The 144,179-nt window shown below is 43.9% G+C and overlaps 2 protein-coding genes and 2 long non-coding RNA genes across 9 annotated transcripts; 1 reads left to right on the top strand and 3 right to left on the bottom strand.

The window, feature by feature from the left end:
- Window positions 1-52,916: 52,916 nt before the first annotated feature.
- On the bottom strand, window positions 52,917-72,458 carry LOC127544841 (uncharacterized). 2 transcript variants are annotated; one of them, XR_007949541.1, is made up of 3 exons: window positions 72,032-72,458; window positions 58,554-60,292; window positions 52,917-55,056 (listed from the first exon to the last, which is right to left on the bottom strand). It is a non-coding gene; the product is annotated as an uncharacterized LOC127544841 (long non-coding RNA). The 2 variants fall into 2 exon arrangements; XR_007949540.1 differs by lacking the exon at window positions 72,032-72,458 and having other exon boundaries at window positions 58,554-66,807.
- Window positions 72,459-80,038: 7,580 nt separating this feature from the next.
- Window positions 80,039-88,708, bottom strand: LOC127548110 (translation initiation factor IF-2-like). The gene is made up of 4 exons (XM_051975338.1): window positions 88,681-88,708; window positions 82,198-82,292; window positions 80,744-82,053; window positions 80,039-80,665 (listed from the first exon to the last, which is right to left on the bottom strand). Exons 1-3 carry the CDS (start codon window positions 88,706-88,708, stop codon window positions 81,022-81,024), a joined length of 1,155 nt encoding a protein of 384 aa, XP_051831298.1. The 3' UTR covers window positions 80,039-80,665; window positions 80,744-81,021.
- On the top strand, window positions 81,834-142,995 carry ADGRL1 (adhesion G protein-coupled receptor L1). Of its 4 annotated transcripts, XM_051971690.1 has the most exons (24): window positions 81,834-81,930; window positions 107,061-107,202; window positions 109,591-109,804; window positions 119,796-119,905; window positions 123,235-123,249; window positions 128,119-128,919; window positions 129,608-129,922; window positions 130,344-130,447; window positions 130,721-130,906; window positions 131,348-131,386; window positions 131,577-131,760; window positions 132,070-132,192; window positions 133,302-133,516; window positions 134,184-134,354; window positions 134,812-135,021; window positions 135,242-135,462; window positions 135,815-135,881; window positions 136,647-136,738; window positions 137,081-137,249; window positions 137,411-137,539; window positions 137,683-137,779; window positions 137,895-138,023; window positions 138,409-138,426; window positions 138,918-142,995. In XM_051971690.1, the coding sequence occupies exons 2-24, from the start codon at window positions 107,094-107,096 to the stop codon at window positions 139,655-139,657; spliced, it is 4,458 nt and encodes a 1,485-aa protein (XP_051827650.1). In that variant the 5' UTR covers window positions 81,834-81,930; window positions 107,061-107,093; the 3' UTR covers window positions 139,658-142,995. The 4 variants fall into 4 exon arrangements, with proteins under 4 accessions (XP_051827650.1, XP_051827651.1, XP_051827653.1 ...); XM_051971691.1 differs by lacking the exon at window positions 123,235-123,249; XM_051971693.1 differs by lacking the exon at window positions 134,184-134,354.
- Window positions 97,049-127,920, bottom strand: LOC127544840 (uncharacterized). Of its 2 annotated transcripts, XR_007949539.1 has the most exons (5): window positions 127,170-127,920; window positions 124,710-124,805; window positions 121,592-121,685; window positions 115,466-115,548; window positions 97,049-99,187 (listed from the first exon to the last, which is right to left on the bottom strand). It is a non-coding gene; the product is annotated as an uncharacterized LOC127544840 (long non-coding RNA). The 2 variants fall into 2 exon arrangements; XR_007949538.1 differs by lacking the exon at window positions 97,049-99,187 and having other exon boundaries at window positions 114,249-115,548.
- Window positions 142,996-144,179: the final 1,184 nt, after the last annotated feature.

Below are 144,179 nucleotides of genomic sequence, written 5' to 3'. Positions count from 1 at the left end.
CTGGCAAGAATCTTGAGAGTTCACTGGCTTACCCTATCTTTTACAGTTGAAGAAACTGAGATTCGCTTTCCCAAAGTCACCTAGAGTTTAAGCAGCAGAATTAGAATTTAAGGACAGGTTTTTTTATTTCCACTTCAGCCCTTCATGGGATTCACGTCCTATCTCTGTTATATCCCAGCTCTGGAGAACGTGGACAGGGTGTATATTTTTGTTGACCTTCTGATAAAAGTAGATAATTGAGATAGGTAACAACTAAAGTTCTTTCCTAAATCCTATTTGGCAGGGTAGGGTGGGAGTGGAAATGGTTAGGAGGTTGGGAAAAGTATTGCAGTAGAGAATAAAATTCAACAAAATGTTGAATAGGAGTCCTTTCCTTTTCCATCCTCCCTAATCCTAGAGATACCTATTCCCCACCCATTCAGAAATTGTGCTCTCAGGGCTGAGTTCTGGGCTTGGTTCTATTTCCTAGGTTAGTTCTGCGACCCAGACCAAGGAAATCTTTACCTCCCATCTCTGGGCTTCAGTTTTTTTCATCTGATAAATGGGCATAGCAATACTAATCTCAACCTACTTGACTGAACAGCTGTTGGGAAAGTGCCCTGTAAACACCAAAGATCTGAAGAAGTGAAAATTGTTTAGTTCTGGGAGGAAGCTTCTCTCCCAAGAAGAGCCTTGGGTTGGGAAGGGAGAGCCCCTGACTTTAGTTCCCAAAGCAGTCTTGTGATCTCGGTCACATTGATAGTAGTCATTTCCCCCTTTTCAGCTTCTGTTTCCCCATATAGAAAATGAAAGGGGTTGGATTAGTTGACCTCCAAGGGTGAGGACAGATTTCCCTTTTCAGAAAAGGTTGGAATAGAAATGGGCTTCTCACCTTATTTACTGGGGAACTCCTTGGGTCCCATGGAGCTGACCCAAGCAAGAAACCAGGCTTATAGAAAACCAAAAAGGAGGGGGAGGCAGCTGCTGGGGATCAGGCAGAGAGAGAGAAGGACAAAGCGTCTCTTGACACAGTGGGGGGCAGAGAGGAGAAGAGAGACAGCAGTGAGACAGGAAGGAAGGAGTGAGAGGGAAGAGCTTTCTGGAGTGATCCGTCAGCACCCCAGAGAAGAGGGAAAAAGGCTTTCAAGCAGAGAAAGGAATTTGAAGAGCGGCTGTGGAAGTGTCCTCAGCCCCTTATCTCACCCTCCCTGCTGCGTGCCTGCACATCACGAAAACAAGCCCACTTAATTGTTACTAGATTTGTCCTCTGGCTTGTTCTCAAGGATTTGGGGGTTCGGCTAAGCAGTTTTAGCAAACAGGACAGCCTTGAAGCTTCCCCTAGCTTTCAGGGACTTGAGAGGCTGCAACGAATTAGAACTGAGAGCTTTGGTATTGGGAGTCCCAAGACCCAGATTCAAATCCTGTTTCTGGCATTAATTATAAGGATGATTTTAGATAAGCTGCTTCCTCCCTTCTCTGGACTATAAAAATCACCTGCTTCATAGAGTTTTTGGAAAGGCACTGAAGGGATAAGAGAAAAGAGAATTGAGTTATAAGCTATGTTCCAAGGTTCTTCCATTTCCATTCCTAGGAACTACTATAGGTTTCCCTTGTCCCTAGAAAAGAATTGGGAGCTGATAACTGGACACTGCTTCTGGGATGACCCAGTCTCCTGAAGATAGATAAATCCATCCAGAGCTAGGAAATAATCTCCCCAGTACTCTAGACTTTAGCCCTGGGAGAGCCCTGGGCAACTTTTGAGAAGTCCTTAAATCCTGGTCAACCTCATTCATGTGCCATATCCCAGGACACTTTTTTTTTTAACTGGCACTAGGAGCTGCCAGAAACCTTAGATATCTTTCAATCTAACTTCTTGGTTTTACAGAGGAGGACAAAAGACTCCAAAAGGAAAAGAGACTTGCCCAATAATATGATCTGGAAGGGACCTATGAGTCTTCCAGGATGAAGCCCAGATAAGTTAAGCAATTTGTACAAGATCTTCTAGGTGGTAAGTGGTGGTCACTTACAATAAAGTTGGGGAGGAATGCCTCTTTAATAAATAATAAACAAGGGGCAACTAGATGGTAAAGTGGATAGAGCACCAGCTCAGGAGTAGTTCAAATCTGGCCTCAGACGTTTAACACTTCCTAGCTGTGTGACCCTGGGCAAGTCACTTAACCCCAATTGCCTCAGCAAAATAAGGAAGGAAGGAAGGAAGGAAGGAAGGAAGGAAGGAAGGAATAAAATGTAGGTACTTTGATATTAAGTGACATGGGAGATGCTGGGACAGCATAGTGTGCCCTCATCAAAGAAGAGGCTGTACTCTATGAGCAAAGCAGAATTGGAGTAGCTCAAAAGAAATTCAATATATGAAAATTTAGAGGATCCACCCCAAGTGTTCACATGGACTCTTTGTTCCTAACTTGTGGTAGAACAGTCAGAGTTCATATTGTTCCCACCAGCTACAATAGGACACGTTGTAACTTTATTGTAACATAAAAATGTCATTTTGGTCGTCTTTGAGAACCAAGGACAATCTCTAAGTATAATTCTGCTCGTGGGTTTCCCCTAAAATAGAGAATAAGGTCCCATCTAGAAAGGGAGCTCAAATGTACAAAGTAGACATTGATCTAGAAGACCTGTTTCCTTCACTACAGAAGTACTCAAAACACAAAAGACTCATTAGGATGCATTAACACACCTATTATCTGTTCCAGAAGAGGAAAGTCATTTGAGGAGGCTGCTGAATAGATACTTCAGTTTCACCTCTGATCCACTCATCCAAGCTATTCACAAGATTCACATCTGTTGACCATTTTTGATTTTAGTTCTTCAGCCACAAAATCCTCCTTCACTAATAATGGTGGTCCTTTGTTTTTCCTCTGAGAAGTAGAGAATGCTATTAGCAGATTCACCTCCTGTTGGTCAACTGATCCAACCTGAGAAACTCAAAACTCCTCTAATCCATGAGTCTGCAAATAGCCATTTCTCAGGATCGCTATTGAGCATATGACAACACACAAGAGCTGGTCAGGAACTTGAGGTCCAATCTCAAATCTGTCTAGGTGAGCCTTTGTGGAACATTATGGCCTTGGAGTTCAGCTTCAGGCCACCATGGCTACAGAGGGGAAAGGGAGAGAAATCCTCATATACACTACCTTCTCACTCACCTTTCCCTCAACCACCCAGTCAATCAGAGGGAAAATTGTGTCCCAAAGCAGGCAGGAGCTAAAAGAAGGGGAGTAAGACTTTTACTACAACTTTTATATGTATCTCTTTCTGGCTAGGTCAACAGTCATCTTTGACACAACTCACGGTCTTGGGGATACATGGGGGACCAATTAACAACAAAGAGCTGATTACACACATCCTTTATCAGTGAACTAGTAGGGTCCTGTCAGAAGGGTGAAGAGAACATGGAATATGCCCTAATCCAGCTAATCAAGGAGATATGCTTGATCACTCCATTACACATACATTTGATCCTCACAACATCCCTATAGGTGGAGTATTATTTTTAAACATTTTTTTAGCTTTTTATTTTCAAAATATATTCAAAGGTAGTTTTCAACATCCACCCTTGCAAAACTTGTGTTTCAATTTTTTTCCCTCTCTTTCCCCCACCCCCTTCCTTAGAGAGTAAGTGATCCAATATATGTTAAATATGTGCAATTCTTCTATACATATTTTCACAATTATAATTAAGCTAAGTATTATTATCCCCACTTGGCATATGAGGAAAGTGAGGCCAGAAAAGGCTCTAGAAATCTGTCCCCTCTTCTACTTCTGGTCCTATGCCAGAAGCAATATTTAGAGCCCATCCTATTTCACATGAATACAAGACCTTTAGATCAAATTGGCCGTGTCTCCTTATCCTCCTGCTAGTACCTCCTTCCATTTCATCCCAGATTCCAGTATATTCTGTTCCTCCACCTTTAACTCAAATTTTATAGAGTATCCAAGTCAACTCTCACTTTTTATACATGGCCCAGAATGGAGACTCCAAATTTGAATTTAATACCTGGGTAGATAAATACCTGGGCAGGAATTTCCCTCTACAGCATATCTAGTAAGAGGTCATCCAGCCTTTTTGATCTGCCATAATATCTACATTGGCCAGGAAAAATTGGGGAGTGGAGGGAAAAGATGAATAATGAAACAAATGTGGTAGAAAAGTCCCCTCTGTCCTAGTTCCCAATGTCCTCCATTCAATACTTTCCAATTTCTTTGCTGAGGGTTAAACTAAGCTTAGAGCAACTTTTCTGCCCCCCTATATAACAACATAGCCCCCACATACTAAGGGACCAATCTTCAAGAAGGTGAGCCTTTGAAAACGTTGGATAAATTACTTAGCCTCTCTAAGCCTCAATTTCCTCATCTGTAAGATGAAGGACTAATTCTTCTATTACCTGACATTTATCAGCTGGGCTACTTCTTTGAACCTACCTCAGTTTGCTCTTCTACAAAATGGGGATATGAATATTTTTGCTTCCAGATGCTAGTTATGTCAACACTCAAATCCTTTCTCCATAAGATCAGTTATAATTTAGAGCTAGAACAGACCTTAGGTTATATTACAGATGAGGAAATTGAAGCCGACAGCAAGGTATGAATCTGAGGTGGGATCTGAAACTAAGCTATCTTTTCTCCAAGTCCAGTATTCTATCATATTGCCTCATGTTTCCTCATCTATAGAATGGGAAACCAGCTCACATTGCTGTTATGAGAACTTCTTTTTAATTCAACAAATATTTTTCATGTCCTTCCTAGGCTTTGGGGACACAAAAATGACAAACATCATAGTCCCTGTTCTCGAGACACTTATGTTTACCAGCAGTGACATAGGTGTACTCATGTATAATACAAAGACAGTATAATTGGGGCAAAGGCGAGATCCATTGAGCTTGAGGAAAGTTTTCAGAAGGAGATTTTTCTTTCAGTTGCAAGAATCAGAAAAGGCTTCGCAGTGGAGAGGAGCCTTGAAGAAAGAAAAGGATTTTGACAAGTGGAGATGAGGGGGGAGTGTGTTCTAGGCATGGGCCTTTTGAGTTCAGGGAATAGCTAGTGATCCAGTTAGATTGGAACATGACGCTCATGAGGAGGTATAATGTGAAATGGAATGAAAAGGTGAATTGGATCCAGATGAGGAGAGCCTAACTGAATGCAAAGAGATGGGAGAGATCACATTGAGAACAACTAGCCATCCAGTTTGTAAAGTGGGTAAAGGAGTATAAAGTAAAACAAGGCTGGTGCCCCACAGGGGAGAACCCTAAATTCCAGACTGAGGAATTTGTATTTTGTTTTGTCAACAATGGGAAGTCACTGGACACTTTTGAAAAGATTTTATCATATCAAGTCAACAAACATTTATTAAATACCTACTTCTGTACCAAGCACTCTGCTAAAAAGCTGAAGACACCAAAAAAAAAAGTTTTTTTGAAAGATTGTTGCTACCCTCAAGAAATTTGTACTCTTAACGGGAGAGACAAGAAGGATATGAATGAGCAACATGGCTGGGAGGTGGCCAAGAAGTAGTAGGCCTAGGGATTGGGGGAGATGTGAGGAGAATCTGGGCCCAGCTGCCAGAGATGGAAGAGATTAGCTAAGAGGTTATTACAGTAGCGATAAGGATCTGAGCTGGGTTGTTGGTAGAAGGAATGAAGAGAAGAGGAAAAATTTTACTGTTCAATAATTTCAGTTGTGTTCAACTCTTTGTGACCCCATTGGGGTTTTCTTGGCCAAGATACTGGAGTAGTTTGCCCTTTCTATCTCTGGCTCATTTTACACATAAGAAAACTGAGGCAAATAAGGTTAAATGACTTGCTAAGAATCATATAGTTAGTAAATGTCTCAGGTCAGATTTGAACTCAGGAAAATGAGTCTCCAGGCCCAGCACTCTGTGCACTATGGCACCACCTAGTGATCTCAAGAGGAGGAATAAAAGATATGATAAAATCTTTAGTTGCTCAAAAAATAGAAATTATTGTTATACTGATTCAGATACAAGGATGGGGGGTTGGGGGTTGGTATCCATTCCCAGATTCAAAGAATAATAGAGAAAAGGACAGAATTGAAAACCAGAGGACCTGCCTTACTCCTATGGCCCTGTCAAGTCTCTTAACTACTCTGAAGCTGTTTTCTCATCTATAATAATTCCTGAGTCTATGCCTTTCATCATTGATATTTTTATAGTGATTTACAGTTTAAAAAACACTTATATGTATTGTATTATTTTAACCTTACAATCCTGTAAATATTTTACAAATGAGAAAACAGAGGCTTGTAAGAGGTTCAATGCCTTGTCTAAGGTCATGCAACCAGTAACTTCTGCTAAGGTAGAATTCAAATTCACATTTTCCTGGCTTCAGGTTCAATACTTTAGCCAGTATCAAAGTAGAAGACCTTCACTTTTCAGCTCTGAATCTCTGACTCTATGATTGCCTAACAGGCTCACGGCTTTTTTTCTGCCCACTCCAGTCCTGGGCCTCTCTAGCTACAAGCTATCCCTCCCTGACTTGTTGCAGGAAACGATGCCCCTACGTGTTTTCCCTAATAAGAGGTTCCAGACTACTTCCCCTCCAGTGGAGCAGATCAAGAACTAGCCAGCCCTTGGCACCAGGTGCAAGCCCCTGAGCCTGAGACTGGAAGAAGCGGGCATCTAGGAAGGTGCCCATGTCTGACTGTTTCCCCTTCTCAAACCCCAATCTCCCCTCCTACCATTGTTCAGCATTCTCTGACCCGGGCTCCTACAGGAAGGTTGGAGAGTGGGAAAAGTGCCCATCTATACATAGCAAAATCTCTTTTTTGGGGGGAGGGAGGAAAGGCCCACCCCACAATTCAAATGTTTCTCTTATTATCTTCTGCTGAGGGGAAAAAATTAATAACATGGTGCAATATAAAATACTAAATTAAAGGCATTTTGGAACCAGCAATTATTTCATAAGCTCTTCTTTTATTGCTGCTCTAATGTGCCTAATTGCTGTCTTAATGAGGACATTAATTTCCAGCTAATGTGATGTTATTATAGAAATTGCAGTCAATCTTTTAAAAAGGGGGGAAAGTGCTAGAAAGCTGTCCCAAGAGAGGGGGGCTCTGGTCACCCTAGGGACTAAGGGATGGGCCAGAGAAGGGAGTCTTGGTCCAAGGTTGGGACCAGGAGAGGAGCAAAGGAGGGCACTAGGAGGAGAGCTGGCAAGGGATTACATATGGCAGTATATGTTTGTGCCCAGGGGGGCCACTGAAAATGGCTAGCCAAGGGAACGGGCCAAGGATGCGCAGCCATTCTATTTAGCATGGAGGGAATGCTGAAAATAATGAGAGATCAAAAGGAGCTCTCTGTTTAGAAAGAGTTATACAGATGGGTTTGATCATCCAGAAAGTGAATCGGTATCATGATCTACCCACATATCCATTTAACCACAAAAGACTTCAGGAGCTATGGGGAAGGAGAAGGGCAGTCAAATGGATGGGACTGAGTCTCACAATTCTTAGATTTGTTTTTCTAACTCTGATTTGTTCTGGAGTCACAGGACCTGGATTCAAATCCCATCTTATCTGTGTGATTTGAAGCAAATCATTTAACCTACTAGGCCCTCAGTTTCCTCCTCTGTTAAAACAAAGAGACTGGATCAGATAGCTATTTTGAGTTCTCTTCCAATTCTACACATGGTAGACTATGAAAATGAGAAGACAATGGCCTTTCCCACTCTCTCAGGCATGTGGTATTGGGGAAAGGTGGACCCTAACCTCATTGAACAGAGGACCCAAATCCCAAAGGATAGGGCAGAAGTTTTTAAAGAGAGACCTATGGATTTATTATTTAAATATTTTGATGATTAAATTTCAGTATAGTTGGCTTCCTTTGTAACTCTACCTATTTTATTTTGTGCCTTCAAAAACATTCTGAGGAGGTATCCACAGGCTTCACTAGGCTACCAATAGGATCCATAAAATAAAAAATCAAGAAGTCCCAGTTTTGGAAGCTATACTTAGGGAGAAGCAACTTCTGAGGATAAATTTTTTTGGACCAGAGCTTCATTCCAGTGTACCAAGAACAAGATGAATGGGGTTTTCCCTTGTGCCCAACTACAAATATCTGTTTCTTATCATCCCTCTTTCCCCTAGGGCTCTTTGTCAAGTTCAGGACTCAAAGTTGCTCCTGTTTCATCCTCCATAACTTAAGCTACAAAGACACAGAATTCACATCAAAGACTTCTTCCCAAAGAGAATAAGAGGTACTAGTGGACGGGAACATTGAGAAGAACGAAGGGAAAAAATACAGGGAAGAGAAGAAAAGAGAAGGAGGGAAAGAAAAGTGGGGAAAGGAACATACACCTGGTGGTGTCTCCATCATTAGTAGACCCCAGATTAAAATAGCTTTTGGAAACCAGGATTCTTGGGTGCAATATTGAGGGAGAAATTGTGTAGGAAAGAAAAGTAACTATAGGAAATCAATAGAGTATAGTGGAAAGAATACTGAATTTGGAATCCAAGTTAGTGGACTCAAGCCCTAAATTCCCCTAATCACCATGGATACCATCTTGGTCCAGTTACTTCCCCTCACGTTCTCAAAAATCCTTCCTTCAAAATAGCAAGATTGTATTAGTCACCTTCAAAAGTCCCTTCCACCTCAAAATCCTGTGATCCACTTTCCCCGAGCGTTTTCTTGAGTACAATGGTGTGGGTGTGTATCTCTGTTCTGAGCCCATCTCCATCTCTGAAGCTGCTCTGGGGGAAGGGAGGAGGAAGTGTGAAATGTTCTTTCCTCTTCAGGGCAATAAGTTGATTACCACAGTGTTACTTCTCAATTTCCTTGTACTTACTCTTCACTACTTCCATAATTTACTCATGAAGTTACCAGCCCAGAGAGTCTTTTTGACTCTCTGAAATAACCCTTCTTACTTCTTGGAAACATCTTCAGAGTTCCTTTGTGGTTCCTCCTCAGTGACTCCATAGGTGACTCTGGTGTAGGTACTTCCCTCTCCCCCCATCCCCTGGCCATGTTGTCTCATCTAGAAAATTCTCAGTTCCATGACTAATTTATATAAAATCTTACCTTCCAACTCAATTTTAATGGTTATTAATAGTTTCTTGATTTGTGACTAAGAAAGGTCAGGTCACTGAAATAATACTTAGAGAAGTAATGGATAGGGCCCCAGCTCTGGAGTCAGGAGGACCTGAGTTCAAATATGGTCTCAGACACACTTGGGCAAGTCACTTAACCCCAATTGCCTCCAAAGAAGAAAAAAATATTTAGTTGGATGGCTACACTGGGTCTCAGTTTTCTCATTTACAGTGAGGAAGTAGATTAAGCAATGTCTAAAGACCCTTTCAGTATCGAGACGTGGCAGCAAGCATGTAGTCAGAAGATTAAAGGTCATAACTCTGCTACTGTCTATAGGCCTTTTGACCAATCATTTGAATCTCAGCTTCCAAAATGCCTAAAATAAAGGGATTGAATTTGACCACCACATAATTAATGTGCCTTCCAACTTTTAAATCTATGGTCCTGTTATCCCACTGGGGAGGAGAGAGAGTTCAGAGATTAAATCCTACCCTGGCCTTATAAAACCAGGAGCCAGGAAAGTGGATAGGGAGAAGGTACCTCTTTGAGGTTTGAGGTTTACTGGTATGAAAAACAGACCTGGCATCTACAAGCATAGCCCATAGCTTCATAAGATTTAGAAACAGACCAGTCAGTTAATAGGCATTTATTAAGCACCTACTATGTACCAGGCACTGTGCTAAGGGCCCAGGATATAAAGGCAAAAATAGTCCTGTTCTCAAGGAGCTCACATTCCACTGTGGAAACAACAGGCAAGAAGGTTGCACACAAAATATAGAGTGTAAATGGGAAGTAAAGGAAGACAGAAGGTACTAGCAGAGGAGGAGGAGGGGGAACAAGGAGAGGCCTCTTATAAAAGGTGGGATTTGACTCTAATTAAGAGGTAGGGCAGAGAGAAAACTGAGATTCAGAAAATTTCAGACTTTCTCAAGGTTCCCCAGGAAGAATGTAGCCACATAGGGATGTGATTCCGGACAGAGGTTCAGATTCCTTCTTAGATATTTTTCTCACTTCACCAGAGCCATCTAGGTGACCCTCCTGGACTCCTAAGACTGCTGCTAGGTCTCAGGGATATTTCCTCTTTTGCCCGGAGGTCCCAGATCCTTCATCCTAGGCCTTAGATCTCCTCTAAAGAATAAAGAAGAGACTAGACTTGTTCATTATCCAGGCTGCAGGGGAGCCGGGGGGAGGGGAAACCTGGGGACCTGAATTAGGGAAGCCACATCCTAAGGAGAACATGGAGATGGGGTAGAGGTCAGGGATCTAAAGTGTAAGACTGAGACTCTGCAGTGGGCCACACGTGAACCTGGGCCCCTTCTACATCCGCCCTCCCTGTATCCCAGGGAAACTGAAGAGCAGCTTAGCTCTGGGTTACCATGGCAACTGCCACAAAGAATTTTGGGGAATGACACCCCGGGGGCATGAAGACCAAGCTGTGAGCTCTCAGTTCTAAGCTTTTGTCATGCCAGACTGGGGGTCTGGCAGGCCAGGGAGGAGAGTGCCTCCCAGACCCCACTTGTCTCAGAAAAATACAGGAAAGTCTAAACAGTGCCCTGCTCCCCCTTGTCCTGGGACCTAGCTTTCCATCAGCCTTGATGTGTGCCCCCTCCTCAGGGTCAGCTGCCCCTTTCTCAGGCCTCTGAATGTCCAAAAACATGGACAGTGCCAGCTGTTAACCCATTAATTTCTTCCTGAAGACAAAACCTGAAAAGGGGGAAAGGAAAAGGGGACAGAGGTTTTAATTTTATTCCCTTTTCTGAGATGGTGAACATATGGATCTGCTCTCTTCCCCTTTCTTCCACAAAAAGTTGTTGGGGGAGGGAACTTGGGGAGACAGGAGGAAGCATGGAGAGGAAAGCTTTAGGAAAAAGGATCCCCTTTTTTCCTTCAGTCTTTTCAGAATGATCCCATGGGAAATGGGGGTGGTAGTGGTGATCACTGTCCTTTGCTACCCCCACAGACCCAACCTATGCCCACCCCCAATACACACAGACTAGCTTAGCCCCATTCTTCCCTCCCCCAGGCCTACCCCAAAGCTTTGAGGCCTTGGAAATTGATGGATGAGATGGATAAGATGTTATCACCAGGGAAAAGAAAAGAAATAAAAATCCACAAGAAACTCTTCCATACAGCTGGCCCCCCTGCTTCTCTCCCCCTTGTTTTCCCAACATCGCCAGGAGAGCTGAGAAGCGAGTGTGTGGTGACGGCAGATTTTTTTTTTAATCTGTTAATAAAACGCAAGTGAATCAAATCTGCTTGGAGGGAAGAGGAGGGGGAGTTAGGGGCTGGGGTGTTTGCAGAAGTTGGAAATTTAATAAGAAGAAAAATAAAAATAGCCACTGTGCTCAAGACAGAGACAGTGCTCTGGATGGCTGGAGAAAAGGGGGAGAAATTCTGACTTCAGAGAAATCAGGTATTGGGGTTTTGTGAGCTAAATCAAGGGGTGACTGAAAAGATGGGATTGAGAAGGAAAAGTATTAGAGGCTAGGATAATAGGATCAATATCTTTGAGGGACATTAGAGGTTATTTTCTCCAATCCCTTCATTTTACAGATGAGAAAACTGAGTCTAGGCAATATAAAAGAATATAGCCGCTTGGGGAGAGGATATATACATCTGTACAGGGAAAACTCACGCCATGGCCCAATAGTTCCCTGGCACAAGAAGCCCCAGCTCTTCCTGGGCCTGAACATTGGGTTGGGGGTGGGGAATGACAGATTTAGTTTATAGAGTCAGATCTTCTCCTAAGGTCCCAGACTAAGGAGCACGGGGCCTCACAATACTATCACAGGGTTCTGGATTGTGAACTGGAACGGACATTATAGATCATCCAGTCCTGTCATCTCTTTCTACAGATGAGGAAAGGAGCTCACAGCAGACTTGACCCAAATTATACAGGGACTAAGAGGTAGAGTTAGGGACGGCCCAGGAAGGGAAAGAACAAAGATTCCAAACTAATGACCGGCTGGAGCCTCTCTCTGGATGTTATTATCAGAAATTGAATTCAATAGAGCCGGGTCCGGGATGTCTGATCTCACCAACGCTCTCTAGCCTTGAGGCTTCCTAGTGTTTTGTTAACCCCTCGGAAACCCCACAGCCACAAGCCCCACCCTTCAAGGTGGAGGCTCCCGTGGGTTCATCCTAATTGACATTGAGGTCTTTGACAGGACTGGGACAGCACCGCCCTCTACCGGCCCTTATTGTCCAGGACAGAACAGGGGTCAGAGGTTTTCGGTCCCCAGTCTGATCATGGTATTGAATCAGAAAAGATTGTAGAGATCCTCTAACTTTGGTCCACTCACTTTATCCATGCGAACAAGGAAATTAAGGCCGAATAAAGTCAAGAGGCTTATCAGCGGCCACACAGTGGGTGACCAGCAGAGTGGGGATTAGAATCTCCTCCTGACCCCAAATCTGACGATCTCCAGCCAGGGGGATGATTAGAGGCGTGGCTTTGCTTTTAATTGGCGTTATCTTTACCTACCCCCATGTAACCTTGTGGAAAAGTCACCACTCGGAGCTCCATTTTCCTCGTCTTTCTCATCCTCTCCCTATAAAAAGGAGGCTGTGACTGATTATCTCTAAGGTCCCCTCCCGCTCTCCACGCCATAATGCTACACCAGGGACACAGTCCGGGAATCCCGGGCTTCTGGTGCGGCGTAAACCAACGCCTCAGTGACCTTCCTAGGGATGCTCCGGGTTTAGGCTGGCTCGCCTCTGGACCATTTATATTCGGCTTCGGGACAGATGACTGAAGGGAACAGGAGGCCGGATGTGTGTGCGGCGTGGAGCGTGGGGAGGGGGCGCGGAGCCGGGGCCGCCCTCCAGCCTCCGTCCTCTACCCCTGATCCCGGATCGTGCGCAGCGCACCGTCCCCACCCCGTATGGCTATAATGAGACGGCGCAGCCTCGGCGGGTCCCCCGACGCGGGGAAGTCGGCGCAGGCGGTGTGATTGATGGTTTAATATCGCGAGCTGTGACCCAGCGCCCCCCCCCTCCCCACCCACGCCGCGGCAGGCGGCCCCCGAGCGCTGGCGAAAGCGCCGTGATTGAATAATTCAGTTACCAAAAAGGGAAAGAGGAAACCGGGAAGAAAGACGCGCATGCCTTCAAGTGAACCGGGGGAGGGCTGCGTTGGGGAGACTGAGGTTGAGTCTGAGATGGAGAATCATGGATTCGTGGGGTTCCTGAGGCTCAAAAAAACTCCACTACTAAGTGACAGCGTCGGGATTTGAATCCAAGCCTTCTGACTGCAAATCCAAGTCCCTTTTCATCACAACACATTTCTAGGAAGGGCCGTACATTTGGGGGGGGGGGTCGCCGTGGGAAGGGGAAGGCAAACCCGAAAGCTCAGATTTCCAGCTCCCCTCCCCCCACCCCACTCCTTTCAAAAGCAGACATTCTTGAAGCTGGGAACTGGATCCAATCTTTCTACTTCCCAGTGGTTGTAAATGGAGGGGGCCAGATGCCTGAGCTATCAACAGCGTTGGCAAGATCCGTGATTTAGAGGAGGGGTAGAAAATGGGGCTTTCACTGCCTGGATACACGCTTAACTTTGCCCTGGTTTGTTAGGGCTTGGCAAAGAGTTAGGGCTAAAAGGGCAGATCAAGAGCTGAGGCGACTGAGCCTCTGGCCCAACTGGAATAATAAGGACACTGAGCACAAAGGCAAGGATTGAAGGTTAAGGCCTTGGCAAGTCCAGAAGAAGACATAGAGATGGACAACCTGAAAGAGGAAGAGAACAGGAGAGAGAAGAATAAAGGCTAAGCAGAGAGCAGATCACAAGAAGGGTTGTCATTATATGGGCTAAAAAGGAAAACCCCTAGCAAATGGAGACTCAACTTTTTCACCTTTTTCATGAGTAAAGTCATAAGATTAAAAATTGAAAGGAATCTTAGATCTCACTTAGTTCAACCCCTTTATTTTATGAACAGATAGGTGACACAATGGATAGAGAGAGGGACCAGGTGTGGTGTCAAGAAAACCTAAGATCAAATTCCTAGCTGTGTGACCTTAGACAAGTCACTTAATCCTATTTGCTGATTTCCTCATCTGTAAAATGAACTGATGAAGGAAATGGCAAACTACTTCAGGATCTTTGCCAAGAACATCCCTAATGAATTCACTTGGAACTGGACGTGACTGAAAATGACCTTATGTTATAGAGTAGGCAATAGGCTAGGAATGGACATGTAGCTTACCTGTCACCCAGAAGGCAAGTAGCAGAATCAGAATTTGAACTCGATTCCTGACTCCAGTTCCAGTCTAATAATGTCTCATGCTGACATCTATTGAGTATTATAGTTATTTATGTGTGCTTTCCCCCTACTGGATGGTGAGTTCCTTGAGGGTAGGATCCCAAACTATCCTAAACCCTGAAGCAAAGAGTCCAGCCCAGTAACAATAACAACTAGAGTTTATAGGTATTTATATGGACTTTGTAAGACTAGGGAACCAATGGAGGAGCCAGGAAGACCTGGATTCAGGCGTTGCCTCTGACATATACTGATTGTTTGACTCTGAGTTTGTTACTTAAATTTTCAGTACCATGGGCAAGTCCCTAAGACTCTTAATTTCAGAAAAAGGTGCCCGTCTACCTTGGTAGAGGGAGGTCCCTATACTGATGAAATTATATATTCCCTTTATATAGTTCCTTTAATTTGAGTCTCACAATGACCTTGTTAGATATTAGTCCCATTTTACAGATGAAGAAAATGCAGCTCAAAGAGGTTATTCAGAGAGCTGGATTTGGGATCTAAGGATTTATGTTACACTTTTACTATATGATCTTGAGCAAGTCATTGAACTTACCCAGGCCTGATTCTTCATTTACATAAAGGAGGGGCTGGATCAGATAGCTTCCAACTATAAATCTGATTTTAGAATTAAAAGGCATCTACGGTCCTCTCCAATTCTAAATCTGTGAACTTCACAGGGCTATGATGCCAATTCTAGAGGCAGCCTTACAGCCATACAAAGCAGATGCTCATCAATATTTTTTGTATCTTGTTGGATGAAGGATGGTGCTGCAGAGAAAAGTCAAATCTTTAACAGAAACATCAGCTCCTCTGGAAAGTCTGCAGAGCATCAGAAGGGGTGAAAAAGGAGGACAAAGAAAGTACTCTAAGCAGAAAGTTTTCCTGTCCTTTTAAAAAAACTCTCCTCAGCTCAGAAGCTCTGGCTCTGGAGCTTAGGAAGAATCTAACTTTGGCTGAAGTGTTCAAGAAAGAGAGATTATCTCTGATTTCCAGTACCTCAGCAAGGAACAATGTGACCTCTTCTCCAGACCCAGAAGGAACATCACACTGGCCAAACAGGAAGCTTGGACAAATCCAGGATGTGCTGACAGTCAGCACTAAGAGAAGTGAAGGTGCCCCATGGTATCCAGCTGGATTCTGCTCAGGATCTGTGAACTGGGCCTTTGCAATGAACAAAGGAATAAGGTGAGTATAAAAGGAGAGAGTGAACCAAGACCCAGTAAGCTCAAAAGGTGGAAAGCTAGAGCAAACAGGTGGGAATAATATCTGTGTCTCTGGGGAAGTGGGAAGGAAAGAGGGATGTTTGGGGCCAGGACTAGTGACAGCTTCCTTGGTGAGAACTTTTTATAAAACTATCTCGACAGCTAAGTGGTTAAAAATATACACTCCAGCTATGCAATTTTGCAAAGCTCACGTCAGGGGGGGAAATGGAGGTGCTGAAGAGCTCACAAATGAAGCAAATTGCTGAAAATCGGATTTTTTCTGTCTTATCTTGGAGCCACATGAGAAGAGAAGAGATTGCAATTTCTGCCTGTAGTTTCTGCGCATTTCCATGGTTAGGGCAGGAGGGATAAAGAACAGGAGAGAGGGAAGAGTGAAATAGAAAGAAAAAAGGGGGGAGCCAGAAGAAAGATAAAGGTCCGAAAAGACAAAGAGGAGAGAGAGTGAAATAAAAACAAAATTGGGGAAATGTGGTCTAGAATTACAGAATGTTAAAGTTGAAAGGGGCCACCAACCACCCATACCTAAATGGGAAACCCCTTTGAAACATTACCAAAAAGTGGTCATCCACCATTGCTTAAAGACCTGCATTGATGGGGAACTCATTACTCAGATCAGTCCACTTCTGGATAACTCTAAATGTTCAGAGATTTTTCTTTATGTAGAATCAAAGTCCAAATCTAATCATTTCTCCACCCCCACACCTGCGCTTTCCAGTTCCATTTCTCTCTGCAGGACAGCTCCACCTGGATGACTCATTGGCATCTTAAAGTTATCATGTCACATCTTTTTTTTTCCCCATACACTTAACTCCTTGCAAACATTCTTATTTCTATTGAGGATATCAGCATCCCTCCAATCACCTAGATGTGTCATTTCCTCTGCTGTGTCTCTTCCATCTGTTCCTTCTCCACTCAGACAGCTACTACCTTAGTTCAATTCTTTATTGCCTTAGGAACCTCATCATTGGTCTTTCTGCCCTAAGTTTCTCTCCTCTTTGATCCATCCTCTTCATAGCTGCCTAAGTAACACGCATAGGTTTGAACAAATATCCCTCACACTTAATTGCTGTCACTGGCTCCTTGTGGTTGATATTTTTTGTTACTCATTTTTGACTCTTTGTGACCTTATTTGAGATCTTCTTGGCAAAGATACTGGAGTGGTTTTCCATTTCCTTTTCCAACTCATTTGCCAGAGGAGAAAACTGAGGCAAACAGGGTTAAGTAACTTGCGCAGGGTCATACAGCAAGTAAATGTATGAGGCTGGATTTGAACCCCATTCCAGTCTTCTTGACTGCAATGCTACCTGGGTGCTCTGGCTCCCCATTACCTCTAGAATACTATCCAGACTTTTTTGGTTTGGTATTCAAAATCCTTTATAACCTTGCCACAACATACCTTTACACACACACACACACACACACACACACACACACACACACACACACACATACACAGCAGCCTGGCCAAACATGTGGTCCACCCAAACTGCCATTCTTTTAGTTGACACATGATGCTTCATCTCCAGTCTCCCTGTGTTTTCAAAGGCTGGCTCTGTGGCTTAGAGTTTACTCCCTTCCTTCCCACCTCCCTCTTTGAATGTCTACCTTCCTTCAAAGCTTAGTGTTCTTCTATGTAAGACCTTTTTTAAATCCTCCTACCTACTAGTGTCCCCTCTAATTACCTTATATTTAATTTTATATATCTTAGTATATGTCTCTCTAGATAAAATGTAAATGACTTAAAAGCGAAGATTATTTCATTTTTTCTTGGCATCTCTAGTATCTAGCATAGTGCCTGATATATACTTATAAAGTATACTTGATAAATACCTATCGATTGATTAATTGATCTCTGTCTTCCCAGGCTCCCATAACCAATCAATTACCAAATCAATTCTATATCCTCATCATTTCTTGAATCCAATCCTTTCTCTACTCAAAGAGCTACTTTCTCAGTTCAGGACTTCACCAGCCTTTGCTGCTTCCTCAACAGCTCATGGCCTCCTTCCAAACTACTTTGTATTTATTCTCATTAATGTTCCTTCTGCATATACTTAAACATTACTTCTTGTTTTCCCATTAAAATGTGTTTCTCCTTGAGAGAAGAGATTGGTTCATTCTTTGTACTCATATCCTGGTACGTAGTAGGTATGTAATAAATGCTTATTGTTGAATCGATTTCCTCAGTGTTAGTACTTCCCCTACATATTTTGCTTATTTTGTCTTTTACTTATCTATGTTTGTGTTACTTCTCCCCTGTACAGTTTAAGTTCTCTGAGAACTCATAGTTGTTCAGTCTTTCAGTCATGTCCAACTCTTCCTGACCCTGTAGACCTTACTATCCATAGGATTTTCTTGGCAAAATACTGGAGTGGTTTGCCATTTCTTTCTCCAGTGTATTAAGAGATTAATGATTTGCCCAGGCTGACACAAAAATGTCTGATGCTGGATTTGGACTCAGACCTTTCCAACTCCAGGCCCAGTGCCCTATCCACTGAGCCATCTAGCCGTCCCTCTTTAAGAACAGGGACTGTTTGGGTTTTTTGTTTGTTTATTTATTTGTTTTTGTAAATCCAGCTCCTAGTACAATGCCTGATATATAGCAAGGGCTTCATGAATGTTTATTGAATTGAACTGAAATGTTCTAACCTGCCTTTTGGCAGAATCCTCCAACTGGCATTGCTGTTGCTGGCCACCTCTCTGACTCTGGTCATCTGCAATCTTGATAAAGATGCCATTTATGATAGATGAGATCGAATAGATATCAATCCCTGGAGCACTCCATTTGAGACCATTCTTCCAAAGTGATATGGAGGCACTAACAGGTACTCTTTGATTCCAGAAATTTAACCATTTCTCTTTCATTCTAATATAAACCTCCATCTCTCAGTTTGAACCATAAGAAAAATGAGAGAGATTTTGTCAGATCTTTGGTTAAAATCTAGGGAAATCTACCACATTCCCCTGATATACCAGTCTAATAACCTTAGGGTCCCTACATTTTCTCCTCTAGTTTTGCTATTATCACTAGAATAAAATACAAACTTCTCACTCTTGTATTTAATGCCTTCCCATTCTGGCTCCAATCTACCTTTTCAATCTTATTTCATGTTATTCCCCTTTATATTCCAGCTAACCTGATGACAAGGTATCCTGGCAACTCAACATTCTATCTTCTACCAATCTGCATTTGTTCAAGTATCCCATGCCTGGAATGAACTCCTTTCTCTTCCCCGATTTAAGAATACTCATCCTTCAAGTTTTGACTTAAGTGCCAAGTACTTCCCCATCCCCCATCCATTTGATAGTATATTTTCCCTCATCAAATCTCCTTAGATCATAATTCATATTTATAGAGTACTTTAAGGTTAGAAAAAAGCTTTGCATATATTATCCCACTTGATTTTCACAACAACTCTTCAAGGAAGGTGCTATTATTATTATCTTCATTTTATAGATGAAGAAACTGAGGTTCAGAGAGATTAAGAGATCTGCCCAGTATCACAAACTATTAAGTGTCTTAGACATGATAAGCCTAGATCGTCTTGACTACACATCCAGTGCTATTTCCACTTTAATAAGCTTTGATCTCTCTTTTGTCCTATTCATTCCATTCCTTGAATTATACAGGGTCTTCATAAACTCTTTTTAAAAAGAGTTTTAAGCTATTAAAGCTTTGGGTATCCCCTGTACTTTTAATATTTAATATTGCATCCCCTAAGTAGAATATAAGCTCATTAAGTGATGGTTTCATTTTTGCCTCTGGCCCCAAAATCCAGCACAGTGCCTTGACACATAGTATGCACCTAAGAATATCTACTGGATTTAACTGAAATATGTTTCTACAAAACTCCCCCTCTTCAACACACCCACACATGTTCCTAGTTCTCTCCTTTTAGGGCTAAGCAGTATGTCTATGTGCTCTTCCATGTGATGGCCTTGTAAATATGTCCCCTGAAGCTCCAGGCCAAGGCTTCTCTTTTCCAAGCTAATTCCAGGTTTTTCATCCAATTTTTATTGTCCTGCTTACAGACCCCTCAGCTCACTTCTGGGTGCTCACTTCTGGACATCCTTCAGTTTATCATCACCTATCTTAAAATGCAGTGCCCAGGATCAGACCCAATACTCCTGATGTGTTTGACTTGAACAGAGTAGATTGGGACAATTCACTTTCTCCCTAGAAATATGAGCAATCAAGAATCATGTTACACTTTGGGGGGGACTACTACATCACACTGTAGCAAAGGCAAGAAGGTACCTAGAGAGGGATGTAGAAAGGACTAAAAATGAGGGAGAATGGAATCCCTTCTTCTTGGCCAGAGGGTAGTAAAAGCACAATAATGGGAGAAGATGGTCCCAAAGAGGCCTGTTGCTATGAGTAAGGTTACCTTAGATAATAATAACAATAATCATTCAACATTAGGAAAAGAATCAAAAGAATTCATCATTTTAAAAACTAAAACACTCAAACTGCATGATTATTTTAATAGATGAAGAAAAAACCATTGACAAAATAGAACTTCATTTATGTTAAAAAAAAATCCTACAAAGCACAGGCATATTGGGATCTTTTTAATGTCAAAAGTAGCAATAATTATTGTTATTGCTAATATTCTATATGGAACTTCAAAGTTTGCAAAGTGCTTTGCATATTGCCTCATTTGGTCTTCACAACAAGCCTAAGAGATAGGTATTACTAATTATCTAATCTGGGGAAGTTGAGGCCCAGAAAAGTTAAGAAACTTTCTCAGTCGTAAAGCTAATGAATATCTAGGATGGGTTTTGAATCCAAATCATCCTGACTCTAAGTCCTGAACTCTATCCAATGTGTTGTCGTGCAGGGAGCACCTTAGCTTGATGCTTCATTGCTTACAAAGTGGACACGGGGACAGTATACAGATGCTTTGGGTCTTGCGGCATTCTAACTCATCAGAGCTTAGGCCTTGAAATGCAGAAAAAAACAAGTCATGGCTTCCTAAGACCACAGGAAGGAGAATGAGATGAACAAAAGACTGAAAAGAACAGAAAAATGTAGGGGATTATGACTAGAGGGGATGCACTGAGGAGGTACTTAATTCAACCTCTGAAACCTGATATAAGGCCCCTCTCCCTTTGACATTCCTTAGGTATAAGATGATGAGGTGAGAGAGAAAGAAAGAGAGAGGGAGAGAGAGAGAGGAAGAGAGAGAGAGAGAGAGAGACAAAGAGAGAGAGAGACAGAGAGAGAGAGACAGAGAGAGAGACAGACAGAGAGAGAGAGAGAGAGAGAGAGAGAAAGAGAGAATATAAAGGAAAAGAAAGGAATAGCTCTCCTCTCAAGGATTTTATACTCTCTTTCATGGGTAAAACAACATATGCCTACACATATATATGTGTATACATACACACACACACACACACACACACACATATATATATAAAATATACAGAACAAATAATATAAATAAGGTAGTCTGGGGAGTAAGGAGACTGGCTACTGGGGATCCAAGGAAGGCTGTATTTAGAAGATACCTTGAGCTGGGTCTTGAAGGAAGTAAGGAATTATTCAAGGGGAAACCATGGGATAAGGGCAAATGGAGTAGGAAAAAGGATGGAGAGCACTTGTCCCTGGGTCCATTGGCTAATTAAGTAAAGATGCTTTCTGAGCATCACCCCAACACTCCGCTCCCAGCCTGAGCAGCAGGATAGAGAACTAGGAAAATGGGTTCAGTTCTACCTCTTGACATTTTCTCATTGTCTGATGAGCAAACCACTTCTCTGAGACTCAATCTTTTCATACCCAAAAATGGGCATAAGAATATCTGAACCACACAAGGAAGATGGGAGGAGAAAATTAAATGGTGTAAAGTCCTGTATTCATGTATTCTTCAATAGGCAAAGAGCTTTCACCTCCCTCCTCACATCCAAACAGTCCTTCACACCATCTCCAGAAGAAGCTATCTAAACTATTCAGTTTAGCTCCCTTGCCCCTACTGTATAATATTCCAACTCCTTTTTCTGGCATTCAGAACTCTCTTTAATCTGCTGCCAGTCTACCTTTGAAGCTTTAGCTCCTTCCCTCACTTTAAGTTTCAGTTAAGCTATATTCTTTTCCTTAAATAGGATGTTATCTCTTCTCACCTCCATGTTTTTGCTCACTGTTCCCTAAGAGATTTTATCATCCTATGACTTGGTTCTTGGGGATCAAATATAGCCTCTTATATTTGGTTTTCAAAACCCCTCACATCTGGCCCCAATCTATCTTTCTAGAATTGTCAAATTACCACCACTTCTTCCCCTCAAAACCTCACGTGTTCTATGTTCCAGATAAAATGGCCTTTCTGCATTTTATGGCAGACATATGGCCTTTCTGCTGCTCCTGATATACCATACTCCATCTCCCATCTCTATGCCTTTGTACTTGTGGTCTCCCCTGCCTGATATGCACTTTCTCTTCACCTCCACCTCTTAGAAATCCTTTTTCTTTTTAGATTTAGCTCAAACTCCACCTTCTTCATTAAACTTTGCCAGATATTCCCAGCTGTTAGTGCTTCCCTACCCAAATTATCTTATATATAATTTGTATATATTCCCATATGTACATAATGGTTCATCTCATTAGGGACTGTCCATTCCTGTCTTTACATCCTTGTAGCACTGTATCTGGCATAAATGCATGTATGTGGATTGACTGATACCATCCTAAATACTGACTCCAAAATCTTCGAGCTATTTAGTTTCAAATAAATCACTTAATCTCTTCAGATTCTGTTTTCTCATGTTTTTAAAACATGGTTAAAAACATATGTACTACTTACCTCTTGAGACTGCCAGGAGAAAAGTGTTTTTTACAAATCTTAAGACAACATCAAGCCATAAGATTGGCTAATATGACAAAAAAGGGGGAAATGTTGAATATTAGAGGGGATGTGGGAAAACCAGCACATTAATGCACTGTTTGGTGGAGTTGTGAATTGATTCAACCATTCTGGAGAGCAATTTGGAGCTAGGCCCAAAGGGCTATAAAAGTGCATACCTTTTGATCCATCAAAACCATTCCTAGGTCTATATCTCAAAGACATCAAAAAAAAAAAAAAAAAGGAAAAAGAACCCATTTATACCAAAAATGTCTATAGCAGCTCTTTTTGTGGTGATTAAGAATTGGAAATTGAAGGGATACCCAGCAACTGGGGAATGGCTAAACAAGCTATGATATATAGTTATAATAGAATATTCTTGTACTATAAGAAATGATAGCAGGATGATTTTAGAAAAACCTAGAAAGACTTATATGAAGTAATGCAGAGTGAACAGAACCAGAAAATGTTGTACACAGTAACAGCAATATAATTCAACGGAGAACTATGAAGGATTTAATCATTCTCAGCAATACAATGATTCAAGACAATTCCAAAGGACTAAGGATAAAGCGTACTATCCCTCTCCAGAGAAAGAACTGATAGTAATTGAATATAAACCAAAGCATGATTAATATTTCTTTCATTTTTTCTTTTATTTGTAACTTCTTGTACAAAGTAATATGGAAATGTTTTGCATGATTCTACATGTATAACGCATCTGATTGCTTATCTTCTCTGGAAGGAAGAAGGAAAGGATAGAATTTGGAACTCAAAACTTTAAATAAAAATGTTTAAAACTGGAAGAGGAAATTACTGTATTGTATTATTATTGTATGCAAAGGACCTGTGATTTCATAGGGTGTGTAGGAGGACCTTTCTCCTCTGACACATAGCCCAATGATGCTACAATTTGATAATTGATCCTTTGGCCTAAAAAGTCATCTGTCTATGTACAGCCTGGCAATGAAGCTCTCTGAATGGTGATTGACTGGTCCTTGAGGGACAGGTTCTACAGTACATAATTGGGTCCATTCTGGAAGCTGGTCCAACTTTCTGTAGTATTTTCTAGAGTTTGCCCTCATTGACATAGCCTTCAGGCATCAGAAGTATGGGCTGAGGCACAAACATGCCCAAATGAAGCATTAGAAAAGGACTTTGGTAGAAGTATTAGTGTTAGGCGCTAAGGAAATTAGATCCTATTTTACCCACTGAGCCAATCAGTAAATTCTCTTAGGTTGACAGAAGCAAACAGCTCTCTGAGCATAATAAAGGCAGGGCAACTTTTGTTCCTCTTTATCTCCTATGACTGTCAGTCTCTGTATATATATATATATATATATATATATATATATATATGTGTGTGTGTGTGTGTGTGTGTGTGTGTGTGTGTTCGTGTGTCTGTCTGTCTGTCTCTCTATGTCTTTGTCTCTGTCTCTCTGTCTTAGTTTCTGTGTGTCTTTCCTATTTATCTATTTATCTGTCTGTCTGTCAACCTGTCTACCTGTTTCTCTGTCCCTGTATCTCTGTCTCTCCCCCTCTCTCTCTCCTTTCCTCTTCCCTCTCTCCCTTTTCTTCTCCCCTCCCCTTTTGTCTTCTCTCCTCTCTTCCTCTTCCCTTTCTTTTCTTCATTCCTCCCTCTCCTCTCTTCCCCTCCCCTTCCTTCTCTTCTCCTCTTCTCTCCTTTCCTCCCTCACTTTTCTCCTTCCCTTCTCTTCTCTCACCTTTTCCTGGTCAGACCCCATCTGGAGTATTGTGCTTATTCTGGGCACCTCCATTCTGAAAGGACACTGATAAGCTGGAGAATGTCCAGGGCAGGGCAGCCAGACAGTGAAGGGCTCCGAGTCCATGTCATAGGAGAATTAAGTTGAAGAAACCGAGGCTGTTTAGCCTGAAGAAGAGAAGACTCAGGGGGCACATGATAGCTGTCTTCAAGCATCTGAAGGGCCGTCATCTGGAAAAAGGATTAGATTCATTCAGCCCAGACTCAGAGAGAAGAACTGGGAACATGGGTAAAAAAGGTTTTATGTCAGGGGAAACTTAACAATCAGAGCCTCCCTTCATCCTCCCCACCCCCTACCCCTCCACAGAATGGGCTCAGAAAATGCCCCCCTTACTGGAAATTATTCCTCCCTCCCCAACATGAAATGGGCTCACTCAGAGAATACCCTCCCCTCACTGAAGGCTCCCCTCACTCCCCCCTCCTCAACTTGAAATGGGCTCACTCAGAAAATACCCCTCCCCCTCACTGAAGGGACCCTTCACTCCCCCTCCCCAACATGAAATAGGCTCACTCAGAAAATACCCCTCCCCCTCACTGAAGGGACCCTTCACTCCCCCTCCCCAACATGAAATAGGCTCACTCAGAAAATACCCCTCCCCCTCACTGAAGGGACTCTTCACTCCCCCTCCCCAACATGAAATAGGCTCACTCAGAGAATTACACCCACCCCCCCTTACTGGAAGCTACTCCTCCCTCCCCAGCATGGAATGAGCTCACTCAGAAAATACCCCTCCCCCTCCCTGGAGGCTTCTGGTAGGGAATGAAGGACCACCTGTCAAGTGTACTGTGGGAGTTTCCTCTCCAGGATTGCCTTGGACAGACTGGCTGGCTGCTGCGGAGGACCCTTCCAACCCTGAAATTCTAATCAGTATCGCTGAGCCTTTCCTGATATTCCAGCCTCGGACACCTCCTAGCTCCGAGAGCCTTGTCCAGGGTCTCCTCATCTGTAAAAATAGGATCCATGCTTGCTATAGGATCAAATGCAAGAGTTTCTGCAAAACGCTTTGCGAAGCTCTAAGTACTGGCTCATATATATATATATTTTTAATAAGATTGAAGGTCCTCTGATTCTTTGAGTTGCCCCAAGCCAAAGGACCTGGGTGCCGGCCTTCTACTCCAGGGCGTCAGGACCAGCCCAGAGCCCCCTACCAGGGTTTCTGGCGCAGGCCAGGAGCCAGGTCCCCTTCCTGGGAAACAATCCGGTCTCACCTAGATTAGTAAGCAAGTCACTTGCCAGACGAGATGAGAGTGTTCCCGGATTTCAGAGGCGCAGACCCGCCAGCAGTCTTGGAAACAGCGCTGCCTTCCAAAGCCACGCTAATGCAACAGGCCAGGCCTGTAATTTACTGACGCTTCACGGGGAGGTTGGGGAGGTTTTGTTGTTGTTGCCTTACAATAATCATGGCAGCAACACACACTGTTTTCCCACACACGGATTTGCCTGATCTGCACCTCTCTGCGGACGAGCCCAGCAGCCCTGGCCGCGGAGTCAGGGACAGGGCTCGGTTTCCCTTCGACAAGCCCTCGCACTCCCAGGTTTCACACCTTCACCCCCCTGCAGGGAGAAGAGAAGGTGGCAGTGACCTCTCCGCCCCTTCCCTCCCACCTGCATTCTATCTTAGCAGCCTTCAGGACGAAGGGGACCTTCCCCTTCTCTTTGAACTACTTAGTGATGTGTGTATTTACCACCCATCCTTTCTTGTTCCTTTTTCCAAAGCTGAGATTTCTGTGGACACAGTGATCTCAATGTTTTGATTCAATGCCAAAGGGGAAAAAAAAAAACAAAACCTGATTCTGTCAGGATTCAGGACTGGGTTGGACTGGATAGGCAGCTGAACAGGCTCCTTCAGTCAGTGTGCACATGCTCCTTCCATGCAGACCCCCAAACTTCTATCTACTTCAGACTTTGCCCAGGCTAAAAAACTCATCCCTCTGAGACCAACCACCAGGTCGGTAATGCTCCCCAGCTCAACAAGTATCAGTGGCTCCCAATTGTTTCTAAGATAAAACAAAAAACACCAAATCCTTTTGTTTGTCATTTAAAATCCTCCCCAATCTGGCCCCAATTTATTCTGAATTCACCTTATTCCCATTTAGGTATCCTGCAAACTGGTCTCAATCTATCTCCTGCATGTTTCTTTCACTCAAGCATCTCCCTCTTAGCATAGATCGGAAGCTATCCGGAACTTAGAGGTCAAATCCAACCTCTTCATTTTATAGAAGAGGAAACTGCCGGTGAAGTGTCTTCCCCCGGGTCCCACGGCTTGTAAGTGTCTGAGGTAGGATTTGAATTCAGGTTTTCCTGAATCTAAGTCTAGCACTACACCTAATGTATTTACCAGTCAGCTTCTTGGTATCCTTAGTTCCCTTCAAAGCCAAGAGAAAGTTGCACTTCCTACAAAAACCTGTTTTTTCCCCTCAGTTAGTAGCTTCTCCATAGTCCTGAAATAACTTTGTATTTATTTTCTACATATTTTTAATTGATTTGTTTGTATGATATTATTGGGGTTTAACTAGTTAGCACAGTGGATAGAGTGCTGAGCATAAAGTCAGTAAAACTGATCTTCCCGAGTTCAAATCCAGCCTCAGACATTTATTAGCTGTGTGACCCTGTGTAAGTCACTTAACCTTTGCCTCAACTGTAAAATGGGGATAATAAAACTTTCTTCCTGGAGTTGTTTCTGAAGATCAAACTAAATAATATTTGTAAAGTGTTTAATGCAATGTCTGCAACATGATGGGAACAATGTAAATGCTTCTTCCCTTCTTCCCTTCCCTAAAAGCTCCCTTAAAAGATAAAATGGTATGAAAAAATGGTATTTTCCAGAATAGTGGAAAGACCATTGATTTGGGAGCCCCAGACTTTACATTCAAATTCAGACTAATTATCACTGTGGGACCTTGATTAAAGCCATTTACCCAAGAAGTCTTCATTCTTCCCCAGGTTGCTTTCTCCTACATTTGTTTGTTTGTTCCTTCCTTCCTTCCTTTCTTCCTTTTCTTCCTTTCTTTCTTCCTCCCTCCCCCTCCCTCCTTCCCTCCTTCTTTCTGTCTCTCTCTCTGTCTCTCTCTCTCTCTGTTTCTCTCTCTCTCTCTCTCTCTCTCTCTCTCTCTCTCTCTCTCTCTCTCTCTCTCTTTCTTCTGTAATTAAAACCTCTGCAGACATGTTTCCTGCTCATTTATTAACTTTAATTTTGTGTTACCTTGCCTTATTAGAATGTAAGCTCCTTGAGGGCATGGATTGTGTTTCTGTTATATTTGTTTTTTCATACTAAGCATAAGACCTGGCACATAGTTGCTTCATAAATTCTTGTTGACACTAGAGTCAGTTTTTTCATCTGTAAAATGAGATGTTTAGACAAGATGCGGTTGAAAATCCTTTTAAGCTACAAATCTAGAATCCTAAGACTCATTTCAAGTGAAATGGCCTCATTAAGATGACAAGGATCCAGATTTCCTGTCTTGAAATTGTTGCAAATGTTCTAGAAGGCACCTGCCTGAGGGTCCTGGCATGGATTTGCTCTCTCAGCTCTGGAAGGATCTTTAAAAACCATAAGGGAAGAAAGATCCATCCTGGAAATCCCAGTGCAAATCTCCTTCCCTTTCACCTCCTCCTCTATCCCCATTGGGACTGAAGGTTAATAAACTCATCACCAATGAGCAGGAAACATGTCTGCAGAGGTTTTAATTACAGCGGAAAATTGGCCCAATTGGAATTTAATGTAGAATAAGTGTCTCGTTAACCGGACAGGGCAGAAGATACAGAGGTTTGCAGTTTCCTTTCTGCCCTGGCCTAGCCAGTGTCCACTGGGAAGCTCCAAATCAAAAGGGATTTATGTGCCTATCTTTCATGAGAAGTCAAAAAAGAGACTGAGTCACATAAAAAAGGGTCTTGTCCAAGAACCATATTCTATGAAGCTGGAAAAAACATGAGTGGTCATTTAATCCAATTTTTTTTCATTTAACTGATGAAGATATGGGCCAGAGATGGTAAAAAACATGGCAAAGATTTCAGAGCTAAGTAATAGAGCTGGGAATTAAGTCCAGGTCTTCTGACCATGACAGAATGGTAGAAAGAGCACAGTATTATGAATTAAAATCCATTTCTGGTTCTTTTCCTTACTACCTGTATGATCCTGAAGAAGTCACTTAATCTCTCTGGGCCTCAGTTTCCTTATTTGTAAAATGAGGAGTTGGACTAGTTGACCTCTAAAGTATACTGCTAATCCAATTCTAAGATGCCTTGACTTTAAATCCAGTTTTCTTTCATTACACTACACAGACTGCAGCATTATACAAAAATGCCTGCCTCAGAGGACCTAGTTTTGCAATAAAGGGAATGAAGGAGTTCTCTGAAATCCATATTCAAAGTTCTATCTGATTCTGAACCAGACAACATGCTTTGAGGGGATTGAGGATGGGGCTTAACTTCCTCAGCTTTGGAACAACACCCTCATCCCCACTCCTGCCCACACCTATGCTGATGCTTCACATTCCACATCAGTCATCTTATCATGTACCTTACTATTTCCTCCTCTTCCTCTCTCCAGTTCTAGAATCATAATCAAATTATGAACGCTCTTGCTATTGGACAGGAAATGACAATCAGCACCTCTATGTCTCCATTCACCATCCCTGAGACTTCCAAAAATAAAACACCCTTGGTTAGTGTCCATTCCCCAGTATATGTGGGGTCTCCATACACTCTGTTAGAATGTAAGCTTCTTGAGGGCAGGGACTATCTCGTTATTGAATTTGTATTTAAAACAGGACTGTGATGTATATAATCATTCAGTGACTTTCAGTGAGTTACCTTGCCTCTTAGGGTCTCAATTTTTATTCTCCTGGAAAATAAAGACATTGTACTCCTTGAAATACAAGTTCCCTTCTTTCTCTAATCCATGGATTCTATAGCCTATATAGCTAACATCCAGATTGGATGAATCAGTCAGCCAATCAATCAATACACATTTATTAAGCACCTATCATGTGTCAGACACTGTGCTAAGGGTTGGGGATACAAAAAAAAGTCAAAAGCCCATCCCTGCCCTTAAGAAGCTTACAATCTGATGGTTCAAAAAACATTACACAGCTAGGTGGCAAGTAGGCAGAGTGTCTGACTTAGAGTTGAAAAGATCTGGGTTCCAACTAACTTCAAAGTGCTCTATAATTCTAGGCATGTCATTTAACCTTTCTCATTTTCAGTCTTCCTAACATAAGGATAATAACAGAAGCTACCTCCCAGGATTATTGGGTTTCAAATAAGATAATATATATAAAGAGCAGAACAAAACTTAAAAGTGTTATGTAAATGATGATAATGATGATCCCAAGACTCTGCCCTTTGTATTCTTTTTCCCTTTAAGTGGCAAAAATCTGGCCTTGGAAGATGGAATGCCTTATTCTGGAAGGGAGCTTGAAGCTGTGGGAAGCAGTGTTCTCCCTACCTTCAGAACTTGCTGAGACAAGTCTAAGGAGGTCTCCAGGGATCAGGAGGAAAGGGAATAAAAAGAAGCAGAGAATTAGATGAGTTGAGGGTTATAAGAAACTCATTCTTCCCTCCTGCCCTCTCCCATAAGTCCAAACGTAATTTAGTTTAGCTGTTCCATCTTTTCTCCCCATCACTTAAAGGAGTAGCCACTTTCCTAAGAAGGAAGGTAAAAATAATAACAATAACTTCTATTTCCATGGAGGCTTAAAGTTTACTCAGTTTTACTCTTTTCTCACAACAGTGCTGTTAAGTTTTATGGATCCCATTTGATAGTAAGGAAACTGAAGTTCAGAGAGGTAAATGGAGTTTCTCAAGGTCACCCAGTGAGAAAGGTGAGCGACCGATTCGAAGCTTGCTTGCCATAGGCTGCCTTTCAGGACAAAAAGATCCCCTTTCACTGACTGCAAAACTAAAAAAACACTAAAAAATAAAAAAAAACACGGCTGCACCGACACCCCTTCTCTGGCTCATGCATATTCAGGACTCTCCAAACTCCCCCAGGCAGCTGTGTCCTTAATCCAGAGGAGCAATGACCTAATTTAGGTTGGAGAGATGGCCAGGCTCCTTTCCAGGCTGCTGGGGAGGGGTGAGAAGTAATATGACTGTAACTCTCATTAGAAGGGAAGGAGACCTAGGAAGGCTACTGGTAAACGTCCAGAAAGAGGTTAGTTTCTCAATCCCTGGGATGGGAAGCCACTCCTGGAAGATTGATTCTGAGCTACTACTTACAACCCTAGGCACATACACAGGTGCACAGCTGCTCTCCAGGTACATCTATCTACATGTCCACCTTCAGCAATGAATGCCAATCTAGGACTCACCTGCTCCCAAACACATCAACACACACATACACACACATAGCCATCTAAACCACCCAGTTTTCCACCCTCCTTTTTCTTGCTTAGTTTGTTTCCTATACCCAGAATGCCCCCCTTCTCAATTCTCCTTTAAGTATAACGTTTGATTTTGCCAATTCCAGGAAGTCTCCTCTTATCTTCTTCCTTATCTCCTTTGGATTTCACTGGGCATTTGATAAAGTATCTTATACTATTTTTATGAAAAAGAGAGGCTAACAGTGGTCTTGTGATGAAGAGAGCCATCTGCATCCAGGGAGAGGACTGTGGGAACTGAGTATGGATTTTTTGTTTTGTTGTTGTTTGCTTGCTTTTTGTTTTCTTTCTCATTTTTCCCCTTTTTGATCTGATTTTTCTTGTGCAGCATGATAATTATGGAAATATATAGAGAAGGACTGCACATGTTTAACATATATTGGATTACTTGCGTCTAAAGGGGGAAGCGAGGGAGAAAAAAATTGGAAGACAAGGTTTTGCAAGGGTGAATGTTGAAAACTATCTATGCATATATTTCTTTTTTTATTAATGTTTTAAATTAAAGCTTTTTATTTTCAAAATATATACACAGATAATTCTTGACATTCATCTCTACAAAACTCTGTGGTTTATTTTTTCCCTCCCTCCACCCCCTCCCTCAATCGACAAGTGATTCAATATATGTTGAACATGTTATGCATATATGTCAAAAATAAAAAGCTTTAAAAAAAAAAGAAATAGAAAAGAAAAAAGAGAGGCTAATGCAATTTGATGTTGTCAAAAAAGGTTGAACAGCCAGATTCAAAAAGAAGTTGTTAATGGTTCAATGTCGAATTGGCGGCTCCAGTGGAGTGCCTCCAGAGTCTGAACATGGTCTGTTCTATTTAACCTTTTCATCAATGACTTGGATAAAGGCATCATGCTCAACACATCTGTAGTTGGCCAAAAGAAAAAAGGGGGAGGAAGACAGGGGTTTAGTTGATGATACTTGATGGAGTCGGGATCCAGTGATGGGCTAAAAGCATTAGGCTAAGACTAAAAAGATGAAATCCAATTGTGAGAATTGTAAAGGCTTCCCCCTTGAGTTCCAAAATTCAATTTCACAGGAGAGGATGGAGGAGTCATGGTTAGAGAGCAGTTTGTTTGGAAAAGATCTTGGGGTTTTAGTGGACCACAAGCTCAGTATGAGTTATTAAGGTGATGTGGCAGCCCAAAACAAAAAGCTAATGTGGTCCTGAACTGCATTAAGAGAGGCACGGATTCCAGGAGAGGATGTGACAAGTCCAATAGACTTTTCCCACATCAGACTTTATTCTGAATATTATGTGCAGCTTCAGGCACCAGAGATAAACTGGAGAGGGTCCAAATGAGGACAGCCAGGATGGTGACAGGCCTTAAGCTCATGTCATATGAGAATCAGTTCTAGGAACCGGGATTGTTTAGCCTAAAACAGAAAAAAAGGCTCAGAGGGGACATGATGATAGCTATGTTCAAATATTTGAAGGGCTTTCTTGTGGAAGAGAATTAGACTTGTTCTTTTAGCCCCTGAGGGGAGAATCATGAGCAGTGGGTGGAAGTTGCAAGGAAGCAAATTTAGGCTTGATGTCAGGGAAAAAAATAAAACAAAACAAAAAAAAAACTGGAAAAAAATCACACAAAACCCACAAATCCCCCATAATTAGAGCCCTTTCAGGGAGGAAAGCGCTGTCTAGGGAGGCGGTGGCTTCCTCCTTGGAGGTTCCAGGCAGAGGCTGCAGACCACTTGGTGGGTTTGTCAGAGTAGGTGGCCTTTTGCATCTGCTTCGACTAGACAACCCTTCTAACTCTGCCGTTCAGAGATTATGTTTTGTTCCCTTCCCCCGATCATGCCCTTTTTTTTCAGTGTTGTATATTAGATTTGTCTTTGTTTATGTGTCAGTCTCCTGCAAGAACAGCCATGTTCAGTCTCAACTTTGTATTTGTCCCAGCAAAGATTTCTGCACGACGTAAGCACTGGTCATGAATAAATGAGCCCATGGATAAACCTCATGGGATGCCAGCCTGGATACATCAGTCCTGGTCCGTCACTGGGGAAAGCATGGTTACAGAGACTTTCTCTGTTGCCAGCTTCTTTGGCAGAAAAACCAACACTCCTCCAGCCAGTGGAGAATATGCAACTGTCCTGATCAGTAAAAAGATTGGGAGAGACCCCATCCCATCTCCCTAGAGCACTGCTATCCATCAAAGAAAGCTGGAAGAAGGCAGCATTAACTGTAAAGAGCTGCTTCTCACTCCAGGAGACTCTAGTAGAGTCTCAGAGTTTAGAAAGGATCTCAGAAACAATATGATGTCATACTCAAACAATGACACTTATTCAATGTTTGCTTGAAGACCTCTCACTGAGAGGGAACTCACTACTTGCGAGACAACCGTTTCACTAGAGAAGAACTCTACATATTAAACATTTTCTCCTTAGATCAAACTTGCCTTTTTATAATATCTTTCCCCAGATCCAAGTTTTGTCCTCTGGGACTAAGCAGAACAAATCTAATATCCTTGCCCCAATGGTCCTTCACATAGTAAATTTCCTTTTCTCCAAGTTAAACATTTCCAATTTCTTTAAGCTTTTAATTATTTTTATTAATTTACTTATTAAGGGTTTATTAAGCATTACAGTATGCACACCAGGCACAGTGCTAAATGATATACAAAGAAAGGCAAAAACAGTCCCTGACCTCAAGGAGCTTACATTCTAAAAGGGGACTCTACATAGATAATATGGATTATCTATCTTTTCAGCTTTCTGGACAGCCTGCATCCCCCCCCCCCATATCTGTTCTAACACGTGGTAATAAGAATTGAGCATAATACTCTAGGTGTGTCTAGCCAGAGAGGAGAATTCAGGACTCTTACTGCCATCACTCTAGATGCTAGGCTCCTATTAATTCAACTCCAAATGCCATGTACTCCACCTTCCTTCTCAAGCACTGGGGATTTCTACCAGTTTTTTTTTTTTTTCCATATACCTTGCCTCTCCATCTCTGAATGAGGGGCAGAGATGTGAATGTACCTAAGCTCCGCTACTCTATGCTCCCTCCCACAACCACAGAGACCTTCTGTCAGGGGTTAAGGGAACCGCCTATCTACCCCTCAGCCCCCTGTCCCCCAAAGCCTTCCTTTCACCACCCCCATCACCTGAACTCCATGCTCACTTCAAAGATGGGAAAGGAACTCTGGCCTCCTCAGATCCCAGGAGCCCACCTGAACAGCCTGCAGCCCTCAGCCTTTCACTTTGCCGGAGGGCCCGAAAATCGCTTGCAGCTTCAATTAATGCCCTGGCATCCTCCATGGAGCTAGCTTAATTACCTCATAATGAGTATAAGGCAGGGACCCTGGATGCCAAGGAAACTCGGTCTGTAGAGTATTCACCTTGATCTCCTGGAGAAGATTTTTTTTTTTTTTTACTCCCCACCCCACTCCTTTAAGGAAATTTAAAAAAAAAAAAAAGAAAAGAAAAGAAAAGAAAAAGTAGTCCCTGCAGCCAGTCGAATGCATGGGTTTCCACTATTTCCCAAATCCTCCCGAACTTGCTGAAGGCCACTGAGACAGGGTCTGGCCCTGAAGCTTAGGTAGAATTTTAAAAGGGAGCATTTACTAATGGTATGGAGAGAGGAAAAAAGAAACCCACCTTTTCCAATAGGTTTTTTTTTTTTCAGAGCCCAAGGAGGCGAGCATGAGGTTACTGCCAGGGTATAGAGGAGAACAACCTCCCTTCAGTAGTTCCCATCTCATGGGCACCAGAAGATAATTGATTTAAAGCTAGAAAGGACTTAGCGGTCACCTTGTTTGCTCTATCTTATCATTTCACCAAAAAGGAAACTGAGTCCCTAAAAAGAAAGCAGACACGCCCAAGATCACGTAGGTAATTTGGTTGAACCAATACATCTAGTCTGGCCTCCCTAATTTTTTTTTTTTCCTAAAGAAAAGGAAACTGGCCCACTTTAGAGAAAGTGAATTCTCCAGAGGTCACTCCGGCAATAAGTGCCCTAGCGGAAATTCACGTCGGGAGTCCTCTGACCCAATCCTGGTTACTTCACATCATTTCATCGCTGCCTCTCTCAGACGAGCCTGGTCCTCTCTGACCCTCCTCTCCCTTCCCTTTCCCCCACCCCATGTGGGTTTTTAGCGCTAATCAAAAAGATGCTGTTTTACATGTTCCTCCTGCAAGGTGAAGGTTCATTTCCCAGCTCCTTCTCCAAAGGGCCTCCAGCTAAAAAGGCTGGGGATCTGAGATCCTGCCTGATTTAAGCCCTGCCCTCAGGGCCTCCCTGCCAGGGAATGGAAGGAAATTAGAGCTAAGTAGGATTTAGAGTCCCCTCCTGCTCTACGGAGAGATTAGATGAGATCAATGTACTGAGGCTTCCGGAAAGATCTCCCTGGGGGGTCTCATTAATATCTCTTGCCCTTACCGGTAATTAACAGACTTACGGAGACCCAGCTGGTCTTCTACCCCCATCCCCTTGTTCTGTCGGAAGGAGTAGGGTCTCAGTCTCTGAAGCCCCTTCCCTGCTCTGCCAGGATGGACCTGCAGTAGGTAAAGACCCATATTTAAATCCCATTTCTCACTTACCAGCTGGGACCCTGGACAATTTAGACAATCTCCTTCAGCCTTTCTTATCTGTAAAATGGGGAAAATGATGCTCACCTCTAAGATTGTGATGGGGAATCAAATAAGGCGATGGTCAAGTGCTTTACTGTCTTAAAAGACTTTCGAAAGGTCAGCTATTACTATTACTAGAATTCCTCCTCTCTCAGACTTAGTGTTTCTATTTCATTTAATCTATCTGCTTGAGCCTGGTTGTGCTTTCATGTGGGAGGGAGGTCTAGGGAAATCAGGCCAGTAAAGAAAGAGCTAGAAGGGACACCATTTAGTCTTTTACACACAACTGACCTTGAAGCAATTCTCCTTCAATAGAAAGAGTACTTTATTTGCAGTCAGAGAACCTGGATTTGAATTCTTCTTTTTCTGGTTAAACCTCAGTTTTCTCATCTGTAAAATGAGAGGGTGAGACCAGAATGACTTCTGAGATCCTTTGTTTTTTCTAACTTGACATATCAGAATGATTATCAGTTGGATATCTGGGAACTGTGCCTGGAAGGGAGATCCTAGGAATTGGAAAGTTGTACCCAGTGGGAATTCTCTCCCACAGATCACTGCCTTATGGTAGCAGCTCAGGCTGCTAGTAGAAACCTGCCTGTGGGAGAGGGCAGCTTGAAGAGCCCAGGCTAGCTGCCTTGGACATGTGATTCCATACAAGAAATATCTTCTTTTTCCAGGTATCACTTCTTCAGGAACCTATACTGGAATGAAGAAAATAACAGCCTCTACTTCTCAGGGCTGTTGTACGGATAAAATGAAATAATATTTATAAAGTGCTTTGCACATCTTAATATGCTACATAAATGTTAGCTATTTATCATCATCATCATCATCATCATCATCATCATCATCACTGTCTACAACACAACCAGAAGTTAGCTTTTTTAAAAAGCATCTGACTAGAGCTAGATTCAGTCATATGATTTTATTGATAAAAGGAACTTCAAGATAAGGAAACTTCCTCTGAGATGTATGTCAGTAGAACTTTTGCAACTTAAAGTCTTAAGAGATTTACTTTCAGCACTCTGAGGGTATGTTATAGCCAGGGCTGCTTTTCAGAGCTTGGTGACTGCCCAGTCAGTACATATCAAAGGTGGGGCTTGAAGGTTGCCTTTCCTTGCACAGAGGTCAGACAAAACAAAGGTCCTGAAATCCACATATTTTATTCCTAGGAGGGTCTCACAAAACATAGCCATTATGAGGGCAGGGACAAGTACTACAAACCAGGCTGGGGAGGGTAAGCCATAAGAAATATACCTTCCTCTGAGTCAGGGTAGAGGCCAATGCCTTGTGGAGACCAAGTCTGGTCCAAGTTTTGATCTACTGCAGATCTACTGCAGAATGGTCATGGAGTAGCTTCCTATTTTAACAAATTATATTTGCTACCTAGGTGGTATTTATTGTTTCTATTTTTTTCTGGACAGCAAGCACCCTCTATATTCTTATCCCTGAGGCAAAGTTCCAGTTGCCCTACCTTTGTTACATCATCTTGATTCTTGATACAAACAGGCGTGGTTACCCAGCCATCCCAAATTAGAATCCGGGAATAAGGGGGAGAGAGTACTGCTAAAGAAAGAACCAACAGTTACTGAAAACAAGGAAAAGCTATAAAAAGATGACAGAACCTCAAAAAAACTGAACATTCTGAGGTCATTTAGTATATACAGAATGTTAGAAATGACCTTAAAGTCATCAAGTTCAACCTTCGAATTTTCTACCTGAGAAAACAGGTCTGGATAGGGAAAGGGCCTTATCTTCAGTCACAGAGTAAACAGCAGAGTCAAGATTTGAACTAAGGACCCTACTTCCAAGTATCGAAATCTTCCACTATGTGGTTTTATGCCTATTGTGGGCACTGAGAAAGATCAAATTAATATGTAGTCTCTGTTTAGAAAAAGAACCAACTTTAGAAAGATTTCTACAGGAAATACCTTGATTTTGTTGTTGTTGTTTTAGTACTTTGGAAATTTTAATCTGGGTTATCTAATGGATTCATTGATGGAGAACACCTCATTCTCTCAGGCAATTGGATAATCGAGGCATTACCAGACCTTTGGAACCATTCACCCACAAGAGACCTGGTTCCAAGTGGGAAAAGATACAGCTGGCCAATGGTAATCACAAAGGATGTGGGTCAGGATTTTTAAACAAGGTTCATAAGAAGGAGCTCTCCCCCCAAAATAGAGAGGGAAGCTCAAGTAGGAACACCTTCAGAATTTCAAGTTATAATCATTTCCTATGGTATCAAGGAGAGATTCTTAACCTGGATCAAGGGAAATGTGGATAGATTTCAGGGATACCATGGACTTGGGGGAAAATAATGACAATTTAATTTTCACTAACCTGTGGTTTTCTTTGTAATTCTCTGTCTTTTATTTTGTGAATTTAAAAACACTATTCTGGGGCAACTAGTTGGTTTAGTGGATAGAGCACCAGCCCTGAAGTCAGGACCTGAGTTCAAATGTGTCCTTAGACACTTAGCTGTGTGACCCTGGGCAAGTCACTTAACCCCAATTGCCAAAGCAAAACAACAACAACAACAAAAAAAAAACATTATTCTGACCAGAGATCTGTAAGCTTTCTCAGAGAATTCCTTGGCACTTAAAAAGAAACTCTGGCTTAGAGGGAGAGATGGAAGGAGAAAAGGAGGGTGCTTCTTAAATAGTGAGCTCTCTGCTATCTAAAAGCAGGCAACAAGCATAGAGATTCATTCAATATCATATAGCAAGCATTAGGCAAATAATATCATGTTTGGGGCAGTGGTTTGGCCCATGCTGACCTCTTGAGGTTCCATATTCTCCATTATTATGGTTGCTCACACTTTGTGTTATTATTGTTGTTCTGCAACTTCTTCTCTTCTTGTTCACTTAACTCTACAATCTCTACTTCCAGTTTCATCATTGCATTGTAACTGTTCTCTATAAAGTTACCAATAGATTTTTCTCAGACCTCATCCTTCTTGACCTTCCTGCAAACATGGACCTTGTCAATCACTCTTCTCTCTTCTCTCTAGGTTTTCAGGATACTCCTCTCTCCTGGTTCTCCAGATCTCTCTCTAACTGTTCCTTCTCCCGTCTTTCCTTTGCTAGATCTTTATCCAGGTCGTACTCTTTAATCATGGGTGTTGCACCCAATTATATCTTCTCTTATCTTAGAATCTCTTTTCTTCTTCCTCTGTACTATTTCTCTTGATGATCATCAGCTCTAATAGATTCAATTGTCATCTCTTTGTTCATTATTTTCATATCTACTTATGCAACCCTCACCTCTCTCATGATTTCCCATCTTGTACCTTCAACTATTTGGATATCTCAAATTGGACGTACTGTAGATACCTAAACTCATTTTATATAAAATTGAACTCATTATGTTTTCTCCCAAATCCTATCTAATTCTAAACTTCCCAAATACTGTCCAGAATATCACTATCCTCCCTAGTCCCTCAGGCTCACAATTTAGGAATCATCTTTAACTCATCAGGCTCTCTCCCATCATATCCTCTCCCTCCGTCCCCATATCCAGGTTATTGCCAAGGCTTATCAATTTTGTCTTTGCAACATCTCTCTTATGCACTCCCTTCTTGCCTCTGATATTGGTGCAAGACTTCACCATCACATATCTTGGACTTGTCTACTGATTGGTTTCCCACCCATAAGTTTCTCTCTTTGTCCAGCCTTCTCTTACTTGTCAAAATCATCTCCTTAAAGAACAGATTTGAGTGTAACAGCTCTTTTTGTGGTGGCAAGGAATTGGAAATTGAGTGAATGCCCACCACTTGGGAAATGGCTGAATAAATGGTATATAAATGTAATGGTATATTATTGTTCTATAAGAAATGATGAGCAGACTGATTTCAGAAAAGCCTGGACAGATGAACTGATGCCGAGTGAAACAAGTAGAATCAGGAAAATATTGTACATGGTAACTACAAGATTATGTGATGATCAGCTATGATAGACTTGGCTCTTCTCAGCAATACAGTGACCCAAGGCAATCCCAATAAACTTTGGAGGAAAAACAGCATCCTCATCCAGAGATAGAACTATGGAGACTGAATGTGGATCAATGAACACTATTTTCAACTTTTGTTCTTCTTTTTTTGTGGTTTTCCCCCTTCATTATGGTTTTTATCTCCTAACATGTCTTCTTATGGAAATATGTAAAAAAATGAATGTACATGTGTAATCTTAAAAAATATAAAACTGTTTTGTAAACATTAAAGTGCCATATAAATGTTAAGAAGGAAGGAAGAAAGGAAGGTGGGAAGGAGGGAAGATAGGAAGAAAGAAAGGAAGGAAAGAAAGAAGAAAGAAGAAAGGAAGGAACGAAGGGAGAGAGAGGGAGGGAGGAAAGGAGAAAAGCTTTGAAAGACTTAACATGAACTGATGCTGAATGAAATGAGCAAAACCAGGAGAACATTGTATCAAATATGATAGACTTAGCTCTTCTCAGCAATACTTGGATCACTATCCAAAACAATTCCAATAGACTTGATTTTTTTTAAAAATAACTTTTTATTGACAGAATCCATGCCAGGGTAATTTTTATAGCATTATCCCTTGCACTCACTTCTGTTCCGATTTTTCACCTCCCTCCTTCCACCCCCTCCCCGAGATGGCAAGCAGTCCTTTACATGTTAAATAGGTTACAGTATAACCTAGATACAATATATGTGTGCAGAACCAAACAGTTTTCTTATTGCACAGGGAGAATTGGATTCAGAAGATATAAATAACCTGGGAAGAAAAACAAAAATCAAGCAGTTTATATTCATTTTCCAGTGTTCTTTCTTTGGGTGTAGCTGCTTCTGTTCATCCTTGATCAATTGAAACTGAATTAGCTCTCTTTATCGAAGAGATCCACTTCCATCAGAATACATCCTTAAACAGTATCATTGTTGAGGTATATAATGATCTCCTGGTTCTGCTCATTTCTTTTAGCATCAGTTCGTGTAAGTCTTGCCAGTCTTCTCTGTATTCATCTTGCTGGTCATTCCTTACAGAACAATAATATTCCATAACGTTCATATACCACAATTTACTCAACCATTCTCCAATTGATGGGCATCCATTCATTTTCCAGCTTCTAGCCACTACAAACAGGGATGCCACAAATATTTTGGCACATACAGGTCCCTTTCCCTTCTTTAGTATCTCTTTGGGGTATAAGCCCAGTAGAAACACTGCTGGATCAAAGGGTATGCACAGTTTGATAACTTTTTGAGCATAGTTCCAAATTGCTCTCCAGAATGGCTGGATGTGTTCACAATTCCACCAACAATGTATCAGTGTCCCTGTTTTCCCACATCCCCTCCAACATTCCACATTATCTTTCCCTGTCATTCTAGACAATCTGACAGGTGTGTAGTGGTATCTCAGAGTTGTCTTAATTTGCATTTCTCTGATTAATAATGATTTGGAGCATATTTTCATATGTCTATAAATAGTTTCAATTTCTTCATCTGAGAATTGTCTGTTCATATCCTTTGACCATTTATCAATTGGAGAATGGCTTGATTTCTTATAAATTAGAGTCAATTCTCTATATATTTTGGAAATGAGGCCTTTATCAGAACCTTTGACTGTAAAAATGTTTTCCCAGTTTATTGTTTCCCTTCTAATCTTGTCTGCATTTGTTTTGTTTGTACAAAAACTTTTCAATTTGATATAATCAAAATTTTCTATTTTGTGGTCAATAGTGATCTCTAGTTCTTCTTTGGTCATAAATTCCTCTCTCTTCCACAGGTCTGAGAGGTAAACTATCCTATGCTCTTCCAATTTATTTATAATCTCATTCTTTATGCTTAGGTCATGAACCCATTTTGACCTTATCTTGGTGTGCAGTGTTAAGTGTGGGTCAATGCCTAGTTTCTGCCATACTAATTTCCAATTTTCCCAGCAATTTTTGTCAAATAGTGCATTCTTATCCCAAAAATGGGATCTTTGGGTTTGCCAAACACTATATTGTTAAAGTTATTGGCTGTTTTGTCCTTTGAACCTAACCTATTCCATTGATCAACTAGTCTATTTCTTAGCCAATACCAGATGGTTTTAGTAACTGCTGCTTTATAATATAATTTTAGATCTGGTACAGCGAAGCCACCTTCATTTGATTTCTTTTTCATTAATTCCCTTGAAATTCTTGACCTTTTGTTTTTCCATATGAATCCAATAGACTTGAAATGAAAAATGGTCATTTGCATCCAGAGAAAGAAATGTAGAATCTGAATGCAGATCAAAGCATGCTATCTTCACTTTTTTTTGTTTTTTCTTTCTCATGTTTTTTTCTCTTTTGTTCTGATTTTTCATAACATGACAAATATGGAAATATCTTTAAAATGATTGTATAAGTATAACCTATATCATATTGCTTGCTGCCTTGGGGAGGAGGGAGGTAAAGGAGAGAGGGAGAAAAATCTGGAACACAAAATCTTACAAAAATGAATGTTGAAAACTATTTTTACATGTATTTGGGAAAATAAAATACTATTGAGGGGGAAAAAGTTCTGTAGTTGGAATTAGAAGATGTTCATTCCTGGTTCTACAACTTACCAGGTATTACCTCTGTAATGAAATTTCTAAGGAAGGGATTAAAAGGATACTTGTTGGGTAGTGTCAAAACATATAAAATATTTTCACCAAAAAAATGTTGAAAACTGTCTTTACATGTAATTGGAAAAAATAAAATATTGTTGGAAATTTGTTTTGAAAAGCAGATTTTACTATGTCAATGACCCATCTTCACCCCCCAAAAAATGGCAGTGGCTCCCTATTACTTCCAGGATCAAATTCAAAGTCTTCTGTATCCACCTCTCAGATTGGCTAGAATGACAGGAAAAGATAATGATGAATGTTGGAGTGGATGTGGGAAAACAGGGACACTGATACATTGTTGGTGGAGTTGTGAATGGATCCAACCATTCTGGAGAGCAATCTGGAATTATGCTCAAAAAAACCTGTGCATACCCTTTGATCCAGCAGTGTTACTACTGGGCTTATATCCCAAAGAAATACTAAAGAAGGGCAAGAAACCTATATGTGTCAAAATGTTTGTGGCAGCCCTGTTTGTAGTGGCTAGAAACTGGAAACTGAATGGATGCCCATCAATTGGAGAATGGTTGGGTAAATTGTGGTATATGGATGTTATGGAATATTATGGTTCTGTAAGAAATGACCAGCAGGATGATTTCAGAAAGGCCTGGAGAGACTTATATGAACTGATGCTGGGTGAACTGAGCAGGACCAAGAGATCATTATATACTTCAACAACAATACTATATGATGATCAGTTCTGATGGACATGGCTCTCTTCAACAATGAGATGAGACAAATCAGTTCCATTAATTCATTATTGAAGAGAACCAGCTACACCAAAAAAAGAACTCTGGGAAATAAGTGTGAACTAGCATTTCTAATCCCTCTGTTTTTGTCCGCTTGCATTTTTGATTTCTTTCTCAGATTAATTTTACATTATTTCAAAATCCGATTCTTCTTGTGCAACAAAATAACTGTATGGATAGGTATACATATATTCAGATATTGTATTTAACATATACTTTAACATAAAAAAAACTAAAGTCTTCTGTATGGTTTTCAAAACCCTTTATGATCTGCTCTTTTCTTTCTGGTCTTCTTAAACCCCATCACGTGCTCTTTGATCCAATAACTCTGTCCTTGAAGTTCCTCAAACAAGACCCTCTCTAGACTCCAGACATTTTCGCTGTCTGTCCTCAGGTCTGGAATGTTCTTTCCTCATCTTGCTAAAATCCTGCTTTTTAAAAGGGTCTTTTCTCAACTTCTACTAATTCTAATGCCTTCTTTCAATTTATTATTTCTAATTTATCCTGAGCCCAGCTTGCTGATACATAGTTGTTGTATATGTGGCTCCCCACTCCCATTGTAAGCTTGTTGGTCTTTCACCTTTCTTTGTAACCCCAGCACTTATCTCAGTGCCTGGCAAGCGGCAGTAGTAGGCACCTAATAAGAAATGCTTATAGCTGAACCTAAGATGAGGTGTCCCTATCTTCACAAGACTGGAAGTAAAGCAGCCAGTTGCAGCCGATCAGCATGAGCGCCTTGATCTGCAGGTTCGCTCCTCTGTGGGCAATCCAGCACACACCTCACCTTCCCTATATTGCTACAGATGTCACGTAGACACCCAAGTTTGGCTTTACCCACTGCACCTCAGAACTCCTGAATTGAAGTGATCCACAGGCAATCTGCATCCCCAGCAGCAGCAGGGATTACAGGCTATAATTCATACTTTTCCAGCATTTTTCCTTTTGGCTGCTCCTGTGAATGCAAGTATTGGAGTTGGCAGCAACCTCAGAGGACCATCTGGTCAAATCTTCTTCTGCAGGGAAAGAAAGTCATCTATCTAGGGAGGCACAGAATTTGAACCCAAATCCTGTCTCCAAACCCAACCCCCTCTCCACCCCAACAGGCTGTCCCACTTCTCTTTATCCGGCTGCTCCCAGATTTCCCCGAATACCTAGGAGAGTGAGTCACCAGAGAGGGGGGAGGCTGTGGGGGCTGGTGATACCCACAGGACCAAGCACCCTGATTAAGGATCTACACCTTCAAAGACTTGCAGATAGGCTACAACATGTCACCTAAGCTCTTCTTCCCCAGCTCTTCCTTTAGACCATGGACTTGTGTATAGGGGGCTCAGGAGCTACTGAAGAATATAGATGTGTGTGCAATACTCCAAAGAGGATGGAATTTAGAAAAAGATCAAGGGGTACCCCCCCAACAAAGGCAGAGAATTGTAAGTGCAAAGAAGTCCCATTCCTATCCCCTTCCCCCCTTCCTCCCCCCACTCCCTCCCCTGATCATGAATGGAAGAACTTGCCTTCCCCCTATTTAACCAGGAGGATAAAGGGATAAAATTATTTTAAATAAGGCTTCTTGTTCCTAAAAGCATTCTCTCCATCCACCCACCTACCCTTCCCCCATCCCTATATCATCATCCCCAATGTCAAATCCTCATATATCATCATCTATCTAAAGCTTCTTTAGAATCAGGGCAACTGGTATGATTTCTACCCTCACCTTTTACCCCCATCCTTTTAAATAGAGGGGGGGCATAGAAACTAGGTAAAGCAGCCAGGTTTCTGGGGGCCTTGGCAGCTCTGTTACTAAGGCAACCAGACTTGCTAACCTGTAATTGGCGTAGGAAGCCAACCCAGGGCCTACAGCTCGAGAAGGCAGGGAGGGTGATGGAGGGATGGATTGCACCCCGATCAGCTTTCTCTCCTTCATCTTGAATCCATCCAGGCCCTCCCAGTGAGATCTTTGGTCCTCTCATCCTTCTTTCAAAAGTTCACTGGCAGAGGCAATGGCCTTCATTAGCTTAAAGAGAAGTCTAGCTCCTTCTATTGGTCATGGAGTAAGGGAGGGGTAAGCAGGGGGCTCTGAGGCAGAGCCCCCTCCTCTTAGCCTCAGCCCCAAGCCTGGGGTAGCTTTCCCTGTGACTAAATCCCATTCTGGGCAGCATCTGTTTACAGACCAGTCAGCCAGCAGGGTAGAGGCTACAGCAAATAGGACCAGCAAATACACTCATGGGAGCGCAGATTTAGAACTAGACAGACCGAAATGGTCATCAATCCCACCTCCCTCATTCTATAGATAAGGAATTTACAAAGAGGTTAAGTGATTTGCCCCATGTCACAAGGTAGTAAATTGTGCAGGGGAGTAGGGGATTTGAACCTAGGTTCTCTGATGACAAATTCAGTCCCTTTATCCCTCCCCTATAACATTCTGCCCAGGGATTAGAGAGTGTGGTTCAATTCTTCTTTAAGAAAATTTATACATGAACCGAAGCCAACCATTCTGTACCTATAGTTAATCTAGTAACTCTGTTAAAAAGTTCAGAACCTAGCATATCTAGAAAGTCAGATTATCTACCCCTGGGACTAGGTCCTTAATTAGGGGAGAGATAGAGATGCAGATAGACAAAGAGGCAGACAGAGACACACAGAGACAGGGAAAACAAAACAGAGACAGACAAAGAGAGTGACAAAGAATAGAGATAGAGAGACAAAACAAAGATATAGAAAGACAGAGATGGATAGAGACAGATGGAGAGACAGAGAGACAGAGATAGTGACAAAGAGAGTGACAGAGGCAGATAGAGACAAAGAAACAGACAGAAAAAGAGAGAGATGGATAGAGAGGCAGAGACAGAAAGAGACAGAGATAAGAATAATGTCAAAGAACAGCCAGAGACAGACAAAACAAAGACAGAAAGACAGGCACAGAGACAGACAGAGATAGTGACAAGAGACAGAGACAGACAAACAGAAACAGACAGAAAGAGAAAGACAGATGGACAGAGACAGAAAGAGACAACCAAAAAGAAACAAAGATACAGAGTCAGGGAGACAGAAACAGAGGTACAGAAAGAAACAAAGATAGAGACACAGATAAAGACAAAGAGACAGAGAGACAGGAATCTCTTAAGGTTGAAACAACAAGCTTTGTGGGGAGGGAGATGGAGAGGGCTTGGCTCCTGGAAAGTGTGATAGTGAAAGAGCAGGCATTTGTATTCAGACCCTGGTTGTGACCTCCTTTCTAGCACTAGCGTCATGGCCAAGTCGCAGATTTTCCTTCTCTGCTACAAGGGCCCACGTGACCTCCAAGGTCACTGTCTGAGTCAACAGCAGAGCCAAGTTTAACAAAGAGCAGTAGAGTTTGAATTTGGAGGATCTGGATTCAGATCCTGATTCTGATCCTGACTAGCTTTGGGTTGAATAGATCACAGCACATTTTTATTTCCTAATCCTTAAAACAAGAGAGTTGAAAAAAATGGCCTCAAAAGTCCCTCTCGAGGACTAAGTCTAATGTTCCAACAATCTCCCTTCAGGAAGGAAGGCAGGCTACTTACTCACTGGCCAGCCATTGCCTCAACAGCCTCTCCCACTTGACAGATACCATACAGATGGGGCTGCCTTCAAGGGCTTGGTGCAAATTGGCACCCCAGGAGGGTGAACACCGATCTGCAGCTGCCGCCCCAGTGGGAGATATGCCAGACACTGCCCCCTACCAGCCTGGGCTATGTATGGGCAGCGGGGAGGCTGATCACATTCAGTCAGGAAGCAGTCCTGGGGTACTCCCAGCTACCCGTAGGAACCCTCTTGGTCACCCTCAAGAGGAGAAATAGCAGCCGTCTGGGGTGTTGGAACCTTGGTCTCTCCGTATCCACGCCGGACAGCTGGGCTTCCAGTGTCCCCCCCTTAGCAAACCCCCTTATTTGGGAGAATGGAGAGGCAGGGAGGAGTCAGGCCTCCAAAGACTTTTCGCTGAACAGTCAGGCAGCTTCTGTTCTCTGCTAGCAATATAGCTTGCCACCATTGCCAAAATTATCCTAGATTTATTGTGTATATAATTTTTCTCTCCCCTCCTCCTTCACCCCGCAAATCGCTAGTGCGTTTTCACTTGCTGTAAACCCGCCTGCCCCTGGAAAACATCGGCAGAGCTGGCTGAGGCTGCTACCCGAGCATTAGCAAGCCAGGAAGGAAGGAGGAGCTAGAAGCAGAGATGAGAAAAGCAAAATGGAGAGCTAGGGAAAGGGATGTCGAGATCGAAGCACCTTGAGAAAGGATGGTCCAAAGACAAACTCGGGGGGATGGGAGGACAGCAGTCAAAGAGTAGAATCCTAAGTGCTCTGAAGGAGCTCCTGAGATATTATTTAATCCAGCCCCTTTATTTTACAGAAGGGATATCACAATACTAATAATAGTAACATAGCCTTTTATAGCACTTTTAAATTTGCAAATCTCTGCATGTTATCTCATAACAACCCTCCAAAGGTGGTATTATTATCCCCATTTTACAGATGAGGATGGAGGTCAAAAAAATTTAGTGACTTGCCCATGATTTCACAGAGCCGGGATCACAATCTAGGGCCTCTTATACTTCAGTGGGTGGGAGGGTTAGTGGGGCTACTACCCTTTGAGGAAGATTTAGGCTTGTCCCTCAGCAGCTACTGTGAGGTGCCCCCTCTACTCCAGCCACAGCATTTCATACATCCTGCTCCATCTCCATCATAAGTCAGAGCTGGGGATGGGTGGGAAGGATCCAAAACAAGCTGGCCTAGACCCTCAAGCTTTGGCTCTTGTTCTCCTCTCCCCATCTCCAAATATGGGTAGAACCACATGGTTCAGTTTTAGAGTCAGTCTCAAGTGAGATGAGTTTTGTCTGGTCTCAGTCCAGCAGTTTCTAGACAGCAGCAGTCCCAGCCCTCTGATGGCGCTCCCCCTGGCTGGCAGCTTGACTCAGAGCAGGAGGAAGCCCAATTCTTTTATTAATAACTGAGAGGCCATTGTCAGCTCTGGCAGCCCTGCTCCACATCCCTATCTGAGGAACTCAAAGCACAATTGCAGACATATTAACTCTTTCAGCCCCTTGACTGGGTTTTCTCACTACTCATCCCAAACAATCTGAAGGATGTCTAGGATCAGGACAGGAAAACAGACTTTCCAAGTCTTCCTCTCCCCTCTATATTTAGGAAGGATCTGATTGTAATGGGGAAGTAGATGATTACTGGGCTGACTTTTAGTTCCTTAAGAAAGCACCGTTGGATGTCCCCTTGAAATCCAACTCTGAGCTACAATCTGAACTGTCATAGAATATCAGAGATGGAAGGAATCTAGGGAGCTAGGCCAGAGAAGAACTAGTTGAACCCTTAGGATTATAATAATTATGAATATAATGATAATAGCTAACATTTTTGCATCTAGTACCAATCCAGAATCATACCTAAGAAATAGCAAAACTCAGGATATTGTGTAATATAAGCATTTTAAGTATGTATGTATGCATACATGTAAATTTCTCGATGTGAATGTGGCAACTAGACGGCATAGTTTATAGATCTACTGGCTTGAAGTCAAGAAAAACCGAGTTCAAAGTCAGCCACTTTGCTATGGGCTCCTGGGTAAATCACTTAACCCAGTTTTCATCAGTTTCCTCATCTATTAAAAAAAAATGAGACGGAGAAGGAATGACAAATCACTCCAGTATCTCTGTCAAGAAGACTACAAAGAGCTTCAGGAATAGTCAGAAACAAATGAACAACAACAATATATGTGAATGTGTGTGTGTGTGTGTGTGTGTGTGTGTGTGTGTGTATACACACACCTCTTTTTAATGTTTGCAAAGTACTTTACAAATATTATCTCTTTTGATCTTCACAATGACCCTGTGCTATTATTATACCCATTTTATGGATTTATGGAATAGAAAGAATACCATATTAAAATTACATGCCAGTGCCTAGCAAAAATCCTTGAAATAACAAGTACTTTCTACATGTTTATTTAACTGTTGGATTTGGAATCAGAAGAACTGAGTTGAAATCCCAGCCCTGGTACTGAAGATTAATTGTATTACTTTGAATAAGTCACTTATCCACAAACTCTCCAGGCCTTAGTTTCTTCACCTATAAAATAAAAAGTTTATCGTCTTATTTTGTTTTTACATCACCTACATTTTCCATTGTATCTCTTCCAACTCTAACTCCCAGAAAACCTTCACTTATAACAAGGGTTCTTAATTTGAGGAGGGAGTCTATGATTTGAAATTTTTTTAATAATTATTTCAACATAATTTCCTTTGCAATTCTATGTGTTTTATTTTATATATTTTATATATGTTGAAACATGTCATTATATATAAGTATATATTTATATATTTGAAAACATCACTCTGAGGAGAAGTTCATAGGCTTCACTACCAGTGGGATCCATTTTTTAAAAAGTGTGGCATTCCATTCCTGCTTTAATAACAAAGATTGAGAAAGAGAGAAAGAGAGAGAACAAAGAAAAATTGTAGAAAAGAATAGCAAAAGCAATCAATACATTGAAAAAATTGAATATATGCAATATTCCACATCTGTGAAGCTCTCCCCATGTTCCAACTACCACATACATGAATCTTTGCAGAAGACGTTTCCTCATATCTCTTTCTTGGAACTAAGCTTTTAACAAGTATTTATTAAGTACCTTTAAGTTGAGGCAGCTCCAGTATTTCTATTGGACCTCTATCCCAAAAAGATCTTAAAGGAGGGAAAGGGACTCACATGTGCAAAAATGTCTTTGGCAATCCTCTTTGTAGTGGCCCCAAACTGGAAACTGAATGGATGTCCATCAGCTGGAGAATGGTTAAGTAAGTTATGACATATGAATGTTAAGGAATATTATTGTTCTATAAGAAATGATCAGGATAATGGTTTCAGAAAGGCCTGGAGAAACTTATATGAACTGATGCTGAGTGAAATAAGCAGAACCAGAGCATCATTATACACGACAACATCAATATTATATGACGATCAATTCCACTGATCGTGGATGAACGTGACTTTTTCCAACAATGAGATGACTGAGGCCAGTTCCAGTGATCTTGTAATGAAGAGAGCCATCTGTACCCAGAGAAAGGACTGTAGGAACTGAATGTGGATCATAACATAACATTCTCACTCTTTTTGTTGTTGTTCACTTGCATTTTTCTTACTCATTTACTTTATCTGATTTCTCTTATGCAGCAAGAGAATTGTATAAATGTTTATACATATTGAATTTAACATATATTTTAACATTTAACATACATTGAATTGCTTGCCATCTAGGGGAGGAGGTGGGGGGAAGGAGGAGAAAATCTGAAACACAAGGCTATGCAAGGGTCTATGTTGTCAAATTATCTGTGCATGTGTTTTGAAAATAAAAAGCTTTATTTAAAAAAAAAAGTTGAGGCAACTCCAAAGAGATTGGTAGAAAGCTAGTCAGGGAGCCAAAAAGACCTGAGTTTTAAGTCCTACCTGATTATACGACCTTTGGTGTATCAGGTAAACTCCTGGTGCCCTGACAATAACTCACTTAGACCCTACGTTAAAAATCTGGGGCTGATTTGCATCGGCAAAGGAAATTCACTCACCAGGAGTTCCTTATATCAATGAAAGCACAGTCCCAGCCAAAAAAATGTACCAGTCACTAGGGCTATAATAAGCAAGCAAGAAAAAAATTAGTCCTTCCTCAAGGAACTCAAATTCTACTGGGGAGATACTGTACGGCTACAGGGCCCAGTGGATATAGCATTGGTTAGGAATATAGGTTAGGAAGACCCGAGTTCAAATCTAGTTTCACTCACTTATGGGCTTTATGATTTTGGACAAGTCACTTAACCTATATTTGTCTCAGTTTCTTCCTCTATAAAAAGGGGATAATAATAGCATCTATTCCCAAGGTTGTTGTGAATATGTTATTGTTATTACTATATAAATGAGAATCACAGGAGTTACATGAGGAAGGAGAAGACATCAAGTGGCAGTTGGACTTCTTGATGGGATGAGGATGGGAGAGGGGTCATATAGTGTTCCCAGTCAAAAATCACCCTGACTGAGAAAAAAGGAAATTGACAGGCAGAGATGAGGGTTGCTCTCCAAGGTCCTTTACAACCTTTGAGTCTGACTGTGACTGACTAGTAACTTGTAAAGGACAGGGCAGAGTTTTGGACCAAAGCATCCTGCCTCCAAGTACACAACCCTCTCCAATTGGGCCTTCCTTGTTGGGTCATCTCCCCCACCCCCTTATTCAGCTTCTGTCACTACCCTCAGAGGAGGGGTGGGCTCCAGGAAACTGGTCCCACTCTGTGGGGGAAGAGTCAGCCAGGAAAGAGGCCAAAAACACTTGAGGGCTGGGGGAGGGGGTCTCAGGTGGGTGGTGACTGAGGATTTTTTTCTGCTAGGCCTCAAATCACCTACACACAGTCCCACACCCCAGTGCACAGTCATTGACTGAAGGAATAAATATTCAGCGTGGAGATAGAGCCGAGCCGGCTGAGTCACTGCAGCAGAAACAGACGGGAGGGAGCAGTGAGCCATTAGCACCCTCTGCTCCTGAGTTAGGGTTCACCATCAATACCAAACAGCACCACCCATCCCCAAGAGGTGACAGATCCTGTATTTAAGGTGGAGAGGGGAGGAGGAAGAAAATCTATCACCAGAAACTATGGCGACGCCTTTGTATTCCCCTCCCCTTCTTCGGGGAGCAAGAGAGGCAAATCAATGCCATGTTAATGTAAGATTTCCAGCATCTCCGGGGGGAGCACTTCATAAAAGATGTATTGTTTCCATTGGCATTCATGCAGCTTCCCATCATTAGGCAAAATGGCGACAGCCCCAGAGGAGAGAAAAGATCCAGTGCCTGGGCCAGAAGGAAAGCAGCACCCCCCCTCCTCCTCCTGCTGGGGAAGGTGGGAAGAGAGACAGGGATGAAGGAGGGAGAGAGGCAGGGAAACAGGAGAGAGGAGGAAAGAGAACAGCTGTGAGGGAGAGAGAGGAAGAAAAGGGGGAGGAAGAAAGAGAGGAAGGGAGGGGAAAAGGATGGGAAGGAGGAAGTGAGAAGGAGGGGGATGGAGCAAGGAAGAAAGCATAAAAAGGAAAGAAGGAGATATATAGGAAATGGAGAGAGGCAGAGAAACAGGAGAGGAGAGGAGTGGTGAGGGAAAGAGAGGAGGAAGAGGAGATAAGAGGAAGAAAGGGGAGGTGGAAGAGAGGAAGAAGGGAGAAGGAGGGGGAGGGAGAAGGGAAGAAAACAAAAAGGGGAAGATACATAGATATATGCATACACATACACAGACATACACACATATATATATTATATATATACACACACACATACACACATACACACACATATAGCAGGCATAAAGATATAGAGTTGGAAAGCAATGCAGGAAGACAGAAAACTAGCAGAGAGACAAGATAAAATGAAGGTTGAGCAAGAAACAAGAGATGGAGGAATGATAGATGAAGAGGAAGGGAGAAGTTCCCATAACCCATATCCATGTCCCTTATGCCTTTCTCACTTCTTCTTTGGAATTTTCCTTGCTTTTCTTCATCCCTCCCTTCTGCTCTATGTGCCTCCAGGCTTGCTCCTTTTCCTTCTCTTCCCTTCCTCGTGGAAATGGGCAGAGAAGGCCCCCTCCTGTCTGCCTGAGGATGGAGCCTGGCTTCACCCCATTACTCTGCCTCCCACACATGAGGGTACCAGGCTGGGAGAGAACAGCTTGGCTAGGTTCTGCCTTCCACCGCATGTCATCCATCTTCTTCCTGGCATGGCAGGGCAGTATGTTGTAATTACTGCCTGGCTACCTTCAATCTGAAGGGTACCCCTAGGGGCTGTACCTGCAACCACCTCTGACTGTCAAGGGTTGTATTATGTAACCTTCTTCCTTAATCCTTCTTGGGTTGGGAGAGTTGGTTCCATCTCCTTTAAGCCTTCCTTGATGATGGATCTTCCCTGGATAAGACTCTTCCTTAGCTCGGACTTTGCTCTTCTCTCATTAACTAGATACCACAGTTATTTGTCTATATAATGGGATTTAGAGATAGAAGCAGTGTTAGAGGTAATCTAGAGTCCAACCCCTCCAGACAGATTAAATTACCAGCCCAAGGACACCTGGGTAGTAAGTGTCAGAGCCAGGATTTTGTGAATCTAAACTCAGTAATCTTTTCTACGATACCACATTGCTCCTTAAATGTATTTCCTCTTAATACATTATAAAATCCTTAGGAGTGGGATCAGTGGTCACCTCTATCTTTGTGTCCCTGGTACCTGGCATAGTATTTTGTATGTAATATCTGGAGAAATTCACTGGTGAGATTCTTCTTGCTGGGAAAAGCAGTTAGAGAGACAAAGATGAAGCAGAGAAAGATAAGGAGAAGGAGAAGGAAGAAATGAGGCTAGGAAAGAATCAAAGAAATAGGAGAGAGACTTAATGGGTGTTTGTTGAAGGAATTAATGAGGTGGCTCTCTATTTCTAGTGTTGCAATATTTAATCATGAAATACTTGGACTTTTTTCTCCCTTCTTGTTGGATGATTTGGTTATCTTTCTTTCTCGGTAATTTCCCTTTCCCTAGGTTTAGGAGATTGGGAAGAAGACTTGGAGGTTTAAATTATAAAATCATCACTCTAAAGCTGGAAAGATCTTTAGCAGCTGTTTTACAGATAAGAAAACAAACTTTCCTAAGGCTCCACAGATAGTGACTGAGGCTGGATTTGAATTCAAAGCTTCAGACTTGAAAATGAGATTTTCAATTTTCATTGTTACCTCTTCAGTTGACCGCATGCAACCTCCATCTCGGAGCTTGTCCCAAAGGGCTGTCCTTTCTTAAGATAGAAAGAGGAATTCAATTTGATCTTTCTAGACAGGCTGCAGCCCACTGGCAGAGCAGGTGGTGACCTTTGAATTCTGCTCTTAGCTATGGAACAGAAGCAGGATCAAGTGGGTGACTAAAAGAAGCACTTGGTGTTATGGTGTAGCCCAAAGAGCCCTGGACTTGAAAATCCTGACTGAAATTTACTATCTGTGACATTGGATGAGTCTATATGGTCTTTCTGGGCCCAGTTTCTTGACCTGTAAAATGAGAGAGCTAAGCTAATTGATGTCTGAGAGTCCTTTCCAGCTCTAAATTTTGTGTTCCTCTCCAGTGTTGGACCCCTGACCCAGAGGCCTGAGCCCCAGTAACCTGGATCCTCTTCCCAAACACAGACATTCTCCTCTGCTTTTTTGCTTTTAGCCCATTCCTAGACAATCCTGTGACAAGCCTCTTGTAGAAAAGGGAAGGGGAGATCCAGAAGAGAGTTTCAAGTCCCCCATCTCTCAACCCCCCTCTCCTGGCCTTCTTGCTCCACCACAGGGGAGTTTCCAAACGACTGAAAATAGCTTTAAATTAGGAAAAAGAGCTAAACTGCCAGGGTCCTTTGGTCTATTAAAAGCTGAGCAGAGGCCACTCAGCTCCCCTGGCTCCCCCTGGCTCCTGTCCGGCAGGGAGCGGTTTTGCATTTGAAGCCCTGAATGGCAGCTCCGCTAATTCTGAACAATAGTGCTGAGGATGAAAGGCGTTCGGCTGCCATCAGGGGCTGGGCCGTGTGCCGCAGGAGCCGGGGCTGGCTAGCCAACCCCAGCTGTTTCCCTTTCAGCCACAGTCGGGGGGGAGAAGCATAGCTCTCCCCCTTGCCCGCTGGGTTTGCCAAAATTAGGAAGGATCTACTTGCCTGGGACCTTTCATCCCCCCAGGTGGGGAAAGTGGGGGTGGGATGGGAGGCGGGAGCTGCAAACACCTGTGAAGAATCTCCGATGCCCTCCCCTCTGGTTACAGGGGGACTGCCCACCGTGGGCTGGGCAGGAGAGAGCCGAGGCACAGGCTGGAGCCAGCGGTCAAGGGGTCAGGTGTTTCTAATGACTGGACAAAACGTGAATATCACCTTCATTCATTCATTCGTTCATTTGTTCATTCATTCATTGAAGAAACCCAGTATAGAGGAAACTGTACTGGTCCCGAAGTCAGACACACGTCCTGCTAGTGCAGGCCCTGATTGCTAATGATTACCAGCTCTAGAACCCCAGGTACAACATTCCACCACTCTGACCTCATCTTCTTCAACTTTAAAATAGGACCTAGAATATTTGCACTGTCTTTCTTCTAAAGGTAAACTTTAACCAGCTACTGTATTATGTGAAAGCTATTATTCACCTCCACTAAGATATGTCTCTCCCATGGGGTAAAAATGATGCTGAGTTCTTGTGGGATATCCCACCAGGTAGCAGCCGCCGAAAGAGAAAGGCTTTGAGCACTCTCCCAGTGATGGACTCGTTATCTGATGCCTTGTAAGTATTTTGTCATTACCCCCTATATGCCAGGATCTGTGCTAGGTGCTGGGAATACAAAAGCAATTTCTGGTTGGAGGAAAACGACATATATGCAGATAAGAAAGTACACAAGGTGAACACCAAGTAATTTGGGAGGATGGGTTACAAGAGTGAGTAATCAGAAAAGCCTGTGTATAGCAAGCAGCTGGTACTTGAGATGAATCTTGAAGAGAATGAAGGATCTTGAGAGGTGGAGGTAAGGAGGGAGAACATTCCAGGCATGGGTTGTGAGAGGCGGGCCACCTGTGAACAGTCATAGAGGCAGGAGATGAAATATCATGTATATGTAACTCTAAGTAGGATAGTTTGGAGGGTGTTGGTGAAAGAAAGAAATATAAAATAAGTCTGGGAAGAGTATACTGGTACCAGATCATGGAGGGCTTTAAATGTTTTACAGAAGAACCCAGTCTAGTTTATTTCAGCAGTGCTACACATGACCACAGAATGATGAATTTTTACAGTCACATCATTTCTTAAAAACTATCTACTGATACTATCAATCAACCAATAAATTAATAAACATTTATTAAGCACCTACTATATGCCAGATTTTGTGCTAAGTGATAAAAATACAAAAAGAGACAGTTCCTACCCATAAGGAGCTTATAATCTAGTGGAGGAGACAATGTGCAAATAAAAATATACAATACATATAGGTAATAATTAATAGGGGGAAGCTATTAGAATTAAGATGGACTGAGAAAGACTTTAGAGAAAAGATGGAATTTTAGTTGGGACATAAGGGAAGCCAGGGGTATAATAGGCAAAGTTGAGGAGGGGAAGTGTTCCAAATACAGGGAACAGCTAGAGTAAATGACCAAAGCTGAGAGATGGAGTATCTTGTTCATGGAACAGCCAAGAGGCCAATGTCACTAGACCAAAAGTAAAGTCTAAGAAAGCTGGAAAGGTAGGAGGGGGCTAGGTAATGAAGGGCTTTGAATGCCAAATAGAACATTTTATATTTGATCTTGGAGACAATAGAGAACCACTAGAGTTTATTGTGTAGAGATGGGGTGACATGATCACAGAGGGAGAGAGACAGAGATAGGGACAGGGAGAAGAGGTAGTGAAGGGGAGGGGGAGGGGGAGAGGGAGAGGTCGAGCTCTTTGAGACAAAGATACACATGAAAGTATTCCTATAATAGTTTTGATCTCCAGGGTGTGCTAAGAGAACATCTCCCTTGGGTGAGATCATTTCTCTTATAATTTGAGGTAAGATCTTATCTTTTTCCCAAATGAAGAGCTCATTTGCTCTTCTATATTCTCTTGCATATTCTAGTCTAGAAAATTTCTCCAATTTCTATTTAGTATTTTATTCAGATAATGGGTTTACTCACTAATCTCTATGTGTGATGATCTTTTATGTAACTGGCCTATTTGCAGTTCCTTAATTGACTGCCTACAACATTTTATCTCCCATCTTTCTAACTTTACATTGACTGTCCCTTATGTTCAGAATGTTATAGTCCCTCACCTCTGCTTCTTAGCCTCTCTGACTTGTTATAAGACTAAGCTCAAATCTAATCTTCTTCAATAGGCTTTCTTGGTGCTTTTTGCCTCTAATGTCTTCCACTTTCAGAATGCTTTTATATACTTTGTATATTGTCTCCAACACTATAATGTATGTTCTTTGAGAAAAAGAACCATGTTTTGCTTTCTTTGTATTTCCAGTGCTTAGCACAATACTTGACACATAGTAAGTGCTTAATAAATGCTTAATTGATTAACTGAATGAGAGTTTCATTCTAATGAATGAAATCTGAAGACTAATCTATCCCATAAAAATGAAAAGGGAATGGGCTTTTGTTATGAATCTATCATCCTCCAAGAGTTATTTAAGGAGTGGCAGATTTAATTCTAACTTGATACCCCGCTTGGAGACTAAGGGGAAAATTGCTTTGCTTCAGTGGTCCAGGCATTTCCTACCTCTCCACCCTCTCCTCTTCCTTTTCTTTTTTTCTTTTCTTGTTTTAATAATATTTTATTTCCCCCAAATCTATGTTAAAACAATTTTTAATTTTTTTTCCATTTTGATTTGGAAATTTTATTCCTCCTTCTTTCCTTCCCATTCCCTTGCCCCGTTAGACCATATAGTTTATATAAAGAGTACTGTCCTTTTCCTACTCTGAAAAGATGAGTCAACTCTCAGATCATATCTATTTATGCCATCATCAAACCATGTCTATAGATTTAAACGATCCACACACAGATCTATCTAATAGAAATAAGACTGTAAAGGAAAGTTGGACTGTGATGAAGCTACAACATTTGCCTATAGAGCTTCTGTGAATAAATGTTCATTAAAGCAATGGGGTACCACTGCAGATCTTTGAATTGAGAAGTAACATAGTCCCATCTGCACCTTAGGAAGATTACTCAAACAGTGGGTACTCAGGCACCCAAAAGGCAATGGAGGAGTATAGAATACATATGCTTACGTACAATGAGTGATATGAGGTAGATGTAACAAACTCTATGCCCTCCAGAGGAGGGCAGCCCAAACTAGATAAAAATGTAATTGGGAAATGCTTAACAAAACAAAATAAAAAAATACAACATAGAAAATAAAATTTTTGGTTTTCCATGTCAATATCCAGGAGCAGGGATCTGTTCACATTTAGTCCCATAGGGCTATGGCTTTTCATCTCTCCTTTCCTTACCAAACCCTATTTTTCATCCATATTGTGACCTCCAATCTCTCAACCTCTCACTTCACTTCTAGGCCATAGACCCTATCAGTAAGGAAATATGAGTATGGGAATACAGAATAACAGATGGATAGCATGAGTTTTATTCTGGTACCTTCAAAATGTTAAAAGGCCCAGAAGGCGGCCTCCATTACATTGGGCCAATCCTCAGTAGGACGAGGACCTAAAAGTGAATATAAGTGGGAACAGGATGAGAAGGCAGCAGTGAGCTGCAATCTTTATCATTAGGGGGAAACTCTAAAATTACAAATCCTGTGATGACTCAAAATATTCTATGTCTTGAATCCTCTACTTCTGCTGACCTGGTCCTGTCTCTGTCCCCTGAACATTCCTTCCTATTTCTACTTCTTTCTCCATTTACAGCTGATCAAATATCCATCTTTTAATGTCTAGACCAAGTGCCATTCCAGGAAGCCTTGTCTGACCACACAGCCCCCCAGTGAACACTCCCTCCTCTGATCTGATATAATAATATTTGCTGTCTATACCACTAATTGGCCATTGAACTAATTATTTTTATTTACTAACCATACCACTAATTGGGCATCAAACTAATTATTCTTAATTTATTGCCTATACCACTAATTAGGCATTGAACTAATTATTTTTATTTATTGTCTCTGCCACTAATTGGCTGTTGAGCTAATTATTTTAAAATTTTGCTCTCTGTGCCACTATTTGAGCAATAAACTAAAAAAAAATTGTCATGTGAGGGTCTTCTCCAGCTAGATATAAGCTCCTTGAAGGTAGAACCATCTTCTACTTTAATGGATCCCCTGTACCACCTATCTCAGAACTGTCATAGAATATAGATCCATGTAATATTTGGTAGATGATTTTATGACATTTTATGCCCTGGATCCCAAGTTAAAGCTTCAAAATCTTCATTTACAGCTCTAACATCAACAATGAGAGATCTGGTAGCAAGGTGGAGGAGGGGGGACTGCCATCTGTGTCAATTCTATTTTCATCTCCCCCTGTGCCTGTGAGACTTGTACTTCCTGTTGTGCCTCAGGTGAGAAGAGAACCTACCTTCTTTTGACCACATGCTTTCCGTCTCCTGCTGTGTATATCCCCTGAGGGAAAGGAACAAAGGGTGATTTCCATCTGCACCAGAGCACAGCAGTTTCCATCTTCTGCTTTGATTGCCTGATCTCCAGATGAAGAGGAGCGACCTTCACTTATGGTGGCTAATCTTCCATCTTCAGGTGTGCCTGTGTCCTGAGGGAAGAGGAAGCAGAAAGTTGGTGGGGTATCCAGCTCCTGCTGAGGGAGGTTCAATTTCCATCTCCTATCACACTGCCTCCTGCTGCACCATCTTCTGTCTAATTTCCAGACTTCAGATAGAAGAGAAGTGAAATAGGAACTTCCATCTGACCAAACACCTTCCATCTGGGGCTTTGAATTTCTTTTAACTGATCTCTAGCCTCTTTTGGGAGAAAGAGGAGGACCTTCCACTCCATGAATAAAATACTCTTCCCTCCCAACATAATTCATAAAACAATGTGTATTAAAAATAATTAAAATACTCTTCCTTCCTACATATCCTGGATTTTCATCTAAATCCCTGTAGGTTATCAAGGTCATCATCACTATTCCTCATCCCCCTGCCACCTGATAATTTATTTCCACCTCTTTTAATCCAAAATCTTAATCCAAAATCCCAACCAAATGTAACCTACTCCTCTCGTTGTGCTCTCTGGAATACCTGCTCCATAGGCAACAAACATTTTTTTCATTAAATTTTTTTTTTCTCTCCCATTCTTTCCATTTTTTAGAAATTACTGGGACCTGGCTCTTCACTGAAGATAAAACTTCCACAACCCTCCTTTCTAGTACTGATTGGACTTTCATTCATTCCTCTAGGCTCACTGGTTGAAGTGGAAGGGAGTTGAAATACTCCTTTCTTCCTCTTGCCATGTCCAGGTTCTCTCCTTATCTCCATCTCTCGGGTAACCTTTTTTCCTTTGAGGCCCAATCAGAATTCTCTAGCTATTATTTGTAGACTTCTAGGTCATTCTTCTTCCTCCTTCATTGAGTTCTTTTCCTAATTCATCATTTTTCTCTTCTCCCCATTCTAGGAGACTTTGACATACATATTCTCTCTCAAACACTCTAACCACTCAGTTCCTTAATCTACTCAACTCCTTTTTTTTTTATTCTTTCAAGAGAGCCTTGTGAGATGGAGACCAATTCATATCACCCTTTGGGGCTTTGTCTGGTGACCTCAGGGTTTGAAGTCTGTTCTTCTATGTCTCCATTAAAAGCTATCTATGGTCAGAGTTCTTTTTGCTTTTTGTTCATTTTTAAAGATTGAGGTCTGCTCTTAGGGCAAAAAGGAGATTGTCCCAAGGTTTCTCTACAGGCAAGAGCAGCTTCATGCTGCCATGAGGCCAATGCTACTGACTTCCTTCCTGTATTGGGTGGATGTGACCAATTCTCTCCTTATTCTGGGGTTCATTGTTTGCCTTTTGGAATTGGATGTCTCATAGCTAGTCTGCTATTCCACTTGCTTCTGAACCAGGACAGAGTAGCCAAGACTGCTGTATTTTGGCTAAGAGCCTAATAGTAGATCCCCCCAATGCACAGAATGCCACACCACCTTGGGTCCCTGCACTGTCCCTGCCCTCATCCACCTCCCCCAGTGCCCAATTAAAACAGACCTTTTCTGAAGTTCTTCAAAAATATCTTCTGTGGAAATTTGTTACGTTCCAAATATTTGTGTGTTCTGTCACTCCAAAACCAGTTCAGAGACTTGATATGATGTTGATCTGAGGGAAGTCAAGAAGAGCTCAAGACCTGTCTACTCTCTACCATTTTGGCTCTGCTCTCTCTCAATTCCTACAAGCTACTCTTTTACTCCACATCAGCTATAAACAATAATGGTGTACCCTGGCTTTTTACCTTTATTCACAAAGGTACCATTTCCAATTGAAGAATTCTGAAAACCTCTTCTCTGGCTATGGTTTTTCATCTCTCCTTCTTTCCTTACCAAACCCTATTTTAATCCATATTGTGACCTCCAGTCTCTCAGCCTCTCACTTCACTTCCAGGCCATAGATCCTGCACTAGACTCTCTTCTTTTCCCCCATCTTGAACCCTTGATCAATCAGTTGAGTCCCTGGTCTCCTTATCATATCTTCAACTGCCAAGCCTCAGTCTTGAATAATCTGTCAGCCACATTTACTCTTATATACCTAACAAAGGTGGAGACAATTATGCAATATTCTGACCGGATCCACTACAATCTATGTTATACAACCTCAAATGGACCCTAACTGCTGCTAAGCAATCCTACGATCTAAGTCACTATCCCACTCTCCAGAGTAGCTCTTCCAAACCTTTACATCCCTCCTCAAATCTCCTATGCTTCCCACTCTTTGCTGAGATCCTTGACTCATATTTTGCCAAAAAAAAAGAATTTGAGACCATTCCATTAAGATCGTTATTTTCTTCTCCTCCTCATCTCTATGACTCAGAAGCCTTCTGCCATTATCTATTCTTTTGCCTCTGTCTCACACAAAGAGGTGGCTCTAGTTCTTAGCAAGGCAAAGCCTTCTACCTACACAAGCAATCCCATCCCATCACACCTTCTCCAACAGATTACTTCCCTCTCTCATCTATACTGTTACTTATCTTCTACTTTTCCCTTTTTATTGGCTCCTTCCCTATTACCTTCAGACATGTCCATGTAGCTCTCATCCTCAAAAAATTCTCACTTGGTCCTTCCCTGATAGCTATCATCTCATCTCTTCTATCCTTGGTTACTACACCCTTTGAGAAGGCCATCTACAATAAGTGATTCCATTTTCTCTTCTTTTATTTGTTTCTTAACCCCTTACAATCTGACTTCTGACCTCATCCATTAACACTGTTCTCTCTGAAGTTACCAATGATTTCCTAATTGTCAAATAAAATGGCTTTTTTTCAATCTTCATTTTCCTAGATATCTTGATACTATTGAGTGCTCTCTTCCCCTTGATGCTCTCTTCTCTCTAGGTTTTTGGGACACCCGCTTTTTCCTGGTACTCTTCTTAGCTATTTTCACACAAGGTTACACCCTCTAGCTGTAGGTGTCCCGCAAAGCTCTGATCTAGGCACTCTTCTCTTCTCCCTCTATGCTACTTCACTTGGTGAACTCATCAGTTCCCATGGATTTAAATTTTTTTTTGTTGATTTTCAAATCTATGTATCCTGCCCTAATCTTTCTGCTGATGTCCAGTCATGCATCTCCAAATGCCCTTCATACATACCAAACTGGATTCTAGTAGACATCCAAAACTCAATATATCCAAAATAAACCCATTCTTTTTCTCCTAAACCTTCCTCCCTTCTAAACTCCCCTATTACCGTAGAGGGCAACACCATCCTCCCAGTCCCCTAGGTTCATAATCTTAGGTGCCCTCATCTTTCATGTTCATTCTGTTGCCAAGGGCTGATTTCATTTTTCCATCAGCTCTCAAATACAACCCCTCTCTCCTCTGATACTATCACTAGCCTAGAGCAAGCCCTCATCACCTCACAATTGGTCTATTGCAATAGCTTACTAGCAGATCTGCCTATCATAAGTCTTTTCCCACTCCAATCTATTCTCCATTGAACTGCCAAAGTGATTTTCCTAAAGTATAGTATCTGACCATGTCAACCTCCTATTCAACAAACTCCATTGGCTCTATATCACCTTCAGGGTAAAACATAAAATCTTCTGTTTAGTGTGTAAACCTTTTTATAATCCAGCTTCTTCTACACATACATATCCTACTTCTCACCATGTACTCTTTGATTCATCACTTGGCTTCAGGCATTTTCTCTGACTTTCCCCCATGCCTGGAATGCTCTCTTTCCTCATCTCTACCTCCTGGCTTTCCTGACCTTTAAGTTTCAACTAAAATTCCACATTCTAAAATGCATTTAACATCCCCTCTTAATTTAGGTATCTTTTCTTTGTTAACTGTTTCCTATTTATTCTGCCTATAGCTTGTTTATACATATTTCCTTTGGGTATTGATTAGATCATAAGTTCTCTGAGGGCAGATCTTTTGCATCTTTTTGTATTTTCATTGTTTAACACAGTGCCTGCCACATGGTACTTAAACGCTTATTGACTGACTGATCTGAATTGATCCAATTGAGTCTAGCATGATAGATCCAATCAGTTTTGTGTGACTCTCAATTCAATTCAGCATTGTTATGTAATTTTGTACACGTTACTTTAACTTTAAACGAAGAATCCAATAATTGGGGATGAATTTTTTTTGACAAAAACTGCTGGAAAAATTGGAGAATAGTGTGTGAAAAAAAGAAAAAAATGAGATTTCAGTCAGTATTTTACACCATAATAAGTTCCAAAATTGTTACTCAACTTGAAATGGTCATTTTTAAAAAATTAGAGTAAAAGAGATATCAACATTTTTCACAACTATGACAAAAGATAATTTTTAAAAAATATGTCATTATTAGTGGGGTTTGTTTTTATATTGTCATTTCTGAATATAATCTATTCCTACTCCCCTACCCATCATGAAATCCCTGCAATAAAAACTTTTTTTTAAAAAGGGGAGAGGGGGAGAAAACTAAACAAAATATCTAAGATATCTGATACCATATGCAGTATTCTCCATGTTTAGTCCTATACTTCTGCAATAAAGGGAGAGAAAGATGTTTTCTCAACTATTCTTCAGAGGAAAAGTTTGGTCATTATAATTATTAATTTTTTTGTCATTTACATTTTTGTTGAAGTCATTGCATATGTGATTTTTATGGTTCTTATTTCCCTCTGTATCACTTCATATAGCTTCTCTGAATTCTTCTTCTTTATTTCTTATGGTATAATAATATTCCATTAGAGGGGGAAAATGTTTATCTAAACAGAGAATGAAGGAGAACACAAAAGATAGAATGGATAAGTCCAATTAGATGAAATTGAAAAGCTTTTGTAAGAATAGAAACTGTCATCTGTGAATTAAGTATCTCTGATAAAGGTCTGATATCCAAGATATATAGCGTAATCAACAACACAAGAGTCATTCTTCAGTGAAGTGGTTATAGGAAATTTGCACAGAAAATTGCAAGAATCACATGAAAGATCTTTCCAAAACACACTTAGCAAATGGACAAGTGTCACAATTTAGAAATTGTCAAAATTGGAAGGGATATAGGAAGACATATACTAAAACATTTTTGGTGGCACTATGAATCAGTACAAATGTTCCAAAAAGCAATGTGAAACTTTGCTTTTTAAAAAGTAAGATTAAAATGACAATGCTTTTTAGCCAAAAGATCTTGTTACTATATATGTACATGTACACAATATATACATATACATGCAGATATACCCGAAGGAGGTCAAACACAGGAAGATCTTAAATACACCAAAATATTATAGCAACACTTTTTGTGAAAGCAAAGTAGAAACAAACTACTTTGTTCATTTAGGGAAAGACTAAACAAAGTGTGATACATGAATATGATGGAATATTTCTGTAGTAAAAATTATGAATATATCAGATGTGGCAGTGCAAGCTTTGTACTAGAGGAAGCTGAGACTGGTGGGTCACTTGAGTTTGGGCATTCTGAGATATAACATAATTAAAGCTTATCAAATATCTTCAGGAGAGGTATCAGCCACCAGCCTGCCTCAGAAGAGGCTAACTAACCTAGTTCAGGAAAACAGCATTTTTGTCTGTGTACTTTTATGCTGATGAATATTGGAGTTGGGAAGATACTCATCAATTAGGGACTGTCTAAACAAGTTGTGGTATATGAATGTAATGGAATAGGATTATTCTATAAGAAATAGTGAGGAGGCAGATTTCAGAAAAACCTGGAAAGATTAATATAAACTGATGCTGAGTGAAGTGAGCAGAACTAGGAGAATATTTTCATAGTAACAAGAAAATTATGTGATGATCAGCTGTGATAGACTTGGCTCTTTTCAACAATGAAGTGATTCAAGGCAATTCTAATAAGACTTGTGATGGAAAATACCATCAACATCCAAAGAAAGAACTATGAAGACTGAATGCAGATTGAAACATACTATTTTTATTTTTTTCTCATGGTTTTCCCCTTTTGTTCTGATTTTTCTTTAACAAGATAACTAATATGGAAACATGTTTTAAATGATTATACACATATAACCTATATCAGATTTCTTGCTATCTTTAGGAGGAAGAGAGGGAAGAGGGAAAATTTATTTACCATAAAAAAAATCAGACTAGAAACAGTGGGCAAATTTGGTTGCAAAATACTCCTAACAATTAGAGTTGTGTAAAAGTAGAATAGATTGACTCAGAAAACTGAGATTTCCTCTTTCTGGAGCTCTTCAAGCAAAGACTGGATGGCCACTGGCTGGCAAAGAACAAGAGTAAGCTCTTGTTTAGATTTGGACTGGATGAGATGAGCTCTAAGGTTCTTTCTGATTAAGATTCCATGTGTTCAGATGCTCTCATGAAGCCCCTCTCAGCTCTAAGATCTATGGTTTGTATGACAGACAGCCCAGGGTTAAGAGGATACCAACAAGATTGCCTTCTGCCTTTTCCAGTTGATAGGCTGCCAAAATTGAGACATCCATAAATGGTTCACCTTAAGGAAGCATGTCTCCACCTGATGCCAGGCCTGCCTCAGGAAGGTATCCTTAATTCTGGTTATCCCCAATTCAAAATTTCTATAGTATATTGGGCCAAAACTTGCTACCCTGACATTTCCACTTGCTGGTCCTATTTTTGCTTTTGGAGCTTAATTCATTTCAGTGAGCACTTATTAGGCACCAACAGCATCATTGGATCATAGATTTAGATCTGAAATGGGATTCCAGAAGCCATCTAGTCCAGCTCCCTCATTTTCTAGCTGATACACTGAGATCTAGAAAGATGGACCATAGGCAGGTTCCCCAGGCAGGAGCTACCACAACTAGGTCTTCTGACTGCAGAACAGTGTTCTACCATGTCATTGCCCTATGGACAAGGGATTGATTGGGATGGTCAATTGAGACATAAAGACAGAACTAAACTAGTCCTTTCCCTTTATCTACTTATACCCAAATTTAATCCTTCTGTATGGTAGATGAATCCTTCAGATATCCAGAACACAACTACATACCTGTCAGATTGGCTACGATGACAGGAAAAAATAATGATGAATGTTGGAGGGAATGCGGGAAAACTGGGACACTGATGGTGGGACACTGATGCATTATTGGTGGAGTTGTGAATGAATCCAACCATTCTGGAGAGCAATCAGGAATTATGCCCAAAAAGTTATCAAACTATGCATACCCTTTGATTCAGCAGTGTTACTACTGGGCTTATACCCCAAAGAGATACTAAAGAAGGGAAAGAAACTTTTATGTGCCAAAATGTGTATGGCAGCCCTGTTTGAAGTGGCTAGAAACTGGAAAATGAATGAATGCCCCTCAATTGGAGGTTGGTTGGATAAATTGTGGTATATGAATGTTATGGAATATTATTGTTCTGTAAGAAACAACCAGCAGGATGAATACAGAGAGGCTTGGAGAGACTTACATGAACTGATGCTAAGTGAAATGAACCAGGAGATCATTATATACTTCAACAACAATACTGTATGAGGATGTATTCTGATGGAAGTGGATTTCTTTGAAAAAGAGAAGATCTAACTCAGTTTCAGTTGATCAACGATGGAAAGAAGCAGCTACACCCAAAGAAAGAACACTGGGAAATGAATGTAAACTGTTTGCATTTTTGTTTTTCTTCCCGGGCTATTTTTACCTTCTGAATCCAATTCTTCCTGGGCAACAAGAGAACTGTTTGGTTCTGCACACATATATTGTATCTAGGATATACTGTGACATATTCAACATGTATAAGACTGCTTGCCATTTGGGGGAGGGGGTAGAGGGAGGGAGGGATAAAATCGGAAGTGAGTGCAAGGGATAATATTGTAAAGAAATTTTTTTTCAAATTAAAAATAATAATAAAAAATAAACTGTATCCTGATAAATTCAGTCCAATTTTCCAATCTGTCCAATTAATAACAGCAATAATAGTAGCAAATGGCATTTACATAGTTCTTTAAGGTTTATAGAGCCTTTTCTATATTATTTTATTTGATATATTATCTTCACTTAAAAGATAAATATTATTCCCATTTAATAGAATGCCATAAAGCTGGAAAGTATCTGAAGATAAATTCCAACTCACATCTCTCTGACTCCAACTCCAGTGCTCTATCCATTATGGCATACTGTCTTCTAAGATTTTTTGTATTTTCGTTAGCTATCCCTCCTAGCTTGTCACAAATGTCATAAACAGGTTACATTGGCTGAATGTAGGAGAGAGACTGAAGCCAAATGTTTGCAAACTGATTTTACCTATTTTCCTCACTTGAATCTTTCAACAACCCTGTGAGATAAGAACATTATACCCAATTTACAAGTAAGAAAACTGAGTCTGAATGGTAGTGTTTTGTTCAAAGTCACCACAGCTAGTAAGTGCTTTAAGGTCAGATTTAAACTCAAGTCTCCCTGATTCCAAGTTACTCTGTGATACCTTGCTATCAACAGACCTCCATCCAATATGATACTATCCATTCAATTATAGTATCATAAATTTAGAGCTGGAAAGAACCTTCAAGGCTATCCAGACCAACCTTGTGTAAATGTGAAGAATGGGCTCGAGAGAGCTGATTGTTAAATTTTCAATGTGAGAATTTACAGCTCAGACATTAGCAAACACTACAAGTGATTTGTTATTTTGTTAATTGTCTAAAGTCAACTTAAGAGAGTGACAGAGAAAAGGTTAATAATTGCAGATTAAACTTAAAAGTTTGTCCTGAGATTGTTAAAACATTTTCTAGAACACTTTGGAATCCAACCCAATCCTTTGGGGAAAAAAACTCAAGTGATTTGTCCAAGGTCACACAGGTAGGAAGCCAAACAATAACTGAATCAATAGTCTTTATTAAGTGTGGAGTTTGTGTCAGGCACTGTGCTAAATACTGGAAATACAAATACAAAGAATGAAATAATCCCTACTTGCAATGAGCTCACATCCTAAGGGGAAATAATGTAAGTATGTATAATTGACATCATGTTCCTTTCTTCTCAATAGGTAAAGAAATAGTAAAAGAAATTGGAGCTCAACATTTTAATTAATTAATTTAATAGTAATATTATAATGTAATAGTGATTTTATAACATAAAACAGCAATTTAATTTAACAGTTAATAGTAAGTGATCAAGTTTCCAGAAGCAGTTGTTCACTTAGTTGCAAATGTGTCTAACTATACTACCATTCTACATTTCTTCATCTTATCTAAAAAGATATCTCAAAAAGACTTTGTCAGATGTTATACTAGCATCCAGGTATATTTTATTTATTTATTTCATCTATCATTCTAATGACCCACATCAAACAAAAAAAAATCAAGATTTAAAAAAAAATGTGTCAGACATCTTTGTGATGCCTTGGTGTCCCCTATAATTAACTTGCTTCTTTGCAGATTGAGGATAAAAATTACAATATTGGTATTTTAAAGCACATTAGCATTTGGGAGGAAAATCAAGGAGAAAAAAACTATTGCAAAGGGCAGATAGGGTGATGATAATTGATAAGAGAGAAGGAAGAGGGGCCCAGTTCTTAGTTCAATTTTGTTTTTTCTGCAGAGAAGAATGACCTTTGCTTTAGAAATGACCAAAGAAAAATGGCCAAGGAGCAGCTAATACCCAGACAAGTAAGAAGATAATAAGAGAGTAGATATAGGCTCATGATGTATTCAAATCACCTGGTCCAGATGACTTATATGTCTGGAGGATGTGAATGCTGATATTTGAAAAATATCAGTGATATTTGAAAAATCGTAGAAAAGGCAACTGGCCCTGAAGACCAAAGAAGGATAAATACTGTCCCAATTTTCAAACAAAAGGAAGAAAAGAGATCTGAAAACCTTAAGTTGGTAAACGACTTCTATTCCTGAGAAAATTCTTGAAGAGGGAATTAAAAAGATGGTTAGTGAACATTTAGAAAAGTATGCAATGATTCCAAAGAGCCAGCTTGGCTTCAAGAATAGATCAGACCAGACTAACCTTATTTCTTTTTTTAACAGGGTTACTGAGCTAGTAGATGAGGGGAATTCTCTAGATGTGCTCTACTTAGATTTTAGCAGTAATTTGATAAAGTATCTTATATTATTCTCATGGAAAAGGTGGAGAAATTGGATCACATGAACTCAAGGCCAGTCTCAAGGAGCCAGTGTGTGTGTGTGTGTGTGTGTGTGTGTGTGTGTGTGTGTGTGTGTGTGTTTTTTAGGAGCCATTGTTAAGTAGTTCAAAGCCAGCTAGGGAGATTTCCAGTGGAGGCAATATGTTTTCCCTTGTGCTGCGTAATACTTTTATCAGAAACTTAGCATAGATGGCATGGTCATCACATCTGAAGATGACACAAAGTCAAGAGGGCAACTAACACACTGGAGACAGAATTAGAATCCAAAAAGATCATGACAAAACAGTGTGTTTACTTGAATAAAATGAAATTTAATAAAGATAAATCTAAAGTGTTACATTTGAGTTCTGAAAATCAACTTTATAAATGGTTAGCCATTTGTCTGAGAAAGATCTTGGGGTTTTAGTAGAGCACAATGTGAGTCAGAAATGTGATGAAGAAACTCAAAAAGCTCATTAGAACTTGAGAGGTAGAGCTGACAGGAACAAGGAGCTGATAATGTCATCTTTGATCTGAACTGATTGGATGCCATTTAAAGGATTGGGATCAGTCCAAAGGATCAGTTTTTCAAGAACATTGACAAATGAAAAACAAACTGGTGGAAAAGGGATTAGATTTGTCTGGGTTGGTTCTAGAAGGCAGAATAAGGAAAGATGATTAGAAATATCAAAGAGGCCGTTTGAGCTGGATGGTTGGAAAAGCCAACAAGGAAACAAAATTTCTTTGTGATTAAAGCTGTCCAAAATTAGGTTATATGCAATTCTTTTAAGATATATAAAAATAAGAGGTAGCTAGATGATGTAGTGTATAGAGTACCAGCTCTGAAATCAGGAGGACCTGAGTTTAAAATTGATCTCAGAAGCTTACTAACTGTATGATTCTGGGCAAGTCAATTATCCCTGCTTAACTAAAAAATGTATCAAATATCCATTGCTAAATATTATAAATATATGAAAATTATAACTATATTATATTATATATTATGTATTTATCACTTCATTTAATTCTTCACTATAACCTTACAAAGTAGCTTCTATTAGTCCCATTTTACAGCTGAAGAAATTGAGATTTAGAAGGATAGAAATTTGAGAGGTAGCTGTGTTCAGGTAAATGAAATAATCAATTCACAAGTATTAAGCCCCTAACTATGTGTCAGGCATTATGCTAGGAGTGGGGAATTCAAAGACAAAAAAATGTAACAATCTCCATTTTCAAGGAGCTTACAGGGAAACAATATTTCTGTGTTAAGTACAATATATATAAACTATATACAAAGTAGATAAGAGATTTGGGGGGAAGGAAGATAGCAGTTGAAAAGATGGGGAAAAGCAAAAGATATATGTAGCTTGAGCTGAAATCAGAAGGAAGATAAGGTTCTAAGGGACAGAGGTAAGAAGGATGTACATTTCAGGAATGATGGAGAGAGAGAGAAAGTCTATACAAAAGCACAGAGGTGGAAAACAGAGATGTCATGTGTGAGAAACAGCAAGAAAGCCAATTTGGCCAGTTCAGACCAAAAGTATATCAAAGGAAGCAATATAGGAGAAGCCTGAGAAGTTGGAGGCAAGTTGTAAAGGCTTTTGAATGCCACACAGAGAAGTTAGTATTTGTTTCTAAAGGTCAATTGGAAGCCAGTGAAGTTGCCATGATCTACCCTGTACTTTAGGAATATAGAACAGTTTGGCAACAGTGTGAAGCTAAGAGACTCCTGGTCTCTCAAGAGGTGATGAGAACTTGAATTAAAATAATGGTGGCCATGTGAGCAAAGAGAAAAGGATGTATTGGAGAAATGTAGAAATACCTATTCATCTGAAACAGAAATAGACAAGATTTGGCAACTGTTTCTACTGGGCTTATATCCCAAAGAGATCTTAAAGGGAAAGGGACCCACATGTGCAAAAATGTTTGTGGCAGCCCTTTTTGTAGTGGCCAGAAACTGGAAACTGAGTGGATGCCCATCAATTGGAGAATGGCTGAATAAACTGTGGTATATGAATGTTATGGAATATTATTGTTCTGTAAGAAATGACCAGCAGGATGATTTCGGAGAGGCCTGGAGAGACTTACATGAACTGATGCTAAGTGAAATGAGCAGGACCAGAAAATCATTATACATGGCAACAATATTTATAGATAATCAATTCTGATGGACAGGAGATGATTCAAACCAGTTCCAATTGTTCAGTGATGAAGAAAGTCATCAACTAGAGAGAGGACTGTGAGAATTGAGTATGGTTCACAACTTATCATTTTCACTCTTTTTGTTTGCTTGCATTCTATTTTGCTTCACTTTTTCTCTTGTGCAGCACAATAATTATATAAATATATATGCATATGTTGGATTTGACATATTTCTACTATGTTTAACATATATTGGACTACTTGCCATTTAGGGGAGGTCATGGGGGAATGGGGAGATGGGGGAATTGTAACACAGGGTTTTACAAGGGCTAATGTTGAAGAACTATCCACGAATATGTTTTGAAAAATAAAAAGCTTTAATAAAAAATTTTTTTGGCAACTGGTCAGTTGTTAGGAGTGAGGGAGAACAAAGAGTGGAGGCTTCCTGGACAATGTAAACCTAGGTGACAGGAAGGATAATGGTACCCAAGACAGAAATAAGGAAGTTTGGAACAGAGGTGAGTTTTGAGGGGGAAATAATGAATTCTGTTTTGGAGAAGTTGAAATTAAGATTACTGTGGAGTATTCTATTAGCAATGTTCAGTAGGCAGTTGGTAATTAGGGTTCAGAAGAGACATTAAGCCTGAACCTATAGCTCTGATACTTATCTGCAGAGAGGCAATCATTAAATTCATGGGAGTTGATAAGTTCACCAAGTAAAGGGTTTTAGAGAAAGAAAGTCAAGACAGAGTTTTGGGGGACACACATAAGGGATTCCAGAATAGGACATGGAAAAGAAGTAGTTGGAGAAGTAGGAGAACAAGTGTGCTATCACATGTACTAAATTCATTCTGCTTGGCCTCAGAAGGCAAAATTAGGAGGAGTACACTACAAGGTATAGAGGGGCAGATTTTAACTTGCTATAAGGAAAAATTTTCTAAGAATCAGTACAATTCCATGAGTGGGATGGGCTGCCTCAAGTTGCTAATAATAATTTTTAGAGTGCTTGTTCAGTTTATGACACTTTACTAATGAGCCTTCAAAGCATTCTCCTCCCTTAATTTGCAGATCTGAAAACTGAGGCTCAAAGAGGGAAAGACTCTAGCCAACTGGTAGATTCTCCTTCCCTGAGAGACTGTTATGGCCAATTGTCAGGGATGTTGTTGAGGGGATGTCCAGATACAGACTTACCTAGATGCCTTCTGGGATCCAGATACTTCCCCTTAGGAGATCCTAGATTTCTGTGAAATACATGAATGCCTATTCCAGAAGCTGAAAAGTACAAGATCCCTTTATTCTTTTGAACTACAAACAAGGAGGTGCTGCTCTGGAACTCACCTCCAGGATTATTCATTAGGAAGGATTGACCCAACACACATCCAGACCAACCTCATGGCCACACCCAGGCCAGAAGCACAGGCATGTAACAGCTGCTAGCAAGCTGAGCTCACCTACAGGATGCCTTTCAGAACCCATGCTTTGAGTCATCACAAACGCAAACACCTTTCTCTCTCTCCTTTTTCTCCTTTCTCCACTCCTCTCTCCATCTCTCTTCCTCCCTTTCTCCCTCTCTCTGTTTTTCTCCTCCTTCCTTTTCTCCCTCCCTCCTTCCTTCCTCTGTTTCCACACACACACACACACACACACACACACACACACACACACACACACAGAATATGGTCATGCAGTCACCCAGAGAACATAGCCCCTCTTGCACAATTTCTTGCTGGAATATTTTTCAGTGCAGAAAATGAACCATTATTAAAACATCACTGCGACCAGCCGGGAAAAGTCATTTGCAGCAATTTATATCGTGTCACTGAGGCTGCTGAGAGGAAACAGGAGAAGAGAGGGATTTAAGGACTTGGTGAAAAATCACATTCCATCAGAGGGAGAACAGATGGGTATTTTTTCCCCACCCCTTTCCCTGGCTCCGGCTCAGAGTCAAGAATCTTAAATCAGCTGCAGATTTGATCTTTGTTTCATTTCCTGAGGGGTGACTCTCTGGCCATGGCGAACCCACTCAAGTGAATGTGACCACTGCAACTTACTGATGTCCCCATGTCCCCTCCTTCTATCTTCCCTCATTCCTGGGATTCCTAATGCCCTACTTTCCTCTGTATGTTTCACCTTCTATTTAACATCCCATCCAGACATCCCCCCAGGCCCATTTTGCCAGCTGTTTACTATCCCTGCCCTGCTTCTCTCTCCTTGGACCTGGACCTCCAAGCTCCCTCCCTCCTCCTCCTGAGAGAAGCTAATCCACAAATCTTTAGAGCTCCAGCCAGAAAGGCCCAAATCAGCTGATTGTTTACCAAGTACAAATCAGACCTTTTAGACATCTCAACCAAACTATGCTTTTTTTTTTTAATATTCATTAAGGTTATGTTATTATAGGCTTCATTCTCTCCCGTTTTACACCTTTTCTAGCTACCACTCTCCTGGAAATTATGTGAATTTAGATGGGGAAAAAATGTACATCATTATGTTCATTACCCTCTTATGAAAATGTAGGGTTTCTTTCCACTAGGAATTAAAAAAAAAAAAGTTATTCTGAAGAGTTAATCACCAGCCCTCCAAAGAAATTTGTGACATAAAAACAATCTTTCCCTATCTTAATATAAGCTCCTTGAGGACAAGGACCGTGTCTCTTTTTATATTTGTAATTCTGCTTAACAGAGTGCCTGACACATAGTAAGTGCTCAATCAATTTCTTTTCATTCATTCATTCATGCCCTTAATCCAGTTTCCCAGCATTGAAGAAATTCTAACATATTCTAGAATTAAGCTATGAAGCTCTATGCCTTGGGCTTCTCTTAAACAATTCAATAAGCATTTATTAAATGCCTAAAATGTGCTAATCGCTGGGGACATAAAAAATGAAAATACTACCTGCCTTCAAGGAGCTTACATTTTGCCAGGCTTTTCAGGCCCAGTCAAGGCAGTTTCCTATTTACCATCTTAATCCTGAAAGGACCTAGATCTGTGTTCCTAACCTTTCCCCTTGTTCCTCTGACCTTGAGGTCCTCCTGTTTTTTAGGCTGGAAGCATGTTTAATTGTCCTCCACATCCCTGGATGTGGATTCCAGAAGACTTTCATGACTCCCTAGTAAGTGGCAGGATCTAGCCCCAGGTCCCTCTCTTTTTCTGACCACCGGGTCCCTAACTTGTGAGACACAGCAGCAAGGTGAAAGTGTTGGTAAACTAATCACTCTGCCCAAAAAATCTGTTCCACTCTGGGAGCTGATAAAGAAATTAGATACTGGGGGGAAAGAGATCTAGAGGGAAAGGCCCAATCTCCTGGAAAAAGGAAAGTTTAGTCTACGGAATGACCTCTGGAGTTCTCTCAAGCAGTAGAGGAAGAAAAGGATACCCCTCCCCAAGTCTTCTTATCTGAAGCAAGATCCTCCTTCCACCAGCTAAGAACTCCTCATACTTTTCCATAGGGGCCTAGCAAAGACTTCCCACCCCTATCTCAGTCACTACTTCCTTTAAAAAAGAATTCTTTTCATCTATTTCCTATACATCAACTTCTTCACTTTTTTGACTGGTTAGTCACCTGCCTCCAGATTTTGCTTCAAAGTAGGGGGATGTTAGAGTGGGCTGAGATGTGCCATAGATTTTTCCTTGGAGCAGCAGAGATGTATTTTCTTTCTTCCATTTATTTCAGCAGCCCACCCCATCCCTCTTCATTTCCAGGACACATACAGTGTCCTGAACCCTTTCAGAAAGTCATTATGCTTCCTTAGTCGGTCCTCATATTTAGCATATTGAGTAGCCACAAGCACAAATAAATCACATTTAGGCACTTAAGTATAGTTGTGTTCACACATGGATGTATATATACACATGCACACATATATACACCCACACAAGTACAAATACCCTGCATCATCATGCAGATACCCAGAGAATATCGACTTCATATTTCTGTCATATTCTCATATTCTGTCCTTGTGTAACACCTACTAACCCTCCAACACTTTCCCCATTCTGTTTAGACTCACAAATTTCTAGTTTCTTGGTACTGGTTTTTAGATACTTCAAGCACATGCCCATACTTACCCCATCTCTTCTCCAAAGTCTTCGATGTTCAGGATGAGAAAACTCTTTGTTAACTCTGCCCTGTCCCCATTCCCTACCAAGTTCTTACCTGTGTGCCAAGTATCATGTTCTCCCCAGAGCTGGTCAGGAAAAGCATGCATCAGGATGAGATCTGAGGAACTCAGGACTCATTAGCTCTTCAGTGGTGAAGCCTTGCATGTCAGGAAAGTGTGGAATCCCCCAAATCTCCCCAGGGAGTCTCCAAAGACTCTTTGCAGTGATAGTCTTCTGAATACAGGCTCACCAGAAATCATTCTCAGTCTTGTAGAATCCATTCCTATGCTTTAGCCCTCTCCCTCTTCCCTCTAGCACTACAATCTTGCCCCTTTTGATTTTTCTCTCTACCAGGTTCCCCAACACTCCCTTCCAAGGCAACATTTTCTCATTCAACTCCTTTTGTTATCACCTCATTCTTCCCAATCCCTTGCCCCCTTCCCCAGCTCTTCACCTCATTCTCTCCTGGACTTGCAGAGTCCAAAGCAAAAGAGCAAGAGCTTCATATTCTTTGACATCTTCAGTCAGCCTCTTACCTATGGAGACAATAGAATTAGGAACAGGAAATTTCAGATAGGGATGGGGAGAGGAAAGGGAACTGGATAAAGGAAGGAGAGGGAGAACAAAGAAGAGGAAAGGGGATGAAGATAAAGAAGGGTTTAAGTTAAGAGGAAGAAGAGAAAGGGAGAAAGAGGAAATGGGGGGGGGAAGGAAAGGTTCTACTTCCACTTCACTTTATTCCTATCCCCCTCTCCTCTCTTCCTCACTTCATTTCCTCTTCCATTTCTCCTCTTACCTTATTTGCTTTTATCCCTACTTCTCTCCCAATGCCCCACCCCAAACATTCACTAATTTTTTTGACTGCAGTCTTTACAGCACTTCTAGCTGAATTTTCTTAGCTTGCCCTTCACATAATCAGGTGAAGTACCTCCTGCTCTCCATTACCCAGAGATAGAACACTCTCCTGGTAACATGGGAGCAGCAGCAAAGCAGTGGCTGGCCACTAGGGAGGGAAGAACAGTGTAGAAGAAAAGGGCCCCTGAAGAAACAACTCTATTTGTTTCCCTGTTGGGAAGATAGATTATAGAATTGGACCTAGAAGGGAACTTAAGAACCACAGAATCCAATACCTCAGATTCTCAGATATGAAAAAACTGAGGCACAAAGGGTTTTAATTGGATTGTCCAGAGTCCCACAGTTTGTAAGCAACATTCAAATACAAGTCTTTCCCAACTCCAAGTCCAGGAGCTTATCTACAAATCATGCTGTCTCTCAACTTTTGGGTGACAGAACAGAAAAAGGTGTCCAGGAGGTCTGCAAGACAAAGTAACTGCATTTCCCTTGGACCTTTGGCAGTTCTAGCTAGCAACTTGGCCTCCAGCTTCCTGCCAAAGATTTTCACCATAACAGATTTCCTTCCTAGTAAATGAGAATGCCAAACTTCTTTGGGAGATCTCAGAAGGGGAGGAGGGCAAGCTGAACTTCCTCCTCTCTTTCAGCTAAGGCAGGTAGGAGAGATGGATCCTTTCAGACCTCCTCCCTCCCCTTCCCTAAGTAGAGGAGGATTTTTGTTACCCTCTTGATTCAGCACCTCCTGGTTTCTGTCCCTCCATCTTCCTTCTTTCTCCATCATCCCTTTCCTCTCTTCTTCTGACTCCTTTCTCCTCCCATCTCATGTCCTCCCTTTCTTCTCCATCATTTGCCTTTTCTTTTCTCCTTCCTCCACATCTAGATCCTACATCCCCTCTCTCCCTTTTTCATTTCCTCCTCTTCTTTCCCTTTTCTCTTGACTCTTCTGTATTCTCTTCCACCCATTTTTTCTTTTCTCCTGTTTCTTCTCACTTCACTGTCTCATTCCCTTTACTTTCTCTGTTTTCCTCTTTCTTTTCTCCCCATTTTTTCTCCTTCACTCTACTCCTCCTCTCTCCTGTTTCTTCCTCCTTTCCCCTCCCTTTTTCTTTTTCCTTCCTCCTCCCCCGAATCTTCTCTAGTACCCCTCGAATTCTTTCCTCCTCCTCCTCCTCCTCCTCACCTATCTCTCTCCTTCCCTGCTTGCTCTTTGGTCTCTCTTCTCCCTCTTTATTAGCCTCCCTTCCCCTTCATCCCTTTATCCTTTATCTCCCTCTTCATATTTCCTTCTCCCCTTCATCCCCCCCATAATTCTCCCCATCGTTCCCTTTCCTCTTCTTTTTCTCTGCCTACTTCCCATCCACACCCCTCCTCCTTTTCAGGCTACCTCAGGCCTGCATATTTGCTCACTCAAAAGCATGTACACATTTGGGCCAGAAGCACGAGGCACACCCGTGTGGGGCATTTACCTGCTCCTTGCACAGGTTTGCACACCTGTGCACAGCCAGAGCTGGCCAAGATGCTGACCCAGAGCCTGCTTCAGGACTACTTCTTGCTGCTACTGTCCTGGCAGCGCGTGGACCTGCGCGGAGTGGGCAGGGAAAGCATTCAGGAGTAGGGATAGAAGATTGGAGACTAGTCTAGCTATGCTTTTGAAGCCCTTTCAGTCCAGGCATTGGCTTTCGGGAGGCAGGGATCTACTTCAACCTTCACCCAAAGGAGCTTAGGATAATGCTTTCAGCCGTTCCCGTGGGACCTCCCTCCATTCCTTCTCTCCCATCCCCATTTTCCGTAAAACACAGGAAAGAAACGTCCTGGATCCCACGGGCACTATAAACGCACTGTCCTTTCCTTCTCCCGGTAGTATTTGCTCCCGTTGCCTTCTCTTCTCAATTCCTGCTGTTCCAGTCTTTGGATCCGCAGAGAAAGATGGGCGCCCTCCCCTCCCCCTCTCCCATATAAACTTTTCCAGTTCAGGGGAATCTTGCCTTCCACTGCCTGGGGGAGGGGATGATTAGCACTTTCGGATGAAAGCCAAATCTAGGACAGTAGCACTTTAAGGGAAGAATGAGCGAAAGGAAAGCAAGAACGACACCATCAACACTGACACCTTAGTAGGAGGAAAAGACCCTGCCGGCTGTGCCGACCCTTTTTGTGCAGAAAGACTACAACTCCCGGCATCCCCTAGGCTACAGTTATTAGGTTACATATATATGTATATATATATATATATATTCTTTCTGTTCTGGACTATGGGATCACTGAAAGCAGTTTCTGGGGTAGAGATTTTGGGGGTACTACGGCTAGGGGACGGATTGGGAAGCTCCTCCAATATGGAACGATTCTTCTACGGAGAATCTCAGCGCTCAGCTAACCTAACATTGATTGGTGTGTCTTTCAGAAGGGAAACTGAGGCCACAAAAGGAAAGAAGATCCCAAATATAGGCACGCACGTCCACAAGCACACACCCCTCAATGAGATATAGACCAGAAACGGGATCCAGGGCTCCCATTTTGTAAAAATGCAATTTTGGTATCACCTGTCTCACAGGGTTACTGTCAGGAAAGTGCTTTGTTCATTTGAAAACGCTTCTGAAACTAGGGATTAGGAGTTGTAATAGTATTGCGATTTCTTTCCCTATTCCCCATAAGGGCTGAGAACAGTCCTACCTGGCTCCAGCAATCAAAAGGGAATTAGAGAACAGCCTTCTGCCTTGGGGTTATGAAAGTAAAGCTGGAGAAAGAACCTTTGGAATAAGTGAAAAGGCTTGACCCAGGCCTTCCTCTCCCCTCCTCTCCTCCACCCCTACCCCCAGTAGTCATTCAATAAGCATTTAAATACCCATTATGTGACAGACTCCATGCCAAAGGCAAAAAAAGGCATTCTTACTCCCAAGGAATTCCCAGTCTAATGGGGAGGGGGGAAAGGGGAGAAGAGGTGAAAACAATTATGTACAAATAAGAAATATACAAGATAAATTGAAGATAATGAACAGAGAGGAGAACGAAAAGGTTGGGAAGAGGGTGGCTTGAAGGAAAGTGTCCCTAGATTGATGTTCAAATTATTGCTCTAATCCTCCCCCACCCAATCTTACTCCTACCTCCGAGATTCTATATCCTATGTTAAAAATATGAAACTGGAGCAGGGAATCGCGACAATATACAAAGTGAGGAGCGAGAATCAAAGCCAGGTGTCCTGACTTCCCTGTCCCCTCTTCCCATTCGCTTCTTAGGGTCCAGGTGGTATTACCGCCTCGGGGCAGCATACCCCAAGTCAGGATTTGATTTAAACCCTTAGTTTTACCCGGAGAGTTCTACTCTTGACATCTAGTCCCACATCTTCAATCCAGGTTTTAAGGGATACTCACTTCTTAAACTTGGTGTTAGCCGCCCCCAAAATTATGTGCATCCCGACTCTCACTACTTCCCACTGCAAGCTAAAGCCTTCATAAAAAAGAGGGGGTAGAATCTCAGTCCTCCCCTAGAGATCCAGACCTGGTTTTGCACTGTTCCCTTCCCCCAAGCTTCATATTCTTTTTCGATTACCCCGACCTAGCTTTGTCCCTGTCCTAAGCCGTCAGTCTTGTTTCCCACTGGTTACCAGAACCGCTTATTCCAGGTGTAATGAAATCCATCCTGCTTTTACCTTATGCTTCTGTTACCTAGGTCTGCAGGAGAGCTGAGCTCCCTTCCCCCTGGGATCCAGGACCAGATTTTGCTCTTCCACACCCCTCCTAGGTCCTTCTCCCTTTTTATTCCGAAATCTGACCCGGTTCGGTCTCCAGAGATCCTAACCGGACCTTACCTCTTATCATCATACGGCTTCCCCCTAGTGACAGCTCATTTTCCCTCCTTCTCCCGCCCTCAAAACAGGTCTGTTCCTCAGAGATGTCCATCTTAGGACATCTGGGCCAGGTTTTGCGGTTCCCATTGTTTTTGCAAACGGGGCTCCCGTGCACAGTTCCGGGGTGGGTCCTGCTGCCTCCCCTGCACCTCAGGGGGTAGCGGTTCGTGGCTCTGCAGCCCCAGGACCCAGGTCCTCCTCCCCCTTTCCACGTCCTCCTCTTTTTCTTCTCTTTCTCCTCCTTTTTCTCTTCCCGCTCCCCCTAGCAGATTCCTGACAATCTAGAGCCAGGCCATGTCCTAATTATTCCTAGCAGCCCACAGCAATGTATTTTGCCTGGATACTAGCTAGCCCTTTTGCTAAATCCGGAACCGACTTTTTCTTTTCGCCTGTGAAGCAAAAACTGATTCCCAGAAGTAAAAGAGATATTTATTGAGACCCTATCCTCAACTCCCACCACACCCCATCTAAAACATAGTCTTGACCGAATTAATGCCTGCATCCGGTCTTCTATATTAGGCCTTCCAGATCAGACATATGACCGTCCCAGATTTAATTCAGTTCCATTCATTATTGGTTTCGCCTGAGCAGAGGCTTCCTCCCGGCAGTCCCATTTCATCACCTTAAAAATCCAAATCTTAAGCCTTTCTATGCTGGTCCCCTGTGCAAGAAGCTTGCCTAGATCCGTTCACACCTGGATCCTGCCCGCATTTTGTCTTTTCCCTTTGCACGTAGCCGCCTGAGCAACCGAGACCTGCCCACGCTGCATCAACCACTTTACATCCATCCTTCCTTCCTTCCTTCTTTACCCTCCCAAACCGACCCTGTTCTTGGGAAAATCCAGACCTGGCTTTTTCTTGTTCTCACTGCATTGGGCATGACGCAGTCTTCCGTCTTCCAGGGTGGAATCCGGTCCGCAATTTGCATGCCCCCGGTGCAATTGGGCATGTCGCATCCCTTCTCCATTCTCAATTCAATCCAATCCTCGTTTTTCATATCCCTTCTTAAATTTGGCACGTCTCATTCCCCCTTTCCTGAAAAAAAAAAAAAAAACCGTTCCGTATTTTTCTTGCCTATCCCCACCTTCACTAAGCCTGTAACATTCTCTTTACCTAATTTTTCTTGGGACTGGGGAAAAACCTGGCGGGAGAGTTGGGGGGCGGAGGGGGGGAGAGAGAAAAAGAAATCCAAGCCGTGTTTTTGTTTTTTCCCTCGCTGCATTGGTGCTGGTTGCAACGGCCCCAGTCCTGTAGGGAGCTCCAGGCCGAGTTTTGCCGCTACCTACCGCCCCCCCTTCCTTTTCCTCCCCTCCCGTAGCTGGTGCGCTGGAGAGCGAAGAGAACAGGCAGGCGGCTTGTCATTGCTGTGTCCGGGCGCCGGCTCCATCCGTTCATCCCGAGGTGCAAAAAGGGGCCAGGGCCCAGCGCCCCTCTCCGCCCCAGCTCCGCCCCTCCCCCCCACGATGCAACGCGCCGCCAGCCACCGTCTCCTTCTCTAGCCGCCCCCCCTTTTCCCGAGCTCCTCCATTAGCTCCGCGCCACCTCCCCCCAAGTTCCCCGCTCTCTTGGAGCCCCCCGCGGGCACTGCAGGGAGCTCGAGCCGTAGGGGCGGGAGCCCCTCGTTCTCGTAGCAGCCGCCGCAGCAGCAGTATTCCAGGTAGCTGTCCTGGGACCTGGGTCCCCCGCAGTTTCGCATCCGCAGAGGAGGCCCCGGCGGATGGCTGAGCGGGAGTCCCGGAGCGGCCTCGCCCGGCTGGGGGCAGCGGGCGGGGGGCTGGAGCTGCCCCGTTAACCCATTCGCCGCCGCTGCCGCCGCCGCCGCCGCCACCGCCGTCGGAGGGGGGGCGGGGGGAGTCGGCTGGACTCACACGTGCCGCCGCCGCCGCCGTCGGGGGAGCCAAGAGAAAGCGGGGGAGAGATGCTGCCCGCTCGTGTCGCTGCCGCCTCGCCCCAGCCCCGGGCCCCGGAGCCCTGACGCTGCCCACTCCCCTCCCCCAGCTCCCTCCCACACCAGGGGGGAAAAAGACCCACTCGCCCCGATCTGCACCTCCAGCCCCGGAGCCTGCGCCCCCTCCCCACACCCAGCTGGGGAGTGGATTGTCAAATTCGATTTTTTCCCCCGCTAAATTTTTGGTGGTGGTGGCGGTGGGCTGGGGGAGGGGGAGCCCCGGAGCCCGCCCTCTCTCCGCCACCACCCCCCTTCCTCGGCTCCGGGAGATGTGCCGGGCGGGGGGCCCGGGGACGAGAAGCCGCAGGAGAGAGGAGAGGACTGAGGAGGAGAGCGAGCCGCCCCTGGATAGGTGAGTGTCCACGCCAGGGATAGAGGAACATGGGGGAGGGGATGTCACACCTGGGCCAGGTGTCTGGGGCACATGGGTCGGGGGGAGCCTTGTCTGCCCTTTGCCCACGTCCGGTTCTTGCCCCTATGCAGAGGATGGGAGTGAGCCGAGGAAGGGCGTGGGGGAGGAGGGGTGGATGGGATTCTGAAGTCTTGTCTGGAAAGGAGGTGGCTGGATGGGGGTTCGAATCATTTTTGCTTCTGTTTGGGGGTGGGGAGGATTGGGGGCGTTGTAGCCGCAGAGCTGCCCGTGGGGAGGCTCTGGGGTTGCTATCGCCGCGGAGCTGGGCACCAGCTGTGAGCTAGCCGAGGTGCTGGCAAGAGCTGGGGGGTGGGGGGGGCAGTAGGGGGGAGGTGCGGAAAAGAGAAGCAGCGTCGATCCGCGGTGTGACACAAGCGGGGCTAGAGAGGCTGGGTCTGGGTGTCTATGCCTGAATGTATCTTTGTGTATCCGATTGTGTGTGTGTGTGTCCATGTGTCTGATTTTGCTGTCATGTGTCTTTGTGTGTATGTATGTACCGGCTGGTATTTGTGTGGCTGTGATAGTGTGTTCTCCCGGGCTGTGTGGGTGTCTGGTTGTGTGTCTCCGATATGTCTTCCAACCCCTGGAGGAGCTGTGTCAAGGGCTGATACTGCAGGATGCTTATGGATATACATATACATGCATGTGTATGTATGTGTGAACATATACATATATATGTTCCTTTTTTGGTTGTTTTTCTCCGAGAGGAGGGGGGAAGTGATTGGGGGAGGGGTTGTCTGGGTGTCGTGGCGGCGTCTCCTGCTAGAGGCTCCCCTCCCGCCTGCCGCTGCGGTCCCCTAAGGAACGTGCTGTAGACCTGAGCACAGGCCCGGGCTCCTGGGGTTGAATGGCTCTGTCGGGCTAGGAGGAGGAGAAGAGGTAGCTTGGTCGCTTATTTCTGTCTTTGATTGCTGTTAGACCCCTGCATCCTATTCCCCCTCGATCTGCAGCTGGTGGAGGGGGGGAGAAGAGTGTCAATCATACTCCCCCCTTGTTCTGGTCCCTGAGATGTCAGGCTTGGGAAAAGGGAAAGGGATATTTCCCTACCACCCCCACTCCAGCCGTGCCCTGAATTGTGTGTGGGGGAAAGGGGATTGGCCTTATTCCTCTCCAAGAACCTCAACCACAGAAGGGTCTTGAGAGCTAAAGGGAAACTAATCATAACCACTGAAAAGGTGACTGGCGGGAGGAGGCAGACGATATTTGTCTGTGTCCTGAAGCAATAACCTCCCAGAGGGACATGTAACATCTCCCCTCATATACAGTCCCACCAATAAATATATAATCCCCTAACCTTGTACATGTTTCAACTTCTTATTCCCCCACAGGAACCCAACCCAACCCTTCCATACCCAGCACAGGTATATAGCCCTCACTGCTCCCCCCACACCTCAATCTTGATACACAGATGGAAATTTTAACAAACTATTAAGCACATACAAACAAGAGTGCAAGGCTTTGTTTTCTATCAGGATGAAAAAAATCTCTGCATCCAGAGATTACAGTTTAGGAAGGGGAAAGGACATATACAGAACACAGGCATACCACCTCTACTTCAAACCACACACACACACACACACACACACACACACACACACACATAATACCAAGTAAATGGCCCTGCCAATCACCTCCCCTATAATCTCTGGCCAAACAGAATAGACTCTCTTCTCCCCATGTTTGGAGAGAGATCCCTAGTGCCCTGTTGTCTCTCCCCAGAACAGAGGGTCTGCCCCATGAGGAAATCTTATCAAAGTGGAGTGCTCTCTCTTTGGCTCTTCCTTTTAAGAAAATGCATCCTAACTCCAGCCTATTTCCCAAGACTTTAGAGAAGTCCTTTTCTGGGCTTTCAGTTTTCTGTTAAATGAAGGGCTTGGATTCAAAGCAGTTTGAAATCCTATGACCCCATCCCTTCCTTTATTTCTCCCTTATCCGGTTCTTGATAGTTCTCTCTTTTCATTTCCAAACATATGGGGTGTGGACACTGGGGCGTAGGGGATAAAATGGATGCCAATATGGCTGCTTCTTTCCTTCTCTTTCTCCCTATCCTATTCCCTATATAATAAGCCCCCTGTTATTCAGTGAGAGCCTGGGGCCTTTGGGGGGAAGATCTCAGGACAAGTAGGCAGGAAGGGAAGGGTCAGTGTACTTTCTAAAGACAGGGTATGGTTCCCAAGGGTCTTTGAGGGATGATACCTCCTGCCTTAGACTTCACCCTCCCCTCCTATCAACAACCCATTCCTTATCTATCATAGCCTTAGCCCCTAGATAGTAGCCTAAAAGCCTTCTTCCAGAAAATTCCCAGCACCCTCTGCAGCTTTATTCCACTCTGCCCTGGCTTTCTTTCCTCAGACCATATTCCCTTTCTCATAGGGTGATGAGCCGAGACTTCTGCCCTCAGTAGCTTTCTTGCTCCCTCCTATCTCCTTCCTGGCCCTACCCAAATACATACTTGGTCTTCTCCATCCTTTGCTTTTCCTGCTAAAAATCTGAGTAAAGGAGTACAGAAGCCTTTCTTGACATTGGGGTGGTATGCTTTCCCCTTCCATTGTCAACTAGTCCCCAGGTTCCTCTCTCTTACCAACCACCCTTCACCTTATCCAGACCTTGGGTCCACTTGTCCTTTTAGGATGGGGTGCATACCAGGACTAACTCAGGTCAGACCCAGGTCTTAGAGGGTGGGTGACTTCTCCCCTTCTCCCACTCACTCCTCCCTTTAATGCTGAATTTATTACTTAAAAGTAGGATGAAAACAGGGAGAATAAAAGAAGGAATACAACCTTCATTATCATATCGAGAAAATTATCCGTGATTTCCCTAACTAGCAATTTGCCTGCCATGCCGTTCAGCGCTGACTTGCCCATTAATTACAGAGATGAAAAATCATCTGGAAAGAGGGAAAAGGAACTAATTCGATCCCTTGCCAGCGACAATCAGTACCCATGCACAGAGACACACCGCCACATACATGTGCATGCACATGCGTGGGCCTCTCCCTCCCACTTCCATTCTAGTGCCCATCTCTTTCCTTCCCTTTCTGCTTCCTGCCTCTCCTCCCTTCCTCTCCCACCCCCAACCTTATTGTGACTACTGTGAACATGCCAGTATCTGATGGGAACTTCTGACCCCACACCCTTGGGTGGCACGATGAACTTTCCTATATGAATACCTTCCTCCACTTTCTTTTTTTGCTGAGGCAATTGGGATTAAGTGACTTGCCCAGGGTCACACAGCCAGGAAGTGTTAAGTGTCTGAGGCCGGATTTGGACTCAGGTCCTCCTGACTTCAGGGCTGGTGCAATATCCACTGCGCCAACTAGCTGCCCCCTTCCTCCACTTTTGGGGCTGGGAACAAACATGTTTGTCCCATGCTTCTCTGGACAGAGGAGGTATATTCCCTCATGTCCTTGAGCCCTTCTATAAGAAGGGGGATAGAGGACCTGGATGCAAACTGTTTGGGTTCCCAAAGAAGGGGAGTGAGTTACTGCTCAAGAACCCTGGGGGATGGAGAACCTCAGGAAAGGAAAGCTTAGGAAGGAGGCAGGCAGGATATCTAGCCTGGAGGGCTACCTGCTGAGCCAGGGAAAGCCAGATTCAGCCCATAAACTGCATGAATGACCTGCTATGGCTTTTACTATATGTGGAGGCAAGAGGTAGATAATTATGTTTCTTTTGTCTTTGTATGTGGTTGTATGTTTGGGTTAAATCACACATGTGTATGCACGTGATCCATGTATACTCCATCTTTAAGCCTGGCACATCTCATGAGATGCTATCCTGGTCCTGAATTTGGGCTCAGGAGAGCTGCTATACCATTAGGAATTGTGTGGCCTCAGACCATTTTCCTTTTCTGGGACTCAGTTTCCTCATCTATAAATTAGGCTAACCTAGATGATTTTAGATCCTTCTCAGATTTATGCCAATAAAAATTGAAAACAAGCATTTAGCAATTTCCTCCTGTGTGCCAGACACTATACTAGTCATTTCTGAAGATGAGGGGAGAGAATACAATAATTCTGTCTTCTCCCAGTCCTCTTCCCTTTAAAAGTTGTCTGTGGTCTTCTGATCTCTCCCCCACTCCAGCCGTGGCCAAGGACATGGGCAGATCTGGTTTCAGTGTGGGCTTTGCTACCCTGGGCTTCAATTTCTAGACAGTAGACAGCAGACAGCCTACCCTCCCCCGACCCCTGCCCCTGGGGAGGGGGGGGACCTGAGTCTCCCTGAGAAGAGGAAGTATCTTACAGGGGACCTCCCTCTTTTGGGATTCCCTGGGTCTAAGAGCCAGAAGCTGGGATCTTGCTCTGGTGCCCTGTGGGTGGGCCAGTAGGTGAAAAGCAAAGGGCAGGTGGTGGGATAACTAGCTCTGGGGGGAAGCAGTAAGAAGAGATGCTCAGAATTCCTGGGTAAAAAGGTTTTTCCTTTCTCTTCTCAGCTTCTCTTGAAATTTTGGGGTGGAGGGTAGGAAGAAAGAATGAATAGTCCGTGGGAATAAAAAAGAGTCTATTCCACTTGAGAGCACTCAGTAGCTATAGCAATAGGTCAAGATCTCCGGCCAATGTCCTGTCTCTCTGGAGATGGGAGGAGAAGTATAATCTTCATTTTTCTAGCAATCTAAGATTTACATTTTCTTTACTTTAGTCCTGTGAGATAGGTCATGAAAGAATTATTCTTCCATCTGACATACGGGGAAACTGAGGTTTAAAGAAGTATTCATATAGTGAATGTCACAGAATAATAGGAAGAAAGGGAGATCCCTAAGGACAGTTTAAAGGGAGCCAGGGAGCCAGTCTAGCTTTCTTGTTTTGGAGACAGAGGAGTCAAAAGAGGGAAAATTTCTCTTTGACTTGGTCAGTCCAACCAAACTCCATCCTAGGCCTGTATTGTCTGTTAACTGAGAGCCAGTTTATGGCCACTTATGATGTCTGTGATGAAAGAAGATAGACAACTCTTGAATGGGTGGGTCAGACAGAACACATTACCAAAATCATTCACCACTAGGATCAAAAAGGCTTTTGGGAGCTGAGAGGGACATTGGGTAGGGCAAAGGGGGAAAGGGGAAGAGGGCCCATCCTTGGCTAATCAAATCCAGAAGGTCCAGGCTCCAATCCTTTCTTTTCAGGGATTAGGGGAGGCTCCCACTGCTCCTTCTCTGTCTTCTTGTTCTCGGCATTATCTGCACTTCCTGGGATAAACCAAGGAACATTGTGACTAGCAGTAGATCCCCACAATAAAAACCTGCCTCAGAAGTGGAGAGAGGAGCTGCTTCTTGCTCTTTAGCCCCACACTACCCTAGCAGTTAAGTCAGCCCAGGTGGAAATGGAAGGCTGAGTGTTCAGGCATTCCGGAATAGAGTGGTCAAACCCAGGTAAGAAGACTCTGGAATGACTATCTTCTACTCCAGCATCATCTTTCCTAGTGGAAATGATCATCCAAATGGTTTGGGGACCAAACAAGCTTGAGAATTCCTGCTTGGCTCATCCCATCCCTTCTCTGGCTGATAGCAGATTCTCCATATCTCTCCTTTGTTACCCCCTTCTTTCTTTCTCCCAGTTTCTAGAGAGTGTCCTGAAGGTCTCCCTCTTCCAGGTTCTATGTGGCTTATTTGCTCCAGTCACACTATTATCCTTACTGCCCTTGCTATACCTCAGAATCTTACCCCTTCTCTCTGGGTCACATTCCTTACTTTGAAGCCTGGAAGGATGACCTTCCATCCTCTGCCTACTGAAACCAATCTTCAAGGACCTGGAAAAGTCCCATTTTCTCTAGGATACCTTCCTTGACTCCAACCCCCCCACTCCATGGAAGGTTGACTCCTACTTGGGAACTTCATATGGATTCCTCCTAGTGAATGCTTAATAAACTGCCATTGACCTCCTGCAAGACACTGGAGAATTCCCATCATCCTCTGCCCATGGGATTTCTGGGGTCTAGATCCATGATCTTTTACTAGGTCTCAGTTTCCTCCTTTGTATGGTGGATCATTCCCAGCAATCTCTAAGCAGCTTTCTAGCTCTAGATTTTACAAGGCTCTGAGAGGACAGGGATGGTAAGCTTTCCTCCCTTACGGAGATCGAGGTGTACTGAATGAAAGGCTTGGGTGGGAGAAGAAAATGTAAATGACAGCTCCCCGCATTGTCTTCAGTTCCAGTCAACTGAGCTCCCTAATATGCTAAGAGCTGTGCCAGAGTACAAGCAGACTGGGTCAAGGAGACCACAGGGAAAAACGCATCCTTGCATCTTAAGGAGCTTATGTTAATTTGTAGGCGGGGGTCACTTAGACTCACATCTGGAACATCCAGAGAACAGTACAAGGGGATGTTCTGTATCTTAATGAGCTGCTTGGGAGTGGGGGAGGGCTCTGAGTCTATGGAGAAATCTCGCTCCAGAGAGAGCTCTGTAGGCCTTTTGAGTTAGTCCACAGTCCTGGAGGAGATGGGACTTGAGCTGAGCTTTGAAAGTTCCAAAGGATTGGGAGAAATAGTATGAGCAAAGATTGGGATAAGTGTAGAATGGTGAGCCCAATGACTAAGTGTGTTAGTGGTGTAAGAAAGAATATTGGGTCTGTAATCCCTAGCTTCAAATCCCGACTCTGCTCCTTGCCACTTTCATGTTCTTGGACAAATTACTAAACGATTCTGAGTGCCATTGATCACATCTGTAAAATGAGGGGCCAGACTTGATCCTTCAGTACCTCTTAGCTCTAAAATCTCTGAATCCATGGGCGTCATTTTTTATCAATGAGTTGGATGAAATCATAGATTAATTCATTGTTGTTCAGTCATTTTTTAGTCATGCTTGACTCTTTGTGACCCTGTTTGGGGTTTTCTTAGCACAGATACTGGAGTGATTTGCCATTTCCTTTTCCAGATCATTTTACAGATGAGGAAACTGAAGCAAACAGGGTTAAATGACTTGCCTCACAGTCACACAGCTAGTAAATCTCCAAGACTAGGGTTTTAACTCTTGAAGGTATGTCTTCCTGACTCCAAGATTGGCACTCTATCCACTGTATCACTTAGCTGCCTTCAGATTAATTCAAAATCCTTACTGTATACAGAAGTGCTGTGCGGAAGTGCTGAGGGTGAAATAAGATTGTCTTGCCCTCATGGAACTCACAATCTACTAAGGAGATAATAAAGAAACACATGCCCTATTATCTAATACTATATAAAAACTAAATGAGGATATAAAGCAAAGTGATATGTGAGATCCAAATGGGAAGATAGTTACTAAAGAGGGCCAATCACATCCATACTCTAGAAGTAAATAAGCACTTATTAAATACCAGACACTATATTAAGCATTTTACAAATATCTCATTTGGTCCTCACAAAAATATTCTGACTTAAGACCATTATTATTTTTACATATGAGAAAACTAAGGCAAACAAAGTTTGTACAACTTGCCCAGGATTATTGAGCTAAGGTTGAATTTGAATTCAAGTCTTCCTGACTCCAGGTTAGTGCTCTAACCACTATACCACCTAACTGCCATTCCTCCAGTAGAATATATGCTCCTTGAGGACAGGGATTACTTTGTTTTTATCTTTATGCCTAAGATGATGCCTTCTACTTGGCACTTTATAAATGATTTGTCAATTGTATTAATCAGGGAGGAAGTCAAATTTGAGTTAAATTTTAAAGGATAGGTAGAAATTTAATAGAAAAGGGGAAAGAGGCAATTTTAGGCACAATGACTATTGAACAAAGGTATGGAGGCTGGTGAGTCTTTGGTTCATTTGGGTGACAAAGAATAACTCAGTTGGACTAGAGCAAAGGTTCTTCACCCTTTTTTGTGTCATGAATCCCCTTTAGTCATCAGAGAAATGAAACCTAAGGATCCCCCCCCACTCAGAATCATGTTTTTAAATGAATAAAAAATATAAAGGATTGTCAAAAAAAACAGAAGTTATTAAACTATTTTCCCATATAAGCTTATGGACCCCCAAAAATATATCTGTGGAGTAGGACTCCTATGAACTCTAGGTTAAGAAGCCCTGGATTAGAGCATAATTGCCATGTTCATCAAAATTCCAAATTACATGAACTGAAAGAGAGAGTTAACATATTGGATAACTGAATCATGAAAAAAGGAAAAATTAATAAGTGCCACTCACTGTGCTAAGCACTTTATAAATATTATATAACCTACAAGGATTTCAATAGGCTGAAAGGATGGGTCATTGAACAGGGGTAAATGTAAAGTTTCATATCTAGGTATAAAAAGTTAATTGCACAAACTCAACATGGCAGTACTATGGTTAGGCAATACTTTTGTGAAAAAAAATTGGTGGACTTGTTTAAGATAAATCTGAGTTGACTATATTATAGCAATTAAAATTACAGACTCTTAGGTTGCATGAAAAAAAGCATAGTATTCCAAATAGGGAAGGTAATGGTCCCACTGTCCTCTGCTTTATCAGAGCACATTTGGAATGCTATATTTTATTCTAGATACTGGAGACTTCAGACTGGAGCTATATTTAGAAAAGGGCAACCAAGATGAAGAAGGGGCTTGAAGTCATGTCAAATAAGAATGGCAAGTTCTTGACAGAACTGGAGAGGGGGGAGAGATTAACTACTGTACTCACTTTCTTTTACAGATGAGAAAAAATTAGTCTCAGGGAGGTGAGATAACTTGGTTAGGATCATATAGGTGTATACTGCAACATATCCAACATATATAGGACTGCTTGCCATCTAGGGGAGGGGGTGGAGGGAGGGAGGGGAAAAATCGGAACAGAAATGAGTGCAAGGGATAATGTTGTAAAAAAATTACCCTGACATGGATTCTGTCAATATAAAGTAATTATTAAATAAAAATTAAAAAAAAAAAAAAGGATCATATAGGTGGTTAATTGACAGCACCAGGATATGAACCCTAGTTTTCTGGCTTTGGATCCTATATATTTCCCTCTCTATCAGTTGAAGGAGCTGAGTATGTTTAACCCAGAAAAGGAAAGATCGAGGAAGATTCCAGTATTGAAGAAGAATATGACTTGTTTTTGTTTGGTCCAAAGAGATTAGAGATAGGAAGTAGAGGAAGGAAGCAGGAATTGGTGAAAAATAGATTCTGCCCCTTTATATTGATTGGAACTGATACAAATGAACAAATAGAATAGGTAGCTTTGGAAGATAGTGAAGAATCAGGCACTGGGAATGTTCCTTGGAAAGCTGGAGGAAGAATTGTTGGGGTAGTTTAGGAAGTTTAGGAAGGGTTCCTCTTCAGGTATGGGATAAGCTCTGCACAGGCTTTATTTGATCTAGAGAGTCTGTGATTCTGGCAGGACAGGAAGACTGCTGGAAAGAAAATATTTCAAGTTAGGTTCAAGGAGCAGGAATGGCAACCTAGGGAGTTTAGGCTTGATCTTAGGCATCTGTCCCACAATATTTGCTTTTCCAATATGGAACTACTGAAACCCTAAGTAAAGAGGATGGGATCATGGTGGGCAGGGGGGAGAGGGGAAAGGGAGGGAAGGGGAGAGGAGGTGGTGGAATAACCAGTGCAAAGATGATTTTTCAGGAATGAATATGATCAGTTGAGTATAGGTTGAAGGTAGAAATGAAGAGATCTGAAAGGAAGGAGATCTCTCACCCCTTACTATTTGGTCTCTTCTCTCATTTGCAGGGAGCTCGCCATCTAAACCCCACTTTTTCTCCAATTGCAAGTATCATGCTTTAGGCCCATTCCTCTCCCTTCTGCCCCAATTGAGAGGATTGAACTCCAGTAAAATGAAGTAGAATATAAACTTTCTGAGGTGCGTATTGGGGGGGGAGGGGGTGTTTGTATTCTCAGTGCCTACCATGGTACTTTACATATAGGTACTTAATGTTTCTTGAATTTAATTAAATAGGCTTCCTCAGAAGCCTAGGGGAAGTTAAGCAAGAGTTTTAGAGCTAGAAAGAACCAAAGTCACCATCCAGTGTAATATAATCCATCATTTTACAGATTTAAGAAGCTGAACCCAGAGAGAAAAGACTTAAGAGGTTGCAGAATAACAGAGCTGGGAAACCTCAAAGATCATCTTGCCCAGGGGTTTGCATAAATGCTCCTTCTGCATAAATGGTCCCCAATGTTTAGATTATGTTCTCTTGTCACCTCCATCTTTTAGAATCCTTTACTACTTTCACAGCACAGCTCAGGTGTTCCCTCATTTTTTGTAGTTTAGACCCATTAGAGAGCCTGGGAAGCCTATGGACCCCTTATGAGAGGAGTGTTTTTATGTGCATACAATAAAATACCTAGAATTACAAAGGAAAATAATTATTTTGAAATAGTCATAAATTTTTTTAAAGTTCACAAATCCCAAGGTTAAAAAACCTTTAGTCTAATCCAATTCTTCATTTTACAGATGAAGAGATTGAGATGGAGCAGTTAAATGATTTGACCAAGATCCCAAGGCCAGTAGGTAGTAATATGACAACAGTCTAGGAGAAAAGATAATAAGATAATAAGATATCTCCACAGTCTAAGTGGAGAGGAGAGTCCTCCCTGAGGACTGGGCCATAATTTTTATGGAAAGTCCTGGGCTTGTGAGGCTACCTAGAATGTGTCCTATGATTTTAAATTCCATCAAGTGTCCTTGACACCAAAAGCCAGGATATTAAAGACCAGAATGGTGAATAATCTGGACAATTTGCTATATGAAAGCAACTAGAAGAATTAGGGATGTTCAGCCTAGAGAAGGCTCAAAGGAGATGTCATAGCTATCTTCAAAAATCTGAAGAGCTGCTGTTTGGAAAAAAGAATTAGACTTGACTTCTTGGCTACCAAATTTAGCAGAATTAAGAATAATAGGTAATCATTGCACAGGCAACTTTAGGCTAGATATAAGGGAAAACCTCTTAAAAATGTGAGTAATCCCAAAGTGGAATGAGTTGGGCTACCCTTGAGTGTAGACTGAGGGCTAGTATTATTTTTTGTCCTATTTGTATCCCCAGCATAGTACCTGGCACATAGTATTCATCTAATAGATATTTATTAACTGGTTGACTGAGTCCTCTTCTCCCTGTAGACTGTCTTCCTTAGTAATCTTGAAAAAAACAACCAAAAAAAAAAAAAAGGTTCAATTATCTTCCTGTGTAAACAACTTCCATATTTATATATTCAGCCCTAATCTTTCTCCCAATCTCTAGTCCTGAATTTCTAACAGATTGTTGGACAGCTCCATTCAAACATGAGGTAAACTCAATCAGCTTGCCTAAAATGGAACTCATGATTTCTCCCAAATACCCATTCTTTCTCTGAAACTTCCCTTGGCCCAGCCCCACTCTGTTGAGAGGAGACCACCATTTTCAAAGCTTTGGAACCATCTTCAATGCTGCTTTCCCTTTTCCCTCTCCTTACCAAGCCTTGTTGAACCTACCTTTGAGACATCTCTTTCTCCCTAGTAACACAGCCTCTATACTATTCTAGCCACTAATCACTCCCTAACTGTTCTATTTCAATAGCCTCCTAATTGGTTCCCTTGTCTCTAGTCTCTCTCCTGTTCAGTCTGTTCTCCATGCAGCTGCCAAATTGATATTCCTAAAACATATACAATACTATGTCACCCCCACTCTAGAATTTTCAATGACTCCCTATTGCTTCTAGGATCAACAGACTTCCTAGGCTTAGCATTTAAAACTCTCCATGACCTGATTTCCATTTACTTTTCCAATCATTTCATATTACTCCCTTAATATACTCTCCATTCTGGTTAAACCAACCTGCACTAACAGGTTCTGAATACCTGACATTTCACCCATCTCTTGCTTCTGTGCATTGCCTGAGCAGTTTCCCCACATCTGAAATGTCCTCCCTCCTCATCTATGTTTTAGAATACCTTCCTTCTTCCTTCACTGCACAATTCTGGGCTACTTCTTACAAGAGTCTTTCCTGACTCTCCTCTTCCCAGCTATCCCACTGCCTCTTCCTGTTAGTTTGTATGTACTTTGTACTTCTTTATCTTCCCCACTTCCACAGTAACATGTAAGCTCCCTGAGGGCAAGAACTATTTCATATGGTCTTTGTTTCTTTAATCCACTACAGTAGCATAAATGCTTAATAAATATTTGTTGAACTGGATTGAGAGACTTGTTAGGTAGGTAAAGAGAAGCCTTCTTCCGGTATTGGAAAGCCTAAGGCCTCTGGGTTTGTTCCAGCTCTAAGATTCTGTGAGAGGAAGCATGTGAGACAAAAAACAAGGCACTTGGAGATAGGCCTTAGTTCAAGCTCTGCCAGCCTCTTAGATATATGACTTTGGGCAAACACTTTCATCTTTTTGGGCCTCAATTTCCTTATCTATAAAATGGGGATGCAGATAGCAAATATCAGATGAGATAAAACTATAAAGCATATAATACTAATATGTGCAGTGGTGGGAATACTAATATAATGACATTGGTAATATTATTATAATACTAAATGTAATACTAAAGAGCTCTATAAATATGAGTTGCCTGGAGGAGATTAGCCGAGGCCAGAATTCACTGGAGGCTGCCTCAGAGCTCCAGCATGAATAGTGAGACTAATAGAGATAAGAAGTAGGGTTCAGGGTATAAGGAACTGAGTATCTAAACTGAGATGGATGGATAATGGAGCCTGATTAGAATCAGGGAGGAGCCACAGAAGGCAAGAGGTTGAGAGAAGGGGGGTGGGGGGCTGGGGAGCCTGCGTGGGCACCCAGCCCCTGTTCTCCCCCACAGCACTTGAGGGCCTGTGAAGCCAAGAGGGTTGCTATGGTAACTGGCTTCTGAAGCTGGGTAAGTGAGGGGGGGGGAGATGCTGAAGCAGTCTGTTCACCTCCTGTCACCCTCCCTCCCCACTTCTCGGCTGGGCCCCACCCACCCCTGCTGAGGACAGAGCCCAGGCCGGGGCATGCTCAGTGAGCTTCCCTATGACAGACCCACAAGAATGACCATCTAGAGTCACCCTCCCATTCTACAGATGAGGAGGCTGAAGCTGAGAGGTGGTGACTTGGCCACGATAACAATCAGGATCTTCCGACTCCTTTTACCTCCCCATATTTCAGTGGCTAAGTCTCCTTGTCTCCCACCCAATCACTCCCCATCCGGCTGCCACTTTTTCACCAACAGCCTGGTAGACAAAGAAACAGAGGTGCCCAGACATGCAGGGACCCTCATTGGGGAAAACCCCTCAGCCCATGTTTTTTTTTTTTCTCTTTCAGCTTCCATGCATGGAGAGTAGGAAAGACTGGGGCAGCCAGGTGGTCCAGTGGAGTCAGATGGACCTCAATTCAAATCTGACCTCAAGCAATTACTAGCTATGTGACCCTGGGCAAGTCACTTAACCCTGAGTGCCTCAGAGAGAGACAGATACAGAGATGTCACACAGGGTGACTTGGACTCAAAGTGTGCCCCCCTGCACACACTTACACTTCCTCAGGAAGATACAAGTGAAGCAGTAGACATTGTACCATATTGTAAGCATTGTCCTTTGATTCAAAAGAAAGATTTGGGCAGAAACTGGTCAAATCAATTTGAATAGGAATAAATATAAAGTCTTCCATACCTGAGTTCAATTAAATCAATACAAATCAGGAAGGTATGGCTGGAAACAAATGGGGGAAGGGGAGAGAAGGGGCTGTCAATGACTATAAACTCCATGTGGTAGCCAAGAGTTAACATGATTCTAGAATTCTTTAAGATAGTCATAGAGTCCAGAGCTAAGGAGATGTCACTCCTGATGCTGGACTGAGAAAACATCCTCTCAGGGACTAACAGCATCCCTGCCTAGGAGATGAGCCAGAGAAAACGGCACTCAATTCTTCTGCTGCTTCTCCACCACAAGATAGGAATTTCTAGAATTTTGAAGTGGAAGAGATCTTTGAGACTAGTTAGTCCACTCCTCCCTGCTCCCATTTTACAAAGAAAGAAACTAAGACCCAAAGCAACTAAAAGTCCAATCCAAGGCACTATAGGTACCAAACAGCAAAACTAGGATACCAACTCTGTCCTCCCGACTTGAACCCTATACTCAGCCCAATGAAGTCCCATCCAGATAGCTTTCCCTTAAGTACCCCCCTGCTCATAAATTTATCCCCCATGACACCACTCCCAGCATTTTGTTTGGCATGTGTCTAAATTATTAGACCAAGTGGTGAATTATTATAGTTATTGTTGCATCTCATGTCCCTCCTCATCTGTCAGTTCTAGGAAAGCTAAGATTCATTGTTTTCTAAACTGTCTTTTCCAGTTCATACCAATCCCTGATCCCACACCGTTCTCTCTATGTTATCAGATGATGCTGAAGTGATATAGTGGTCTGTATTATATTATTGTCCATTCTCCTTCCTTTGGGAAAAGGAAAAAACATTTGGACAGGAACTAGTGAAATAAAATTTGAAGGCTATCCATGTCCCCATATCCAAAAAACTCAATTGTAACAATACTGGTTGGGGGAAGTGTGATGGGAGGAAAAAAAAATTCAAATGGAAGAAAAAGAGTATTTTAAGAGAAACAGTGATCAAGGCTAAGGAAGGAAATATGATTTATTAAGCATCCACTATTTTTGAAGAACTATTCTTCTAAACTCTTTTAAAAAAACTATCTTTACATGTATTTGGAAAAATAAAATACTATTGAGAAAACAAAAACAAACCAGTACAAACCAGCACATATCTATTCCTAGAAACTCCTTTCCAAGCTAACATGAAACCAACTATCAATAACTACTTTTGGAATCCAATCATTTACTCCAAATTCACTTAATTATGCTATAGTTCTGTGCTAAACTCTTTATAAATTTTAGTCTATTTTATCCTGACAACAACTCTGGGAGGTAGATATTATTTTTATCTGCATTTTAGGGTTTGAGGCCAGAGAAACTGATACAGTCAAGTGACTTGCCCAGCCTCACACAATTAGTGTCTAGGGCTGTATTTGAAACTAGACCTTGCTGATTCTGGGTTCAGCATGCCACCACTTACGAAGTAAGAGGCAATAAAGCCCAGGGTTCTTTACCCTAGTCAGATCCCATCTGGATTACCATGTTTGGTTCTGAGTATCAAATTTTAAGAGCTAGGAAGATATTTCTAAAATACTTGAAGGACTCTTAGGGTGTAGAAAGGAGATTGTTTTATTCTAGTGTAATCCCAAGAATGTTAAAGAGCCTACTATGTGGTAGGCCCTAGCAACAGATGCAAAGATAAAATCAAAACTAAATTAAAGATCCTTGCCTCCAGGAAATAATATCCAACATCCTATTGGAGCTGGGGAGATGGGAGCAGGGGTGGTGATGGCACATTACAACATGTAAGCAAATATATATGGTATGAGGAAAATTGAGGGATATTAGCCCAGAGGCAGATCTAGGAAAGATAAGAGAAAATTACAGGTGGTCGGATTTCATCCTGATGTTAAATAAATACATTCTTTATGATCAGACCTGGCCCAGTTGCCTCAGGAGGTAGTGACTTGCCCATCCCTGAAGATATTAAGTACCGTCTAGATTACTGGTGAGGAGACTGCGACGTACAGATCAATTTTCTTTCCAAGCTTTCTCTGAGCTTTAGAATTCTATAGTTCCTTTGTCTCTAACACCAATCTCATTGCCAGAACCCAGGCATTCCCCCTTACCCCACCCTTCTCAGGACCATGCCTACCAAAACCCTGTGGCTCTGCCCCCACCCCGACCTAGTCTCTTGCCCTGGGTACCAGGTGCACTGGCTAAGGCTCCCTGCGGTGGGGGCAGGGGAGCAGCTAGTACCAAGGAAGAGAAAAACACAAGAGCTTCCTCGTCCCTGGTGGGCTCCATGCCAGGTGCTGCCAACAGTCTCTATTCCACAGAGTAGCAGGGTCCTGGCCTCATGCCCAGTATTGTGCCCAGCACTGTTTTTGCCCAATCAAGGCCACTGGTTTTCTGGCCTTCTAGGGCTGGAAGGGACCAAGTTTATTGAACTCAGAGGCCATCTAGTCTAACTAGCTAGGCAAGAATTAGCCCTACAATATCTCCCAAAAAATGGTCAGCTGGCCTTCTCTGCTTGCAGACCTCCAAGGTAGAGAGCTCTCCACCTGAAGAAACAACCCCTTCTGCCCTTGGATGGCTGCTGAGGCAGACTTGTCCAGGGCATCTTAACAGAAACAGTTCCCCTTTCAATAGCGCTTCAGAATTTACAATGTGATTTCCTTACAACAATCTTGTAAGGAAGATCAGACACATTTTTTTTTAACTTTTTCAACTAATTGAAAAATCATCTTTTCTCCCTTTTCCCTTCCCTCCCCCATTAAAAAGAAAAAAAAATCCCAATGACATGCATAATCAATCAAAATAAATTCCAGCATTGTCTTAAAAAGTGTCTCAATCTGCATCCTGAGTCTATCACCTCTCTGTCAAGAGGTGACAGGCTTCATTATCTGCCCTTTGCAACCATAGTCGTCAATGCCATGATGAGCGTTCTTCAATCTTTCAAAGTTATTTGTATTTACAATACTGTTGTATTTATATATTCTATAAACGCTTCTCCTGGTTTTTCTTACCTTACTCTGCATCAGTTCATGTAAGTCTTCCCAGGATTCTCTGGAACCAGCCACTGCATCATTTCTTATAGCACAATAGCACTGTATCACAATGGCATGTTATAATTTGTTCAGCCATTCCCAAGTTGATGGGCAACCCCTTAATTTCCAGTTCTTTTATTCCTAGAGAAAGCGGCTATAAATACTTTTGTACACGTAGATTCTTTTTGTCTTTCTTTGATTCTCTTTGGTTATAGAGACCAAGTCATGGTGTTACTGAGTCAAAAGAGAAAGCACAGTTTAACATAGGACATATAGAATTCACCACTCTCCAGATTTAAAAAAAAAGTGAGTCCTAGAAACACCATGACTTGCTTAGGGTCATACAACTAGGAAGGTCAGAATGAAACCTGAAGTCCACCATGGATGTCCTGACTCCAAGACCAAGGTTATTTGTTATTTTATTATATCATCCTGTCTCCTTGCCCTCTACCCAGGCAAAGATTTTGCTTCCCGATTAAGGACATCTGAGAGACTAACAGACTATTTCACTTTTCCTTATAGCTCTTCTTCTAAAGGTGGCTTCTTCCCCAGCTGTTCCCTGCATTCCCCCTACATTTAACAGAACATTTTTTAAGAGGAAAATTCCCTAAAGAGAAGATCCCATCCTTTCATGGAGCTGACATGGTACTTAGAACACTATAACACACAAGGACATAGTGTTTACTCAAGAAGGAAACCTGTGAAGATAAAATGAGATATTTATAAAGTGCTTTGCAAATATTAAGCACTATAATTATAATTCTTGTTATCAACATCATCAAAAACTTGCTCTCAGTTATCTTTGTTTCTGAATCCCCAGCACCTAGCAGAGTGCCTGGCACACAATAGGAGCTTAATAAATGCTTGTTGACTGATTGCTAAAGAGACTTTTCTGGAGGTGATATCTGAATTAGGCTTTAAAGAATTCAACCACATAGGGTGGGGGAGAAGGGAGGGAGAGGGGCACTAGGTGGTACAGTAGAGAGAATACCAGGCTTGAAGTCAGGAGTTCCTGAGTTCAAATCTGGCTTAAGACACTTGCTAGTTATGTGACACTGGGCAAATCACTTAACCCTGTTTGTTTCATAGTGTCCCTCATCTGTAAAATGAGTTGGGAAAGGAAATGGCAAATCACTCCATTATTTCTGCTAAGAAAACCCTATTGGGGTCACAAGAATCGGACACAACTAAACCACAGAAATTCAACCTGGAAAAAGACATTCTAGGCAGGGAGAACAAAGACCTGGAGGCAGGTGAATACCTGGATATATTTGGAATAAATCCTGAATTCAAATCCAGTCTCAGATACACTCACTAGCTGTGTGACCTTAGGCATGTCATTAAACAGTTTCAGCTTCCTTCTCTGGAAAATGGGAACAATAATAGCACCTACTTCCTAGGGATGTTGTGAAGGTTAAGGGAGATCATGTTTGTCAAGTACTTTGCAAACTTTAAATGCTGTGTGGAGGGAAATTTTAAATGAGAATCTAACAAATGGAAAGTTGACGGTTTGCCAGCCTGTGGAGGACTCTGACTGCCTCACCGGGGCATACAAACTTTATGTAATGCTGAATTGAATCTAATAAGATGGAGGGTGACATACAGCCCAAGTTCAAAAAAACTCATATATAAGAATAGAAATAACAGCAGCTAATATTTGAATAGTGTTTTGAAAGTTTGCAAAGCACTTGAATATTATCTCACTAGATTGCCTCAACAACAATGGCAGATAGGAGCTATTATCCCCATTTTACAAATGCAGATGAAGTGACTTGTCCTGGGTCATATAGCTAATAAGTGTCAAGAGATCTTCCTGCCGCCAGACCCAGCACACTGTATACTATGGTGCCACCTAGATGTCTGAATAAGAAGGAACCATGGCTTAGATAGATCTGAAAAAGATCTGAGGCTCTTAATGGTTAGCAGACAACTATGAAAGAACAATACTATATGTGCCAAAAATTAATTCACTCTTGGACTGCTTCCAGAGACGCAGAGTTTCAAGGTAGGAAGAAGTGAAGGTGGTAGAGGGCAAGGGAAAGAGAAAGCCGCAAATACATATTTCCATTCATTGAAAAAATTTTTTTAAACTTTTTTAAAATAAAGGATAGCCCCCCTGTATTCTGCCTTGGTCAAGCCATATATAGAGGGTATTATTGATTTCTGAACAAATACATTTTAGGAGAGTACATTTAGAATCTGGAGTATCCAGAAGAGAATAGTCAAGATGGAAAAGGATCTTGTAAATCATGCCATATAAGACTACATTGAGAGAACTGGTAATATTTATCCTGGTGAAAAAATTTAGAGAGGACATCACGTCTGTGTCTTGACTTGAAGTAAGAAAGGGTCGACTTGAGTAAGAAAGCATATAAAAACATTCATCTGGAAGAAATTAAAGCCATCTATATACTCTAAATCACTATTGATTAGAGAAAGACAAATTAAAACAATTTTTTGGTACTACCTCATAGCTATCAGATTGGTTAAGATGACAGAGAAAGATGATAAATGTTGGTGGGGATATGGAACAACTGGGACACTAATGCATTGTTGGTGGAGTTGTGAACTGATCCAACTAATCTGAAGAACAATTTAGAACTACACCTAAAGGGCTATAAAACTGTATATATCCTTTCATCCAGCAGTGTCCCTACTGCATTTATATCCCCAAGAAATCATTAAAGAGGAAAAAGTTCCCACATGTTCAAAAATATCTGTAGCAATTGGCCTATAGGGCAGAAAGGGAAACAAAAGGAAGAAAGTTACAAATCTCTGCTCATGAAACCCTTCAGTTTTTTCAGTCATGACTGACTGGGTGATGAAAACTCCATCACCCATCTTGGCAGATATACTAGAGAGTTCTGCCATTTCCTTCTCCAGCTCATTTTTACACATGAGGGAAACCGAGGCAGGAAGGATTAAGTGACTTGTCCAAGGTCACACAGCTAGTAAGTGTCTGAGGCCAGATTTGATTTTCAGGGAGATGAGTCTTCCTGATCCCTTCGATCTATCTGCTCCACCTAGCGGCCCAAATGAGAGCTGCTTCAAAATGGAAAAGACAGCTTTTCATTAGAAGGCTTCATCTCAGTCTGGAGACCTTTTTATCGCTCATCATAAAGCACAGATTGGACTAGAAGAGATTTTGAGAGTCCCTTCTAGCTCTGGCCCTGACATTAAAAAAAAATAATTATAACTTTTTATTGACAGAATCCATGCCTGGGTAATTTTTTTACAACATTGTCCCTTGCACTCACTTCTGTTCTGCCTGACATTCTTTTAGCACAAAAATGGTGGTGATTAGAAAGTGTGATTGTATCTGGAAGGTCCTAGGTTTAAATTCAGCCACCTGAATTCCTGGCTGTGTGGCCACCAGCAAGTTGCTGAATATCTCTAGTCTCTGAAAATGCCAGAAAGTGGGGAAGATTAAATGAGAATATATATTCAAAGTGCTTTGGAAATATTAAGGAAATTTATGACAGGCAGAGCACCAAATGCCAGAGTTAGAAGTCCTTAGACATTCTTTTCACCTTTCTTTGAGGCCATAGACCCCTTTAGTAGTCAGTCTGGTGAAGTCCAGGGACTCTATCAGATGAATGGGATTTTTTTCAGTGTGAATTTTATTTTTATTTTTCCTTTCCTCACATGTAAAACATTTTTGATCACATATGTAAATTCATTTTTATACATTTCCATATGCATCATGTTGAGAGAAAAAATGAGAACAAAAGGAAAAACCATGAGGAAGAAACAGAAGAAAAAAAGTGAATATAGCATATGTTGATTTATATTCAGTCTCCATAGTTCTCTCTCTGGATATGGATGGTATTTTCCATCTAAAGTTTATTGAGATTGCCTTAGATCACCGAATTGCTGAGAACTAAGTCTATCACACAATCTTGCTGTTGCTGTGTACAATGTTTTCCTGGTTCTGCTTGTTTCACTAAGCATCAGTTCATGTAAATCTATCCTGGCTTTTCTAAAATCAATCTGTTCATCATTTCGCATAGAACAATAACATTCCACTATTTTCCTATGTCATAACTTATTCACCCATCCCGATTGCTTATTTTCCAATTCTTTGCCACCACAAAGAGCTACTACAAATATTTTTGCACATGTGGGTCCTTTTCTCTCTTTCATTTCTTTGGGATACAGACCCAGTAGCCACATTGCTGGATCAAAGGATATGCAGTGTTTTATAGGCTTTTGGGCATAGTTCCAAATTGTTCTTCAGAATGGTATGATCAGTTCACAACTCCAACAGTGTATTAGTGCCCAGTTTTCCCACATCCCCACCAACATTTATCATCTTTTTTCTCATCTTAGCCAATCTGAGAGGTGTGAAGTGGTACCTCTCAGTTGTTTTAATTTGCCTTTCTCTAATCAATAGCGATTTAGAGTATATAGATGGCTTTAATTTCTTCCAGACGACTTTCTAGATGCATAAAATTGAACACATAGGATTAAAAAGTTTTTTTTTAAGTTCATAGATACCAGGTTAAGAACTCCTAATCTGCCTGGTCCAACCTTTTTGTTCTTGTTAGAAACTCAAGTCTAGAGGGTAGAAAAAAATCAGTCCAAGATTTCACATCTAGCTTATTTGTGCCAGAACCAGGACTATTACCCAAGAAGGGTCATTTTCCACTGTACCAGGAGAAAATATAGTCTGTGCCTAGAGAACTTTTGTACTTGTTTCAATAGACAAGACAGAGAAAAATATGAGAACAATACAAAGCGGTCTGATCATAACTTGGGTTGTATGGAAGCAAACTGTGTTTGGGCCCCAAGGGAATCCCAAGGTTACAGTGGACTGAGTTGGTCAGAGGCCGCTTCCTCTAGCATGTGGATCTGAAAATGGAGTAGGGGTGAGAGAGGGGAGTGAACAGAATAAGCATTTTATAGCATCTATTATGTGCCAGGCACAGTGCTAAGTGCTTTTTACAAACATCTCATTTTGGCTCTCATAATGCTTTGAGCTAAATATAATCATCCCCATTTTCACAGTTGATAAACCTAAAGACTTAACATGAGATTAAGTAGCTTCCCAGGGACTGAATACCTAGTATCTGAACTGGATTTGAACTTGGGTCTCTCTGACTTCAGGTCCAAGGCCTATCTAGTACTCTATCAGCTGCCTACCTGGTTCTGAAATATTCCAGACTGTGGATAAAACTTAGGGGGAACACCCATGATTCAGGCAGGATTGGGTCAGGTAGAGAGCAGTGAAAAGTTCCTTCCTAGCTAAGATTTCTGCTCTGGCACAGATTGTATTAGGGGACTTCTGAGGTCCATCCCGGCTCTGAAATTCCAGGATTCTATGACTGTAGGATACAGGAGCTCAGCAGGACCTAGAATGCCAAACTTTAGCTTTTGAGCAGCATGGTAGAGAGGGAAGCACACAAAATTAGGGAGACCAGAATTAGAAATGTTCTGTTGCTATACTCATAACAAAAACAATAATGATAGCGAACATGTATTCACAACCTTCCAGGGATGCTTTTCCATATATGTAAAGACAGCCTCTAAGGGCCTTTCCACTCTAAAGCTGTGATCCTCTCAACATCTGAGACCTCTTCTTCCCTATGACCCATGAAGCTAGGATTTACCCTTGTGGGAAAATGGGGAATGGGTCACTGAAAAACTGTTTTATGTTGGTTTGTGGTGATAGGAGATAAAACAAAAGGGACATTCTAGAAAGATAAGACCAGTGATAGCATATAGGATGGATCTGCCCCCTTCCCAGCCCCTGATTATGTTCCTCTTTGGAGGAGAGGGACCCCAGAAGCCTACATTCTACCATTCCCACCCAGGCAGCGGCTCCATTTTCCTTCCCCCCTCATATTTTCAGAGGAATTTTATGGATAGTCATGGCTTCAGCCTGGAAGTGCTTCCCACCCCCAAGAAGAGAATTGGAGGAGCTCAAAGACAACCCCTCTTTATTCTCTATTCCCACATACATGGCTTCCTCTCAGAGCCCTGGAGAGCCAAGTGCCCTGTCCCCGACAGCGAGGCTCCTGGCTGCCCCGGGGGGTCCACACAAGGGGAAAGAGGGGACTTGGATGTCCCTGGTCCCACATCTGTGGCGCCACTACTCTGCCAGCCAGCCGGGTTCTAATTAGCCACGGGAGCTGGGGAGCAGGAAACAAGGGGGCTGGGGGCTCATGGCTGCCGCTTGTTGGGACTGAGGATCCGTGCTCAGAGCCTCATGTCCCTCACTCTGGAATTGTCTTCAGTCCTAGCTGGCCCCCCTACCCCCCCATGGCTGAGCCTTTCCTTGCCAGGGGAAAGCCTAAGGGAGGAGCCAGGCAGAGGATCCTGGAGGGGGGTGGGTTCTGAAGGGAAAGAAAAGGCTCATTCCAATGCATAAACAGGGTCATGTGCTAGGAGCCAAATATACAGAGACAACACTGGAGCGACCCCTGCCCCCCCACATCATGCTGGCTTTTTTTAGGGGAATACAACATGTCCACAAGTAAGTGAATAGGACATATATACAAAAGACTATTAGGTAATTTCAAGAGGAAAAAAAACACCTATTAAGTGGGCAGGGGAGGGAAGATCAGGAAAGGTCCTAAGTGGGTGGCAGTACCTAAAATGGCCCTTAAAGAAAGCTCCGATTCTGAGAGACAGAAGGGAGAAGGGCCCTCATTCCAGGCAACAAGATGGAAACATAATGGATGTCTTAGACTGGAGCAAGCTAGCAGGCCGGTTTTGACTGGAATGGAGGTTCAAGTGAGGGGAATGTGGGAAGGAACAATGACAGAAAGACCTGGTGGGAGGAAGATGGGTGAGACAGGAAGAACGGGCTTGGTCCAGGGATTGGGGTGTCCTGATCCCCCATCAACAATCACTTAAGAAGAGCTAGCATCTCTCTAGTACTTTAAAGTTTGCAAAGTACTTGAAATGTTTACAAACTTACAAATTATTTACACGTATTACAACAATCCTGGAAGACAGGTGCTATAATCTAAGGCTGAGAAGTCACACAGCTTAGAAATGTCTGTCTGGATTTGAACTCAGGTTTTCCTGACTTCGGGTCCAGCACCGTATGCACTGCCTCTGACTGTTGGTGATGCATCCGAGAGTAGTGCATTTCCCATCGCCTGCATTTTTTCAGATGCAGCAGCAGAGGTTTGCTAACCACTTGTCACTTGTCTGGTAGAGGGCATTCTTGTTGGGACATGGATCAGGCTAAATGGCATCGGATGTCATTTCCAGGGCTGCGATTCTTTGACTCGCCCTGTTCCTATGCTAACGGGGGGAGAGTACCAGGCTTCGCGGGGAAATGGGGGTAGGAGGGAGTGACGGGGACCCACACATTAAAACTTGAAATCAGTTCATGAGCTGGAGGCTCTGATGTCACTGTGGGCAATGGGCCCAGTGTCCCAGTGTGGTGTTGTTGCACTAGGGGAGAAACCCCCAGAGGTCTTCAGTTCAGGGAGTAGGACTAAAGGGTTGGATTCTGGGCTTCTCTTGCTTGGGATGAATGTGTGCGGACGGTGTTAGAGGGAGCCAGGTCCCGACTCTGGGGCCAGAAGGCCATCTCCCCTCCCTTGGCGCAGCTGGTTCTGAGGACGTGCTGAGCCTGGTTGGCAAGACCCCGCTCAGGGCTGGGGATGGGAAGGAAAGATTCCAAGGGTGGGACCGGAAGCACGGCCAAGAATTCTGTGCAGTTAAAAGATCGTGGATGTGGACAAAGCTGCAAGGCCAGGAATAAGTTCATCAGCCTAAAAGGGGGGAAGGGGATACTAGGTGGGGGCCATGGAAAGCGGTTGTCAGGAAGGAACCCTTGGAAGTATGTATATATGTGTGTTTGTGAGACAGACGGACTCACGGACAGGGACAGAGAGAGAATTGGTTGTGCCATTGTCCCTTTCTCGGTGTCTTTGTCTCTGGGTGACTGCTGCTTCCTTCACTGTGTCTGTGTCTGACTCTGCGTGACTCACCGCATCTCTGGGCTGGGATGTCTGTGAGTGACTGTTCCTGTGTCTATGGGCTTGCACATGTGATGGTGGCCGGAGATGTGTCAGCCTGTTTCTCTGTGTCCACGTCTGTGAATGGGCCTTTGCGATGGTGACCGAGCCTGTGTCGCGTCCATGTCCCTGCGTGTCCCTGGGCCTCTGGGTGGCTGCGCATGTGCCCACGCCCGTTTCTGGGGACGTTCCTGCCATGTGCCCGGGTCTGGGGGTGACTGTGTGCGTGTGTATGTTTCTGACTGTGCCTGTGTGGAGCCTGTCAGTGCGCCGCCCCTCCTGGGCCTGGGGGCCCCTGCCTGTGTCTGTGCATGGGTGCGCCTCTGAGTGCCCGAGTGTCTGTGGGGGGGGAGGTCTGTGTATCTGTGCCTGTGCTAAGTGTGTTCCTGTGCCATCTCATCTCTCCCTGTCCCCCAGGCTCCTTTCCATGTCTGGGTGTCTGTGCTTGTGGGTGAGTGTGCCCGCGTGTGTGCCTGTGTGTGTGCCCACACATGTGCCCGCTTGTGTGCCTGCGTGTGTGCCCGTGTGTGTGTGTTCCTGCGCCACCTCTCACTCTTCCCCACCTGGGCGTCTCCTCACTTTGCCCCCCCCCCAGGCTGCCTGCCGGTGTCATCCTGTTCAGCTGGTGATGAGGGGCAAGGCCCCCTGTGCCCACCTGTTCTCAGCCATGGCCCGCCTGGCCCCCGCTCTCTGGAGTCTCTGCGTCACTGCCGTCCTGGTTACCTCAGCCACACAAGGTAGGGCTGGGCTGGGAGGACTGCGGCATGCACCGGGAGCAGCCCACGACCCTACTTCTCGGTGCCCTCAGAGGCTCGGCCGAGTCCTCTGTCCAGAGGCCTGATTCTGCCCTCAATCTGGCCCATCAGCCGTGGCAGGGCCTCTTGCGGCCTCTGCCTCACCTTTGCCCTCACCCCCCCCCCCCGCCACACCCTGGCCCTTGGGTCTCCCAACAGTTGTGTCTTGCTCTTCCTCTCTGTGATTACATACCAGTGGCTCTCACTGGGAAGAAGGCTTAATTAAAGCGTGCCCGCTGACGTTTATTTAAAAACAACTAATTACCCAGCTCGGCCGGCACCGGCCCCAGGATCCCAAGTACATAGCAATTAGTACCCAGTGGCTGCCCACCCACCCCGATTATCCAATTACCCTCCCAGAGGCGGGGCCCGGAAGGGGTCAGGGGCCAGGCCATGAGACGGAACCAGCAACCCTCCCATTTCCACCTTTGGCCCATTCCCCACATTCTATCCCCCCAAATCTTCTATGCTCCCGACTTCATTTGTCCCCCCGCCCCACCTCCGGGCTTCCCCTTCCACAGTCTAGCTTTCCATCAGGCCCTCCTCAGAGTGACTTCCCCAGTGGCCCTCGCTCTATCCCTCACGCTGGGCCATCCCTCACACTGTTCCTTGTCCTCCTGACTATTCTCAGTGTCACCTAATGGCCCAGAGCCACGAGGACTCCACTCTGTCAAGATCCAACCACCCCAGGCCATGGCGTCCACTGCCTCGCAGTCCCGCCTGGCCCCCTCCTCCTGGCCCAGCTGAGCCCTCCCCGACTCCTCCCCAGGCCGAGCTGGGGCTAAAATTAGATGAGGAAGCAGATGGCACCAAGTGAAGCAGATTTAAAAATCCTCTCCTAGCCTAGCCCCAGAACATCCTTCCCTCTTTGCCCCCCGTATCTGGAGCTGAGCACACAGCCCTTGGGAGCCCTGCCTTTTTCTCTCTCCATTGGAACTTTGAGGCATTTAAGATAGAATCGCTTGGTCTACAAGAGAGGGATGACAGGGATGGAGAATCAGACTGAGCATTCTCCCCCCACCCCGGGCATATTACTCTCTCCAAGGGGCTCTCGCTGATTGACTGGGTGTACCTTAAATCACATCTCCCTGGGACCCCATCCTACTGTCTCTGGCTTGCTTGCAAGCACATGCTCTCTCTCTCACACACATGCACATTCCCCCCCTTCTCCTTTCCTTCCATCTCTGCTCCCTTGGAAGACTCCGACCAACTTCCAATCACTCATCTTCCTTCTCTGTATTTAATAAGTAAGCAGGTCCTCCAATTCCTAGCGGAGTGCAAAGTGCTGGACCTTGAGTCAAAAGTCTTGGGTGCTGGTGCCAGCTTTGCCATGTGCCAATGTGACTATATGCAAATCACTTCTCTTTGGGCCTTAGCTTCCTCCTCTGTAAAATGAGGGGGCTGGACCAGATGGAAGTCTAAGGTCCTTGCCAACTCTCTCATTCTGGGATTTTGTGAAAACCCCACCTCCTTTTGATCTCATTGCTGATTTTTCTGTCTCACCTGAATTCCACATTCTCCCATCATAATAGTCATCCTAAATGTTAGGCCAGCCGGAACCAATCCCTTCCCTCTGACCTCAGCTTTTTCATCTGTAAAATCAAAGGCCTATAAGGTTCCTTCCTTAACATTTCAATTATTCCAACCAACAGAAGTGACATCTTGGATCAGTCTGGTGCAATATACTTTTTAAAGCAATTTCCCATCCATTATCTCATTTGTCTTCCAAAACACTGGTGACATCCCAAGAATGGGGCTATTGAGTCATATATATATGTCTATACATGAAAATAAAGTACAAGCATAAAAATAAACTACATGAAAATATATACATATATGAAAATTAAAGCTGAGGCACATAGATATGAAAGTATTGAAGCTGGGAGTTCCTCCCTCTTAAGCTTTGACTGTCCCCTTCCTGCCTCAAAAAAAGGACATGACATTTGAGGTCGGAGGAACTGGATTTCACTCTACAGTTTATGACCTGTCTGATCTTTGGAAAGTCTCCTAACTTTGATGGGCTTTGGATTCCTGATCTGTAAAATGAAGGGATTGATCTAGGTGATCTTTTTAGTCCCTTTCCAATCTAACTCCATCGAGGAGCCTATGATTATCTTCTCTCCACCCTCATCACCATTCCCAGTCCATGCAGCCCAGTCTGATCTAGGTGGAAAGAGGCTCCTTACTCCTGTGAAATCTCAGGGAAGCACTGGGGATTAGAAGGCTTTGTTGGGCCAGCACAAAGGAGCTGCTGCCCTATAACTTGGTAATAGGGGAGGAAAGAGATTCCTGGATTTAAAAATTTTCCTTCCTTTGCCCCAACACCGGCAGGCCTGAGCCGAGCTGGGCTCCCTTTTGGCCTGATGCGCCGGGAGCTGGCCTGTGAGGGCTATCCCATCGAACTCCGATGCCCAGGAAGTGATGTCATCATGGTGGAAAATGCCAACTATGGGCGCACAGATGACAAGATTTGTGATGCTGACCCTTTCCAGATGGAGAATGTGCAATGCTACCTGCCTGATGCCTTCAAGATCATGTCCCAGAGGTGAGAAGACCCTGCTGGGATTTGGGGTCTAGGTAGGGTGGGGGGGAAGTTATTCATTCAAAACTCATTTACTTATTCATTCAATAACAACAAATTAAACATATCCAAAGTACCATGCTTGCCACTGGGGGACATATTGTGTTTAGATAATACGTGGTCCCTGCCACCATGAAACCTGTAGTTCAGTTAGGGATAATACACTAACACTGCTAATTATAAGAACATTAAGGAAATGAAAAACAGCTTGCTAGGGGAATGTCTTGGCAGCCAGGTGGCTCAGTGAATAGAGCACCAGACCTGGAATCGGGAAGCCTTGAGTTCAAATATAGCCTCATTTACAAGCTGTGTGACTCTGGACAAGTCATTTGATTCTTTTTGCCTCTTATCATCTATAAAATGAGCTGGAGAAAGAAATGGCAAACGACTCTAGCATCTCTGCCAAAAAAAACCCCAAAAAACAAAAATGGAGTCACAGAGATTCAGACATGATTGAAAAATGACTGAACAATAAAATGGGGAATGCATGAGAGGGAAAGGTTTTGTGTTTTGTTTTGTTTTTCTTGGGGGGGGGGGAATATTACCTAAAAGAGGTGATAAAGAGGTGATGTTTGAACTGAACTTTATAGAATGGACAGAAACTTAATAGATTAAATGAGGAAAGGAGAAGGAGGAACAATACTTCATGAATAGACAACAATAATTACAAGCACAGAACATCTAGATGATAGAGAATAGTCCAGAGTTTGGTGAGGAGGCATGGAGAGGAGATAAGGTTGGAAAGGGTAAAAAGTGAAGATGATTGATTGCTAGGTGGAAGAGTTTTAACACTGAGAGGCAATCCAGAGCCTTTGAAGATTTTTGAGCTGAGGAGTGTTATTTCCAGATCTATTCATAAAATAGTTTATTCCAGCAATGAGGCAGAGTATGTGCTACAGACGTGAGAGAGTGAAGATGAAATGTCTTGTTAGGAGATTACTATTGCTGCAGTCCAGTGAGTGAACTAAGATCCCAGAATCTCTTTCAGATACTAGGGCCTCCCCAGTAAAATCCATCCCTCAAAAACCTAGTGGGCTAATCATCTTAATTTTATTCATTCACAAACGTTAGTGCAATGCAAAGTATGTATTAGGTGCTCATGTTGCTATACTGCCATTTTGACCAAATCTCCTCCCAGTTCAGAAGTGGCCAAATGCATTGTGGGCATATCACAGGGTTTACCTGTACACCTAGTACATCTAGGCTCCCTTCTTTGTATTCTCAGTCATCTCACCAGCCCCCAAGGATTTAATTAACATCTCTATGCAGATGACTCGCAAATCTATATATCCAGCCCTGATCTTTATTGCAAATGCCAGTCTTGCACCATCAAGTAGCTACTGGCCAAACTCACATGAGAATACATATCTCCCACTCATGCTCAAAACAGAACTCTATTTCTACGCTACCCCTCCCTGTTTTTGCTAAGGATTCTACCTCCTTCTAGTAATGCAAATTTTCAACCTTGGACATATCCTTGAATCTGCCCCCTCTTACCCGTCTGTACCTAATATGCCAACAATAATCAATTCTGACATTACAGCAGCTTTTCTGTCCATCCTTTTCCCACAAATACAGCTTCTAGTCTAGTCTATTGCAATGCCCTCCTAATTGGTTACCTGACTTTTAGAATTGGATCAATATTCCAAAAACACAAGTCTGACTGTGGCATTCCTGTGCTCAAGAAACTCTGATGGCTCCCCATTGTCTCAAGGATAACACTTTAAAAATCATCAAGCCAGCCTTTAAAGCTTTACAAAATTGGCATCCCATTAATCTTTCCGATTTTATATATTTTTTCCCATAATTCATTTATCACTCTAGACAGACTTGCTAGTAGTTACCCACAGTAGACATTCCATCTCTTTTTTTTTAAATATCTTTTTCATACCTGAAAGACCTCTTCCTCTCTTCCTCTTCTGACTTCCGTTTTCTTATTTCCCTCCTCCTCCCTCTCTCCCTCTGTCTCTTTCCCTCTGTCTTTGCTCCCCTATTTTTTCCCTCTTCCCTCCTCCTGACTCCCCCTTTTCTCTTCTTTATCTTTCTCTGTCTCCTTCCTTCCTCCTTCTCCCTCCCTTATAATCACACTGTATAACTTTATATAAACACTCTGACTACTTCACACTGACTTTCCTGTGTATGGCTTTTCTCACCTTTCTAGGATGTATGTTCCTTGAAGGGTTCAAAAGGTGGGGAGACTCTCATACCTTTGTATCCCCAGAGTCTAAGAGTGTCTTGCATAGAGCAGGCCATTAAAATGATTTGATTTGAATTGAATTGAATCTAATCCAAACTCTGCCTAGTATTCAAGACCTTCCACAATTTTAATCCCACTTACTCTACATGTATCCCTTCATCTGCCGAGCTCCTCCATAATTCATTGAACTCTTCTCACAAACACATGCCAGGGCCATCTCCCACCCTCAACCCTTTTGCCTACTGGCTTCCCTTGCTAGGTATGCGTTACCCTCTTCCAAGCTTACCCCCAAACCTACCCAACTAGCTCAATTCCCATTTTTCCTAAGAAGTCTTTTAGTGGAGGGACCTGGATTGTCCTTTCTCTCTTTTGAATGCCCTCCCCTTTTATCTCTACTTCCTGGCTTTCCTGGTCTCCTTCAAGTCCCAGCTAAAATCCCACCCTCTACAAGAAACCTTTCCCAATCCCTCTTAATCCTATTATCTTCCCCTAGTTGATTATTTTCTATTTATCCTGTATATTTGTATAAATTTGTTTGCACACTGACTATTACATTGCAGTAGTAGTTGTTCAGTTTAGTCCTAACTCTTCATGACTCTAAGAAAACCTCAAATGGGGTCACAAAAATCAGACATAACTAAAAAATAACTGAACATAGCAAAGATGCTGAAGCAGTTTGCCATTTCTTTCCCTGATTCATTTTACACTTGAGGAAACTGAGGCAAATAGTGTTAACTGATTGGCCCAACATCTCATAGTTATGAAGCATCCAGATTTGAACTCGGGAAAGTAGTCTTCTCGATTTCAGGGGTGGGCACTCTATTCACTCTATTCACAATGGGCACTGTCTTTTGCCTCCTCAAGTATTCTCATCTTAGCACAGTGGTTGGCACATAGTGGTGTATAATGCTTTTTGAGTGATGGATTGATAGGCTGGTTTAATCCTGCTGAAAGATAGTACTTAAGCAGAGAATTAAAGAATCTCACATCAGAAAGGACCTTCAAGGATCATCTAAGGCAGCAACTACTACAATAGTCCAGGAGAAGTCAGTCAATAAGCATTTATTAAGCACCTACTTATGTGCCAAACACTGAGCTAAGTGCTGCGGAAACTAGAGGTTGTTAATTGTTTATTAACTATTGTTTATCCTTTGTTCTCCAAGAACATCTGGGAGGAGATGCCATGGCATGCAAATAAGTTGGATTTCATTGAGAGAGGGCTGGGCAAGGTCTTACTTTTTCCTCTAGAACCATCTGGAATTAGTGGGAAGAGCAATGGGAGACCTTAGCCTTTTTAAGCTAAGGTCTCCAACAGGTATCAGTTTGATGGAGGCCACACCCATTCAGTGATTAAGGATAGGTAGTTATTGAGACAAGGATTGGCCTTTTTCACCTAGTCCAAAAAAGAAAAAATAAATCTGGGAGGGGAAGATCTTCAGGGTTTCTGGCCAAAACAGAAATGATTACTATTAACATTCACTCTGAGCCAATTAGGGCCCAAACAATGATCAATTGGGGATTGGCCTGGGCCCTTTTGTTGGCCAATGAGAACGGGAGTGATTTGGGTTTGAGGCCTGGTCCTTAAAAAAGAAATCTAGCCTGTAAATCCCACGATATCTTGGGAGAATTCAGGAATCAAAAAAAAAATTTTTTTTTAAGAGCATGTGCAGGTAAAGATATGTTACCCACTATGGAGAGAGGGAAGAGAAAAGGAAGGAAAGATGGAAGAAGGAAGAAGAAAGGAACAAAGGGAAGATAGGAAGGGAAAGATGGAAGGAAAGGAAGAAAAGAGGGAAGAAAGGAAGTAGGGAGGGGAAGGAAGGAAGGAGGAAGAAAAAAAGGAAAGAAGAGGGGAGAAAAGAAGAAAGGAAGGAGAGAGGAAAGGAAGGGAAAAAAGAAGAAAGAAAGGAAAGGAGAGAGGTAGGAAGAAAAAAGAAGAAAGGAAAGAGGGGAGGAAGAAAAAAGAAAGGAGAGGAAAGAAGGAAGGAGTGAAGGGACGGAAGAAGGAAAGAAAAAAAGGAAGGACTAAATGAAGGAAAGAAGGAAGGAAGGAAGGAAAGAAGGAAGGAAGGAGGGAAAGAAGGAAGGAAGGAACAAAGGGAAGGTAGGAAGGAGAGGAAGGAAAGAGAGAAGAGATGAAGGAAGAAAAGGAGGCGAGAAGGAAGGAAAGAAGGAAAGAAAGGAAGGAATGAAGGAAAGAAGGAAGGAAAGAAGAAAGGAAAGAAGAAAAGAAGAAAGGAATGAAGGAAGAAAAGAGATAGGAGGTAAAGAAAGAAGGGAAAGAAGAAAGGAGAGAGGAAAGAAGGGAAGAAAGAAAAGGAGAAGGAAAGGAAAAAAGGAGAAAGGAAGAAATAAAGGAAAGAGGAGAAGAAGGGGAGGAAGGAAGGAAAGGGGAAAGGAAGAAAGGAAAGAGGGGGGAAAGGAAGGAGCAAAATGAAGGAAAGACAGGAGGGAAGGAAGGAAGGAAAGAAAGAAGAAAGGGAGAAAGAGAGGGAGAAAAGGAAAGAAAAGAGAACTCTTCAGCAGTTCTACTCACAAAAAGGTTGTTTACCCTTCACTCTCAAAGACCACCATGACATTAGGGAGGTGACGCATTATGTTCTTACCATCATGGAACTCACAATCCAATGGGAGAAACAACATGCAAACAGTATATGAACAGGCTTACAAGATAATTGTGGTATTCAGTTATATCTGAGTCTTCTTACCATTTGGGGTTTTCGTGGTACAGATACTAGGGTATGGCCATTTCCTTCTCCAGATCATTTGACAGATGAGGAAACTAAATGACTTGCCCAGGGTCCCACAGCTAGTTGTCTAAAGCTCCATTTGAACCCAGGTCTTCTCAACTCCAGCCCTAGTACACTATCCACTCAGAAACCTAGCTGCTGAGAGGAGTTAAAAATGATGCATTTTTTTCGAACCAGGATTCCTGGAAGAATGATCGTACCCATGACAGAAATAGGGACGTTCAGAACGAGAAAAGTTGGGGAAGAGAGCCAGCATCTTTTAAGCACCAACTATGTGCCAGGCACTGGGCTAAGCACTTTACAAATATTCTCATTGATCAAATATATTATTTCAAGTGGGGTTTTTTGGGGGGAGTGTTAAGTTCTGCTCTGAATCTCTTGAGTTTGGCATGCCTATGGGACATCCAGTTCAAAATGTCTATTAACAGTCAAGTGATTTGGGATTGGAACTCAGGAGAAGAGAGGAGGGCTGGATACCTAGAGGTCTGGGAATCATTCTCATAGAGATGATAATTAAACCTGTGGGAGCTGATGAGGTCTCTCTCAAATGAGAGAGTGAAGAAAGGGAAAAGGGCTCAAGACAGAATCTTGGGGGATAAACCACAATTAGGAAATGGGTTATGGCTGAAGACCCAGCAAAATTGTCTCTAAAGTACTTGAGCAATTGCAAATACTTACCAGATCAGGAGGGAAGCTGCCCTACAATCTGGGAAACCTTACTGACACCCAATCTCCTATGCTCAGGCCTGTGCTTGGCGAGGCTGGGGCAAACAGAGAAGGGAAGGAGATAGACCCAACACAATTAGAATTAATAATAATTACAATAATAACTAACATTTCTATCACGCTTATGTTCCAGGCACTGTGTTAAAGTAGTTTCTGTTAAAAGATCTCCAGAGATGAGGAAGGAGCTCATTTCCTACTGAGACAACCCAAGTGCACTTTGGGATTGGTCTCCATAAATCTGATTGACATTACTCTCTAATAACTTTGTATATAAGTCACTTCACATCTAACCCCTAAGTAGAGTGTGCTGGAGCGAGCTCAAACTGGAGAGTACTGTTGTTTCATTTTCATTGTAAGCATTTGTACCTCAAAAATCAGCAAATGCTACAAAACTGAGCCTTGACTTATTGTTCTGATGATTGTCTAGACTTAAGAAAGTGTGAATAATGGAGATTAAACTTAGAAATGTGTCTTGCATACATTTTTTTCAGATAGATGATTGCTAAATATTTACCAGCACATCTCTGTCTATAAACAACTTGAGGACCCTTGTTTATCTCCAATGTATCTTTCCAGCCTTATTTCTCATTACCTGATACCCCTTTATTTCATCTTTGCTCTGACAGGAGCATCTAGCCATCCCTTAATCTTGTCCTGATTTTTTATCTCTGTGAATGTTCATTGGACTCTCCATATTACCTTCTGTTGAAATCTTTCCCTTTCAAGGGCCAGCTCAAGTACTAACTCATATATGAGACCTTTTTCTTTTCTTTTTTTTGTAAAAATCAGAGGCAATCAGAGTTAGGTGACACAGCTAGTTAAATGTCAGATCTTCTGAATTCCATGATCAGTATTCTATCCACTGATACTTAACTACTCCTATGTAAGATCTTCCTGATGTATCCTGCTGCCAGTTAAAATCTTTCAAATTAGAATCCAAAGTTTTCTTATTTTGTTTTCCATCACACACTAAATAAAATTTAAATTTAAAATTTAAAATAAAAGTCTTATTGTTACTTAAAATTTTTTTGTCAGTTATTTGCAGCTCTAAGACCACTATGCCCTCCCCAGGAGGCTTTGTACAAAAGTAAATATCAAAGCAAAATCAACTGACACAATCATATCTAACAATACACGCAATATCCCATCTCTGTAGTCTCCCACTACTCTATTGAAAAGAAGTCGATGCCTTTCATCTTGTCTTGGTACTAACACTAGTCATGACAATTACTCAGGTGTCAGTTTCTCTTGACCATTTTTCTCCTTTACGGTATTTCAGTCTGGAACTATTCTCCTGATTCTTCTTACTTCACTCTGCATCAGTTCATGCAAGCCTTCCCATGTTTCTTTGAATTCCCTCAATCATAGTTATAGTTTCTGAAAATACCATCCACATACAGTGGCTTTTTTCTTTTTCTTTTTTTTTTAAATATAACTTTTTATTGACAGAACCCATGCCAGGGTAATTTTTTTACTCATTGTCCTTTGCACTCACTTCTGTTCCAACTTTTCTCCTCCCTCCCTCCACCCCCTCCCCCAGATGGCAAGTAGTCCTATACATGTTGAATAGGTTACAGTGTATCCTAGATACAATATATGTTTGCAGAACCAAATAGTTCTCTTGTTGCACAGGAAGAATTGGATTCAGAAGATAAAAATAACCCGGGAAGAAAAACAAAAATGCAAACAGTTTATATTCATCTCCCAGTGTTCTTTCTTTGAGTGTAGCTGCTTCTGTCCATCATTGATCAATTGAAACTGAATTAGCTCTCTTTATCCAAGAGATCCACTTCCATCAGAATACATCCTTATACAGTATCGTTTGAAGTATATAATGATCCCCTGGTTCTGCTCTAGCATCAGTTCATGTAAGTCTCTCCAAATCTCTCTGTATGCATCCTGGGGTCATTTCTTACAGAACAATAATATTCCGTAACATTCATATACCACAATTTACCCAGACATTCTCCAATTGATGGGCATCCTTTCATTTTCCAGCTTCTAGCCACTACAAACAGGGCTGCCACAAACATTTTGGCACATACAGGTCCCTTTCCCTTCTTTAGTAACTCTTTGGGGTATAAGCCCAGTAGTAACACTGCTGGATCAAAGGGTATGCACAGTTTGATAACTTTTTGGGCATAGTTCCAGATTGCTCTCCAGAATGGTTGGGTTCGTTCACAACTCCACCAACAGTGACGATGACTTTTTTCAATCAAACCCCAATTATACATACACTTTCCTAATTTTTGCTGTGACAGTGCTATGCACATAGTAAGTGCTTAATAAATGCTTTATTCAATCATTCATTCCAACAAGAGCTGCTATATCTATTGTAAACTGGTGATACAAAAGATACAGTACTGGGCCTAGGGTTAGGAAGACCTGAGCTCAAAAATTTGGTTATAGATACTTACACTGCGTAATACTGTGCAAATCACTTCACCTCTGTTCACTCAGTTTTCTCAACTATAAAATGGAGATAATAATAGTACTTACCTCAAAGGGTTGAGATAATATTTGTAAAAAAAAGTGCTTATCACAGTGACTGGTGCATAGTAGGTGCTAAATAAATGCTTATTCCTATTCTTTTTTTTTTTCCCTTTGACCAAGGATGGTTCTTGACTTCCTTGGGTTATTTGCCCAATATGAGATCCCTAGGTAAAAGAGCATAACACTTTAGTCTCTTTTCAAATAATTCCTAATTATCATCCAGAACTGTCCTGGTATATAGCTTTGCCATCGGTGTCTTACTGTGTATGGGTCATCCCCTTATAGACAGCAAGTCCCTTGAGGTCAGGATGTATGTTCCACAGTGTAAGTACTCAAAAACTATTTGTCAAATGAATGAATAAATGAATATCATTCTAAGGTTCTGAAAACAAATAATAAATGAATGCTGAAATCAGAATGTAAGTAAGCAAACAAACCTTTATTGACACCTATTCTATGCTTAGTCCTATGCTTGGCTAGACTGGGGCGAGCAGGGGAGGGAGGGAGATGGACTTAACACATTAGTATTAACAATAATTACATAACTAACATTTCTATCCTGGTTATTATGGCCAGGCACTATACTAAGTGCCTTACAATTACCATCTCATTTTAGCCTTACCTGCAGGTATTATCCCCATTTTACAGATGAAAAAATTGAGGCAAAGAGTGACTTTTTCAGGATCACCTAGCAAGTATGGATCCGATGCCACGTTGGGATCAGATTTTCCAGATTCCAGGCCCAGGGCTCTCTCCTGTGCTACTTAAGCAGTAATAACCTCTCACTTTTCTAGAGTACCTTAAAGTTTACAGATCACTTTTCTCACAATACCTCTTAGAGACCGGCATTGTAAGTTATTTTTTCCATTTCATAGATGAGGAAGAAGCTCAGATTGGTTAATTGATTGTTCCATGCTCACACACTCATCGGTAAATGTCAGGAGCCAGGATTCAAATTTAGATCTATCTTTATTCCAATTTCAGTATTTTTTTCCCAGCATGCCATGCTCCAAATTACTGAAAGCTTGCAGAGGTGTTTATTTTTGTAGATGTTCCAAAACTTTTCATTAAATATGATATATCATTACATATTAAATAACAGAGTCCAATGAACTTCTTCCCAGACCCCAATGCTGAGCGCAGGTACCAACCAGGAAAGGTGGCCCATGGCTCCCCACTGCTCCCCACCCATCCATCCCCACTCCTCTGGGATGTTACAAGACCCCATCATTCAGTGAGGTGCCCCCCCCTCCTCTGTCTGAGGAATAAATTCCAGTCATCTCTTTGGAAAGGTGATAAAAGGGACCAGGGAGTCACCTCCCACTTCTCCATTCTCCCTTTAGCCTTGCCTTCCCCCAAGCCTGGGAGTAACTTTGCTGTAAAGTTCTCCTAAAACCCAATGGCCAGCTTTGTGATGTTAGCCCTTTGTCTAAAGGGCTGAGAATCTCTTTTTTGTTAATAGTAAAAGGTAAACAGACACTCTACAAACCTTAAAAATATAGAAATAATCTAATGAGTGTGGGCACCTGGAAATCACACACTAATAGAAGGATTTACACATTCAATGATCCATTTGGAGCAGAGACTGAGGTTCAAGAGTCGGGGCTCACCCTGCTTCTTCCCTGCCCTCTTCTCCCCTTGGGTCGTAACCCTCTCTCTGGGATGTTCTCCTTGATAAGGGGAAAGAGGGAGGGGCCACCTAAGGCCAAAAGACGAGGGAAGATTCCCCTTCTCTCTCCTGCACCACTCCCCCTCTCCCCCCACATCATGGCCTTATGTCTCTTCACAGGTGTAACAACAGAACACAGTGCGTGGTGGTGGCCGGTTCTGACGCCTTCCCAGACCCCTGTCCTGGGACCTACAAGTACCTGGAGGTGCAGTACGACTGTGTCCCCTACAGTGAGTCACCTTGTTCCTCGCACGGACACGGGCCCCATCCTCTCCCCCCCCACCGAGTGAGGAGGAGACACCTGTGTCCCCATGAGCCTGGGTGGGAGCGAGAAAGGAGGCACAGGGCACTCTGGGACAGGTTTTGTCTCTTCCTACTTTCTCAGCCTGGGACCCTCACACTCTCTGTCCTTCCCATGCCGTCCCTCTTCCTCACATCTTCATCCTCTTCCCTCGCCCTCCGTCCCCCTCCGCAGGCATTCTCTCCCTTCCTCACATTCATTCCCTCTCCCTACAACACTCCCGGCCCGTCTCCCTCTCCCGGTCTTTCCCTCCTCCATTCTCATCTTCTTTCTTGCACTCTCCCATCCTCAGTGACGCCTTTTCTGCTCTTCCTGGCACACTCACATTCACCTCTCCCAGTCACTCTCTCGTGGCCCCAGAATGGGATCTTTGTGCCCTTATGCCTTTGGTCCTCCCACCTTATAGGATCTACCTGCCCAGACCTCTGGGTTCTTGGGCCGGAGGGGATGGCTGATACCAAGGCCCAGGGGCTGAGTGAGGTCTTCACCTCTTCATGGAGATTCCCTGCTCCTTTTGGTCTGCCTTTCCATCTCTACCTCACTATTTCTCATTGACTTGGGAAGTTCCACCATTTTCATTGAGAGTGGCTATTGGAGAACCCCTTGGGGGCCACAAGGAGCCAGGGCTCAGCTGTAATACACCCTGCCAAGGGGAGCAGCCAGGGAGCTGGGGAAAGGGTATCTTCTCCTCCTCGGTTACTCTCCTCTCCCCCACCACCACCATTTCCCTTCTTTCCTGCTCCTCTTCTTTCCTTCCCTCCTCACCCTGATCTCCCCACCCCAGCTTCTTATAGCCAATTTGGAAGCAAGGACTTTGGGGGAGGTGGAAAGGGAGAAGTGAGGGCTCCCAGTATGTATGTTTTGGGGGTAGGGGAAGGGCAGGGGGAGCAGGAGGCCCTAGTAATTCCTTCCCCACCCCCCATCCCCACCCACTTTAATTTTTTCTCACAGGTGGCCGTCCACGCTGGGGGAAATCGCTAATGAGCTTCCTTAACTTTCTCCTTTGACTCCTCATCCTTTCCTTTCAGCACCCAAGGCCTCCATCCAGCTATCACCTAAGGGGCAGATCCCTCTCTCCTCATTGAAGCCCTCCCCCACACAGCACTGGGGGCAGTCTCTCCCCATGCCTGTCCCCACCTCCAACTCATTCACGGATGTTGGGATTGTAGAGAACACAGAAACCAGCGTATAAATCATTGAAAAAATAGTGCAGATATCATTACATCCCTGTGATCCAGGCAAGAAAGTAGGTGGACAAAGATCCCAGGGTCAGAGTGGACTCTATCAGGCAAAATGAAGAGGCAAGAATAAAGTTAAAGGGTCTTGGAGTCATATAGTCCCCATTAAATTCTGTGTAGGTGGGACACTGTTCCTTGGGGTCTAGCCCTGGGCCTCACAAGTTGAGAAGAATGAAGAAGAGCTTGGACACAGGCCAAGTGAGAGATGAAATAAGAAATGGTTTGATAGTCTGTTGTGTCCTGTTCCTAGGCATGGGCAATAAATGCACCGAGTGAGGTATAATCCCGCTCACCACGAGTCCCTGGCCTTAAATATTCCCAAGCCTAATGAGAAAAAGAAGGTGCACATACAGAGCTAGTGTCCACAGAGGACTCACCAGTGGGGGTAAATGAACTCCTTGGATGCTGAACACAGGCAGGCTCGACTCAAAGCCGGATCCCAAGGACTTGAGCGCTTTCTGTATTCGAGAGCTGGGACAAGAAACAGGCTAGAGTTAGGTAGTAGGAAGGACCAGGCTAGGCGTGAGGAAGTGCACAAGGGACCAGGAAGGCCTGTTCCAGTCCCGTTTGTACCTTCCTTGGAGACCCCCCTCAGGGTAACTCCAACAACTGTCCAGAGGAGGAATCCTAGCTGCTAGGGAGGAGGACAGGGAGATGAAGCGGGGGAAAGTAGAGCATGATGGGAATTGCATCCATCCAGCTGCCTTTCCCTGGGCAGCAGAGATGGGGGACCCCAGTGCTGCTGTGGAGGCCTCTCCAGGAGGTCTGGGGTGGGCTGCGGGTGGAGGCTGGGGGAAGGGGGCAGACCCCATGGAACATGCCCAACTAACAGCCACTTTGCTTTGCAGCTGAGTGCAGTCTAACCCCTCACCCCCTTCCTCCCCCAGGTGCCTGCTGGGCCACGGGCAGGTGTGTGCGTGTGGAGCACCCAACTCCTTGGTTAGGCAAGCTTGGCTAGGGATATCTGAGTTTCAGTCACCCTGGCAGGGAGAGTGTCTCTTACCAGCCCTGACCCCTCCCTCCTCTTCCCCAGACCCCACTGTCTCTCCATCAGTCTGTCACCTCTTCTCTGGCATTTTGTTTCTCTCCATCTGTTTCTCCCCCCATCTCAGTCCCTCTGTATATAACTGACCCACTCTTGATCTCGTGCGTATTTTCCTCTCCATCTCTGCTTGTCTCTCTGTATGTGAGCACTTTGCAAACTTTCAAACACTATATAAATGTGAGTTATTATTGTGCTATTTTTGCTCTCTGTCTCTGTTTACTTTTTTTTCTCTTCCTATGTTTATTCTGCCTGGATTAGAGTGGGTTACTTTACTCTGTAGGGCACTGAGGGGGCATAGGAAGCGAGAGGCTGATCACCTTGAGTAGGAGACCTGAGCCATCAGGAACAATGAGTCCTCTTCCTCCCTGGGCCCCCAGACCAAAGAGAGGACGCCCATAGCAGGAGGCCAGGACCTTGGCCACCGGCTCTTCCCCACCCCCTTCTCGGCACACCCTGGCCAGGCTCAGTTGTCCAGCTTCTCTTCCAGGAAGGCAGCCCAGATACTTCCACTGAAGCTTCAGTGTGAAGCAGCAGCCTTGCAGCTGGAGCTCCCGGCTCTCAGTCTCTCCTCTGTCCATCTCTCTGTGTCTCTCTTCCTTGCTTCCTTCTGTCTCTGCCCCCTTTGCTCTGAACTGCCTTGGTGTTTCTCCTTCTCCCTCTGTCTCCCTCCTTTTTTTCTGTGCCTGTCCCTGTCATTGGGCCCTCTGTCTCCCTCTCGCCAAGTCTCTCTGTGTCTGTCTCTCTAGACACTCCCCCAGGCCCACCTCATTTGCCCCAATGGAAGGGATTTGGGGGGGAGGAGGGGGATGCCGAGTGGTTCTAAGGGGTTGGGGAAGCAGGTGTGAGGAAGGAAAAGGAGAAGGGGATGCATTGCCAGAAAAGAAACAAAAAGCAATTTAATCTCTTTTTTTTTCTCTTTTTTTCTTGCACCCTTTTTCAATTGTTTTTCTCTCTCTCTTCCGATGCTTAAAGTAGAAGTGGAGCAGAAAGGTAAACGCACTGTTACCAATGCTAACCCCTAACTCACATTTTGTTCTCCCCGTGCCTATACTTAATGTGCCCCCCCACCTACCCCTTTCTCCCTGCTCCCTCCTCGGCCCCACCCTGTCCCCACCTTCTCCTTCCTCCCTTCTTCCCCTCCAAATCAAGTCGATGCTCTCCGATCCTGGTGTCCCCTGCCAGGTTGGGGGTAGCCCCCCTGTGCCAGCCAAGGGCTCTTCTGCCCTTCCGACAACCCCACGGAGGGGCTTCTCTCTGAGGTCCGGACTCTTCTCTGTCTGTCTCTCTCTTTCTGTCTCTCTGTGTGTCTTTTTCTTTCTTTCTTTCTCTCTCTCTCTCTCTCTTTCTCTCTCTCTCTCTCTCTCTCTCACACCTAGTCCTTGACCCCTGTCAGGGACCTGACAGCCTCTCATGCCTCTTTTTTGCCTCCTTCAGGGGAAATATGTAAGCAACCAGGGCTAGTTTGTTTGGGGAGTAGGGGGCATGCACCTCACTCTCTCTCCCCAAACTGCCCACTCCAACATCCCCCACTGTTGGGGGGGGAAAGACTTCCTTCCCTCTCTCCCCCCACTGGGGGTCATTTATCTCCTTCTTTCCTCTGCCTTCTCTGGAATTGGGTTTGGGTTTGGGGAGGAACGGAGCAGGAGGGAAGGAAAAAGAGGTATGGCTCATTTTTCTTGGCGGGGGGGAGCTGATTATTCCACTGGCTTCTGACAGCTATTGAAGCTCTCTTCTCACTTTGGAGTTTCCAAGGCAAAGAGGTGTTTGGAGAATGGAGTACCAGTCCTCCCCATTATCCCCACCCCCTTCCCTAGCTCTACCCTTCCGAGTCAGGGACCGAGAGACCTGGGAGAGTGTCCTGCAGTAGAGGGCAATGTGGGGAAGGGGGAGGGCCCTGGAGGTCTTGGGCTTATGGGAGTGGGGTGGGACTTTCTCTGTTTTTTCCATGATTGAAGCTGCAGTCAGGGTTTCTTCTGGGCTGTTGTGGTTAGAGGGCCAGAGGAGAGTGGGGGTTGGGGGAGGGGCACTTCCAGGAGTACCGTAATTTCAGGACTACATATACTGCCCTCCACTTGGGAAGAGAGATTGGTGGAGTGCTCACTGAGGGCAGGTCCAAAGCATGACCTCTGGGTTCTTCTAAAGACATTGGGTTGGGATGGGGGGTAAGGGGCAGGGCAGACAATGACTCTTCCTCCGAGTTTTACAAATGGCAAATCTGGAATACATGAAGGTGCCATCTGCAAGAGACAGGGAGCTGGGTGACATCACCATTAGCATCCTTTCTGGCCCTGAAATTACGGTACGTGGAGTATCCCTGTTATGAGGAAGGGGGATATTGCTGAGCTGTTCTCCCTCCCTACCCCTCCCCTCCCTCTTCCCCATCTGTAGGAGACCTGAGCAGTCAGGCCTCCTGGGTCTCTGCCCCCCTCACCCCATCTCTTCTCTCTCACCCTTTCTCTTTCCTTGAGTCTCTCTTCCTCCTGGCACCCCCGACGCTCTCCTTGCAGGCACAGCTTGGACACACCGGTTCTGGATTATTCTCTCTCCTGGTTTTGGGGAAGGGTGACATATTGCTGGGTGGACCCATCCATAGGAGCAGCCACTTGCTGGTTGTGGTTAAGGGCCAAACCCACGAGCACAGACCCTGCTCTTTCCTCCCCTTTTGCCACCCACCCCCAGTACTATTGCTAACTATTGATTCTTCCTTCCCCCTCTGCCAGGTCAGGTTCCAAGACCCTGTGTTGTCCTCCCCACCACCACCGCCACCACCACCGCCACCACCACCACCATACCACATACACACCAACCCCCACTCACCTGGCAGAGAAAGCCCAGCATGGAAAAAAGGGGAAACTGAGGCACAAGGGGGTAGGGAAAGGAGTCATTGCTCTAAACCAGGTGAATATCAGGATAGAATGGGCAAGGAACCTAAAGTGTATGTGCCAGAGTTGGCTGGCAGAAGTCCTGGGTGGCAGAGACAGCATATAGCTACAAATGGGACCTTTGGTTGTATATCAATTCCCCTTCCCAGAACCAGTCTCTTAAACTGAGCCAATATTCCCTTGAGCCTTATAAGGGTGTTCCAAGGAATCCCCACTCTGAAGGGGAGCAGGGCCTATTGGATGGTAAGTGTCCTGGTTTCCTTCACTACTTTTGTGCCTCAGTTTCCCCTCACCCTGTTACATGGGAGAAGCTTCTGCTTGCTTTGGCGCCCTTTGAGGATCCCCAAGAAGCTGGGGAAGGAGTTGACTCCCCCACAAGTGATCTTATGAAAATTCTGTGCCTCACCCAAGAATTCCCCCAGTTAATTAGGAATCCCGAGGCAATGGCTATCTGCTGCTGTGCCAATGTCCAAGAGGGGCTCTGAGACACTCCCTCCCCTCCCCTGTGCCCACTAGGCCAGCAGCTTCAGAAAGGAGCTAAGTGAAAGCAGAGAATTCACTTCAGATTGCCAGGACCCCATCTCCCGGTGCTTCTTCCACCCCTCCACCCCCAACTCCCTCATGGCCTTGGTTTCAGGTGGGGCAGACTCTGGAGAGGATGAGTGAGACCTCCAGACCACATACCAATGCCTGTCATCCCTGAAATGATAAATCCGTTTCAGGTGTACTGGGAATGCTAGAAATACATTGTGATCCAGGGGCAAGTGAAAAATTGCTGTTCTGGGAGGGGGAGAATAGCAACTCTGCTGCATTTAAAAAAGAAAGAAAGAAAAATGTGGGGGAGAAACATTGTAGGGGCAGTGGGAAAAGTACCGAAATTGGGATCCAAACACTAGAATCTGAATTTTTGACCTGCTCCTTTCTCCTGGTGTAACCTTCACCTGGCTGAATCTCAGTCTCCTCTGTAAAATGCCTGGACTAGAGCGAGAGCTCGGCGGCCAGCATCTTCTGGCAGTCGGGCCAAACCTACAAAGTCCTCAGAATGCTCTTTTTTTTTCTTTTAGAATTATAACTGAAGATTTCCTTCAGTTAGGCACTAGTGAAAATAAAAATGTCATTCCCCCCTCTCCCACCCAAGTTCCCAGACCTGAATTTATGCCCCCCGTCCCCGGAGGATCTGCGGAACCCAGGTTAAGAGCCCCCGGATTAGAGGGCTCTCTTCCAGCTCTAGAGCCTGCGATCTTACAATTACAGTGATGATGATCTTGTGACAGCTTTTTAATGGGGGTGAAACTAGAAATTGTGGGAAATATGAGAAGCCCCCCCTCCCCGTGTGGAGGCGGGGCGGGGGTGGGGGTAACCGGTCCGGGTCGTTAAGAGGAGTCAGTCCCCGCGCGCGTGTGTGCTGGGAGAGGCCAAATTAGTTTCCGTCCAGTCCTCGGGTGGTGAGAAGGGAGGGGCCGGGCAGAGCCGAACACAGAGATGCAGTCGAGGTTTTCCTCCTTTTCAGGGAATGGGGGGGGTGGGGCGGGGCCCCCACCTTTCTGACACCAACGCTGCCTTGATCCCTCTTCCCGAGTCCGGGACGGCCGCAGGTAAATCGGGGGGCGGGGGGAGGGAGAGGGGGGTCGGTGGTTGGTAGGGGGGGCCCTATCTTCATCCTAGATTCTCGTTCCCTCCCTCGCCCCCTCCTGGCCGCACCTGGGATTGCACCCGAGTAATCCTGGGCGGGCCTGGATTCTGGAGTGAATTCTCTGCTCGCCCCTATCCTGCCTCTCTCTCTCTCTCCCCCCCTCTCTCTTTCCCTTTCTCTCCTTCTCTCTCTTTCTCTCTCTCTCTCCCGCCAGCATTATTAACCTTTTCTCCCCAGGCTCGCTCGGGCTCGCCTCGGACCCAGGATTGGCGCCGCCGTCCCCTCCCCTTCCTTGTCTCTCTTCTCCGCCGCATAGCTGCCCTTTGCCCTTCCCCCTCTTCTCCCTGCCTCCTCCCCCCGTCTCACGCCAGTCCTCCCCCCATGTGCACGAGTACCAGTGTCTGTTGCTGAAATGATCGTGTAGTGACCCCCTAGGGAAACCCTACCGGCAAGAGGGTGAGGGGAGCCGCCCCTTCTGCCCCCTCCACCGGCATCCTAGGCTGGAACTTGTCCCCGGGAAACCTCTTCCTTACTCTTTATTGTGTGGGGGAAGACTGGGCCTCATCATCATCATCACCACCACCACCATCATCATTATGACCATCACTGGAAGAGCTGGTCCCCTTCACCTCCCCCCCTGGTGGGGCGAGGCCTTGAAGTGCTGCTGGGGAGAAGGAAGCCGGCCGGGAACCCTTCCACAGCGCCTCTGGTTGGGGAGGACCCCGGCCAGTGCCAGGGCTATGGGGGAAGTCTCTCAGCAGCACCACTGGGGTGCAAGCCCCAAATCCCATCGAGTTTTCCAGGCAGAGAAAGTGGGGCACAGTCTGTCTCCCAGTGGAGGAGAGTGTGTGGGTCTTCCAAAACATACCCATGGAAATGGGACTATTGATTGACTTCCTAAAGGAGAAAAATAGAGGCACTAAGTGGGTAAAAAAAAAAATCAAGGAGCTATCTCTATACCCTTGATTTCAGTCATTCTACACACACTTAGGGGAGGTGTCAAAGTAGATCCCCAGACAGTGCATATGAAAAAGAAAGGTTCCATTCCCACATACTAACCAGGTCTTGACTCTTACCACTCTCAGCTTCCAGAGGTAACCTCTCCAGGGCAGGGAACAGCAAGGGAGTGCCCCACCCCCACCCCAGATACTCCTTTCCCATCACCAGTCCCACCAAGCAACCGTGACTGCAGCTGCAGGAGGGGAGACCTGCTTTGTAACCTGGCCTCCTATGATCGATTCCTCCTTTCTCCTTTCTCTTTCTTTTTCTATCTCTCTCTCTTTCTCTCCCCCTGTGCCCCCCTTACCTCCCCTCTCCTGCCTCTCCTGCCTGCCCCTGGCCCAGTCTTCGTGTGCCCTGGGACTCTTCAGAAGGTGCTGGAGGCCACATCTACCCACGAGTCAGAGCACCAGTCAGGGGCATGGTGCAAGGACCCCCTCCAAGCTGGGGACCGCATCTATGTGATGCCCTGGATCCCCTATCGAACAGACACACTGACGGAATACGCATCCTGGGAGGATTATGTGGCTGCCCGCCACACCACCACCTACCGCCTTCCTAACCGAGTGGATGGCACAGGCTTTGTGGTCTATGATGGTGCCGTCTTCTACAATAAGGAACGAACTCGAAACATAGTCAAGTATGACCTACGGACGCGTATCAAGAGCGGGGAGACGGTGATCAACACTGCTAACTACCATGATACTTCGCCCTATCGCTGGGGGGGCAAGACGGATATTGACCTCGCCGTGGACGAGAATGGGCTGTGGGTCATTTATGCCACGGAAAGCAACAATGGGCGTTTGGTGGTGAGCCAGCTCAATCCCTACACCCTGCGCTTTGAGGGCACGTGGGAGACAGGCTATGACAAGCGATCGGCCTCCAATGCCTTCATGGTTTGTGGCGTCCTCTACGTGCTGCGCTCGGTGTATGTGGATGATGACAGCGAGGCTGCTGGCAATCGAGTCGATTACGCCTTCAACACCAATGCCAACCGAGAAGAGCCCGTCAGCTTGGCATTTCCCAACCCTTATCAGTTTGTCTCCTCAGTTGATTACAATCCCCGTGACAACCAACTTTATGTGTGGAACAACTACTTTGTGGTGCGCTACGGTCTTGAGTTTGGACCACCAGACCCCAGTGCTGGTAAGGACAACCTCTGACCCAGGGATGGCCATGATCATCTTCGACCTCATCCTCAGTACCACCCCCATCTTAAGGGTAGGATAGAATTCTAGAAAAGGGATGGTAATGATCGTCTAGTTCAACTCCCTCATTTCAAAGACAAGGATAAAAAGGAGGCTCAGGTGGAGCGACTTGCCCAAAGTCACATTAGGTAGAAGAGCCAGGCAAGATTTGAACTTGTCTCCTGACTCTAACAAAAGGTGCTTTTTCCACATGGCCTGACAGCAACTTCAGAGTTCATCTCCAGGGTGGGGCTCCAGAAGTCATTCGTTAGATTCCAGGAATAATGAGATATTTGTGCCATCCTACTCTATCCTGGTTGGCCAGACCATATCTGAATATTGTGGTCCTGGGTACTACATTCAGGGAGGATGTGGATAAGCTAGAACATCCTGAGGAGGGGAACCAGAATAGCAAAGGGCCTCAAATCCATTTGTATGGGTAAGACCTGCCCTACCTGTTGTGGTGAGGTTGTGGAAAGACTGGCTGCACTAGAGCTGGAGGGAAATAGGGATCCTCAGAGGCCTTATCAGGAGGCACAGTAACAAGATGGTCGGGAATACTAGGGTATAATGTGTCTGAGGGTAGGGTCAAGGGCCCAGAAAGGTGTCAAGGCTAACCCTCTCTCTGTCATCCCACCACAATATAGGCCCCGCCACTTCACCCCCCCTCAGCACGACAACCACAGCCCGACCCACCCCATTGACAAGCACGGCCTCGCCTGCTGCCACCACACCGCTCCGCCGAGCACCCCTCACTACTCACCCTGTGGGTGCCATCAATCAGTTGGGGCCTGATGTGCCACCTGCCACAGCCCCAGCCCCTAGCACTCGAAGACCGCCAGCTCCCAACCTACACGTGTCACCTGAGCTATTCTGTGAGCCCCGGGAAGTTCGGAGGGTCCAATGGCCAGCCACCCAGCAAGGCATGTTGGTAGAAAGGCCCTGCCCCAAAGGCACAAGAGGTGAGTTCTGGTGTGCCAAGGTGATCTCTTTCCCTTCCAAAGTGGTGGTGATTGTTATGTTCTTGCTGTGGAAGAGTGGAACGTGCTCTCCCTAGCTTAAAAAGAACAGATTATGAGTCTCATGGGGATTGGGGAATGGGCAGATGGAAAATGTCACCACCCAATGATAATCCTTCTGATGATCTGCTCCCCACAACAACTTTCCTCTGTCCCTCTTTCTCATCTCTGTCCTTTCATTTTCCCATCTCCTGTCTCTTCTCATCCATTTGTTCCAAACCTCATCTTGGTCAATCCTGCAATTTCATCTTTTGTTCCTCTCCCATTTTCTTATCCTCTACTTATCCTCTTTTTCTCATTTATTTTTTTCTCTCCTCATTCTCCTTTCCCATTTGTTTCTTCCTGTCTTTGTCCATCTTTGTAGGTATTGCTTCCTTCCAGTGTCTACCAGCCCTGGGGCTTTGGAACCCCCGAGGCCCAGATCTCAGCAACTGTACTTCCCCTTGGGTCAACCAGGTGGCCCAGAAGGTACCAACTGTTGCCCCTGCTCCACCACACTTTGAGGCTCTGTGTCATGGGGATGAAAGGGTCTGATGGGATGTGAGAGGGAACTCCTAGGTTCCTGAGGAGAGGGAGAAAGAGGGACTGGGCAGGGAGTGAGTGAAGAATCGTAGTAGTAAGATAAGAGAAAAACTGACCATTGTAGGACAGGATCTGGGCAGGGAGAAATTCAATAAGAGTTGGGAGTTAACTGGGGATTTATAGAGGGAAATGGTCATGGTATGGGATTCCTGCCTCCAGATCAAGAGTGGTGAGAATGCAGCCAACATTGCCAGTGAGCTGGCCCGCCATACCAGGGGTTCCATCTATGCGGGTGATGTCTCATCTTCAGTGAAGCTAATGGAGCAGCTGCTGGACATCCTGGATGCCCAGCTGCAGGCTCTCCGGCCCATCGAGCGTGAGTCAGCTGGCAAGAACTACAACAAGGTGGGCCTGGTGATGGGCATGCTGGAGAATTTGGGAGAATAAAAAGATGCCCCTATGTCTGTGTCTGGAGGGGAAAAAAAAGATTCTCCAGTGGGACTGGGTATTACCCATTCTGGAACCCCTGAGCTGTCCATGCCTATACCTCCTAATTCTGCACCCCACCTTTGAGGCATTCCTCCCTTGTTGAAAAAGGAAACAACCATAAAGGCTGAGGTTTAGCAACTATAACACCTGAACCATCTTGTGAGCATAGGGAGAACTGAAATTAGATGCTGAGCTCACCTCTGAAGCCAGTTGTGCTGGATATTTGGCTGGCAATCAGGATGAGCTGGTGACATGGGTGAGAATTGGATCTTTAGGACTCTAGTTGAGACAGAATGAGGCTGGGAGGGTGGGTATGGGTATTGGGAGTTTGAATCTGACATCTCTCTCCTGCCCTAGATGCACAAGCGAGAAAGGACTTGTAAAGACTATATCAAGGTGAGATGTAGATGGTACTCTTGCTAGGGCTGCAGGATATGGGCACTAGGTGCATTAGGGACCAAGGCATGCAAGGTTAAGAATGAACAGAAGGCTGGGAAGGGGCCTTTGAGACTTTGGAGGGAAAGTGGAGCTGGGGTAGACAAACTAGAACAGACACTCTCAGTTTGACTTACCCCACCTCTCACAGGCAGTTGTGGAGACCGTGGACAACCTGCTTCGCCCAGAAGCCCTGGAGTCCTGGAAAGACATGAATGCCACAGAACAAGTGCACACGGCCACCATGCTGCTGGACATCCTGGAGGAGGGGGCCTTCCTGCTAGCTGACAATGTGAAAGAACCAGCTCGATTCCTTACTGCAAAGCAGAATGTAGGTAAGTTATCACCCCAAGGCCACATCAAGAAGCAGAGTGCTGCTTTGCCCCAGGATAGGATGACTAGATTATGCATCCATACTCTCACTACATGCCTAGAACCCAGCATCCTACCTGGGTGTGTTCCTTGACTATTGAGACAAACCTGGGGGGATTTTTGCATGGACAAGAAGGCTGTAGGCCATGATGGAGGGTCAACTCCTTGTCTATCTCCTTCAGCTAGTCTCCTCATAGGGTTCTTTTTTCAGGCCCTCTCAGGGGAGAGGCCAGAACCAAATGTACTCAGGCACTTCTTATGTCCCTCCACAGTGCTCGAGGTCACCGTGCTGAATACTGAAGGTCAGGTACAAGAACTGGTGTTCCCCCAGGAGTACCCCAGTGAAAACTCTATCCAACTTTCTGCCAACACCATCAAGCAGAACAGCCGTAATGGTCAGTACCATGGGAAAGAAAGGGGAAGGAAGTAAACCCATATTGCTGAGCTCTAATAATCCCCAGCATTCAACTTCATCATGGGAGCTGAGAGCTATTTCAGAAACCAAAGGGGGCAAAGTGAATGGGATGCTCTCCAGGATGGGATTCTGGCAGTCATTCATTAGCTTTAAGGAATATGAGATGCTTGTGCCATTTTACTCTGTCCAGGTTGGTCAGACCATATCTGGAGAAACAGGGTCTTGTGCACCACATGTAGAGAGGATGTGGATTAGTTGGAGAACATCCAGCAGAGGGGAACCAGAATGGTGAAAGGCCTTGAATTTACACCATATTGGAGACATTTAGTTTGAAGAATAAAAATGGGACATAGTTACCATTTTCAAGTATCTGTTTCATTATCCACTCTGTTAAATGGAAGAGGGATTAAACATGCCCTGGTTAGCCTCAGAGGCAGAGACAGGTGCAATGAATGGGAAGAGTTGGGAAAAAAACCCCAAAAACAAATTCAGGTTTGATGTCAAGAAAAACATATTGAAAATCAGAGCTGTCCTAAAATAAAATAGGCTGTGCTAGGAGGTAATGGTTTCCCTTTATTCTAGATCCTCAAGCAGAGGCTTCCCTAGTACTTCTTAAACAGGGTATATAGCAGTTTTTATATATGCATTGGACTAAAGGACTCTCAAGGTCTATTCCAATTCTCCAATGCTGCAAGTCAGTGACTTAGAGCTAGAAAAGATTTCAGAAGTCATCTCTACCAGGGGTTCTTAACTTGTTTGATAGAGGGTAGGTCTGTGAACATTTTTAATTCTGAAAACTATTTCCATGTAATTGATTACTTTTATACTCTGAAGTATTTTATTTTAAGCATTTAAGCATATTAATCCACTAGTCCATGGGCTTCATAGAAGGCTTCAATGCCAGAGGATCCCATGGTACAGTAAAACTTTTAAAAACCACCAGCAACAGCACCCAAACCCCTGATCTGGCCTAACCCTCCCAATTTACAATTGAGGACAAGGAGGATTAAGATTCCAAGGTAGGAAATTGTAAACACTGGAGCAAGGATCTGAAGCGGTGCTCACGGCTCTCGCCACACTCTGTTCCAGGAGTGGTGAAAGTTGTCTTCATCCTTTATAACAACCTGGGCCTCTTTCTGTCCACGGAGAATGCCACAGTGAAGCTGGCAGGGGAGGCCGGCTCCGGGGGCCCTGGGGGAGCTGCACTAGTGGTGAACTCCCAAGTCATTGCAGCCTCCATCAACAAAGAATCTAGCCGCGTGTTCCTCATGGACCCAGTCATCTTCACTGTGGCCCATCTAGAGGTAAGCCCTGGAAACGGACCCCTCCTGACTCTCACAATACTCACCTCTTCGGGATGATTCTGAGGATCCTTGCCTGGCGAGAGCACTACCCTCCCAGGGGTCCCATCTTGTTCTCTGTCTGGGGGAGGGAAAGATGGGCAGGGCAGAACTTATTGGACCATGTCCCCATATAATATATGAGTTCATTCCCCAGCACTGAGACCATTGCAAGGAAACCATCAGATCTCCTCTTCCCAGTCTGTAATTTCTGATCCTAGTACTTAGGATCCCTATTCCAGGCAGGATCATTTTAAATTTAGATCTTTGAATTTTTGAACTTGAAGGGAATCTTCCTGGTTCCTTGTGGCAATGCCCTAATTGACTTGACATAGTTTTTTACAGATTGATTTGAGGCTTAAACCCAAGACTCTATACTCTATCTTAGTTCAGTGGGTTTTTTTTTTTTTTATTATTATTATATTGCCTCCTACTCTGCATGGAGTGCCAAGTCCTTATCTTGACTCTTATTTTACAAACCTGTGCCACCTCATGGCACTTATTCAGTGGCTGTGTCTGGGTCTGAGGCTATGCTGTAGCCTGGTGGGGGTGAGGGGTTGGAGAGGACTCCACAGATCTGCTGCCTCTCACTGTAATACTCTGACACCCCCCAACTACCACCACACAACAGGCCAAGAACCACTTCAATGCCAACTGCTCCTTCTGGAACTACTCAGAGCGTTCCATGCTGGGCTACTGGTCGACCCAGGGCTGTCGTCTGGTGGATTCCAACAAGACCCATACCACCTGTGCCTGCAGCCACCTCACTAACTTTGCCGTGCTCATGGCTCACCGTGAGATCGTAAGCCAGTGGCTCCATCAGCTCCACTGGGCCAGGGCCTGCTTGTTAGCCTGGCTTTGCATGGCATTACAACATGAGGCATGCCAAGGGAATCCCAATTTCCTGGGCCTAGGGAGCCATCAATACCTCCCCTGGCTCAGGGCATGGGGCTGGATGGAGCAGTAGAAATGACAAGGGGAAAGGGCTACTTTTCCTGGCTCTGTCTCAATTGCCTCCTTCTCCCCTGACATTGATGGGGAAGCACTAGTTTCATTACTTCTCATTCTAGAGCATGGGGGAAGGGGGTAAACCATACACAAGAGGGTGGGACTCAAGTCAGCTGGTGAAGGGTCAGAAGGTTCAGATGGGTGGTCCAATGAGGTCCATATTATCCTTAGCAATTTCCTACAAATGGTGCTCTGGTTGAGCCAAAGTTAGGGTCACAGATCCTAAAATTGCCTTTCTGGTTTCTCCTCAGTACCAAGGTCGGATCAATGAATTGCTGCTGTCTGTCATCACTTGGGTGGGCATTGTGATCTCCCTTGTCTGCCTGGCTATCTGTATCTCCACCTTCTGCTTCCTTCGGGGGCTACAGACTGACCGAAACACCATCCACAAGAATCTTTGCATCAACCTCTTCCTGGCTGAGCTGCTCTTCCTTGTTGGCATTGACAAGACCCAATATGAGGTAGGTTAGGATGCAGGCAGCCCGATGCCCAGGGCGACAGGGCTGGCTTCTTTCCAGTTTTGAGGAGAGGGAGGCAGCATTAGCTTGCTATGTCCAAAATGTGCCAACATTGGGCTTTTCCAGCTTTGGGGGGAGTGGGCAACAGCTGGGTTGGGAGCATGGCAGGAGGACTGGCCTGGGCATGGCCATTCCCCCTCATGCCTGGTGCCTGTGCCCCTAGATCGCCTGCCCCATCTTTGCGGGGCTGCTGCATTACTTCTTCCTGGCAGCCTTCTCTTGGCTGTGCCTGGAGGGCGTGCATCTCTACTTGCTGTTGGTGGAGGTGTTTGAGAGCGAGTACTCACGCACCAAATACTACTACCTGGGTGGCTACTGCTTCCCAGCCCTGGTTGTGGGCATCGCTGCCGCCATCGACTATCGAAGCTACGGCACTGAGAAGGCGTGAGTGTTTGCTCTTCCCTTAGTCTCTTTGGCATCTGCTCTCCTAAACCCCCAGACAACACTAGTCCTTGGGATGGGACCATTCAGGCATGAGAGTACATCCTCCTGACTCCAAAGAAATCTGGGGCCCAAGGCCCCACCCTACTAAGTAGAATCAGTCCCCCAGGGACAAAATGGGGAGTCCTAGTGGTGGTGGAGGTGGAGTTATTCGGTCCCCTGGGTCCTTCTCTTACATGAGATATCTGTAAAGTGCTTAGCACGATACCTAGAACTTAGTAGGTGCACTATACAAATGCTTACTCTCCTTCCTCTTTCCCATCATAACCTCTACCTTATCCTCTATGTCTGACAGCTGCTGGCTCCGAGTAGACAATTATTTCATCTGGAGTTTCATTGGGCCTGTCTCATTTGTCATTGTGGTGAGTCAGAGGAGAGAGCCCCAGACTTAACAAGCTCCCTTGATTATAGTGGTCTTCACCCCCTAATTCTTCTAATCATCCCTAAGGGGCTTGCCCCAAAATCTGAAAAGGAGATATTTCTGTACCCTGCACATCTATACCTCCATTCTACCCTGCTCTTTTCGAGACCCAAAAAATGGAACTAATCTTCTTCACTACATAATGGTGCTGTTAAATCTTCTCTTGTTTAATTATTTAATTATGGTGTCTGGTCTCCCCCAAAGAAGGATGGTTTCTAATCTCCCCCATACAGAATCTCACACTTCCACAGAGCTAGAAAAGAATTTAAAAGTCCTCTAAAACAACTTCCTCACTTTACAAATGGGGAAACTGAGATATTAAATACTAGCCTGAGGTCATGCAGGCAATAAGTAGCTGAGCCAGAACTTAATCATTAGTTATCTCACTTCCAAATCTAGTGACACTACATCCCTGTACAGTGAGGATTTCCAATCTTCCTCTCATATACAGTGGCTCCTACTTTCCCTTTTATAGAGGTTTCCAGTTTTTGATGGGTGTGGGTATAAGAATGGAAAAACCAAATAACCCCAGGCTACCCCCTGGGCACCCAGAGTGAGAACCCCTTTCCAGCATCAGACCACAAGGTTCTTTCCCTTTAGCATTCACACTAGACCTAGGTAGGCTAAGGCCTGTGAGCATCATGGGCCAAGCCAAGTAGCCTAACCAGGCCTCCACCCTGTCCTTGTTCCTTTCCTCATTTCTCAGGTGAATCTGGTGTTCCTCATGGTGACACTTCACAAGATGATCCGTAGTTCCTCCGTGCTCAAGCCTGACTCTAGCCGCCTGGACAACATCAAGTAAGTGGCCACCTGAGGATAACTTGATATCCCAGCCCGGGAGCCCCCAGCTCCGGCCTTTAGGGACCAATTGTTGGGCTCAAACCCTGGGCTCAGCTTGGCTAAAGACCCTATTGGCTTATTGCCAACAAGCCAATTTGGAGGAGGCTGAAGGCAAGGGGGACCATCTGGGGTTGGATGGGCTGAGGGATGGCGCCCCTTTCTGTAGGGCCTTTCATCTATGCACCCCACCTTAACCTAAGCTGTTCCTCTGCTCTGGAACCTTGACTTCCTCCAAGAAGCTGCTATAGAGCAAATTGACTCTGATGCTTTCTCTCTGCTCACCTTTCCCCCCATCTATAGATCCTGGGCTCTGGGGGCCATAGCCCTTCTCTTCCTTCTGGGTCTCACCTGGGCCTTCGGCCTACTCTTCATCAACAAGGAGTCGGTAGTCATGGCCTATCTCTTCACCACTTTCAATGCCTTCCAGGGGGTCTTCATCTTTGTCTTTCACTGCGCTCTGCAGAAGAAGGTAAGAGGACCCAGCTCAAGTATTCAGGTCTATCCCCTTTGGATTCCACTCCGAGGCCCTTCTCAAGACTCCTGTAACCCAGCCTCTTCCCAGAGTGCTTGAGTTAGCCCTCTTCCTCCTACTCTGACTGACCCACCCCTGCCTCCTCCTCCACTCCTCAGGTGCACAAGGAGTACAGCAAGTGCCTGCGCCACTCCTACTGCTGCATCCGACCACCCCCTGGAGGTACCCACGGCTCCCTCAAGACCTCAGCAATGCGTAGCAACAACCGCTATTATACGGGGACCCAGGTATGTAGGGCTGCTGCCAAGGCTTAGGGGCTCAGTGGTGGGGCTGATGAAGCAGATTTCTGGTAGGAAAAGAAGGTCGGGGTCACCAGCCTTGGCACCGAGAGCCCTCCAATCACCTTCCATGCCTTGTGTTGTGTTCCTAGAGCCGAATTCGAAGGATGTGGAATGACACGGTGAGGAAGCAGACAGAATCATCCTTTATGGCTGGAGATATCAATAGTACTCCAACCCTGAACCGAGGTGAGGGGCTGACAGCCCAGCCCTTCCTGACACTTAAGTTTCCTGTCCTAGTCCTGAAATTCTGTCAACCTCTGGTTTCTCTGGTGATCTCTGACCCCTGGCTCTCCTCTGCTAGGTACCATGGGAAACCACTTGCTAACCAACCCTGTCCTGCAGCCTCGAGGTGGGACCAGCCCCTACAATACCCTCATTGCTGAGTCTGTGGGCTTCAATCCCTCATCGCCCCCCGTCTTCAACTCCCCAGGTAAAAGGACTACCTGTGGGGACAGAGCTGAAAAAAAGCACCATGGTTGGTTGTAGTGTAAAGTGTGGGGCTTGGAATTGGGAGATCTGGGTTCAAAATGCAGCTCCTTTACTCTGTGACCACAGACAAGTTTCCTCATCTAGAAAATGGGTATAATAATACTTGCCTCAGAATTGTTGTGAACCTCAAACCACTAAAAGAAATTGAGTTGTTATAAGAATACTTTTTTTTGGGGGGGGACAGATGAGCATGGGGTATGTAGGTCTTTCTTTGAGGGAAGATTTCATAACCTTTGGATTGGGGGCTAGATGTTGGAAGTTGGGAGATGGTATCTCTGGACCAATCTCATTTTAAACTTCTTTTCTCTCCTCATGCAAACCTACAGGGAGCTACCGGGAGCCCAGTACGTCCTACCCTTTTCCAGTAATATTTCAGGAGGTGGGAGACAGTCTAAGGCAGTAGCTGCTGCCAGACGGGGATGGCCTCAAGTGTGGGTCAGAATATACAGGATTGCCCTCCTCTCTAGGCAGGGTCAGCCTTGGCCCCTCATATCCCTAAGTGTCTAAGCCCCTAGCTATGACTCCTCAGGATGCCCTGGAGAATTCCTGATGAGTGATAGAATGGCCTGAGAAAGCTAGTTCTCTCTGATGGAGATAGTTGGAACAGGGAATAGTGTCCCCAACTGCAGGTGAGAGGTAAGAAGTGGGGAAGGGCTTAACTCCCAGGGTGATGGGAAGAGTCGTAGAGAGCAACTGAGAGAAAAACTTAGCCCTGCCCCTCACATGGTCCCTTGCTCATCAGTCCACCCACACCTGCAGCTCCCCATGGCTTCCTTCTCACCGTGTTCCCATCCATCTTGGCCATCTGTCTGACCAGAGTCCATCTGTCTTACAGAACACCCTCTAGGAGGCCGGGATGCATGTGGCATGGACACCCTTCCACTAAATGGCAACTTTAACAACAGCTACTCCTTACGAAGTGGTGACTTCCCCCCAGGGGATGGGGGTCCAGAACCACCCCGAGGACGAAACTTGGCTGATGCTGCTGCCTTTGAGAAGATGATCATCTCAGAGCTGGTGCACAACAATCTTAGGGGTAGCAGTGGGGCAGCCAAAGGGCCCCCACCACCTGAGCCCCCGGTGCCACCAGTCCCAGGTAGTGGTGGGGATGAAGAGGCAGGGGCGCCCGGGGGGGCTGACCGGGCTGAGATTGAACTGCTCTACAAGGCCCTGGAGGAGCCCCTGCTGCTGCCCCGGGCCCAGTCGGTGCTGTATCAGAGCGACCTGGACGAATCAGAGAGCTGTGCGGCTGAGGATGGGGCAGTCAGCCGACCCCTCTCTTCCCCTCCTGGCCGGGACTCGCTCTATGCCAGTGGGGCCAACCTGCGGGACTCGCCCTCCTACCCGGACAGTAGCCCAGAAGGGCCCAGTGAGGCCCTTCCACCCCCCCCTCCGGCCCCACCTGGTCCTCCTGAAATTTACTACACCTCCCGCCCGGCCCTGGTGGCTCGGAATCCCCTGCAAGGCTATTACCAGGTGCGGCGGCCTAGCCATGAAGGCTACCTGGCTGCCCCAGGCCTTGAGGGGCCAGGGCCTGATGGTGATGGCCAGATGCAGCTGGTCACCAGCCTCTAAGGGGCCCCATTGGACCCAGAGGACTGGGTGGCCCAGTGCCAGGGGAGGGGGACCCTGGATGGGAGAGGACTTTGGGGAAATAGAGGGTGAACTAAATGGAGTATGAGACAGGCTGGCCTCTCCAGCTGTACCCCTCATCGATGGGCCCTATCATTCCCCTTTTAGGGGACTCTGAAGGGGCAGGGTCCCTGATGTACAGGGTACGCAGGAGTTCCCAACAGCCACATGCACCAGCTGTTTTGGGGGAGTATCATGGGGATAAGCTGAGGGCCCCTTTGGGATAGATGGGCAAGATGTTGGAGGAGCACAGTCCCTCAATTCCTGCCCAGGGGTAAAGCGGTTGCCAAAACCCCACTTTGCCAAACCTTTCAGTGGTTCCTCTGCAGCCAGAAACCTTGCAGGCCCCACCCCAAGGAAGAATTTGCCTTTTGTCAGGGCAAAGGACAGATGGACAGCCTTCTGTGTATCCTCCTACTCCCCTGAAACTGGGGGTTCTAGCCCAAGGGAAAGCCCCAGGAGGGAAATTGAGGGGTGTGGCTGGAGATTTAAATGTCGAACTTTCTTCTGAGCCAACTACCCCTCATTCCCTCCCTGGAAGCAAGCCTGCTCTGAGTTTCCCCTAAGACTGTACCCACTGACCCCCCCCAGGGTGACTCCTGACTAAGCACAACCCCCCATGGGGCCCCTAGCCCCTGGGGGTGACCCCTTTGGGGGGCAGTTCCCAGCTCTGTGGGCTCAGATCTCTGGGGAGTAGATTCTGGGTCTGGAACTCTCCCTGGGGCGGGGGGCCTCTTTACCCTTCCCTTCCTCCCCCATTGCTGTAAATATTTCAACGAAATGGAAAAGAAAAAAATTACAAAAAAAAAAAATCTCATCACTTGAAGCCACTGGGAGCCCACAGCCCAGGCCAGCTCTGGCTCTCCACCAACCAGAGCAGCTACCCACCTACCTGCCCACCCACCCACCTACCCCAGCAGCCAAGACTTCTCTCTGCTTGTGCGTGCATCCTGGCCAGGTTGGAGTGGGGGTCTCCATGGCAGCTTTTTACAATCAAAAGACAGAAAAACAAAAAACAAAACAAGAAGCAAAAGAGACACAACCTCTTTCCTTCCTGGCACCATGTTCCTGTCATTTCCCTCCAAATCCAGTCCCTAGCATCATCTCTCCTGGGGCATGTGTCCCAATGCCTGCTCCAGGAATAGGGACCCATTTTCCTTTCCTTGCCCCTCCCTTCCTGCCAAGGAGAGACGCCTCAGACCCAAAGATGCTTTCCTGAGGTGGCTACACCACTTTAAGTTCTGTTACCTGCAAATTGCTTCTGGGCCTCAGGATCGGCAAAGGGATAAAGGCGTCATTTTTCTGTCTAGAGGGGCTAAAGGAAGAGTTAAAAAAAAAAAAAAAAAGGCAAATGCTCCCAATCCCCAGGTGCTGGAGTAGGGAAGGGTAAAATGGGAATTTTGTGTCCATGGATCTTGGGGTCAGGGTTTGGAGTGGTGGAGTTGCCCCTCTCTGGAAAACGTGAGGGGTCCCCAGTTGGGAAGGCATAGAACGACACTTCAGTCAGGCTGTTTCTTCAAACCTCCTACACTTCTTAGCTGGTTTTTTGGGGGGAATCTGCTCATGAGTGCCTCTCCCTGCTATATTCTCCCTTCCTCTCAACCTTTTTTTCATCATCCTCACCTAAGGGCTCCTCTCCATGCCTTTTGGGGTAGGAATGGGACAGCTCAACTGTGCAGTGTTGCTACAATGCCCTGTCCCTGGAGTCCCTTGTGGCCATTTTCCCAAAGGGTGACCTCTCCCCATTCCTGCTTTCTCCACCTCACACCCTCCACCACTTTTCTCACAAGTGCCATGAGTTTTCTAACATCTTTGGGTCTCAGCCTGCTGCTGCCATTAACTTCTTGGTTTGGGGGACAGGAGCTCCAGGGAGTAATTGGGGAATAAGTATGTGTGGTAGGAGGAGACTTAAGGGGTTTTGGGGGAATCCTTTTTGCTGCTAGAAACCCCCTCCCTCCTCTGGGGAGCTGGGGCTGGCTTGTCCCCATCATGTGGGGGAGAAGGGGTCAAACCAAAGAATGGTGGCTTTGTCCCACATTAGGGGATGGGGTGGAAAGGACAGAAGGAGAACATGGTATCTCCATCTCTTGCTCTCCTAGGTAAGATAAAATGACTCTGTGGTAGAAGTGCTAAATTCACTTTATCAGGAGCCCCTGGGTTGAATGGCAGGTTGGGGAAGGCAAGGACCATCCAAAGGCCCTGCATTACCATTTTCCCCCCACATTTCCCCTCTTTCTGTGCTTGGGAGACTTAGGGAAGGAGTTATATCCCCGTGACCTCTTGTTTCGATTCCCTGGTTGTAGCAAAGGGCCACCTGGGTAGGGGAGGGCAGTGAAAAGCCCAATTTGGGGGGGGGGGGAAGGAGAGAGAATGGAGCTGGCGGGTAGAAGGCCTAGAGGGCCCCGATCCTTTCTGCCTCAAACTTGGGGCAGCCATATGACACCAGCTGGGGATTGGGAACTCCTGGGTTTCTGTAGAACCTGAAGGAATGTAAGGAGTCCCACTCCCCGCCCCCAACCACACACACCCTCCCCTTATCTCCCCAGACATGGACAATCATGGGGGTAGGGTGAAGTCAGTCAGGAGGTTCCCATCTAGCAAGGACAGGGATAGCAACAGCAAGGGTTCCTAGGCCTCATAGCTGCATGGCAGGGCCCCCTGGTGGGGACACAAAGACCATCGCAGCCCAGCTCCAAGCCACCCTAGAGAACCCAACTGTTCTCCCACCCCAACCAGCCCTGGTGCCTTGACACCCCCACCCCAGCTGGGATAGGACCCACTGTATAGAGAAGGTTCTTGGTTTCCTCCCCCTACTTTCCTTTTCCTGGGCTCATGAGTTCCTTCCCTCTTAAAATTTTGTGGGAGGCAGTTTCTGGATTTTCATTTTTCTTGGTTCCCTCGCCTTCTTTCCCTGTTTTATGTCTCTGCCTCTCTTACCCTCTGTCTGTCCTTCTCTGTCTCTCTCCCATCTGTCTTGTCTCCTCTTACCCTTCTTTTCACCCTTGCTTTCTCTCTGTCCGTTTGGGCTTCCCTCCTCCTGTCCTCCCACCACCCACCTGCCCCACCTTGGTCTACTCCTTTTCGATATGCCAAACCAATTTTGGGTCGAGTGCATTTAACGAGAACAAAACAAAAGACTCATAAAGACGAGTACGTTTCAAAAAAAAAAAAAAAAGAAAAGAAAAAAAAAAAGAAAAAACTTCCAAAAAAAAAAAAAAAAGAAACCATTGTCGAGTCAAAAAAAAAAAATCAAACAATAAAGAAAATAAGATTTCTTGAAACACAGTAGAGCGGAGTGATTTATTTTGGGGTATAAAATGAGTAATAGGTGGGAGAGGGACCATGACAAGTTCTTTGGGGTGATTATGTCTTAGGATAAAACAATTCAAAGGGAGAAATGGTCATTTCTGCCCAAGGACTTTGTCCCCAGGATGTATTAATATAATTTATATAGAACTTTAAGGTATGAAGTGGTTTTTCTTCCAACAACCTTTAGAGATAGGTTGCACGGGATGTTAACCCCATTTAATGGATGAGGAGACTGAGGTTCAGTGAGATTTAAATGAAACAACCAGATTTAATAGTCCAAGGGTCAAAGCCAGGATTCAAATGTATTATCTTTCCTTGCTCAAAAACCGGAGCTTTGAGATTTGAAACCATTAAATGTAAGTATGATGAATAAAATTTTCAACTCCTTTTTAGAGGGGGACAACATACATACAAACACACACATGTATGTTAGGAAGATTCTGATTTAATTTCTCTTGACAATTTCCCTGTCCAATTTCTTTATCTTTCATTCTTTATCACTATAAACTTTCCTCTATGGTGTATATATATTTAAAATGACAGAACTTTTCATTGTGTATTTTCCAAGGAGTGCTGTATTCTTTTTTTGAGACAAATCCTAACCATATGTGATAAGTTATTTTTAGCCCCTATAAAGTCCCACACTGATACCTTCTCCTAGGATAGAGGGGGATCCTGGATTCTTAAGGGCCCTGATAACACAGTTTAAGCCACGTCAAGTTCTAACATGCTGCAAAAGTTCCAAGTATGGTTCTGACAACAGACTGAGTCTGCTTTCTAAAAGTCAATCTAGCCACAAACGAGAAACTGACCACCAGCAGGTTGGCCACTTGTCAATGAATTCCTTGGTCATAGCAACCCAAGAAACAAAGAAAACACAAAATGTCCCTCAGTTCTGCTTGCTTCTGCTTCTACAATGATGGCAGCAGAGTTGGAGAAAAGGTCGGAGCAGAGTTTTTAGACTCTAAAATTTACCTCAGTCAATTCACCTTGGTTATTAATATAAATATGAGATCATTGTCTAATCACCAACAACCACACATATTACAGGAGGAACTGAATCATGTCAATCTTGATAGAAATGAAACTAGAAAAAATAAGTTTTGCAACTAAGCAAGATGGCTCACAGTTAACCAATCCCATGAAGAGACTAAGA

This window comes from Antechinus flavipes, chromosome 1 (assembly GCF_016432865.1).
Source record: "Antechinus flavipes isolate AdamAnt ecotype Samford, QLD, Australia chromosome 1, AdamAnt_v2, whole genome shotgun sequence".
Taxonomy (NCBI): domain Eukaryota; kingdom Metazoa; phylum Chordata; class Mammalia; order Dasyuromorphia; family Dasyuridae; genus Antechinus; species Antechinus flavipes.
This window is presented reverse-complemented; position numbering and strand designations above follow the sequence as displayed.

Coding starts and splice junctions, on each gene's coding strand:
- ADGRL1 (XM_051971690.1), top strand. CDS start 107,094: ATGAGGGGCAAGGCCCCCTGTGCCCACCTGTTCTCAGCCATGGCCCGC. Junction 109,805..119,795: donor TTCAAGATCATGTCCCAGAG/GTGAGAAGACCC, acceptor GTCTCTTCACAG/GTGTAACAACAGAACACAGT. Junction 137,780..137,894: donor TACTCCAACCCTGAACCGAG/GTGAGGGGCTGA, acceptor CTCCTCTGCTAG/GTACCATGGGAAACCACTTG.
- LOC127548110 (XM_051975338.1), bottom strand. CDS start 88,708: ATGGATTCAGAGATTTTAGAGCTAAGAG. Junction 82,293..88,680: donor AGAGATTTTAGAGCTAAGAG/GTACTGAAGGAT, acceptor CCCACCCCCCAG/CTCTTGCCAGCACCTCGGCT. Junction 82,054..82,197: donor GGCAGCTCTGCGGCTACAAC/GCCCCCAATCCT, acceptor TCCTCTGCATAG/GGGCAAGAACCGGACGTGGG.